The sequence below is a fragment of the Hydractinia symbiolongicarpus genome, chromosome 1, assembly GCF_029227915.1.
Source record: "Hydractinia symbiolongicarpus strain clone_291-10 chromosome 1, HSymV2.1, whole genome shotgun sequence".
NCBI classification, from domain to species: Eukaryota; Metazoa; Cnidaria; class Hydrozoa; order Anthoathecata; family Hydractiniidae; genus Hydractinia; species Hydractinia symbiolongicarpus.
Window position 1 is genome coordinate 2,555,338 of NC_079875.1, and position 144,179 is coordinate 2,699,516.

Consider the following 144,179-nt stretch of genomic DNA (forward strand, 5'->3'; position numbering starts at 1 on the left):
TTCACATTTAAAAAGGTCACAGTCCAAAATCAGTTCAATTAAATCCCACAGTCAATCGTTTTGCTGTTAAAAGCGATACAACCTAGTAACACCGGAAAGATATCACGAAATACATGTTGGTAAGAATATGTGACTCAACCGTTGTAACTCAAACGGATTGAAACTGTTAGAAAGTCAATGAAATGTACTTTTTGAAACTGTCTCTATTCCTTCAGCGCGGGATAACGGCTAGGATTGGTCCCACAGTAAAAAATGACTTACTTTTCAAAAATTTTAAATGAAGCGCTACCACAGCGCCCGGTGTAATCGCTGAGTTCCGGCAATCACGTCAAATTAAGAAGAATGTTATTTCTTGGAGTCCAATTGTCTCATTTATCACATTTATCAGGTCACAGTCCAAAGTTAGTTCAATTAAGTCCCACAGCCAATCGTTTCACTGTTAAAAGCGATGCAACCTATTATTATGAGAAAAAGATCGCTAAATACATGTTGGTACGAATATGTGACCCAACCGTTGTAACTCAAACGGACTGACATCAATTGAAAGTCAGTGAAATGTACTATTTGAAGCTCTCTCTATTTCTTCAGCTCGCGCTAACGGCTAGGATTGGTCCCACAGTTAAAAAGTGACTTTTTTGTCTTAATTTTTAAATGAAACGCTACCACAGCGCCCAGTGTAATCGCTGAGTTACGGCAAACATGTCAAATTAAGAAGAATGTTATTTCTTGGAGTCCAATTGTCTCACTTTTACATTTATAAGGTCACAGCATGAAATCAGTTCAAATAAGTCCCACAGTCATTCGTTTCATTGTTAAAAGCGATAACCTAGTAATACCGGAGAAGATATCACGAAATACATGTTGGTACGAATATGTGACTCAACCGTTGTAACTCAATCGGATTAATACTGTTAGAAAGTCAGTGAAATGTAGTTTTTGAAACTGTCGCTAATTCTTCAGCGCGAGATAACGGTTAGGATTGGTCCCACAGTAAAAAATGACTTATTATCAAAATTTTTAAATGAAGCACTACCACAGCGTCCAGTGTAATCGCTGAGTTCCGGCAATCAGGTCAAATTAAGAAGAATGTTATTTCTTGGAGTCCAATTTTCTCATTTATGACATTTATCAGGTCACAGTCCAAAGTTAGTTCAATTAAGTCCCACATTCCATCGTTTCACTGTTAAAAGCGATGCAACCTAGTAATAACAGATAAATATCGCTAAATACATGTTTGTACGAATATGAGACGAATATATTTAAAACTGTCTTTTTTTTTCACCGCGCGCTAACGGCTAGGATTGGTCCCACAGTTAAAAAGTGACTTTTTCATCTTAATTTTTAAATGAAGCGCTACCACAACGCCCGGTGTAATCGCTGAGTTGCGGCAATCATGTCAAATGAAGAAGAATGTTATTTCTTGGAGTCAAATTGTCTCACTTTCACATTTAAAAAGGTCACAGTCCAAAATCAGTTCAATTAAGTCCCACAGTCAATCGTTTTGCTGTTAAAAGCGATACAACCTAGTAACACCGGAAAGATATCACGAAATACATGTTGGTAAGAATATGTGACTCAACCGTTGTAACTCAAACGGATTGAAACTGTTAGAAAGTCAATGAAATGTACTTTTTGAAACTGTCTCTATTCCTTCAGCGCGGGATAACGGCTAGGATTGGTCCCACAGTAAAAAATGACTTACTTATCAAAATTTTTAAATGAAGCGCTACCACAGCGCCCGGTGTAATCGCTGAGTTCCGGCAATCACGTCAAATTAAGAAGAATGTTATTTCTTGGAGTCCAATTGTCTCAATTATCACATTTATCAGGTCACAGTCCAAAGTTAGTTCAATTAAGTCCCACAGTCAATCGTTTCATTGTTAAAAGCTATGCAACCTAGTAATACCAGAAAAATATTGCTAAATACATGTTGGTACAAATATGTGACCCAATCATTGAAACTCAAACGGACTTACACCGTTAGAAAATCAATAAAATGTAGTTTTGAAACTGTCGCTATTCCTTTAGCGCGCGATAACGGCTAGGATTGGTCCCACGGTAAAGAATGACTTTTTTATCTGAATTTTTAAATGAAGCGCTGCCACAGCGCCCAGTGTGATCGCTAAGTTCCGGCAATCATGTCAAATTAAGATGAATGTTTTTTCTTGGAATTCAATTGTCTCATTTATCACATGTATCAGGTCACAGTCCAAAGTTAGTTCAATTAAGTCCCACATTCAATCGTTTCACTGTTAAAAGCGATGCAACCTAGTAATAACAGATAAATATCGCTAAATACATGTTTGTACGAATATGTGACGAATATATTTAAAACTGTCTCTATTTCTTCACCGCGCGCTAACGGCTAGGATTGGTCCCACAGTTAAAAAGTGACTTTTTTATCTTAATTTTTAAATGAAGCGCTACCACAGCGCCCGGTGTAATGGCTGAGTTGCGGCAATCATGTCAAATTAAGAAAAATGTTATTTCTTGGAGTCCAATTGTCTCACTTTCACATTTATAAGGTCACAGTCCAAAATCAGTTCAATTTAGTCCCACAGTTAATCGTTTTGCTGTTAAAAGCGATACAACCTAGTAACACGGGAAAGATATCACGAAATACATGTTGGTAAGAATATGTGACTCAACCGTTGTATCTCAAACGGATTGAAACTGTTAGAAAGTCAATGAAATGTACTTTTTGAAACTGTCTCTATTCCTTCAGCGCGGGATAACGGCTAGGATTGGTCCCACAGTAAAAAATGACTTACTTATCTAAATTTTTAAATGAAGCGCTACCATAGCGCCCAGTGTAATCGCTCAGTTCCGGCAATCATGTCAAATTAAAAAGAATGGTATTTCTTGAAGTCCAATTGTCTCACGTATAACATTTATAAGGTCACAGTCTAAAATCAGTTCTATTTAGTCCCATAGACAATCGTTTCACTGTTAAAAGCGATGCAACCTATTAATATGAGAAAAATATCGCTAAATACATGTTGGTACGAATATGTGACGCAACCGTTGTAACTGAAGCGGATTGATACCGTTAGAAAGTCAATGAAATGTGGTTTTTAAAACTGTCGCTATTTCTTCATCGCGCGATAACGGCTAGGATTGGTCCCACAGTAAAGAATGACTTACTTATCAAAATTTTTAAATGAAGCGCTACCACAGCGCCCGGTGTAATCGCTGAGTTCCGGCAATCACGTCAAATTAAGAAGAATGTTATTTCTCGGAGTCCAATTGTCTCATTTATCACATTTATCAAGGCACAGTCCAAAGTTAGTTCAATTAAGTCCCACAGCCAATCGTTTTACTGTTAAAAGCGATGCAACCTATTAATATGAGAAAAATATCGCTAAATACATGTTGGTACGAATATGTGACCCAACCGTTGTAACTCAAACGGACTGACATCAATTGAAAGTCAGTGAAATGTAGTATTTGAAACTCTCTCTTTTTCTTCAGCTTGCGCTAACGGCTAGGATTGGTCCCACAGTTAAAAAGTGACTTTTTTATCTTAATTTTTAAATGAAGCGCTGCCATAGCGCCCAGTGTAATCGCTGAGTTACGGCAAACATGTAAAATTAAGAAGAATGTTATTTCTTGGAGTCCGATTGTCTCACTTTCACAATTATAAGGTCACAGCATGAAATCAGTTCAAAGAAGTCCCACAGTCAATCGTTTCATTGTTAAAAGCGATACAACCTAGTAATACCGGAGAAGATATCACGAAATACATGTTGGTACGAATATGTGACTCAACCGTTGTAACTCAATTGGATTAATACTGTTAGAAAGTCAGTGAAATGTAGTTTTTAAAACTGTCTCTACTTATTCAGCGCGCGATAACGGCTAGGATTGGTCCCGCAGTAAAGAATGACTTATTTATCTAAATTTTTAAATGAAGCGCTACCACAGCGCCCAGTGTAATCGCTGAGTTCCGGCAATCACGTGAAATTAAGAAGAATATTTTTTCTTGGAGTCCAATTGTCTCATTTATCACATTTATCAGGTCACAGTCCAAAGTTAGTTCAATTAAGTCCCACAGTCAATCGTGTCATTGTTAAAAGCGATGCAGCCTAGTAATACCAGAAAAACATCGCTAAATACACGTTGGTACGAATATGTGACCCAACCGTTGTAACTCAAACGAACTGACACCGTTAGAAAGTCAATGAAATGTACTTTTTGAAACTGTCGCTAATTCTTCAGCGCGAGATAACGGTTAGGATTGGTCCCACAGTAAAAAATGACTTATTAATCAAAATTTTTAAATGAAGCACTACCACAGCGTCCAGTGTAATCGCTGAGTTCCGGCAATCAAGTCAAATTAAGAAGAATGTTGTTTCTTGGAGTCCAATTTTCTCATTTATTACATTTATCAGGTCACAGTCCAAAGTTAGTTCAATTAAGTCCCACAGTCAATCGTTTTGCTGTTAAAAGCGATACAACCTAGTAACACCGGAAAGATATCACGAAATACATGTTGGTAAGAATATGTGACTCAACCGTTGTAACTCAAACGGATTGAAACTGTTAGAAAGTCAATGAAATGTACTTTTTGAAACTGTCTCTAATCCTTCAGCGCGGGATAACGGCTAGGATTGGTCCCACAGTAAAAAATGACTTACTTTTCAAAATTTTTAAATGAAGCGCTACCACAGCGCCCGGTGTAATCGCTGAGTTCCGGCAATCACGTCAAATTAAGAAGAATGTTATTTCTTGGAGTCCAATTGTCTCATTTATCACATTTATCAGGTCACAGTCCAAAGTTAGTTCAATTAAGTCCCACAGCCAATCGTTTCACTGTTAAAAACGATGCAACCTATTATTATGAGAAAAATATCGCTAAATACATGTTGGTACGAATATGTGACCCAACCGTTGTAACTCAAACGGACTGACATCAATTGAAAGTCAGTGAAATGTACTATTTGAAGCTCTCTCTATTTTTTCAGCTCGCGCTAACGGCTAGGATTGGTCCCACGGTTAAAAAGTGACTTTTTTGTCTTAATTTTTAAATGAAGCGCTACCACAGCGCCCAGTGTAATCGCTGAGTTACGGCAAACATGTCAAATTAAGAAGAATGTTATTTCTTGGAGTCCAATTGCCTCACTTTCACATTTATAAGGTCACAGCATGAAATCAGTTCAAATAAGTCCCACAGTCATTCGTTTCATTGTTAAAAGCGATAACCTAGTAATACCGGAGAAGATATCACGAAATACATGTTGGTACGAATATGTGACTCAACCGTTGTAACTCAATCGGATTAATACTGTTAGAAAGTCAGTGAAATGTAGTTTTTGAAACTGTCGCTAATTCTTCAGCGCGAGATAACGGTTAGGATTGGTCCCACAGTAAAAAATGACTTATTATCAAAATTTTTAAATGAAGCACTACCACAGCGTCCAGTGTAATCGCTGAGTTCCGGCAATCAGGTCAAATTAAGAAGAATGTTATTTCTTGGAGTCCAATTTTCTCATTTATGACATTTATCAGGTCACAGTCCAAAGTTAGTTCAATTAAGTCCCACAGTAAATCGTGTCATTGTTAAAAGCGATGCAGCCTAGTAATACCAGAAAAACATTGCTAAATACATGTTGGTACGAATATGTGACCCAACCGTTGTAACTCAAACGAACTGACACCGTTAGAAAGTCAATGAAATGTACTTTTTGAAACTGTCGCTAATTCTTCAGCGCGAGATAACGGTTAGGATTGGTCCCACAGTAAAAAATGACTTATTAATCAAAATTTTTAAATGAAGCACTACCACAGCGTCCAGTGTAATCGCTGAGTTCCGGCAATCAGGTCAAATTAAGAAGAATGTTATTTATTGGAGTCCAATTTTCTCATTTATGACGTTTATCAGGTCACAGTCCAAAGTTAGTTCAATTAAGTCCCACATTCAATCGTTTCACTGTTAAAAGCGATGCAACCTAGTAATACCAGAAAAATATCGCTAAATACATGTTGGTAAGAATATGTGACTCAACCGTTGTAACTCAAACGGATTGAAACTGTTAGAAAGTCAATGAAATGTACTTTTTGAAACTGTCTCTATTCCTTCAGCGCGGGATAACGGCTAGGATTGGTCCCACAGTAAAAAATGATATACTTATCAAAATTTTTAAATGAAGCGCTACCACAGCGCCCGGTGTAATCGCTGAGTTCCGGCAATCACGTTAAATTAAGAAGAATGTTATTTCTTGGAGTCCAATTGTCTCATTTATCACATTTATCAGGTCACAGTCCAAAGTTAGTTCAATTAAGTCCCACAGTCAATCGTTTCATTGTTAAAAGCTATGCAACCTAGTAATACCAGAAAAATATCGCTAAATACATGTTGGTACGAATATGTGACCCAACCATTGAAACTCAAACGGACTTACACCGTTAGAAAATCAATGAAATGTAGTTTTGAAACTGTCGCTATTCCTTTAGCGCGCGATAACGGCTAGGATTGGTCCCACGGTAAAGAATGACTTTTTTATCTGAATTTTTAAATGAAGCGCTGCCACAGCGCCCAGTGTGATCGCTAAGTTCCGGCAATCATGTCAAATTAAGATGAATGTTTTTTCTTGGAATTCAATTGTCTCATTTATCACATGTATCAGGTCACAGTCCAAAGTTAGTTCAATTAAGTCCCACATTCAATGGTTTCACTGTTAAAAGCGATGCAACCTAGTAATAACAGATAAATATCGCTAAATACATGTTTGTACGAATATGTGACGAATATATTTAAAACTGTCTCTATTTCTTCACCGCGCGCTAACGGCTAGGATTGGTCCCACAGTTAAAAAGTGACTTTTTTATCTTAATTTTTAAATGAAGCGCTACCACAGCGCCCGGTGTAATGGCTGAGTTGCGGCAATCATGTCAAATTAAGAAAAATGTTATTTCTTGGAGTCCAATTGTCTCACTTTCACATTTATAAGGTCACAGTCCAAAATCAGTTCAATTTAGTCCCACAGTTAATCGTTTTGCTGTTAAAAGCGATACAACCTAGTAACACCGGAAAGACATCACGAAATACATGTTGGTAAGAATATGTGACTCAACCGTTGTAACTCAAACGGATTGAAACTGTTAGAAAGTCAATGAAATGTACTTTTTGAAACTGTCTCTACTCCTTCAGCGCGGGATAACGGCTAGGATTGGTCCCACAGTAAAAAATGACTTACTTATCTAAATTTTTAAATGAAGCGCTACCATAGCGCCCAGTGTAATCGCTCAGTTCCGGCAATCATGTCAAATTAAAAAGAATGTTATTTCTTGAAGTCCAATTGTCTCACGTATAACATTTATAAGGTCACAGTCTAAAATCAGTTCTATTTAGTCCCATAGACAATCGTTTCACTGTTAAAAGCGATGCAACCTATTAATATGAGAAAAATATCGCTAAATACATGTTGGTACGAATATGTGACGCAACCGTTGTAACTGAAGCGGATTGATACCGTTAGAAAGTCAATGAAATGTGGTTTTTAAAACTGTCGCTATTTCTTCATCGCGCGATAACGGCTAGGATTGGTCCCACAGTAAAGAATGACTTACTTATCAAAATTTTTAAATGAAGCGCTACCACAGCGCCCGGTGTAATCGCTGAGTTCCGGCAATCACGTCAAATTAAGAAGAATGTTATTTCTCGGAGTCCAATTGTCTCATTTATCACATTTATCAAGTCACAGTCCAAAGTTAGTTCAATTAAGTCCCACAGCCAATCGTTTTACTGTTAAAAGCGATGCAACCTATTAATATGAGAAAAATATCGCTAATTACATGTTGGTACGAATATGTGACCCAATTGTTGTAATTCAAACGGATTGACATCAATTGAAAGTCAGTGAAATGTAGTATTTGAAACTCTCTCTATTTCCTCAGCTCGCGCTAACGGCTAGGATTGGTCCCACAGTTAAAAAGTGACTTTTTTATCTTAAGTTTTTAAAAGAAGCGCTACCACAGCGCCCAGTGTAATCGCTGAGTTACGGCAAACATGTCAAATTAAGAAGAATGTTATTTCTTGGAGTCCAATTGTCTCACTTTCACATTTATAAGATCACAGCATGAAATCAATTCAAATAAGTCCCACAGTCAATCGTTTCATTGTTAAAAGCGATACAACCTAGTAATACCGGTGAAGATATCACGAAATACATGTTGGTACGAATATATGACTCAACCGTTGTAACTCAATCGGATTAATACTGTTAGAAAGTCAGTGAAATGTAGTTTTTGAAACTGTCTCTACTTTTTCAGCGCGCGATAACGGCTAGGATTGGTCCCGCAGTAAAGAATGACTTATTTATCAAATTTTTAAATGAAGCGCTACCACAGCGCCCAGTGTAATCGCTGAGTTCCGGCAGTCACGTGAAATTAAGAAGAATATTTTTTCTTTGAGTCCAATTGTCTCATTTATCACATTTATCAGGTCACAGTCCAAAGTTAGGTCAATTAAGTCCCGCAGCCAATCGTTTTACTGTTAAAAGCGATGCAACCTATTAATATGAGAAAAATATCGCTAAATACATGTTGGTACGAATATGTGACCCAACCGTTGTAACTCAAACGGACTGACATCAATTTAAAGTCAGTGAAATGTAGTATTTGAAACTCTCTCTATTTCTTCAGCTCGCGCTAACGGCTAGGATTGGTCCCACAGTTAAAAAGTGACTTTTTTATCTTAATTTTTAAATGAAGCGCTGCCACAGCGCCCAGTGTAATCGCTGAGTTACGGCAAACATGTCAAATTAAGAAGAATGTTATTTCTTGGAGTCCGATTGTCTCACTTTCACAATTATAAGGTCACAGCATGAAATCAGTTCAAAGAAGTCCCACAGTCAATCGTTTCATTGTTAAAAGCGATACAACCTAGTAATACCGGAGAAGATATCACGAAATACATGTTGGTACGAATATGTGACTCAACCGTTGTAACTCAATTGGATTAATACTGTTAGAAAGTCAGTGAAATGTAGTTTTTAAAACTGTCTCTACTTCTTCAACGCGCGATAACGGCTAGGATTGGTCCCGCAGTAAAGAATGACTTATTTATCTAAATTTTTAAATGAAGCGCTACCACAGCGCCCAGTGTAATTGCTGAGTTCCGGCAATCACGTGAAATTAAGAAGAATATTTTTTCTTGGAGTCCAATTGTCTCATATATCACATTTATCAGGTCACACTCCAAAGTTATTTCAATTAAGTCCCACAGTCAATCGTGTCATTGTTAAAAGCGATGCAGCCTAGTAATACCAGAAAAACATCGCTAAATACACGTTGGTACGAATATGTGACCCAACCGTTGTAACTCAAACAAACTGACACCGTTAGAAAGTCAATGAAATGTACTTTTTGAAACTGTCGCTAATTCTTCAGCGCGAGATAACGGTTAGGATTGGTCCCACAGTAAAAAATGACTTATTAATCAAAATTTTTAAATGAAGCACTACCACAGCGTCCAGTGTAATCGCTGAGTTCCGGCAATCAGGTCAAATTAAAAAGAATGTTGTTTCTTGGAGTCCAATTTTCTCATTTATTACATTTATCAGGTCACAGTCCAAAGTTAGTTCAATTAAGTCCCACAGTCAATCGTTTCATTGTTAAAAGCGATGCAACCTAGTAATACCAGAAAAATATCGCTAAATACATGTTGGTACGAATATGTGACCCAACCATTGAAACTCAAACGGACTTACACCGTTAGAAAATCAATGAAATGTAGTTTTTGAAACTGTCGCTATTCCTTCAGCGCGCGATAACAGCTAGGATTGGTCCCACGGTAAAGAATGACTTATTTATCTGAATTTTTAAATGAAGCGCTGCCACAGCGCCCAGTGTAATCGCTGAGTTCCGGCAAACATGTCAAATTAAGATGAATGTTTTTTCTTGGAATTCAATTGTCTCATTTATCACATGTATCATGTCACAGTCCAAAGTTAGTTCAATTAAGTCCCACATTCAATCGTTTCACTGTTAAAAGCGATGCAACCTAGTAATAACAGATAAATATCGCTAAATACATGTTTGTACGAATATGAGACGAATATATTTAAAACTGTCTCTACTTCTTCAGCGCGCGATAACGGCTAGGATTGGTCCCGCAGTAAAGAATGACTTATTTATCTAAATTTTTAAATGAAGCGCCACCACAGCGCCCAGTGTAATCGCTGAGTTCCGGCAATCACGTGAAATTAAGAAGAATATTTTTTCTTTGAGTCCAATTGTCTCATTTATCACATTTATCAGGTCACAGTCCAAAGTTAGTTCAATTAAGTCCCACAGCCAATCGTTTTACTGTTAAAAGCGATGCAACCTATTAATATGAGAAAAATATCGCTAATTACATGTTGGTACGAATATGTGACCCAATTGTTGTAATTCAAACGGATTGACATCAATTGAAAGTCAGTGAAATGTAGTATTTGAAACTCTCTCTATTTCCTCAGCTCGCGCTAACGGCTAGGATTGGTCCCACAGTTAAAAAGTGACTTTTTTATCTTAAGTTTTTAAAAGAAGCGCTACCACAGCGCCCAGTGTAATCGCTGAGTTACGGCAAACATGTCAAATTAAGAAGAATGTTATTTCTTGGAGTCCAATTGTCTCACTTTCACATTTATAAGATCACAGCATGAAATCAATTCAAATAAGTCCCACAGTCAATCGTTTCATTGTTAAAAGCGATACAACCTAGTAATACCGGTGAAGATATCACGAAATACATGTTGGTACGAATATATGACTCAACCGTTGTAACTCAATCGGATTAATACTGTTAGAAAGTCAGTGAAATGTAGTTTTTGAAACTGTCTCTACTTTTTCAGCGCGCGATAACGGCTAGGATTGGTCCCGCAGTAAAGAATGACTTATTTATCAAATTTTTAAATGAAGCGCTACCACAGCGCCCAGTGTAATCGCTGAGTTCCGGCAGTCACGTGAAATTAAGAAGAATATTTTTTCTTTGAGTCCAATTGTCTCATTTATCACATTTATCAGGTCACAGTCCAAAGTTAGGTCAATTAAGTCCCGCAGCCAATCGTTTTACTGTTAAAAGCGATGCAACCTATTAATATGAGAAAAATATCGCTAAATACATGTTGGTACGAATATGTGACCCAACCGTTGTAACTCAAACGGACTGACATCAATTTAAAGTCAGTGAAATGTAGTATTTGAAACTCTCTCTATTTCTTCAGCTCGCGCTAACGGCTAGGATTGGTCCCACAGTTAAAAAGTGACTTTTTTATCTTAATTTTTAAATGAAGCGCTGCCACAGCGCCCAGTGTAATCGCTGAGTTACGGCAAACATGTCAAATTAAGAAGAATGTTATTTCTTGGAGTCCGATTGTCTCACTTTCACAATTATAAGGTCACAGCATGAAATCAGTTCAAAGAAGTCCCACAGTCAATCGTTTCATTGTTAAAAGCGATACAACCTAGTAATACCGGAGAAGATATCACGAAATACATGTTGGTACGAATATGTGACTCAACCGTTGTAACTCAATTGGATTAATACTGTTAGAAAGTCAGTGAAATGTAGTTTTTAAAACTGTCTCTACTTCTTCAACGCGCGATAACGGCTAGGATTGGTCCCGCAGTAAAGAATGACTTATTTATCTAAATTTTTAAATGAAGCGCTACCACAGCGCCCAGTGTAATTGCTGAGTTCCGGCAATCACGTGAAATTAAGAAGAATATTTTTTCTTGGAGTCCAATTGTCTCATATATCACATTTATCAGGTCACACTCCAAAGTTATTTCAATTAAGTCCCACAGTCAATCGTGTCATTGTTAAAAGCGATGCAGCCTAGTAATACCAGAAAAACATCGCTAAATACACGTTGGTACGAATATGGGACCCAACCGTTGTAACTCAAACAAACTGACACCGTTAGAAAGTCAATGAAATGTACTTTTTGAAACTGTCGCTAATTCTTCAGCGCGAGATAACGGTTAGGATTGGTCCCACAGTAAAAAATGACTTATTAATCAAAATTTTTAAATGAAGCACTACCACAGCGTCCAGTGTAATCGCTGAGTTCCGGCAATCAGGTCAAATTAAAAAGAATGTTGTTTCTTGGAGTCCAATTTTCTCATTTATTACATTTATCAGGTCACAGTCCAAAGTTAGTTCAATTAAGTCCCACAGTCAATCGTTTCATTGTTAAAAGCGATGCAACCTAGTAATACCAGAAAAATATCGCTAAATACATGTTGGTACGAATATGTGACCCAACCATTGAAACTCAAACGGACTTACACCGTTGGAAAATCAATGAAATGTAGTTTTTGAAACTGTCGCTATTCCTTCAGCGCGCGATAACAGCTAGGATTGGTCCCACGGTAAAGAATGACTTATTTATCTGAATTTTTAAATGAAGCGCTGCCACAGCGCCCAGTGTAATCGCTGAGTTCCGGCAAACATGTCAAATTAAGATGAATGTTTTTTCTTGGAATTCAATTGTCTCATTTATCACATGTATCATGTCACAGTCCAAAGTTAGTTCAATTAAGTCCCACATTCAATCGTTTCACTGTTAAAAGCGATGCAACCTAGTAATAACAGATAAATATCGCTAAATACATGTTTGTACGAATATGAGACGAATATATTTAAAACTGTCTCTACTTCTTCAGCGCGCGATAACGGCTAGGATTGGTCCCGCAGTAAAGAATGACTTATTTATCTAAATTTTTAAATGAAGCGCCACCACAGCGCCCAGTGTAATCGCTGAGTTCCGGCAATCACGTGAAATTAAGAAGAATATTTTTTCTTTGAGTCCAATTGTCTCATTTATCACATTTATCAGGTCACAGTCCAAAGTTAGTTCAATTAAGTCCCACAGCCAATCGTTTTACTGTTAAAAGCGATGCAACCTATTAATATGAGAAAAATATCGCTAAATACATGTTGGTACGAATATGTGACCCAACCGTTGTAACTCAAACGGACTGACATCAATTTAAAGTCAGTGAAATGTAGTATTTGAAACTCTCTCTATTTCTTCAGCTCGCGCTAACGGCTAGGATTGGTCCCACAATTAAAAAGTGACTTTTTTATCTTAATTTTTATATGAAGCGCTGCCACAGCGTCCAGTGTAATCGCTGAGTTCCGGCAATCAGGTCAAATTAAGAAGAATGTTATTTCTTGGAGTCCGATTGTCTCACTTTCACAATTATGAGGTCACAGCATGAAATCAGTGCAAAGAAGTCCCATAGTCAATCGTTTCATTGTTAAAAGCGATACAACCTAGTAATACCGGAGAAGATATCACGAAATACATGTTGGTACGAATATGTGACTCAACCGTTGTAACTCAATTGGATTAATACTGTTAGAAAGTCAGTGAAATGTAGTTTTTAAAACTGTCTCTACTTCTTCAGCGCGCGATAACGGCTAGGATTGGTCCCGCAGTAAAGAATGACTTATTTATCTAAATTTTTAAATGAAGCGCTACCACAGCGCCCAGTGTAATCGCTGAGTTCCGGCAATCACGTGAAATTAAGAAGAATATTTTTTCTTTGAGTCCAATTGTCTCATTTATCACATTTATCAGGTCACAGTCCAAAGTTAGTTAAATTAAGTCCCACAGCCAATCGTTTTACTGTTAAAAGCGATGCAACCTATTAATATGAGAAAAATATCGCTAAATACATGTTGGTACGAATATGTGACCCAACCGTTGTAACTCAAACGGACTGACATCAATTTAAAGTCAGTGAAATGTAGTATTTGAAACTCTCTCTATTTCTTCAGCTCGCGCTAACGGCTAGGATTGGTCCCACAATTAAAAAGTGACTTTTTTATCTTAATTTTTATATGAAGCGCTGCCACAGCGTCCAGTGTAATCGCTGAGTTCCGGCAATCAGGTCAAATTAAGAAGAATGTTATTTCTTGGAGTCCGATTGTCTCACTTTTACAATTATAAGGTCACAGCATGAAATCAGTTAAATGAAGTCCCACAGTCAATCGTTTCATTGTTAAAAGCGATACAACCTAGTAATACCGGAGAAGATATCACGAAATACATGTTGGTACGAATATGTGACTCAACCGTTGTAACTCAATTGGATTAATACTGTTAGAAAGTCAGTGAAATGTAGTTTTTAAAACTGTCTCTACTTCTTCAGCGCGAGATAACGGTTAGGATTGGTCCCACAGTAAGAAATGACTTATTAATCAAAATTTTTAAATGAAGCACTACCACAGCGTCCAGTGTAATCGCTGAGTTCCGGCAATCAGGTCAAATTAAGAAGAATGTTGTTTCTTGGAGTCCAATTTTCTCATTTATTACATTTATCAGGTCACAGTCCAAAGTTAGTTCAATTAAGTCCCACAGTCAATCGTTTCATTGTTAAAAGCGATGCAACCTATTAATACCAGAAAAATATCGCTAAATACATGTTGGTACGAATATGTGACCCAACCATTGAAACTCAAACGGACTTACACCGTTAGAAAATCAATGAAATGTAGTTTTTGAAACTGTCGCTATTCCTTCAGCGCGCGATAACAGCTAGGATTGGTCCCACGGTAAAGAATGACTTATTTATCTGAATTTTTAAATGAAGCGCTGCCACAGCGCCCAGTGTAATCGCTGAGTTCCGGCAAACATGTCAAATTAAGATGAATGTTTTTTCTTGGAATTCACTTGTCTCATTTATCACATGTATCATGTCACAGTCCAAAGTTAGTTCAATTAAGTCCCACATTCAATCGTTTCACTGTTAAAAGCGATGCAACCAAGTAATAACAGATAAATATCGCTAAATACATGTTTGTACGAATATGAGACGAATATATTTAAAACTGTCTTTATTTCTTCACCGCGCGCTAACGGCTAGGATTAATCCCACAGTTAAAAAGTGACTTTTTTATCTTAATTTTTAAATGAAGCGCTACCACAGCGCCCGGTGTAATCGCTGAGTTGCGGCAATCATGTCAAATGAAGAAGAATGTTATTTCTTGGAGTCCAATTGTCTCACTTTCACATTTAAAAAGGTCACAGTCCAAAATCAGTTCAATTAAGTCCCACAGTCAATCGTTTTGCTGTTAAAAGCGATACAACCTAGTAACACCGGAAAGATATCACGAAATACATGTTGGTAAGAATATGTGACTCAACCGTTGTAACTCAAACGGATTGAAACTGTTAGAAAGTCAATGAAATGTACTTTTTGAAACTGTCTCTATTCCTTCAGCGCGGGATAACGGCTAGGATTGGTCCCACAGTAAAAAAAGGCTTACTTTTCAAAATTTTTAAATGAAGCGCTACCACAGCGCCCGGTGTAATCGCTGAGTTCCGGCAATCACGTCAAATTAAGAAGAATGTTATTTCTTGGAGTCCAATTGTCTCATTTATCACATTTATCAGGTCACAGTCCAAAGTTAGTTCAATTAAGTTCCACAGCCAATCGTTTCACTGTTAAAAGCGATGCAACCTATTATTATGAGAAAAATATCGCTAAATACATGTTGGTACGAATATGTGACCCAACCGTTGTAACTCAAACGGACTGACATCAATTGAAAGTCAGTGAAATGTACTATTTGAAGCTCTCTCTATTTCTTCAGCTCGCGCTAACGGCTTGGATTGGTCCCACAGTTAAAAAGTGACTTTTTTGTCTTAATTTTTAAATGAAGCGCTACCACAGCGCCCAGTGTAATCGCTGAGTTACGGCAAACATGTCAAATTAAGAAGAATGTTATTTCTTGGAGTCCAATTTTCTCATTTATGACATTTATCAGGTCACAGTCCAAAGTTAGTTCAATTAAGTCCCACAGTAAATCGTGTCATTGTTAAAAGCGATGCAGCCTAGTAATACCAGAAAAACATTGCTAAATACATGTTGGTACGAATATGTGACTCAACCGTTGTAACTCAATCGGATTAATACTGTTAGAAAGTCAGTGAAATGTAGTTTTTGAAACTGTCTCTACTTCTTCAGCGCGCGATAACGGCTAGAATTGGTCCCACAGTAAAAAATGACTTATTAATGAAAATTTGTAAATGAAGCACTACCACAGCGTCCAGTGTAATCGCTGAGTTCCGGCAATCAGGTCAAATTAAGAAGAATGTTATTTCTTGGAGTCCAATTGTCTCATTTATCACATTTATCAGGTCACAGTCCAACGTTAGTTCAATTAAGTCCCACAGTCAATCGTGTCATTGTTAAAAGCGATGCAGCGTAGTAATACCAGAAAAATATCGCTAAATACATGTTGGTACGAATATGTGACCAAGCCGTTGTAACTCAAACGAACTAACACCGTTAGAAAGTCAATGAAATGTACTTTTTGAAACTGTCGCTAATTCTTCAGCGCGAGATAACGGATAGGATTGGTCCCACAGTAAAAAATGACTTATTAATCAAAATTTTTAAATGAAGCACTACCACAGCGTCCAGTGTAATCGCTGAGTTCTGGCAATCAGGTCAAATTAAGAAGAATGTTATTTCTTGGAGTCCAATTTCCTCATTTATCACATTTATCAGGTCACTGTCCAAAGTTAGTTTAATTAAGTCCCACAGTCAATCGTTTCATTGTTAATAGCGATGCAGCCTAGTAATACCAGAAAAATATCGCTAAATACATGTTGGTAGGAATATGTGACCCAACCGTTGTAACTCAAACAAACTGACACCGTTAGAAAGTCAATGAAAGGTACTTTGTGAAACTTTCGTTAATTCTTCAGCGCGCGATAACGGCTAGGATTGGTCCCACGGTAAAAAATGACTTATTTATCTAAATTTTTAAATGAAGCGCTACCACAGCGCCCAGTGTAATCGCTGAGTTCCGGCAATCACGTCAAATTAAGAAGAATGCTATTTCTTGGAGTCCAATTGTCTCATTTATCACATTTATCAGGTCACAGTCCAAAGTTAGTTCAATTAAGTCCCACAGCCAATCGTTTTACTGTTAAAAGCGATGCAACCTATTAATATGAGAAAAATATCGCTAAATACATGTTGGTACGAATATGTGACCCAACCGTTGTAACTCAAACGGACTGACATCAATTGAAAGTCAGTGAAATGTAGTATTTGAAACTCTCTCTATTTCTTCAGCTCGCGCTAACGGCTAGGATTGGTCCCACAGTTAAAAACTGACTTTTTTATCTTAATTTTTAAATGAAGCGCTGCCACAGCGCCCAGTGTAATCGCTGAGTTACGGCAAACATGTCAAATTAAGAAGAATGTTATTTCTTGGAGTCCGATTGTCTCACTTTCACAATTATAAGGTCACAGCATGAAATCAGTTCAAAGAAGTCCCACAGTCAATCGTTTCATTGTTAAAAGCGATACAACCTAGAAATACCGGAGAAGATATCACGAAATACATGTTGGTACGAATATGTGACTCAACCGTTGTAACTCAATTGGATTAATACTGTTAGAAAGTCAGTGAAATGTAGTTTTTGAAACTGTCTCTACTTCTTCTGCGCGCGATAACGGCTAGGATTGGTCCCGCAGTAAAGAATGACTTATTTATCTAAATTTTTAAATAAAGCGCTACCACAGCGCCCAGTGTAATCGCTGAGTTCCGGCAATCACGTGAAATTAAGAAGAATATTTTTTCTTGGAGTCCAATTGTCTCATTTATCACATTTATCAGGTCACAGTCCAAAGTTAGTTCAATTAAGTCCCACAGTCAATCGTGTCATTGTTAAAAGCGATGCAGCCTAGTAATACCAGAAAAACATCGCTAAATACACGTTGGTACGAATATGTGACCCAACCGTTGTAACTCAAACGAACTGACACCGTTAGAAAGTCAATGAAATGTACTTTTTGAAACTGTCGCTAATTCTTCAGCGCGAGATAACGGTTAGGATTGGTCCCACAGTAAAAAATGACTTATTAATCAAAAATTTTAAATGAAGCACTACCACAGCGTCCAGTGTAATCGCTGAGTTCCGGCAATCAGGTCAAATTAAGAAGAATGTTGTTTCTTGGAGTCCAATTTTCTCATTTATTACATTTATCAGGTCACAGTTCAAAGTTAGTTCAATTAAGTCCCACAGTCAATCGTTTCATTGTTAAAAGCGATGCAACCTAGTAATACCAGAAAAATATCGCTAAATACATGTTTGTACGAATATGTGACCCAACCATTGAAACTCAAACGGACTTACACCGTTAGAAAATCAATGAAATGTAGTTTTTGAAACTGTCGCTATTCCTTCAGCGCGCGATAACAGCTAGGATTGGTCCCACGGTAAAGAATGACTTATTTATCTGAATTTTTAAATGAAGCGCTGCCACAGCGCCCAGTGTAATCGCTGAGTTCCGGCAAACATGTCAAATTAAGATGAATGTTTTTTCTTGGAATTCAATTGTCTCATTTATCACATGTATCAGGTCACAGTCCAAAGTTAGTTCAATTAAGTCCCACATTCAATCGTTTCACTGTTAAAAGCGATGCAACCTAGTAATAACAGATAAATATCGCTAAATACATGTTTGTACGAATATGAGACGAATATATTTAAAACTGTCTTTATTTCTTCACCGCGCGCTAACGGCTAGGATTGGTCCCACAGTTAAAAAGTGACTTTTTTATTTTAATTTTTAAATGAAGCTCTACCACAGCGCCCGGTGTAATCGCTGAGTTGCGGCAATCATGTCAAATGAAGAAGAATGTTATTTCTTGGAGTCCAATTGTCTCACTTTCACATTTAAAAAGGTCACAGTCCAAAATCAGTTCAATTAAGTCCCACAGTCAATCGTTTTGCTGTTAAAAGCGATACAACCTAGTAACACCGGAAAAATATCACGAAATACATGTTGGTAAGAATATGTGACACAACCGTTGTAACTCAAACGGATTGAAACTGTTAGTAAGTCAATGAAATGTACTTTTTGAAACTGTCTCTATTCCTTCAGCGTGGGATAACGGCTAGGATTGGTCCCACAGTAAAAAATGACTTACTTATCTAAATTTTTAAATGAAGCGTTGCCATAGCGCTTAGTGTAATCGCTCAGTTCCGGCAATCATGTCAAATTAAAAAGAATGTTATTTCTTGAAGTCCAATTGTCTCACGTATAACATTTATAAGGAGACACAGTCCAAAATCAGTTCTATTTAGTCCCATAGTCAATCGTTTCACTGTTAAAAGCGATGCAACCTATTAATATGAGAAAAATATCGCTAAATACATGTTGGTACGAATATGTGACGCAACCGTTGTAACTGAAGCGGATTGATACCGTTAGAAAGTCAATGAAATGTGGTTTTTGAAACTGTCGCTATTTCTTCAGCGCGCGATAACGGCTAGGATTGGTCCCACAGTAAAAATAACTTACTTATCAAAATTTTTCAATGAAGCGCTACCACAGCGCCCGGTGTAATCGCTGAGTTCCGGCAATCACGTCAAATTAAAAAGAATGTTATTTCTTGGAGTCCAATTGTCTCATTTATCACATTTATCAGGTCACAGTCCAAAGTTAGTTCAATTAAGTCCCATAGCCAATCGTTTTACTGTTAAAAGCGATGCAACCTATTAATATGAGAAAAATATCGCTAAATACATGTTGGTACGAATATGTGACCCAACCGTTGTAACTCAAACGGACTGACATCAATTGAAAATCAGTGAAATGTAGTATTTGAAACTCTCTCTATTTCTTCAGCTCGCGCTAACGGCTAGGATTGGTCCCACAGTTAAAAAGTGACTTTTTTATCTTAATTTTTAAATGAAGCGCTGCCACAGCGCCCAGTGTAATCGCTGAGTTACGGCAAACATGTCAAATTAAGAAGAATGTTATTTCTTGGAGTCCGATTGTCTCACTTTTACAATTATAAGGTCACAGCATGAAATCAGTTCAAAGAAGTCCCACAGTCAATCGTTTCATTGTTAAAAGCGATACAACCTAGAAATACCGGAGAAGATATCACGAAATACATGTTGGTACGAATATGTGACTCAACCGTTGTAACTCAATTGGATTAATACTGTTAGAAAGTCAATGAAATGTACTTTTTGAAACTGTCGCTAATTCTTCACCGCGCGCTAACGGCTAGGATTGGTCCCACAGTTAAAAAGTGACTTTTTTATCTTAATTTTTAAATGAAGCGCTACCACAGCGCCCGGTGTAATCGCTGAGTTGCGGCAATCATGTCAAATGAAGAAGAATGTTGTTTCTTAGAGTCCAATTGTCTCACTTTCACATTTAAAAAGGTCACAGTCCAAAATCAGTTCAATTAAGTCCCACAGTCAATCGTTTTGCTGTTAAAAGCGATACAACCTAGTAACACCGGAAAGATATCACGAAATACATGTTGGTAAGAATATGTGACTCAACCGTTGTAACTCAAACGGATTGAAACTGTTAGAAAGTCAATGAAATGTACTTTTTGAAACTGTCTCTATTCCTTCAGCGTGGAATAACGGCTAGGATTGGTCCCACAGTAAAAAATGACTTACTTATCTAAATTTTTAAATGAAGCGTTGCCATAGCGCTTAGTGTAATCGCTCAGTTCCGGCAATCATGTCAAATTAAAAAGAATGTTATTTCTTAAAGTCCAATTGTCTCACGTATAACATTTATAAGGTCACAGTCCAAAATCAGTTCTATTTAGTCCCATAGTCAATCGTTTCACTGTTAAAAGCGATGCAACCTAATAATATGAGAAAAATATCGCTAAATACATGTTGGTACGAATATGTGACGCAACCGTTGTAACTGAAGCGGATTGATACCGTTAAAAAGTCAATGAAATGTGGTTTTTGAAACTGTCGCTATTTCTTCAGCGCGCGATAACGGCTAGGATTGGTCCCACAGTAAAAATGACTTACTTATCAAAATTTTTAAATAAAGCGCTACCACAGCGCCCGGTGTAATCGCTGAGTTCCGGCAATCACGTCAAATTAAAAAGATTGTTATTTCTTGGAGTCCAATTGTCTCATTTATCACATTTATCAGGTCACAGTCCAAAGTTAGTTCAATTAAGTCCCACAACCAATCGTTTTACTGTTAAAAGCGATGCAACCTAGCAATAACAGATAAATATCGCTAAATACATGTTTGTACGAATATGTGACGATTATATTTAAAACTGTCTCTATTCCTTCACCGCGGGATAACGGCTAGGATTGGTCCCACAGTAAAAAATGACTTACTCATCTATATTTTTAAATGAAGCGCTGCCATAGCGCCCAGTGTAATCGCTCAGTTCCGGCAATCATGTCAAATTAAAAAGAATGTTATTTCTTGAAGTCCAATTGTGTCACGTATAACATTTATAAGGTCACCGTCCAAAATCAGTTCTATTTAGTCCCATAGTCAATCGTTTCACTGTTAAAAGCGATGCAACCTATTAATATGAGAAAAATATCGCTAAATACATGTTGGTACGAATATGTGACGCAACCGTTGTAACTGAAGCGGATTGATACCGTTAGAAAGTCAATGAAATGTGGTTTTTGAAACTGTCGCTATTTTTTCAGCGCGCAATAACGGCTAGGATTGGTCCCACAGTAAAAAATGACATATTTATCTAAATTTTTAAATGAAGCGCTACCAGAGCGCCCAGTGTAATCGCTCAGTTCCGGCAATCATGTCAAATTAAAAAGAATGTTATTTCTTGGATTGCAGTTGTCTCACTTATAACATTTATAAAGTCACAGTTCAAAATCAGTTCAATTTAGTCCCACAGTCAATCATTTCACTGTTAAAAGCGATGCAACTTATTAATATGAGAAAAATATCGCTAAATACATGTTGTTACGAATATGTGACGCAACCGTTTTAACTGAAGCGAATTGATACCGTTAGAAAGTCAATGAAATGTGGTTTTTGAAGCTGTGGCTATTTCTTCAGCGCGCGATAACGGCTAGGATTGGTCCCACAGTAAAGAATGACTTACTTATCTAAACTTTTAAATGAAGCGCTGAAGAATGACTTATTAATCAAAATTTTTAAATGAAGCACTACCACAGCGTCCAGTGTAATCGCTGAGTTCCGGCAATCAGGTCAAATTAAGAAGAATGTTTTTTTTGGAGTCCAATTTTCTCATTTATCACATTTATCAGGTCACAGTCCAAAGTTAGTTCAATTAAGTCCCACAGTCAATCGTTTCATTGTTAAAAGCGATGCAACCTAGTAATACCAGAGAAATATCGCTAAATACATGTTGGTACGAATATGTGACCCAACCATTGAAACTCAAACGGACTTACACCGTTAGAAAATCAATGAAATGTAGTTTTTGAAACTGTCGCTATTCCTTCAGCGCGCGATAACGGATAGGATTGGTCCCACGGTAAAGAATGACTTATTTATCTGAATTTTTAAATGTAGCGCTGCCACAGCGCCCAGTGTAATCGCTGAGTTCCGGCAATCATGTCAAATTAAGATGAATGTTTTTTCTTGGAATTCAATTGTCTCATTTATCACATGTATCAGGTCACAGTCCAAAGTTAGTTCAATTAAGTCCCACATTCAATCGTTTCACTGTTAAAAGCGATGCAACCTAGTAATAACAGATAAATATCGCTAAATACATGTTGGTAAGAATATGTGACTCAACCGTTGTAACTCAAACGGATTGAAACTGTTAGAAAGTGAATGAAATGTACTTTTTGAAACTGTCTCTATTCCTTCAGCGCGGGATAACGGCTAGGATTGGTCCCACAGTAAAAAATGACTTACTTATCTAAATTTGTAAATGAAGCGCTGCCATAGCGCCCAGTGTAATCGCTCAGTTCCGGCAATCATGTCAAATTAAAAAGAATGTTATTTCTTGAAGTCCAATTGTTTTACGTATAACATTTATAAGGTCACAGTCCAAAATCAGTTCTATTTAGTCCCATAGTCAATCGTTTCACTGTTAAAAGCGATGCAACCTATTAATATGACAAAAATATCGCTAAATACATGTTGGTACGAATATGTGACGCAACCGTTGTAACTGAAGCGGATTGATACCGTTATAGAGTCAATGAAATGTGTTTTTTGAAACTGTCGCTATTTCTTCAGCGCGCGATAACGGCTAGGATTGGTTCCACGGTAAAGAATGACTTACTTTTCAAAATTTTTAAATGAAGCGCTACCACAGCGCCCGGTGTAATCGCTGAGTTCCGGCAATCACGTCAAATTAAGAAAAATGTTATTTCTTGGAGTCCAATTGTCTCATTTATCACATTTATCAGGTCACAGTCCAAAGTTAGTTCAATTAAATCCCACAGCCAATCGTTTCACTGTTAAAAGCGATGCAACGTATTAATATGAAAAAAATATCGCTAAATACATGTTGGTACGAATATGTGACCCAACCGTTGTTACTCAAACGGACTGACATCAATTGAAAGTCAGTGAAATGTAGTATTTGAAACTCTCTCTATTTCTTCAGCTCGCGCTAACGGCTAGGATTTGTCCCACAGTTAAAAATGACTTATTAATCAAAATTTTTAAATGAAGCGCTGCCACAGCGCCTAGTGTAATCGCTGAGTTCCGGCAATCATGTCAAATTAAGATGAATGTTTTTTCTTGGAATTCAATTGTCTCATTTATCACATGTATCAGGTCACAGTCCAAAGTTAGTTCAATTAAGTCCCACATTCAATCGTTTCACTGTTAAAAGCGATGCAACCTAGTAATAACAGATAAAATCGCTAAATACATGTTTGTACGAATATGTGACGAATATATTTAAAACTGTCTCTATTTCTTCACCGCGCGCTAACGGCTAGGATTGGTCCCACAGTTAAAAAGTGACTTTTTTATCTTAATTTTTAAATGAAGCTCTACCACAGCGCCCGGTGTAATCGCTGAGTTGCGGCAATCATGTCAAATTAAGAAGAATGTTATTTCTTGGAGTCCAATTGTCTCACTTTCAAATTTATAAGGTCACAGTCCAAAATCAGTTCAATTAAGTCCCACAGTCAATCGTTTTGCTGTTATAAGCGATACAACCTAGTAACACCGGAAAGATATCACGAAATACATGTTGGTAAGAATATGTGACTCAACCGTTGTAACTCAAACGGATTGAAACTGTTAGAAAGTCAATGAAATGTACTTTTTGAAACTGTCTCTATTCCTTCAGCGCGGGATAACGGCCAGGATTGCTCCCACAGTAAAAAATGACTTACTTATCTAAATTTTTAAATGAAGCGCTGCCATGGCGCCCGGTGTAATCGCTCAGTTCCGGCAATCATGTCAAATTAAAAAGAATGTTATTTCTTGAAGTCCAATTGTCTCACGTATAACATTTATAAGGTCACAGTCCAAAATCAGTTCTATTTAGTCCCATAGTCAATCGTTTCACTGTTAAAAGCGATGCAACCTATTAATATGAGAAAAATATCGCTAAATACATGTTGGTACGAATATGTGACGCAACCGTTGTAACTGAAGCGGATTGATACCGTTAGAAAGTCAATGAAATGTGGTTTTTGAAACTGTCGCTATTTCTTCAGCGCGCGATAACGGCTAGGATTGGTCCCACAGTAAAGAATGACTTACTTATCAAAATTTTTAAATGAAGCGCTACCACAGCGCCCGGTGTAATCGCTGAGTTCCGGCTATTACGTCAAATTAAGAAGAATGTTATTTCGTGGAGTACAATTATCTCATTTATCACATTTATCAGGTCACAGTCCAAAGTTAGTTCAATTAAGTCCCACAGCCAATCGTTTTACTGTTAAAAGCGATGCAACCTAGTAATAACAGATAAATATCGCTAAATACATGTTTGTACGAATATGTGACTCAACCGTTGTAGCTCAATTGGATTAATACTGTTAGAAAGTCAGTGAAATGTAGTATTTGAAACTCTCTCTATTTCTTCAGCTCGCGCTAACGGCTAGGATTGGTCCCACAGTTAAAAAGTGACTTTTTTGTCTTAATTTTTAAATGAAGCGCTACCACAGCGCCCAGTGTAATCGCTGAGTTACGGCAAACATGTCAAATTAAGAAGAATGTTATTTCTTGGAGTCCAATTGTCTCACTTTCACATTTATAAGGTCACAGTCCAAGATCAGTTCAATTAAGTCCCACAGTCAATCATTTTGCTGTTAAAAGCGATACAACCTAGTAACACCGGAAAGACATAACGAAATACATGTTGGTAAGAATATGTGACTCAACCGTTGTAACTCAAACGGATTGAAACTGTTAGAAAGTGAATGAAATGTACTTTTTGAAACTGTCTCTATTCCTTCAGCGCGGGATAACGGCCAGGATTGGTCCCACAGTAAAAAATGACTTACTTATCTAAATTTTTAAATGAAGCGCTGCCATGGCGCCCAGTGTAATCGCTCAGTTCCGGCAATCATGTCAAATTAAAAAGAATGTTATTTCTTGAAGTCCAATTGTCTCACGTATAACATTTATAAGGTCACAGTCCAAAATCAGTTCTATTTACTCCCATAGTCAATCGTTTTACTGTTAAAAGCGATGCAACCTAGTAATAACAGATAAATATCGCTAAATACATGTTTGTACGAATATGTGACTCAACCGTTGTAGCTCAATTGGATTAATACTGTTAGAAAGTCAGTGAAATGTAGTATTTGAAACTCTCTCTATTTCTTCAGCTCGCGCTAACGGCTAGGATTGGTCCCACAGTTAAAAAGTGACTTTTTTGTCTTAATTTTTAAATGAAGCGCTACCACAGCGCCCAGTGTAATCGCTGAGTTACGGCAAACATGTCAAATTAAGAAGAATGTTATTTCTTGGAGTCCAATTGTCTCACTTTCACATTTATAAGGTCACAGTCCTAAATCAGTTCAATTAAGTCCCACAGTCAATCATTTTGCTGTTAAAAGCGATACAACCTAGTAACACCGGAAAGACATCACGAAATACATGTTGGTAAGAATATGTGACTATTAATATGAGAAAAATATCGCTAAATACATGTTGGTACGAATATGTGACACAACCGTTGTAACTGAAGCGGATTGATACCGTTAGAAAGTCAATGAAATGTACTTTTTGAAACTGTCTCTATTCCTTCAGCGCGGGATAACTGCTAGGATTGGTCCCACAGTAAAAAATGACTTACTTATCTAAATTTTTAAATGAAGCGCTGCCATAGCGCCCAGTGTAATTGCTCAGTTCCGGCAATCATGTCAAATTAAGAAGAATGTTTTTTCTTGGAGTCCAATTGTCTCACTTTCACATTTATAAGGTCACAGTCCAAGATCAGTTCAATTAAGTCCCACAGTCAATCATTTTGCTGTTAAAAGCGATACAACCTAGTAACACCGGAAAGACATAACGAAATACATGTTGGTAAGAATATGTGACTCAACCGTTGTAACTCAAACGGATTGAAACTGTTAGAAAGTGAATGAAATGTACTTTTTGAAACTGTCTCTATTCCTTCAGCGCGGGATAACGGCCAGGATTGGTCCCACAGTAAAAAATGACTTACTTATCTAAATTTTTAAATGAAGCGCTGCCATGGCGCCCAGTGTAATCGCTCAGTTCCGGCAATCATGTCAAATTAAAAAGAATGTTATTTCTTGAAGTCCAATTGTCTCACGTATAACATTTATAAGGTCACAGTCCAAAATCAGTTCTATTTAGTCCCATAGTCAATCGTTTTACTGTTAAAAGCGATGCAACCTAGTAATAACAGATAAATATCGCTAAATACATGTTTGTACGAATATGTGACTCAACCGTTGTAGCTCAATTGGATTAATACTGTTAGAAAGTCAGTGAAATGTAGTATTTGAAACTCTCTCTATTTCTTCAGCTCGCGCTAACGGCTAGGATTGGTCCCACAGTTAAAAAGTGACTTTTTTGTCTTAATTTTTAAATGAAGCGCTACCACAGCGCCCAGTGTAATCGCTGAGTTACGGCAAACATGTCAAATTAAGAAGAATGTTATTTCTTGGAGTCCAATTGTCTCACTTTCACATTTATAAGGTCACAGTCCAAAATCAGTTCAATTAAGTCCCACAGTCAATCATTTTGCTGTTAAAAGCGATACAACCTAGTAACACCGGAAAGACATCACGAAATACATGTTGGTAAGAATATGTGACTCAACCGTTGTAACTCAAACGGATTGAAACTGTTAGAAAGTGAATGAAATGTACTTTTTGAAACTGTCTCTCTTCCTTCAGCGCGGGATAACGGCCAGGATTGGTCCCACAGTAAAAAATGACTTACTTATCTAAATTTTTAAATGAAGCGCTGCCATGGCGCCCAGTGTAATCGCTCAGTTCCGGCAATCATGTCAAATTAAAAAGAATGTTATTTCTTGAAGTCCAATTGTCTCACGTATAACATTTATAAGGTCACAGTCCAAAATCAGTTCTATTTAGTCCCATAGTCAATCGTTTCACTGTTAAAAGCGATGCAACCTATTAGTATGAGAAAAATATCGCTAAATACATGTTGGTACGAATATGTGACGCAACCGTTGTAACTGAAGCGGATTGATACCGTTAGAAAGTCAATGAAATGTACTTTTTGAAACTGTCTCTATTCCTTCAGCGCGGGATAACTGCTAGGATTGGTCCCACAGTAAAAAATGACTTACTTATCTAAATTTTTAAATGAAGCGCTGCCATAGCGCCCAGTGTAATTGCTCAGTTCCGGCAATCATGTCAAATTAAAAAGAATGTTATTTCTTGAGGTCCAATTGTCTCACGTATAACATTTATAAGGTCACAGTCCAAAATCAGTTCTATTTAGTCCCATAGTCAATCGTTTCACTGTTAAAAGCGATGCAACCTATTAGTATGAGAAAAATATCGCTAAATACATGTTGGTACGGATATGTGACGCAACCGTTGTAACTGAAGCGGATTGATACCGTTAGAAAGTCAATGAAATGTGGTTTTTGAAACTGTCGCTATTTCTTCAGCGCGCAATAACGGCTAGGATTGGTCCCACAGTAAAAAATGACTTATTTATCTAAATTTTTAAATGAAGCGCTACCACAGCGCCCAGTGTAATCGCTCAGTTCCGGCAATCATGTCAAATTAAAAAGAGTGTTATTTCTTGGACTGCAGTTGTCTCACTTATAACATTTATAAAGACACAGTCCAAAATCAGTTCAATTTAGTCCCACAGTCAATCGTTTCACTGTTAAAAGTGATGCAACCTATTAATATGAGAAAAATATCGCTAAATACATGTTGGTACGAATATGTGACGCAACTGTTGTAACTGAAGCGAATTGATACCGTTAGAAAGTCAATGAAATGTGGTTTTTGAAGCTGTCGCTATTTCTTCAGCGCGCGATAACGGCTAGGATTGGTCCCACAGTAAAGAATGACTTACTTATCAAAATTTTTAAATGAAGCGCTACCACAGCGCCCGGTGTAATCGCTGAGTCCCGGCTATTACGTCAAATTAAGAAGAATGTTATTTCGTGGAGTCCAATTTTCTCATTTATCACATTTATCAGGTCACAGTCCAAAGTTAGTTCAATTAAGTCCCACAGCCAATCGTTTTACTGTTAAAAGCGATGCAACCTAGTAATAACAGATAAATATCGCTAAATACATGTTTGTACGAATATGTGACTCAACCGTTGTAGCTCAATTGGATTGAAACTGTTAGAAAGTGAATGAAATGTACTTTTTGAAACTGTCTCTATTCCTTCAGCGCAGGATAACGGCCAGGATTGGTCCCACAGTAAAAAATGACTTACTTATCTAAATTTTTAAATGAAGCGCTGCCATGGCGCCCAGTGTAATCGCTCAGTTCCGGCAATCATGTCAAATTAAAAAGAATGTTATTTCTTGAAGTCCAGTTGTCTCACGTATAACATTTATAAGGTCACAGTCCAAAATCAGTTCTATTTAGTCCCATAGTCAATCGTTTCACTGTTAAAAGCGATGCAACCTATTATTATGAGAAAAATATCGCTAAATACATGTTGGTACTAATATGTGACGAATATATTTAAAACTGTCTCTATTTCTTCACCGCGCGCTAACGGGTAGGATTGGTCCCACAGTGAAAAAGTGACTTTTTTATCTTAATTTTTAAATGAAGCGCTACCGCAGCGCCCAGTGTAATCGCTGAGTTCCGGCAATCATGTCAAAGTAAGATGAATGTTATTTCTTGGAGTCCAATTGTCTCACTTTCACATTTATAAGGTCACAGTCCAAAATCAGTTCAATTAAGTCCCACAGTCAATCATTTTGCTGTTAAAAGCGATACAACCTAGTAACACCGGAAAGACATCACGAAATACATGTTGGTAAGAATATGTGACTCAACCGTTGTAACTCAAACGGATTGAAACTGTTAGAAAGTCAATGAAATGTACTTTTTGAAACTGTCTCTATTTCTTCAGCGCAGGATAACGGCTAGGATTGGTCCCACAGTGAAAAATGACTTACTTATCTAAATTTTTAAATGAAGCGCTGCCATAGCGCCCAGTGTAATTGCTCAGTTCCGGCAATCATGTCAAATTAAAAAGAATGTTATTTCTTGAAGTCCAATTGTCTCACGTATAACATTTATAAGGTCACAGTCCAAAATCAGTTCTATTTAGTCCCATAGTCAATCGTTTCACTGTTAAAAGCGATGCAACCTATTAGTATGAGAAAAATATCGCTAAATACATATTGGTACGAATATGTGACGCAACCGTTGTAACTGAAGCGGATTGATACCGTTAGAAAGTCAATGAAATGTGGTTTTTGAAACTGTCGCTATTTCTTCAGCGCGCAATAACGGCTAGGATTGGTCCCACAGTAAAAAATGACTTATTTATCTAAATTTTTAAATGAAGCGCTACCACAGCGCCCAGTGTAATCGCTCAGTTCCGGCAATCATGTCAAATTAAAAAGAGTGTTATTTCTTGGAGTGCAGTTGTCTCACTTATAACATTTATAAAGACACAGTCCAAAATCAGTTCAATTTAGTCCCACAGTCAATCGTTTCACTGTTAAAAGTGATGCAACCTATTAATATGAGAAAAATATCGCTAAATACATGTTTGTACGAATATGTGACCCAAACATTGAAACTCAAACGGACTTACACCGTTAGAAAATCAATGAAATGTAGTTTTTGAAACTGTCGCTATTCCTTTAGCGCGCGATAACAGCTAGGATTGCTCCCACGGTAAAGAATGACTTATTTATCTGAATTTTTAAATGAAGCGCTGCCACAGCGCCCAGTGTAATCGTTGAGTTCCGGCAAACATGTCAAATTAAGATGAATGTTTTTTCTTGGAATTCAATTGTCTCATTTATCACATGTATCAGGTCACAGTCCAAAGTTAGTTCAATTAAGTCCCACATTCAATCGTTTCACTGTTAAAAGCGATGTAACCTAGTAATAACAGATAAATATCGCTAAATACATGTTTGTACGAATATGAGACGAATATATTTAAAACTGTCTTTATTTCTTCACCGCGCGCTAACGGCTAGGATTGGTCCCACAGTTAAAAAGTGACTTTTTTATCTTAATTTTTAAATGAAGCGCTACAACAGCGCCCGGTGTAATCGCTGAGTTGCGGCAATCATGTCAAATGAAGAAGAATGTTATTTCTTAGAGTCCAATTGTCTCACTTTCACATTTAAAAATGTCACAGTCCAAAATCAGTTCAATTAAGTCCCACAGTCAATCGTTTTGCTGTTAAAAGCGATACAACCTAGTAACACCGGAAAGATATCACGAAATACATGTTGGTAAGATTATGTGACTCAACCGTTGTAACTCAAACGGATTGAAACTGTTAGAAAGTCAATGAAATGTACTTTTTGAAACTGTCTCTTTTCCTTCAGCGTGGAATAACGGCTAGGATTGGTCCCACAGTAAAAAATGACTTACTTATCTAAATTTTTAAATGAAGCGTTGCCATAGCGCTTAGTGTAATCGCTCAGTTCCGGCAATCATGTCAAATGAAGAAGAATGTTATTTCTTAGAGTCCAATTGTCTCACTTTCACATTTAAAAAGGTCACAGTCCAAAATCAGTTCAATTAAGTCCCACAGTCAATCGTTTTGCTGTTAAAAGCGATACAACCTAGTAACACCGGAAAGATATCACGAAATACATGTTGGTAAGATTATGTGACTCAACCGTTGTAACTCAAACGGATTGAAACTGTTAGAAAGTCAATGAAATGTACTTTTTGAAACTGTCTCTTTTCCTTCAGCGTGGAATAACGGCTAGGATTGGTCCCACAGTAAAAAATGACTTACTTATCTAAATTTTTAAATGAAGCGTTGCCATAGCGCTTAGTGTAATCGCTCAGTTCCGGCAATCATGTCAAATTAAAAAGAATGTTATTTCTTAAAGTCCAATTGTCTCACGTATAACATTTATAAGGTCACAGTCCAAAATCAGTTCTATTTAGTCCCATAGTCAATCGTTTCACTGTTAAAAGCGATGCAACCTAATAATATGAGAAAAATATCGCTAAATACATGTTGGTACGAATATGTGACGCAACCGTTGTAACTGAAGCGGATTGATACCGTTAAAAAGTCAATGAAATGTGGTTTTTGAAACTGTCGCTATTTCTTCAGCGCGCGATAACGGCTAGGATTGGTCCCACAGTAAAAATGACTTACTTATCAAAATTTTTAAATAAAGCGCTACCACAGCGCCCGGTGTAATCGCTGAGTTCCGGCAATCACGTCAAATTAAAAAGATTGTTATTTCTTGGAGTCCAATTGTCTCATTTATCACATTTATCAGGTCACAGTCCAAAGTTAGTTCAATTAAGTCCCACAGCCAATCGTTTTACTGTTAAAAGCGATGCAACCTATTAATATGAGAAAAATATCGCTAAATACATGTTGGTACGAATATGTGACCCAACCGTTGTAACTCAAACAGACTGACATCAATTGAAAGTCAGTGAAATGTACTATTTGAAGCTCTCTCTATTTCTTCAGCTTGCGCTAACGGCTAGGATTGGTCCCACAGTTAAAAAGTGACTTTTTTGTCTTAATTTTTAAATGAAGCGCTACCACAGCGCCCAGTGTAATCGCTGAGTTACGGCAAACATGTCAAATTAAGAAGAATGTTATTTCTTGGAGTCCAATTGACTCACTTTTACATTTATAAGGTCACAGCATGAAATCAGTTCAAATAAGTCCCACAGTCAATGGTTTCATTGTTAAAAGCGATAACCTAGTAATACCGGAGAAGATATCACGAAATACATGTTGGTACGAATATGTGACTCAACCGTTGTAACTCAATCGGATTAATACTGTTAGAAAGTCAGTGAAATGTAGTTTTTGAAACTGTTTCTACTTCTTCGGCGCGCAATAACGGCTAGGATTGGTCCCACAGTAAAAAATGACTTATTAATCAAAATTTTTAAACGAAGCGCTACCACGGAGCCCAGTGTAATCGCGAATTCCGGCAATCATGTCAAATTAAGAAGAATGTTATTTCTGGGAGTCCAATTTTCTTATTTATCACATTTATCAGGTCACAGTCCAAAGTTAGTTCAATTAAGTCCCACAGTAAATCGTGTCATTGTTAAAAGCGATGCAGCCTAGTAATACCAGAAAAACATTGCTAAATACATGTTGGTACGAATATGTGACCCAACCGTTGTAACTCAAACGAACTGACACCGTTAGAAAGTCAATGAAATGTACTTTTTGAAACTGTCGCTAATTTTTCAGCGCGAGATAACGGTTAGGATTGGTCCCACAGTAAAAAATGACTTATTAATCAAAATTTTTAAATGAAGCACTACCACAGCGTCCAGTGTAATCTCTGAGTTCCGGCAATCAGGTCAAATTAAGAAGAATGTTATTTCTTGGAGTCCAATTTTCTCATTTATGACATTTCTCAGGTCACAGTCCAAAGTTAGTTCAATTAAGTCCCACAGTAAATCGTTTCACTGTTAAAAGCGATGCAACCTATTAATATGACAGAAATATCGCTAAATACATGTTGGTACGAATATGTGACGAAAATATTTAAAACTGTCTCTATTTCTTCAACGCGCGCTAACGGCTAGGATTGGTCCCACAGTTAAAAAGTGACTTTTTTATCTTAATTTTTAAATGAAGCGCTGCCACAGCGCCCGGTGTAATCGCTGAGTTGCGGCAATCATGTCAAATTAAGAAGAATGTTATTTCTTGGAGTCCAATTGTCTAACTTTCACATTTATAAGGTCACAGTCCAAAATCAGTTCAATTAAGTCCCACAGTCAATCGTTTTGCTGTTAAAAGCGATACAACCTAGTAACACCGGAAAGATATCACAAAATACATGTTGGTAAGAATATGTGACTCAACCATTGTAACTCAAACGGATTGAAACTGTTAGAAAGTCAATGAAATGTACTTTTTGAAACTGTCGCTATTTCTTCAGTGCGCGATAACGGCTAGGATTGGTCCCACAGTACAGAATGACTTACTTATCAAAATTTTTAAATGATGCGCCACCACAGCGCCCGGTGTATTCGCTGATTTCCGGCAATCACGTCAAATTAAGAAGAATGTTATTTCTTGGAGTCCAATTGTCTCATTTATCACATTTATCAGGTCACAGTCCAAAGTTAGTTCAATTAAGTCCCACAACCAATCGTTTTACTGTTAAAAGCGATGCAACCTAGCAATAACAGATAAATATCGTTAAATACATGTTTGTACGAATATGTGACTCAACCGTTGTAGCTCAATTGGATTAATACTGTTAGAAAGTCAGTGAAATGTAGTTTTTGAAACTGTCTCTACTTCTTCAGCGCGCGATAACGGCTAGGATTGGTCCCGCAGTAAAGAATGACTTATTTATCTAATTTTTTAAATGAAGCGCTACCACAGCGCCCAGTGTAATCGCTGAGTTCCGGCAATCACGTGAAATTAAGAAGAATATTTTTTTTTGGAGTCCAATTGTCTCATTTATCACATTTATCAGGTCACTGTCCAAAGTTAGTTCAATTAAGTCCCACAGTCAATCGTGTCATTGTTAAAAGCGATGCAGCCTAGTAATACCAGAAAAACATCGCTAAGTACATGTTGGTACGAATATGTGACCCAACCGTTGTAACTTAAACGAACTGACACCGTTAGAAAGTCAATGAAATGTACTTTTGGAAACTGTCGCTAATTCTTCAGCGCGAGATAACGGTTAGGATTGGTCCCACAGTAAAAAATGACTTATTAATCAAAATTTTTAAATGAAGCACTACCACAGCGTCCAGTGTAATCGCTGAGTTCCGGCAATCAGGTCAAATTAAGAAAAATGTTTTTTTTGGAGTCCAATTTTCTCATTTATCACATTTATCAGGTCACAGTCCAAAGTTAGTTCAATTAAGTCCCACAGTCAATCGTTTCATTGTTAAAAGCGATGCAACCTAGTAATACCAGAAAAATATCGCTAAATACATGTTGGTACGAATATGTGACCCAACCATTGAAACTCAAACGGACTTACACCGTTAGAAAATCAATGAAATGTAGTTTTTGAAACTGTCGCTATTCCTTCAGCGCGCGATAACGGATAGGATTGGTCCCACGGTAAAGAATGACTTATTTATCTGAATTTTTAAATGAAGCGCTGCCACAGCGCCCAGTGTAATCGCTGAGTTCCGGCAATCATGTCAAATTAAGATGAATGTTTTTTCTTGGAATTCAATTGTCTCATTTATCACATGTATCAGGTCACAGTCCAAAGTTAGTTCAATTAAGTCCCACATTCAATCGTTTCACTGTTAAAAGCGATGCAACCTAGTAATAACAGATAAATATCGCTAAATACATGTTGGTAAGAATATGTGACTCAACCGTTGTAACTCAAACGGATTGAAACTGTTAGAAAGTGAATGAAATGTACTTTTTGAAACTGTCTCTATTCCTTCAGCGCGGGATAACGGCTAGGATTGGTCCCACAGTAAAAAATGACTTACTTATCTAAATTTGTAAATGAAGCGCTGCCATAGCGCCCAGTGTAATCGCTCAGTTCCGGCAATCATGTCAAATTAAAAAGAATGTTATTTCTTGAAGTCCAATTGTTTTACGTATAACATTTATAAGGTCACAGTCCAAAATCAGTTCTATTTAGTCCCATAGTCAATCGTTTCACTGTTAAAAGCGATGCAACCTATTAATATGACAAAAATATCGCTAAATACATGTTGGTACGAATATGTGACGCAACCGTTGTAACTGAAGCGGATTGATACCGTTATAGAGTCAATGAAATGTGTTTTTTGAAACTGTCGCTATTTCTTCAGCGCGCGATAACGGCTAGGATTGGTTCCACGGTAAAGAATGACTTACTTTTCAAAATTTTTAAATGAAGCGCTACCACAGCGCCCGGTGTAATCGCTGAGTTCCGGCAATCACGTCAAATTAAGAAGAATGTTATTTCTTGGAGTCCAATTGTCTCATTTATCACATTTATCAGGTCACAGTCCAAAGTTAGTTCAATTAAGTCCCACAGCCAATCGTTTTACTGTTAAAAGCGATGCAACGTATTAATATGAAAAAAATATCGCTAAATACATGTTGGTACGAATATGTGACCCAACCGTTGTAACTCAAACGGACTGACATCAATTGAAAGTCAGTGAAATGTAGTATTTGAAACTCTCTCTATTTCTTCAGCTCGCGCTAACGGCTAGGATTTGTCCCACAGTTAAAAATGACTTATTAATCAAAATTTTTAAATGAAGCGCTGCCACAGCGCCTAGTGTAATCGCTGAGTTCCGGCAATCATGTCAAATTAAGATGAATGTTTTTTCTTGGAATTCAATTGTCTCATTTATCACATGTATCAGGTCACAGTCCAAAGTTAGTTCAATTAAGTCCCACATTCAATCGTTTCACTGTTAAAAGCGATGCAACCTAGTAATAACAGATAAAATCGCTAAATACATGTTTGTACGAATATGTGACGAATATATTTAAAACTGTCTCTATTTCTTCACCGCGCGCTAACGGCTAGGATTGGTCCCACAGTTAAAAAGTGACTTTTTTATCTTAATTTTTAAATGAAGCTCTACCACAGCGCCCGGTGTAATCGCTGAGTTGCGGCAATCATGTCAAATTAAGAAGAATGTTATTTCTTGGAGTCCAATTGTCTCACTTTCAAATTTATAAGGTCACAGTCCAAAATCAGTTCAATTAAGTCCCACAGTCAATCGTTTTGCTGTTATAAGCGATACAACCTAGTAACACCGGAAAGATATCACGAAATACATGTTGGTAAGAATATGTGACTCAACCGTTGTAACTCAAACGGATTGAAACTGTTAGAAAGTCAATGAAATGTACTTTTTGAAACTGTCTCTATTCCTTCAGCGCGGGATAACGGCCAGGATTGCTCCCACAGTAAAAAATGACTTACTTATCTAAATTTTTAAATGAAGCGCTGCCATGGCGCCCAGTGTAATCGCTCAGTTCCGGCAATCATGTCAAATTAAAAAGAATGTTATTTCTTGAAGTCCAATTGTCTCACGTATAACATTTATAAGGTCACAGTCCAAAATCAGTTCTATTTAGTCCCATAGTCAATCGTTTCACTGTTAAAAGCGATGCAACCTATTAATATGAGAAAAATATCGCTAAATACATGTTGGTAAGAATATGTGACGCAACCGTTGTAACTGAAGCGGATTGATACCGTTAGAAAGTCAATGAAATGTGGTTTTTGAAACTGTCGCTATTTCTTCAGCGCGCGATAACGGCTAGGATTGGTCCCACAGTAAAGAATGACTTACTTATCAAAATTTTTAAATGAAGCGCTACCACAGCGCCCGGTGTAATCGCTGAGTTCCGGCTATTACGTCAAATTAAGAAGAATGTTATTTCGTGGAGTACAATTATCTCATTTATCACATTTATCAGGTCACAGTCCAAAGTTAGTTCAATTAAGTCCCACAGCCAATCGTTTTATTGTTAAAAGCGATGCAACCTAGTAATAACAGATAAATATCGCTAAATACATGTTTGTACGAATATGTGACTCAACCGTTGTAGCTCAATTGGATTAATACTGTTAGAAAGTCAGTGAAATGTAGTATTTGAAACTCTCTCTATTTCTTCAGCTCGCGCTAACGGCTAGGATTGGTCCCACAGTTAAAAAGTGACTTTTTTGTCTTAATTTTTAAATGAAGCGCTACCACAGCGCCCAGTGTAATCGCTGAGTTACGGCAAGCATGTCAAATTAAGAAGAATGTTATTTCTTGGAGTCCAATTGTCTCACTTTCACATTTATAAGGTCACAGTCCAAGATCAGTTCAATTAAGTCCCACAGTCAATCATTTTGCTGTTAAAAGCGATACAACCTAGTAACACCGGAAAGACATAACGAAATACATGTTGGTAAGAATATGTGACTCAACCGTTGTAACTCAAACGGATTGAAACTGTTAGAAAGTGAATGAAATGTACTTTTTGAAACTGTCTCTATTCCTTCAGCGCGGGATAACGGCCAGGATTGGTCCCACAGTAAAAAATGACTTACTTATCTAAATTTTTAAATGAAGCGCTGCCATGGCGCCCAGTGTAATCGCTCAGTTCCGGCAATCATGTCAAATTAAAAAGAATGTTATTTCTTGAAGTCCAATTGTCTCACGTATAACATTTATAAGGTCACAGTCCAAAATCAGTTCTATTTAGTCCCATAGTCAATCGTTTTACTGTTAAAAGCGATGCAACCTAGTAATAACAGATAAATATCGCTAAATACATGTTTGTACGAATATGTGACTCAACCGTTGTAGCTCAATTGGATTAATACTGTTAGAAAGTCAGTGAAATGTAGTATTTGAAACTCTCTCTATTTCTTCAGCTCGCGCTAACGGCTAGGATTGGTCCCACAGTTAAAAAATGACTTTTTTGTCTTAATTTTTAAATGAAGCGCTACCACAGCGCCCAGTGTAATCGCTGAGTTACGGCAAACATGTCAAATTAAGAAGAATGTTATTTCTTGGAGTCCAATTGTCTCACTTTCACATTTATAAGGTCACAGTCCAAAATCAGTTCAATTAAGTCCCACAGTCAATCATTTTGCTGTTAAAAGCGATACAACCTAGTAACACCGGAAAGACATCACGAAATACATGTTGGTAAGAATATGTGACTATTAATATGAGAAAAATATCGCTAAATACATGTTGGTACGAATATGTGACGCAACCGTTGTAACTGAAGCGGATTGATACCGTTAGAAAGTCAATGAAATGTACTTTTTGAAACTGTCTCTATTCCTTCAGCGCGGGATAACTGCTAGGATTGGTCCCACAGTAAAAAATGACTTACTTATCTAAATTTTTAAATGAAGCGCTGCCATAGCGCCCAGTGTAATTGCTCAGTTCCGGCAATCATGTCAAATTAAGAAGAATGTTATTTCTTGGAGTCCAATTGTCTCACTTTCACATTTATAAGGTCACAGTCCAAGATCAGTTCAATTAAGTCCCACAGTCAATCATTTTGCTGTTAAAAGCGATACAACCTAGTAACACCGGAAAGACATAACGAAATACATGTTGGTAAGAATATGTGACTCAACCGTTGTAACTCAAACGGATTGAAACTGTTAGAAAGTGAATGAAATGTACTTTTTGAAACTGTCTCTATTCCTTCAGCGCGGGATAACGGCCAGGATTGGTCCCACAGTAAAAAATGACTTACTTATCTAAATTTTTAAATGAAGCGCTGCCATGGCGCCCAGTGTAATCGCTCAGTTCCGGCAATCATGTCAAATTAAAAAGAATGTTATTTCTTGAAGTCCAATTGTCTCACGTATAACATTTATAAGGTCACAGTCCAAAATCAGTTCTATTTAGTCCCATAGTCAATCGTTTTACTGTTAAAAGCGATGCAACCTAGTAATAACAGATAAATATCGCTAAATACATGTTTGTACGAATATGTGACTCAACCGTTGTAGCTCAATTGGATTAATACTGTTAGAAAGTCAGTGAAATGTAGTATTTGAAACTCTCTCTATTTCTTCAGCTCGCGCTAACGGCTAGGATTGGTCCCACAGTTAAAAAGTGACTTTTCTGTCTTAATTTTTAAATGAAGCGCTACCACAGCGCCCAGTGTAATCGCTGAGTTACGGCAAACATGTCAAATTAAGAAGAATGTTATTTCTTGGAGTCCAATTGTCTCACTTTCACATTTATAAGGTCACAGTCCAAAATCAGTTCAATTAAGTCCCACAGTCAATCATTTTGCTGTTAAAAGCGATACAACCTAGTAACACCGGAAAGACATCACGAAATACATGTTGGTAAGAATATGTGACTCAACCATTGTAACTCAAACGGATTGAAACTGTTAGAAAGTGAATGAAATGTACTTTTTGAAACTGTCTCTATTCCTTCAGCGCGGGATAACGGCCAGGATTGGTCCCACAGTAAAAAATGACTTACTTATCTAAATTTTTAAATGAAGCGCTGCCATGGCGCCCAGTGTAATCGCTCAGTTCCGGCAATCATGTCAAATTAAAAAGAATGTTATTTCTTGAAGTCCAATTGTCTCACGTATAACATTTATAAGGTCACAGTCCAAAATCAGTTCTATTTAGTCCCATAGTCAATCGTTTTACTGTTAAAAGCGATGCAACCTAGTAATAACAGATAAATATCGCTAAATACATGTTTGTACGAATATGTGACTCAACCGTTGTAGCTCAATTGGATTAATACTGTTAGAAAGTCAGTGAAATGTAGTTTTTGAAACTGTCTCTACTTCTTCAGCGCGCGATAACGGCTAGGATTGGTCCCGCAGTAAAGAATGACTTATTTATCTAATTTTTTAAATGAAGCGCTACCACAGCGCCCAGTGTAATCGCTGAGTTCCGGCAATCACGTGAAATTAAGAAGAATATTTTTTTTTGGAGTCCAATTGTCTCATTTATCACATTTATTAGGTCACTGTCCAAAGTTAGTTCAATTAAGTCCCACAGTCAATCGTGTCATTGTTAAAAGCGATGCAGCCTAGTAATACCAGAAAAACATCGCTAAATACATGTTGGTACGAATATGTGACCCAACCGTTGTAACTTAAAGGAACTGACACCGTTAGAAAGTCAATGAAATGTACTTTTGGAAACTGTCGCTAATTCTTCAGCGCGAGATAACGGTTAGGATTGGTCCCACAGTAAAAAATGACTTATTAATCAAAATTTTTAAATGAAGCACTACCACAGCGTCCAGTGTAATCGCTGAGTTCCGGCAATCAGGTCAAATTAAGAAGAATGTTTTTTTTGGAGTCCAATTTTCTCATTTATCACATTTATCAGGTCACAGTCCAAAGTTAGTTCAATTAAGTCCCACAGTCAATCGTTTCATTGTTAAAAGCGATGCAACCTAGTAATACCAGAAAAATATCGCTAAATACATGTTGGTACGAATATGTGACCCAACCATTGAAACTCAAACGGACTTACACCGTTAGAAAATCAATGAAATGTAGTTTTTGAAACTGTCGCTATTCCTTCAGCGCGCGATAACGGATAGGATTGGTCCCACGGTAAAGAATGACTTATTTATCTGAATTTTTAAATGAAGCGCTGCCACAGCGCCCAGTGTAATCGCTGAGTTCCGGCAATCATGTCAAATTAAGATGAATGTTTTTTCTTGGAATTCAATTGTCTCATTTATCACATGTATCAGGTCACAGTCCAAAGTTAGTTCAATTAAGTCCCACATTCAATCGTTTCACTGTTAAAAGCGATGCAACCTAGTAATAACAGATAAATATCGCTAAATACATGTTGGTAAGAATATGTGACTCAACCGTTGTAACTCAAACGGATTGAAACTGTTAGAAAGTGAATGAAATGTACTTTTTGAAACTGTCTCTATTCCTTCAGCGCGGGATAACGGCTAGGATTGGTCCCACAGTAAAAAATGACTTACTTATCTAAATTTGTAAATGAAGCGCTGCCATAGCGCCCAGTGTAATCGCTCAGTTCCGGCAATCATGTCAAATTAAAAAGAATGTTATTTCTTGAAGTCCAATTGTTTTACGTATAACATTTATAAGGTCACAGTCCAAAATCAGTTCTATTTAGTCCCATAGTCAATCGTTTCACTGTTAAAAGCGATGCAACCTATTAATATGACAAAAATATCGCTAAATACATGTTGGTACGAATATGTGACGCAACCGTTCTAACTGAAGCGGATTGATACCGTTATAGAGTCAATGAAATGTGTTTTTTGAAACTGTCGCTATTTCTTCAGCGCGCGATAACGGCTAGGATTGGTTCCACGGTAAAGAATGACTTACTTTTCAAAATTTTAAAATGAAGCGCTACCACAGCGCCCGGTGTAATCGCTGAGTTCCGGCAATCACGTCAAATTAAGAAGAATGTTATTTCTTGGAGTCCAATTGTCTCATTTATCACATTTATCAGGTCACAGTCCAAAGTTAGTTCAATTAAGTCCCACAGCCAATCGTTTTACTGTTAAAAGCGATGCAACGTATTAATATGAAACAAATATCGCTAAATACATGTTGGTACGAATATGTGACCCAACCGTTGTAACTCAAACGGACTGACATCAATTGAAAGTCAGTGAAATGTAGTATTTGAAACTCTCTCTATTTCTTCAGCTCGCGCTAACGGCTAGGATTTGTCCCACAGTTAAAAATGACTTATTAATCAAAATTTTTAAATGAAGCGCTGCCACAGCGCCTAGTGTAATCGCTGAGTTCCGGCAATCATGTCAAATTAAGATGAATGTTTTTTCTTGAAGTCCAATTGTCTCACGTATAACATTTATAAGGTCACAGTCCAAAATCAGTTCTATTTAGTCCCATAGTCAATCGTTTTACTGTTAAAAGCGATGCAACCTAGTAATAACAGATAAATATCGCTAAATACATGTTTGTACGAATATGTGACTCAACCGGTGTAGCTCAATTGGATTAATACTGTTAGAAAGTCAGTGAAATGTAGTATTTGAAACTCTCTCTATTTCTTCAGCTCGCGCTAACGGCTAGGATTGGTCCCACAGTTAAAAAGTGACTTTTTTGTCTTAATTTTTAAATGAAGCGCTACCACAGCGCCCAGTGTAATCGCTGAGTTACGGTAAACATGTCAAATTAAGAAAAATGTTATTTCTTGGAGTCCAATTGTCTCACTTTCACATTTATAAGGTCACAGTCCAAAATCAGTTCAATTAAGTCCCACAGTCAATCATTTTGCTGTTAAAAGCGATACAACCTAGTAACACCGGAAAGACATCACGAAATACATGTTGGTAAGAATATGTGACCCAACCGTTGTAACTTAAACGAACTGACACTGTTAGAAAGTCAATGAAATGTACTTTTGGAAACTGTCGCTAATTCTTCAGCGCGAGATAACGGTTAGGATTGGTCCCACAGTAAAAAATGACTTATTAATCAAAATTTTTAAATGAAGCACTACCACAGCGTCCAGTGTAATCGCTGAGTTCCGGCAATCAGGTCAAATTAAGAAGAATGTTTTTTTTGGAGTCCAATTTTCTCATTTATCACATTTATCAGGTCACAGTCCAAAGTTAGTTCAATTAAGTCCCACAGTCAATCGTTTCATTGTTAAAAGCGATGCAACCTAGTAATACCAGAAAAATATCGCTAAATACATGTTGGTACGAATATGTGACCCAACCATTGAAACTCAAACGGACTTACACCGTTAGAAAATCAATGAAATGTAGTTTTTGAAACTGTCGCTATTCCTTCAGCGCGCGATAACGGATAGGATTGGTCCCACGGTAAAGAATGACTTATTTATCTGAATTTTTAAATGAAGCGCTGCCACAGCGCCCAGTGTAATCGCTGAGTTCCGGCAATCATGTCAAATTAAGATGAATGTTTTTTCTTGGAATTCAATTGTCTCGATTATCACATGTATCAGGTCACAGTCCAAAGTTAGTTCAATTAAGTCCCACATTCAATCGTTTCACTGTTAAAAGCGATGCAACCTAGTAATGACAGATAAATATCGCTAAATACATGTTGGTAAGAATATGTGACTCAACCGTTGTAACTCAAACGGATTGAAACTGTTAGAAAGTGAATGAAATGTACTTTTTGAAACTGTCTCTATTCCTTCAGCGCGGGATAACGGCTAGGATTGGTCCCACAGTAAAAAATGACTTACTTATCTAAATTTGTAAATGAAGCGCTGCCATAGCGCCCAGTGTAATCGCTCAGTTCCGGCAATCATGTCAAATTAAAAAGAATGTTATTTCTTGAAGTCCAATTGTTTTACGTATAACATTTATAAGGTCACAGTCCAAAATCAGTTCTATTTAGTCCCATAGTCAATCGTTTCACTGTTAAAAGCGATGCAACCTATTAATATGACAAAAATATCGCTAAATACATGTTGGTACGAATATGTGACGCAACCGTTGTAACTGAAGCGGATTGATACCGTTATAGAGTCAATGAAATGTGTTTTTTGAAACTGTCGCTATTTCTTCAGCGCGCGATAACGGCTAGGATTGGTTCCACGGTAAAGAATGACTTACTTTTCAAAATTTTTAAATGAAGCGCTACCACAGCGCCCGGTGTAATCGCTGAGTTCCGGCAATCACGTCAAATTAAGAAGAATGTTATTTCTTGGAGTCCAATTGTCTCATTTATCACATTTATCAGGTCACAGTCCAAAGTTAGTTCAATTAAGTCCCACAGCCAATCGTTTTACTGTTAAAAGCGATGCAACGTATTAATATGAAACAAATATCGCTAAATACATGTTGGTACGAATATGTGACCCAACCGTTGTAACTCAAACGGACTGACATCAATTGAACGTCAGTGAAATGTAGTATTTGAAACTCTCTCTATTTCTTCAGCTCGCGCTAACGGCTAGGATTTGTCCCACAGTTAAAAATGACTTATTAATCAAAATTTTTAAATGAAGCGCTGCCACAGCGCCTAGTGTAATCGCTGAGTTCCGGCAATCATGTCAAATTAAGATGAATGTTTTTTCTTGAAGTCCAATTGTCTCACGTATAACATTTATAAGGTCACAGTCCAAAATCAGTTCTATTTAGTCCCATAGTCAATCGTTTTACTGTTAAAAGCGATGCAACCTAGTAATAACAGATAAATATCGCTAAATACATGTTTGTACGAATATGTGACTCAACCGTTGTAGCTCAATTGGATTAATACTGTTAGAAAGTCAGTGAAATGTAGTATTTGAAACTCTCTCTATTTCTTCAGCTCGCGCTAACGGCTAGGATTGGTCCCACAGTTAAAAAGTGACTTTTTTGTCTTAATTTTTAAATGAAGCGCTACCACAGCGCCCAGTGTAATCGCTGAGTTACGGCAAACATGTCAAATTAAGAAAAATGTTATTTCTTGGAGTCCAATTGTCTCACTTTCACATTTATAAGGTCACAGTCCAAAATCAGTTCAATTAAGTCCCACAGTCAATCATTTTGCTGTTAAAAGCGATACAACCTAGTAACACCGGAAAGACATCACGAAATACATGTTGGTAAGAATATGTGACGCAACCGTTGTAACTCAAACGGATTGAAACTGTTAGAAAGTGAATGAAATGTACTTTTTGAAACTGTCTCTATTCCTTCAGCGCGGGATAACGGCCAGGATTGGTCCCACAGTAAAAAATGACTTACTTATCTAAATTTTTAAATGAAGCGCTGCCATGGCGCCCAGTGTAATCGCTCAGTTCCGGCAATCATGTCAAATTAAAAAGAATGTTATTTCTTGAAGTCCAATTGTCTCACGTATAACATTTATAAGGTCACAGTCCAAAATCAGTTCTATTTAGTCCCATAGTCAATCGTTTTACTGTTAAAAGCGATGCAACCTAGTAATAACAGATAAATATCGCTAAATACATGTTTGTACGAATATGTGACTCAACCGTTGTAGCTCAATTGGATTAATACTGTTAGAAAGTCAGTGAAATGTAGTATTTGAAACTCTCTCTATTTCTTCAGCTCGCGCTAACGGCTAGGATTGGTCCCACAGTTAAAAAGTGACTTCTTTGTCTTAATTTTTAAATGAAGCGCTACCACAGCGCCCAGTGTAATCGCTGAGTTACGGCAAACATGTCAAATTAAGAAGAATGTTATTTCTTGGAGTCCAATTGTCTCACTTTCACATTTATAAGGTCACAGTCCAAAATCAGTTCAATTAAGTCCCACAGTCAATCATTTTGCTGTTAAAAGCGATACAACCTAGTAACACCGGAAAGACATCACGAAATACATGTTGGTAAGAATATGTGACTATTAATATGAGAAAAATATCGCTAAATACATGTTGGTACGAATATGTGACGCAACCGTTGTAACTGAAGCGGATTGATACCGTTAGAAAGTCAATGAAATGTACTTTTTGAAACTGTCTCTATTCCTTCAGCGCGGGATAACTGCTAGGATTGGTCCCACAGTAAAAAATGACTTACTTATCTAAATTTTTAAATGAAGCGCTGCCATAGCGCCCAGTGTAATTGCTCAGTTCCGGCAATCATGTCAAATTAAGAAGAATGTTATTTCTTGGAGTCCAATTGTCTCACTTTCACATTTATAAGGTCACAGTCCAAGATCAGTTCAATTAAGTCCCACAGTCAATCATTTTGCTGTTAAAAGCGATACAACCTAGTAACACCGGAAAGACATAACGAAATACATGTTGGTAAGAATATGTGACTCAACCGTTGTAACTCAAACGGATTGAAACTGTTAGAAAGTGAATGAAATGTACTTTTTGAAACTGTCTCTATTCCTTCAGCGCGGGATAACGGCCAGGATTGGTCCCACAGTAAAAAATGACTTACTTATCTAAATTTTTAAATGAAGCGCTGCCATGGCGCCCAGTGTAATCGCTCAGTTCCGGCAATCATGTCAAATTAAAAAGAATGTTATTTCTTGAAGTCCAATTGTCTCACGTATAACATTTATAAGGTCACAGTCCAATATCAGTTCTATTTAGTCCCATAGTCAATCGTTTTACTGTTAAAAGCGATGCAACCTAGTAATAACAGATAAATATCGCTAAATACATGTTTGTACGAATATGTGACTCAACCGTTGTAGCTCAATTGGATTAATACTGTTAGAAAGTCAGTGAAATGTAGTATTTGAAACTCTCTCTATTTCTTCAGCTCGCGCTAACGGCTAGGATTGGTCCCACAGTTAAAAAGTGACTTTTTTGTCTTAATCTTTAAATGAAGCGCTACCACAGCGCCCAGTGTAATCGCTGAGTTACGGCAAACATGTCAAATTAAGAAGAATGTTATTTCTTGGAGTCCAATTGTCTCACTTTCACATTTATAAGGTCACAGTCCAAAATCAGTTCAATTAAGTCCCACAGTCAATCATTTTGCTGTTAAAAGCGATACAACCTAGTAACACCGGAAAGACATCACGAAATACATGTTGGTAAGAATATGTGACTCAACCGTTGTAACTCAAACGGATTGAAACTGTTAGAAAGTGAATGAAATGTACTTTTTGAAACTGTCTCTATTCCTTCAGCGCGGGATAACGGCCAGGATTGGTCCCACAGTAAAAAATGACTTACTTATCTAAATTTTTAAATGAAGCGCTGCCATGGCGCCCAGTGTAATCGCTCAGTTCCGGCAATCATGTCAAATTAAAAAGAATGTTATTTCTTGAAGTCCAATTGTCTCACGTATAACATTTATAAGGTCACAGTCCAAAATCAGTTCTATTTAGTCCCATAGTCAATCGTTTTACTGTTAAAAGCGATGCAACCTAGTAATAACAGATAAATATCGCTAAATACATGTTTGTACGAATATGTGACTCAACCGTTGTAGCTCAATTGGATTAATACTGTTAGAAAGTCAGTGAAATGTAGTTTTTGAAACTGTCTCTACTTCTTCAGCACGCGATAACGGCTAGGATTGGTCCCGCAGTAAAGAATGACTTATTTATCTAATTTTTTAAATGAAGCGCTACCACAGCGCCCAGTGTAATCGCTGAGTTCCGGCAATCACGTGAAATTAAGAAGAATATTTTTTTTTGGAGTCCAATTGTCTCATTTATCACATTTATCAGGTCACTGTCCAAAGTTAGTTCAATTAAGTCCCACAGTCAATCGTGTCATTGTTAAAAGCGATGCAGCCTAGTAATACCAGAAAAACATCGCTAAATACATGTTGGTACGAATATGTGACCCAACCGTTGTAACTTAAACGAACTGACACTGTTAGAAAGTCAATGAAATGTACTTTTGGAAACTGTCGCTAATTCTTCAGCGCGAGATAACGGTTAGGATTGGTCCCACAGTAAAAAATGACTTATTAATCAAAATTTTTAAATGAAGTACTACCACAGCGTCCAGTGTAATCGCTGAGTTCCGGCAATCAGGTCAAATTAAGAAGAATGTTTTTTTTGGAGTCAAATTTTCTCATTTATCACATTTATCAGGTCACAGTCCAAAGTTAGTTCAATTAAGTCCCACAGTCAATCGTTTCATTGTTAAAAGCGATGCAACCTAGTAATACCAGAAAAATATCGCTAAATACATGTTGGTACGAATATGTGACCCAACCATTGAAACTCAAACGGACTTACACCGTTAGAAAATCAATGAAATGTAGTTTTTGAAACTGTCGCTATTCCTTCAGCGCGCGATAACGGATAGGATTGGTCCCACGGTAAAGAATGACTTATTTATCTGAATTTTTAAATGAAGCGCTGCCACAGCGCCCAGTGTAATCGCTGAGTTCCGGCAATCATGTCAAATTAAGATGAATGTTTTTTCTTGGAATTCAATTGTCTCATTTATCACATGTATCAGGTCACAGTCCAAAGTTAGTTCAATTAAGTCCCACATTCAATCGTTTCACTGTTAAAAGCGATGCAACCTAGTAATAACAGATAAATATCGCTAAATACATGTTGGTAAGAATATGTGACTCAACCGTTGTAACTCAAACGGATTGAAACTGTTAGAAAGTGAATGAAATGTACTTTTTGAAACTGTCTCTATTCCTTCAGCGCGGGATAACGGCTAGGATTGGTCCCACAGTAAAAAATGACTTACTTATCTAAATTTGTAAATGAAGCGCTGCCATAGCGCCCAGTGTAATCGCTCAGTTCCGGCAATCATGTCAAATTAAAAAGAATGTTATTTCTTGAAGTCCAATTGTTTTACGTATAACATTTATAAGGTCACAGTCCAAAATCAGTTCTATTTAGTCCCATAGTCAATCGTTTCACTGTTAAAAGCGATGCAACCTATTAATATGACAAAAATATCGCTAAATACATGTTGGTACGAATATGTGACGCAACCGTTGTAACTGAAGCGGATTGATACCGTTATAGAGTCAATGAAATGTGTTTTTTGAAACTGTCGCTATTTCTTCAGCGCGCGATAACGGCTAGGATTGGTTCCACGGTAAAGAATGACTTACTTTTCAAAATTTTTAAATGAAGCGCTACCACAGCGCCCGGTGTAATCGCTGAGTTCCGGCAATCACGTCAAATTAAGAAGAATGTTATTTCTTGGAGTCCAATTGTCTCATTTATCACATTTATCAGGTCACAGTCCAAAGTTAGTTCAATTAAGTCCCACAGCCAATCGTTTTACTGTTAAAAGCGATGCAACGTATTAATATGAAACAAATATCGCTAAATACATGTTGGTACGAATATGTGACCCAACCGTTGTAACTCAAACGGACTGACATCAATTGAAAGTCAGTGAAATGTAGTATTTGAAACTCTCTCTATTTCTTCAGCTCGCGCTAACGGCTAGGATTTGTCCCACAGTTAAAAATGACTTATTAATCAAAATTTTTAAATGAAGCGCTGCCACAGCGCCTAGTGTAATCGCTGAGTTCCGGCAATCATGTCAAATTAAGATGAATGTTTTTTCTTGAAGTCCAATTGTCTCACGTATAACATTTATAAGGTCACAGTCCAAAATCAGTTCTATTTAGTCCCATAGTCAATCGTTTTACTGTTAAAAGCGATGCAACCTAGTAATAACAGATAAATATCGCTAAATACATGTTTGTACGAATATGTGACTCAACCGTTGTAGCTCAATTGGATTAATACTGTTAGAAAGTCAGTGAAATGTAGTATTTGAAACTCTCTCTATTTCTTCAGCTCGCGCTAACGGCTAGGATTGGTCCCACAGTTAAAAAGTGACTTTTTTGTCTTAATTTTTAAATGAAGCGCTACCACAGCGCCCAGTGTAATCGCTGAGTTACGGCAAACATGTCAAATTAAGAAAAATGTTATTTCTTGGAGTCCAATTGTCTCACTTTCACATTTATAAGGTCACAGTCCAAAATCAGTTCAATTAAGTCCCACAGTCAATCATTTTGCTGTTAAAAGCGATACAACCTAGTAACACCGGAAAGACATCACGAAATACATGTTGGTAAGAATATGTGACTCAACCGTTGTAACTCAAACGGATTGAAACTGTTAGAAAGTGAATGAAATGTACTTTTTGAAACTGTCTCTATTCCTTCAGCGCGGGATAACGGCCAGGATTGGTCCCACAGTAAAAAATGACTTACTTATCTAAATTTTTAAATGAAGCGCTGCCATGGCGCCCAGTGTAATCGCTCAGTTCCGGCAATCATGTCAAATTAAAAAGAATGTTATTTCTTGAAGTCCAATTGTCTCACGTATAACATTTATAAGGTCACAGTCCAAAATCAGTTCTATTTAGTCCCATAGTCAATCGTTTTACTGTTAAAAGCGATGCAACCTAGTAATAACAGATAAATATCGCTAAATACATGTTTGTACGAATATGTGACTCAACCGTTGTAGCTCAATTGGATTAATACTGTTAGAAAGTCAGTGAAATGTAGTATTTGAAACTCTCTCTATTTCTTCAGCTCGCGCTAACGGCTAGGATTGGTCCCACAGTTAAAAAGTGACTTTTTTGTCTTAATTTTTAAATGAAGCGCTACCACAGCGCCCAGTGTAATCGCTGAGTTACGGCAAACATGTCAAATTAAGAAGAATGTTATTTCTTGGAGTCCAATTGTTTCACTTTCACATTTATAAGGTCACAGTCCAAAATCAGTTCAATTAAGTCCCACAGTCAATCATTTTGCTGTTAAAAGCGATACAACCTAGTAACACCGGAAAGACATCACGAAATACATGTTGGTAAGAATATGTGACTCAACCGTTGTAACTCAAACGGATTGAAACTGTTAGAAAGTGAATGAAATGTACTTTTTGAAACTGTCTCTATTCCTTCAGCGCGGGATAACGGCCAGGATTGGTCCAACAGTAAAAAATGACTTACTTATCTAAATTTTTAAATGAAGCGCTGCCATGGCGCCCAGTGTAATCGCTCAGTTCCGGCAATCATGTCAAATTAAAAAGAATGTTATTTCTTGAAGTCCAATTGTCTCACGTATAACATTTATAAGGTCACAGTCCAAAATCAGTTCTATTTAGTCCCATAGTCAATCGTTTTACTGTTAAAAGCGATGCAACCTAGTAATAACAGATAAATATCGCTAAATACATGTTTGTACGAATATGTGACTCAACCGTTGTAGCTCAATTGGATTAATACTGTTAGAAAGTCAGTGAAATGTAGTATTTGAAACTTTCTCTATTTCTTCAGCTCGCGCTAACGGCTAGGATTGGTCCCACAGTTAAAAAGTGACTTTTTTGTCTTAATTTTTAAATGAAGCGCTACCACAGCGCCCAGTGTAATCGCTGAGTTACGGCAAACATGTCAAATTAAGAAGAATGTTATTTCTTGGAGTCCAATTGTCTCACTTTCACATTTATAAGGTCACAGTCCAAAATCAGTTCAATTAAGTCCCACAGTCAATCATTTTGCTGTTAAAAGCGATACAACCTAGTAACACCGGAAAGACATCACGAAATACATGTTGGTAAGAATATGTGACTATTAATATGAGAAAAATATCGCTAAATACATGTTGGTACGAATATGTGACGCAACCGTTGTAACTGAAGCGGATTGATACCGTTAGAAAGTCAATGAAATGTACTTTTTGAAACTGTCTCTATTCCTTCAGCGCGGGATAACTGCTAGGATTGGTCCCACAGTAAAAAATGACTTACTTATCTAAATTTTTAAATGAAGCGCTGCCATAGCGCCCAGTGTAATTGCTTAGTTCCGGCAATCATGTCAAATTAAGAAGAATGTTATTTCTTGGAGTCCAATTGTCTCACTTTCACATTTATAAGGTCACAGTCGAAGATCAGTTCAATTAAGTCCCACAGTCAATCATTTTGCTGTTAAAAGCGATACAACCTAGTAACACCGGAAAGACATAACGAAATACATGTTGGTAAGAATATGTGACTCAACCGTTGTAACTCAAACGGATTGAAACTGTTAGAAAGTGAATGAAATGTACTTTTTGAAACTGTCTCTATTCCTTCAGCGCGGGATAACGGCCAGGATTGGTCCCACAGTAAAAAATGACTTACTTATCTAAATTTTTAAATGAAGCGCTGCCATGGCGCCCAGTGTAATCGCTCAGTTCCGGCAATCATGTCAAATTAAAAAGAATGTTATTTCTTGAAGTCCAATTGTCTCACGTATAACATTTATAAGGTCACAGTCCAAAATCAGTTCTATTTAGTCCCATAGTCAATCGTTTTACTGTTAAAAGCGATGCAACCTAGTAATAACAGATAAATATCGCTAAATACATGTTTGTACGAATATGTGACTCAACCGTTGTAGCTCAATTGGATTAATACTGTTAGAAAGTCAGTGAAATGTAGTATTTGAAACTCTCTCTATTTCTTCAGCTCGCGCTAACGGCTAGGATTGGTCCCACAGTTAAAAAGTGACTTTTTTGTCTTAATTTTTAAATGAAGCGCTACCACAGCGCCCAGTGTAATCGCTGAGTTACGGCAAACATGTCAAATTAAGAAGAATGTTATTTCTTGGAGTCCAATTGTCTCACTTTCACATTTATAAGGTCACAGTCCAAAATCAGTTCAATTAAGTCCCACAGTCAATCATTTTGCTGTTAAAAGCGATACAACCTAGTAACACCGGAAAGACATCACGAAATACATGTTGGTAAGAATATGTGACTCAACCGTTGTAACTCAAACGGATTGAAACTGTTAGAAAGTGAATGAAATGTACTTTTTGAAACTGTCTCTATTCCTTCAGCGCGGGATAACGGCCAGGATTGGTCCCACAGTAAAAAATGACTTATTTATCTAAATTTTTAAATGAAGCGCTACCACAGCGCCCAGTGTAATCGCTCAGTTCCGGCAATCATGTCAAATTAAAAAGAGTGTTATTTCTTGGAGTGCAGTTGTCTCACTTATAACATTTATAAAGACACAGTCCAAAATCAGTTCAATTTAGTCCCACAGTCAATCGTTTCACTGTTAAAAGTGATGCAACCTATTAATATGAGAAAAATATCGCTAAATACATGTTGGTACGAATATGTGACGCAACTGTTGTAACTGAAGCGAATTGATACCGTTAGAAAGTCAATGACATGTGGTTTTTGAAGCTGTCGCTATTTCTTCAGCGCGCGATAACGGCTAGGATTGGTCCAACAGTAAAGAATGACTTACTTATCTAAACTTTTAAATGAAGCGCTACCACAGCGCCCGGTGTAATCGCTGAGTTGCGGCAATCATGTCAAATTAAGAAGAATGTTATTTCTTGGAGTCCAATTGTCTCACTTTCACATTTATAAGGTCACAGTCCAAAATCAGTTCAATTAAGTCCCACAGTCATTCGTTTTACTGTTAAAAGCGATACAACCTAGTAACACCGGAAAGATATCACGAAATACATGTTGGTAAGAATATGTGACTCAACCGTTGTAACTCAAACGGATTGAAACTGTTAGAAAGTCAATGAAATGTACTTTTTGAAACTGTCTCTATTCCTTCAGCGCGCAATAACGGCTAGGATTGGTCCCACAGTTAAAAAGTGACTTTTTGTCTTAATTTTTAAATGAAGCGCTACCACAGCGCCCAGTGTAATCGCTGAGTTACGGCAAACATGTCAAATTAAGAAGAATATTACTTCTTGGAGTCCAATTGTCTCACTTTCACATTTATAAGGTCACAGCATGAAATCAGTTCAAATAAGTCCCACAGTCAATCGTTTCATTGTTAAAAGCGATACAACCTAGTAATACCGGAGAAGATATCACGAAATACATGTTGGTACGAATATGTGACTCAACCGTTGTAACTGAAGCGGATTGATACCGTTAGAAAGTCAATGAAATGTGGTTTTTGAAACTGTCGCTATTTCTTCAGCGCGCAATAACGGCTAGGATTGGTCCCACAGTTAAAAAGTGACTTTTTGTCTTAATTTTTAAATGAAGCGCTACCACAGCGCCCAGTGTAATCGCTCAGTTTCGGCAATCATGTCAAATTAAAAAGGATGTTATTTCTTGGGGTCCAATTGTCTCATTTATCACATTTATCAGGTCACAGTCCAAAGTTGGTTCAATTAAGTCCCACAGTCAATCGTGTCATTGTTAAAAGCGACGCAGCCTAGTAATATCAGAAAAATTTCGCTAAATACATGTTGGTACGAATGTGTGACCCAACCATTGTAACCCAAACGGACTTACACCGTTAGAAAGTCAATGAAATGTAGTTTTTGAAACTGTCGCTATTCCTTCAGCGCGCGATAACGGCTAGGATTGGTCCCATGGTAAAGAATGACTTATTTATCTGAATTTTTAAATGAAGCGCTGCCACAGCGCCCAGTGTAATCGCTGAGTCCCGGCAATCATGTCAAATTAAGATGAATGTTTTTTCTTGGAATTCAATTGTCTTATTTATCACATGTATCAGGTCACAGTTTAAAGTTAGTTCAATTAAGTCCAACATTCAATCGTTTCACTGTTAAAAGCGATGCAACCTAGTAATAACAGATAAATATCGCTAAATACATGTTTGTACGAATATGTGACGAATATATTTAAAATTGTCTCTATTTCTTCACCGCGCGCTAACGGCTAGGATTGGTCCCACAGAAAAAAAATGACTTATTTATCTAAAATTTTATATGAAGCGCTACCACAGCGCCCAGTGTAATCGCTCAGTTCCGGCAATCATGTCAAATTGAAAAGAATGTTATTTCTTGGAATCCAGTTGTCTCACTGATAACATTTATAAAGTCGCAGTCCAAAATCAGTTCAATTTAGTCCCACAGTCAATCGTTTCACTGTTAAAAGCGATGCAACCTAGTAATATCAGAAAAATATCGCTAAATATATGTTGGGACGACTATGTGACCCAACCGTTGTAACTCAAACGGTCTGACACCGTTAGAAAGTCAATGAAATGTACTTTTTGAAACCGTCGCTATTTTTTCAGCGCGCGATAACGGCTAGGTTTGGTCCCACACTAAAATTATTTTTTATTTAAATTACACTATTTACCTAAAATGTTTAATGAAGCGCTACCACAGCGTCCAGTGTAATCGCTGAGTTCCAGCAATCATGTAAAATTAAGATGAATGTTATTTCTTGGAGTTCAATTGTCTCACTTATAACATTTATAAGGTCGGAGTCCAAAATCAGTTCAATTAAGTCCCACTTTCAATCGTTTCACTGTTAAATGCGATGCAACCTAGTAACAACAGATAAATATCGCTAAATACATGTTTGTACGAATATGTGACCCAACCGTTGTAACTCAAACGGATTGACATCGATAGAAAGTCAATGAAATGTACTTTTTGAAACCGTCGCTATTTTTTCAGCGCGCGATAACGGCTAGGATTGGTCCCACACTAAAATTGACTTATTTACCTAAAATGTTTAATGAAGCGCTACCACAGCGTCCAGTGTAATCGCTGAGTTCCAGCAATCATGTAAAATTAAGATAAATGTTATTTCTTGGAGTTCAATTGTCTCACTTATAACATTTATAAGGTCGGAGTCCAAAATCAGTTCAATTAAGTCCCACTTTCAATCGTTTCACTGTTAAATGCGATACAACCTAGTAACAACAGATAAATATCGCTAAATACATGTTTGTACGAATATGTGACCCAACCGTTGTAACTCAAACGGACTGGCATCGATAGAAAGTCAGTGAAACGTAGTATTTGAAACTGTCTCTATTTTTTCAGCGCGCGATAACGCAATCATGTAAAATTAAGATGAATGTTATTTCTTGGAGTTCAATTGTCTCACTTATAACATTTATAAGGTCGGAGTCCAAAATCAGTTCAATTAAGTCCCACTTTCAATCGTTTCACTGTTAAATGCGATGCAACCTAGTAACAACAGATAAATATCGCTAAATACATGTTTGTACGAATATGTGACCCAACCGTTGTAACTCAAACGGATTGACATCGATAGAAAGTCAATGAAATGTACTTTTTGAAACCGTCGCTATTTTTTCAGCGCGCGATAACGGCTAGGATTGGTCCCACACTAAAATTGACTTATTTACCTAAAATGTTTAATGAAGCGCTACCACAGCGTCCAGTGTAATCGCTGAGTTCCAGCAATCATGTAAAATTAAGATAAATGTTATTTCTTGGAGTTCAATTGTCTCACTTATAACATTTATAAGGTCGGAGTCCAAAATCAGTTCAATTAAGTCCCACTTTCAATCGTTTCACTGTTAAATGCGATACAACCTAGTAACAACAGATAAATATCGCTAAATACATGTTTGTACGAATATGTGACCCAACCGTTGTAACTCAAACGGACTGGCATCGATAGAAAGTCAGTGAAACGTAGTATTTGAAACTGTCTCTATTTTTTCAGCGCGCGATAACGGCTAGGATTGGTCCCACAGGTAAAAAGTGACTTTTTTATCTTAATTATTAAATGAAGCACTACCACAGCGCCCGGTGTAAACGCTGAGTTGCCGCAATCATGTCAAACTAAAAAGAATATTATTTCTTAAAGTCCAATTGTCTCACTTTCACATTTATAAGGTTACAGCCCAAAATCAGTTCAATTAAGTCCCACAGTGAATCGTTTCACTGTTAAAAGCGATACAACCTAATAGAACCGGAAAAATATCACGATATCCATGTTGGTAAGAATATGTGACTCAACCGTTGTAACACAAACGGATTGATACTGTTAGAAAGGCAATGAAATGTACTTTTTGAAACTGTCTCTATTTCTTCAGCGCCGGAAAGCAGCTAGGATTGGTCCCACTGTAAATAATGACTTATTTATCTAAATTTTTAAATGAAGCGCTACCACAGCGCCCAGTGTAATCGCTCAGTTCCGGCAATCATGTCATATTAAAAAGAATGTTATTTCTTGGAGTCCAATTGTCTCTTTTATCACATTTATCAGGTCGGAGTCCAAAATCAGTTCAATTAAGTCCCACTTTCAATCGTTTCACTGTTAAATGCGATGCAACCTAGTAACAACAGATAAATATTGCTAAATACATGTTTGTACGAATATGTGACCCAACCGTTGTAACTCAAACGGACTGGCATCGATAGAAAGTCAGTGAAACGTAGTATTTGAAACTGTCTCTATTTTTTCAGCGCGCGATAACGGCTAGGATTGGTCCCACAGGTAAAAAGTGACTTTTTTATCTTAATTATTAAATGAAGCACTACCACAGCGCCCAGTGTAATCGCTGAGTTACGGCAAACATGTCAAATTAAGAAGAATGTCACTTCTTGGAGTCCAATTGTCTCATTTATCACATTAATCAGGTCACAGCCCAAAATCAGTCCAATTAAGTCCCACAGTCAGTCGTTTCACTGTTAAAAGCGATACAACCTAGTAATACCGGAAAGATGTCACGAAATACATGTTGGTAAGAATTTGTGACTCAACCGTTGTAACTCAAACGGATTGATACTATTAGAAAGTCAATGAAATGTACTTTTTGAAACTGTCTCTATTTCTTCAGCGCGGGATAACGGCTAGGAATGGTCCCACTGTAAATAATGACTTACTTATCTAAACTTTTAAATGAAACGCTACCACAGCGCCCAGTGTAATCGTTAAATTCCGGCAATCACGTCAAATTAAGTAGAATGTTTTTTCTTGGAGTCCAATTGTCTCATTTATCACATTTATCAGGTCACAACCCAAAATCAGTCCAATTAAGTCCCACAGTCAGTCGTTTCACTGTTAAAAGCGAAACAACCTAGTAATACCGGAATGATGTCACGAAATACATGTTGGTAAGAATTTGTGACTCAACCGTTGTAACTCAAACGGATTGATACTGTTAGAAAGTCAATGAAATGTACCTTTTGAAACTGTCTCTATTTCTTCAGCGCGGGATAACGGCTAGGAATGGTCCCACAGTAAAAAATGACTTATTTATCTAAATTTGGAAATGAAGCGCTACCACAGCGCCCAGTGTAATCGCTCAGTTTTGGCAATCATGTCAAATTAAAAAGAATGTTATTTCTTGGAGTCCAATTGTCTCACTTACAACATTTATAAAGTCACAGTCCAAAATCAGTTCAATTAAGTCCCACTTTGAATTGTTTCACTGTTAAATGCGATTCAACCTAGTAACAACAGATAAATATCGCTAAATATATGTTGGTACGAATATGTGACACAACCGTTGTAACTCAAACGGACTAACACCGTTAGAAAGTCAATGAAATGTAGTTTTTGAAACTGTTGCTATTCCTTCAGCGCGCGATAACGGCTAGGATTGGTCCCACGGTTAAAAAGTGACTTTTTTATCTTAATTTTTAAATGAAGCGCTACCACAGCGCCCAGTGTAATCGCTGAGTTGCCGCAATCATGTCAAATTAAGAAGAATGTTATTTCTTGGAGTCCAATTGTCTCACTTTCACATTTATGAGGTCACAGCCCAAAATCAGTTCAATTAAGTCCCACATTCAATCGTTTAAATGTTAAAAGCGATACAACCTAGTAATACTGGAAAGATATCACGAAATACATGTTGGTAAGAATATGTGACTCAACTGTTGTAAGTCAAACGGATTGATACTGTTAAAAAGTCAATGAAATGTACTTTTTGAAACTGTCTCTATTTCTTCACCGCGGGATAACGGCTAGGATTGGTCCCACAGTAAAAAATGACTTATTTATCTAAATTTTTAAATGAAGCGCTACCACTGCGCCCAATGAAATCGCTCAGTTCCGGCAATCATGTCAAATTAAAAAGAATGTTATTTCTTGGAGTCCAATTGTCTCACTCATAACATTTATAAAGCCACAGTCCAAAATCAGTTCAATTTAGTCCCACAGTCAGTCGTTTCACTGTTAAAAGCGATGCAACCTATTAATAAGAGAAAAATATCGCTAAATATTTGTTTGTACGAATATGTGACGCAACCGTGGTAACTGCAGCGGATTGATACCGTCATGAAATCAATGAAATGTGGTTTTGAAACTGTCGCTATTTCTTCAGCGCGCGATAACGGCTAGGATTAGTCCCACAGTAAAGAATGACTTACTTATCTAAATTTTTAAATGAAGCGCTACCACAGCGCCCAGTGAAATCGCTCAGTTCCGGCGATCATGTCAAATTAAAAAGAAGGTTATTTCTTGGAGTCCAATTGTCTCATTTATCACATTTATCAGGTGACAGTCCAAAGTTAGTTCAAATCAAGTCCCACAGTCAATCGTTTCATTGTTAATAGCGATGCAACCTAGTAATAACAGATAAATATCGCTAAATACATATTGGTACGAATATGTGACCCAACCATTGTAACTCATGTAGATTTTGAAACTGTTGCTATTCCTTCTGCGCGCGATAACGGCTAGGATTGGTCCCACGGTTAAAAAGTGACTTTTTTACCTTAATTTTTATATGAAGCTCTACCACAGCGCCCAGTGTAATGGCTGAGTTGCGGCAATCATGTCAAATTAAGAAGAATGTTTTTTCTTGGAGTCCAATTGTCTCACTTTCACATTTATAAGTCACAGCCCAAAATCAGTTCAATTAAGTCCCACATTCAATCGTTTAACTGTTAAAAGCGATACAACCTAGTAATACCGGAAAGATATCACGAAATACATGTTGGTAAGAATATGTGACTCAACTGTTGTAAGTCAAACGGATTGATACTTTTAAAAAGTCAATGAAATTTAATTTTTGAAACTGTCTCTATTTCTTCACCGCGGGATAACGGCTAGGATTGGTCCCACAGTAAAAAATGAATTATTTATCTAAATTTTTAAATGAAGCGCTACCACAGCGCCCAATGAAATCGCTCAGTTCCGGCAATCATGTCAAATTAAGAAGAATTTTATTTCTTGGAGTCCAATTTTCTCACTCATAACATTTATAAAGCCACAGTCCAAAATCAGTTCAATTTAGTCCCACAGTCAGTCGTTTCACTGTTAAAAGCGATGCAACCTATTAATAAGAGAATAATATCGCTAAATACATGTTGGTACGAATATGTGACGCAACCGTTGTAACTGCAGCGGATTGATACCGTCAGAAAGTCAATGAAATGTGGTTTTGAAACTGTCGCTATTTCTTCAGCGCGCGATAACGGCTAGGATTAGTCCCACAGTAAAGAATGACTTACTTATCTAAACTTTTAAATGAAGCGCTACCACAGCGCCCAGTTAATCTCTGAGTTCCGGCAATCACGTCAAATTAAGAAGAATGTTATTTCTTAGAGTCCAATTGTCTCATTTATCACATTTATCAGGTCACAGACCAAAATCAGTTCAATTAAGTCTCACAGTCAATCGCTTCACTGTTGAAAGCGATACAACCTAGTAATACCGGAAAGATATCACGAAATACATGTTGGTAAGAATATGTGACTCAACCGTTGTAACACAAACGGATTGATACTGTTAGAAAGTCAATGAAATGTACTTTTTGAAACTGTCTCTATTTCTTCAGCGCGGGATAACGGCTAGGATTGGTCCCACAGTAAAAAATGACTTATTTATCTAAATTTTTAAATGAAGCGCTACCACGGCGCCCAATGCAATCGCTCTGTTTCGGCAATCATGTTAAATTAAGATGATTATTATTTCTTGGATTTCAATTGTCTCAATTATCACATTTATCAGGTCACAGTCCAAAGTTAGTTTAATTAAGTCCCACATTCAATCGCTCCACTGTTAAAAGCGATGCAACCTAGTAATAACAGATAAATATCGCTAAATACATGCTTTTACGAATATGTGACCCAACCGTTGTAACTCAAACGGACTGACATAGATAGAAAGTCAGTGAAATGAAGTATTTGAAACTGTCTCTATTTCTTCAGCGCGCGCTAACGGCTAGGATTGGTCCCACAGTTAAAAGTGACTTTTTTATCTTAATTTTTAAATGAAGCGCTACCACATAGCCCGGTGTAATCTCTGAGTTGCGGCAATCATGTCAAATTAAGAAGAAGTTTTCTTCTTGAAGTCCAATTGTCTCACTTTTACATTTATAAGGTCACAGCCCAAAATCAGTTCAATTAAGTCCCACATTCAATCGTTTCACTGTTAAAAGCGATACGACCTAGTAATACCTGAGTTTCGGCAATCATGTCAAATTAAGATGATTGTTATTTCTTGGAGTCCAATTGTCTCACTTTCACATTTATAAGGTTACAGCCCAAAATCAGTTCAGTTAAATCTCACAGTCAATCGTTTCACTGTTAAAAGCGATACAACCTAGCAATACCGGAAAGATATCACGAAATACATGTTGGTAAGAATATGTGACTCAACCGTTGTAACACAAACGGATTGATACTGTTAGAAAGTCAATGAAAAGTACTTTTTGAAACTGTCTCTATTTCTTCAGCCCGGGATAACGGCTAGGATTGGTACCACAGTAGAAAATAACTTATTTATCTAAATTTTTAAATGAAGCGCTACCACAGCGCCCTGTGAAATCGCTCAGTTCCGGCGATCATGTCAAATTAAAAAGAATGTTATTTCTTGGAGTCCAATTGTCTCTTTTATCACATTTATCAGCTCACAGTCCAAAATCAGTTCAATTAAATCGCAGAGTCAATCGTTTCACTGTTAAAAGCGATACAACCTGGTAATACCGGAAAGATATCACGAAATACATGTTGGTAAGAATATGTGACTCAACCGTTGTAAGACAAACGAATTGATACCGTCAAAAAGTCAATGAAATGTGGTTTTAAAACAGTCGCTATTTCTTCAGTGCGCGATAACGGCTAGGATTAGTCCCACAGTAAAGAATGACTTACTTATCTAAATTTTTAAATGAAGCGCTACCACAGCGCCCAGTTTAATCTCTGAGTTCCGGCAATCACGTCAAATTAAGAAGAATGTTATTTCTTAGAGTCCAATTGTCTCATTTATCACATTTATCAGGTCGCAGTCCAAAATCAGTTCAATTAAGTCTCACAGTCAATCGTTTCATTGTTAAAAGCGATGCAACCTAGTAATAACAGATAAATATCGCTAAATACATGTTGGTACGAATATGTGACCCAACCGTTGTAACTCAAACGGACTGACACCGTTAGAAAGTCAATGAAATGTAGTTTTTGAAACTGTCTCTATTTCTTCACCGCGGGATAACGGCTAGGATTGGTCCCACAGTAAAAAATGACGTATTTATCTAAATTTTTAAATGAAGCGCTACGACAGCGCCCAATGAAATCGCTCAGTTCCGGCAATCATGTCAAATTAAAAAGAATGTTATTTCTTGGAGTCCAATTTTCTCACTCATAACATTTATAAAGCCACAGTCCAAAATCAGTTCAATTTAGTCCCACAGTCAGTCGTTTCACTGTTAAAAGCGATGCAACCTATTAATAAGAGAATAATATCGCTAAATACATGTTGGTACGAATATGTGACGCAACCGTTGTAACTGCAGCGGATTGATACCGTCAGAAAGTCAGTGAAATGTGGTTTTGAAACTGTCGCTATTTCTTCAGCGCGCGATAACGGCTAGGATTAGTCCCACAGTAAAGAATGACTTGCTTATCTAAATTTTTAAATGAAGCGCTACCACAGCGCCCAGTGTAATCTCTGAGTTCCGGCAATCACGTCAAATTAAGAAGAATTTTATTTCTTAGAGTCCAATTGCCTCATTTATCACATTTATCAGGTCACAGACCAAAATCAATTCAATTAAGTCTCACAGTCAATCGTTTCACTGTTAAAAGCGATACAACCTAGTATTGCCGGAAAGATATCACGAAATACATGTTGGTAAGAATATGTGACTCAACCGTTGTAACACAAACGAATTGATACCGTCAAAAAGTCAATGAAATGTGGTTTTATAACAGTCGCTATTTCTTCAGTGCGCGATAACGGCTAGGATTAGTCCCACAGTAAAGAATGACTTACTTATCTAAATTTTTAAATGAAGCGCTACCACAGCGCCCAGTTTAATCTCTGAGTTCCGGCAATCACGTCAAATTAAGAAGAATGTTATTTCTTAAAGTCCAATTGTCTCATTTATCACATTTATCAGTTCGCAGTCCAAAATCAGTTCAATTAAGTCTCACAGTCAATCGTTTCATTGTTAAAAGCGATGCAACCTAGTAATAACAGATAAATATCGCTAAATACATGTTTTTACGAATATGTGACCCAACCGTTGTAACTCAAACGGACTGACATCGATAGAAAGTCAGTGAAATGAAGTATTTGAAACTGTCTCTATTTCTTCAGCGCGCGCTAACGGCTAGGATTGGTCCCACAGTTAAAAAGTGACTTTATTATCTTAATTTTTAAATGAAGCGCTACCACACCGCCCGGTGTAATCTCTGAGTTGCGGCAATCATGTCAAATTAAGAAGAAGTGTTTTTCTTGAAATCCAATTGTCTCACTTTCACATTTATAAGGTCACAACCCAAAATCAGTTCAATTAAGTCCCACATTCAATCGTTTCACTGTTAAAAGCGATACAAGCTAGTAATACCTGAGTTTCGGCAATCATGTCAAATTAAGATGATTGTTATTTCTTGGAGTCCAATTGTCTCACTTTCACATTTATAAGGTTACAGCCCAAAATCAGTTCAGTTAAGTCTCACAGTCAATCGTTTCACTGTTAAAAGCGATACAACCTAGCAATACCGGAAAGATATCACGAAATACATGTTGGTAAGAATATGTGACTCAACCGTTGTAACACAAACGGATTGATACTGTTAGAAAGTCAATGAAAAGTACTTTTGAAACTGTCTCTATTTCTTCAGCGCGGGATAACGGCTAGGATTGGTACCACAGTAAAAAATAACTTATTTATTTAAATTTTAAAATGAAGCGCTACCACAGCGCCCTGTGAAATCGCTCAGTTCCGGTGATCATGTCAAATTAAAAAGAATGTTATTTCTTGGAGTCCAATTGTCTCTTTTATCACATTTGTCAGCTCGCAGTCCAAAATCAGTTCAGTTAAGTCTCACAGTCAATCGTTACATTGTTAAAAGCGATGCAACCTAGTAATAACAGATAAATATTGCTAAATACATGTTGGTACGAATATGTGACCCAACCGTTGTAACTCAAACGGACTGACATCGTTAGAAAGTCAATGAAATGTAGTTTTTGAAACTGTCGCTATTCCTTCAGCGCGCGATAACGGCTAGGATTGGTCCCACGGTTAAAAAGTGACTTTTTTATCTTAATTTTTAAATGAAGCGCTACCACAGCGCCCAGTGTAATCGCTGAGTTGCGGCAATCAAGTCAAATTAAGAATAATGTTATTTCTTGGAGTCCAATTGTGTCACTTTCACATTTATAAGGTAACAGCCCAGTATCAGTTCAATTAAGTCCCACAGTCAATCGTTTCACTGTTAAAAGCGATACAACCTAGTAATACCTGAGTTTCGGCAATTATGTCAAATTAAGATGATTATTATTTCTTGGATTTCAATTGTCTCAATTATCACATTTATCAGGTCACAGTCCAAAGTTAGTTTAATTAAGTCCCACATTCAATCGCTCCACTGTTAAAAGCGATGCAACCTAGTAATAACAGATAAATATCGCTAAATACATGCTTTTACGAATATGTGACCCAACCGTTGTAACTCAAACGGACTGACATAGATAGAAAGTCAGTGAAATGAAGTATTTGAAACTGTCTCTATTTCTTCAGCGCGCTAACGGCTAGGATTGGTCCCACAGTTAAAAGTGACTTTTTTATCTTAATTTTTAAATGAAGCGCTACCACATAGCCCGGTGTAATCTCTGAGTTGCGGCAATCATGTCAAATTAAGAAGAAGTTTTCTTCTTGAAGTCCAATTGTCTCACTTTTACATTTATAAGGTCACAGCCCAAAATCAGTTCAATTAAGTCCCACATTCAATCGTTTCACTGTTAAAAGCGATACAACCTAGTAATACCTGAGTTTCGGCAATCATGTCAAATTAAGATGATTGTTATTTCTTGGAGTCCAATTGTCTCACTTTCACATTTATAATGTTACAGCCCAAAATCAGTTCAGTTAAATCTCACAGTCAATCGTTTCACTGTTAAAAGCGATACAACCTAGCAATACCGGAAAGATATCACGAAATACATGTTGGTAAGAATATGTGACTCAACCGTTGTAACACAAACGGATTGATACTGTTAGAAAGTCAATGAAAAGTACTTTTTGAAACTGTCTCTATTTCTTCAGCCCGGGATAACGGCTAGGATTGGTACCACAGTAGAAAATAACTTATTTATCTAAATTTTTAAATGAAGCGCTACCACAGCGCCCTGTGAAATCGCTCAGTTCCGGCGATCATGTCAAATTAAAAAGAATGTTATTTCTTGGAGTCCAATTGTCTCTTTTATCACATTTATCAGCTCACAGTCCAAAATCAGTTTAATTAAATCTCAGAGTCAATCGTTTCACTGTTAAAAGCGATACAACCTGGTAATACCGGAAAGATATCACGAAATACATGTTGGTAAGAATATGTGACTCAACCGTTGTAACACAAACGAATTGATACCGTCAAAAAGTGAATGAAATGTGGTTTTAAAACAGTCGCTATTTCTTCAGTGCGCGATAACGGCTAGGATTAGTCCCACAGTAAAGAATGACTTACTTATCTAAATTTTTAAATGAAGCGCTACCACAGCGCCCAGTTTAATCTCTGAGTTCCGGCAATCACGTCAAATTAATAAGAATGTTATTTCTTAGAGTCCAATTGTCTCATTTATCACATTTATCAGGTCGCAGTCCAAAATCAGTTCAATTAAGTCTCACAGTCAATCGTTTCATTGTTAAAAGCGATGCAACCTAGTAATAACAGATAAATATCGCTAAATACATGTTGGTACGAATATGTGACCCAACCGTTGTAACTCAAACGGACTGACACCGTTAGAAAGTCAATGAAATGTAGTTTTTGAAACTGTCGCTATTCCTTCAGGGCGCGATAACGACTAGGATTGGTCCCACGGTTAAAAAGTGACTTTTTTATCTTAACTTTTAAATGAAGCGCTACCACAGCGCCCAGTGTAATCGCTGAGTTGCGGCAATCATGTCAAATTAAGAATAATGTTATTTCTTGGAGTCCAATTGTCTCACTTTCACATTTATAATGTCACAGCCCAAAATCAGTTCAATTAAGTCCCACATTCAATCGTTTAACTGTTAAGGGCGATACAAACTAGTAATACCGAAAAGATATCACGAAATACATGTTGGTAAGAATATGTGACTTAACTGTTGTAAGTCAAACGGATTGATACTGTTAAAAAGTCAATGAAATGTACTTTTTGAAACTGTCTCTATTTCTTCACCGCGGGATAACGGCTAGGATTGGTCCCACAGTAAAAAATGACTTATTTATCTAAATTTTTAAATGAAGCGCTACGACAGCGCCCAATGAAATCGCTCAATTCCGGCAATCATGTCAAATTAAAAAGAATGTTATTTCTTGGAGTCCAATTTTCTCACTCATAACATTTATAAAGCCACAGTCCAAAATCAGTTCAATTTAGTCCCACAGTCAGTCGTTTCACTGTTAAAAGCGATGCAACCTATTAATAAGAGAATAATATCGCTAAATACATGTTGGTACGAATATGTGACGCAACCGTTGTAACTGCAGCGGATTGATACCGTCAGAAAGTCAGTGAAATGTGGTTTTGAAACTGTCGCTATTTCTTCAGCGCGCGATAACGGCTAGGATTAGTCCCACAGTAAAGAATGACTTACTTATCTAAATTTTTAAATGAAGCGCTACCACAGCGCCCAGTTTAATCTCTGAGTTCCGGCAATCACGTCAAATTAAGAAGAATGTTATTTCTTAGAGTCCAATTGTCTCATTTATCACATTTATCAGTTCGCAGTCCAAAATCAGTTCAGTTAAGTCTCACAGTCAATCGTTTCACTGTTAAAAGCGATACAACCTAGCAATACCGGAAAGATATCACGAAATACATGTTGGTAAGAATATGTGACTCAACCGTTGTAACACAAACGGATTGATACTGTTAGAAAGTCAATGAAAAGTACTTTTTGAAACTGTCTCTATTTCTTCAGCGCGGGATAACGGCTAGGATTGGTACCACAGTAAAAAATAACTTATTTATCTAAATTTTAAAATGAAGCGCTACCACAGCGCCCTGTGAAATCGCTCAGTTCCGGTGATCATGTCAAATTAAAAAGAATGTTATTTCTTGGAGTCCAATTGTCTCTTTTATCACATTTATCAGCTCGCAGTCAAAAATCAGTTCAATTAAGTCTCACAGTCAATCGTTACATTGTTAAAAGCGATGCAACCTAGTAATAACAGATAAATATTGCTAAATACATGTTGGTACGAATATGTGACCCAACCGTTGTAACTCAAACGGACTGACATCGTTAGAAAGTCAATGAAATGTAGTTTTTGAAACTGTCGCTATTCCTTCAGCGCGCGATAACGGCTAGGATTGGTCCCACGGTTAAAAAGTGACTTTTTTATCTTAATTTTTAAATGAAGCGCTACCACAGCGCCCAGCGTAATCGCTGAGTTGCGGCAATCATGTCAAATTAAGAATAATGTTATTTCTTGGAGTCCAATTGTGTCACTTTCACATTTATAAGGTAACAGCCCAGTATCAGTTCAATTAAGTCCCACAGTCAATCGTTTCACTGTTAAAAGCGATACAACCTAGTAATACCTGAGTTTCGGCAATTATGTCAAATTAAGATGATTATTATTTCTTGGATTTCAATTGTCTCATTTATCACATTTATCAGGTCACAGTCCAAAGTTAGTTTAATTAAGTCCCACATTCAATCGTTTCACTGTTAAAAGCGATGCAACCTAGTAATAACAGATAAATATCGCTAAATACATGTTTGTGCGAATATGTGACCCAACCGTTGTAACTCAAACGGACTGACATCGATAGAAAGTCAGTGAAATGAAGTATTGAAAACTGTCTCTATTTCTTCAGCGCGCGCTAACGGTTAGGATTGGTCCCACAGTTAAAAAGTGACTTTTTTATCTTATTTTTTTAATGAAGCGCTGCCACACCGCACGGTGTAATCTCTGAGTTGCGGCAATCATGTCAAATTAAAAAGAATGTTATTTCTTGGAGTGCAATTATCTCCTTTATCACATTTATCAGGTCGCAGTCCAAAGTTAGTTCATTTCAAGTCTCAGAGTCAATCGTTTCATTGTTAAAAGCAATGCAACCTAGTAATAACAGATAAATATCGCTAAATACATGTTGGTACGAATATGTGACCCAACCGTTGTAACTCAAACGGACTGACACCGTTAGAAAGTCAATGAAATGTAGTTTTTGAAACTGTCGCTATTCCTTCAGCGCGCGATAACGGCTAGGATTGGTCCCACGGTTAAAAAGTGACTTTTTTATCTTAATTTTAAATGAAGCGCTACCACAGCGCCCAGTGTAATCGCTGAGTTGCGGCAATCATGTCAAATTAAGAATAATGTTATTTCTTGGAGTCCAATTGTCTCACTTTCACATTTATAAGGTAACAGCCCAGTATCAGTTCAATTAAGTCCCACAGTCCATCGTTTCACTGTTAAAAGCGATACAACCTAGTAATACCTGAGTTTCGGCATATATGTCAAATTAAGATGATTATTATTTCTTGGATTTCAATTGTCTCATTTATCACATTTATCAGGTCACAGTCCAAAGTTATTTCAATTAAGTCCCACATTCAATCGTTTCACTGTTAAAAGCGATGCAACCTAGTAATAACAGATAAATATCGCTAAGTACATGTTGGTACGAATATGTGACCCAACTGTTGTAACTCAAACGAACTGACACTGTTAGAAAGTCAATGAAATGTAGTTTTGAAGCTGTCGCTATTCCTTCAGCGCGCGATAACGTCTAGGATTGGTCCCACGTTTAAAAAGTGACTTTTTTATCTTAATTTTTAAATGAAGCGCTACCACAGCGCCCAGTGTAATCGCTGAGTTGTGGCAATCATGTCAAATTAAGAATAATGTTATTTTTTGGAGTCCAATTGTCTCAATTTCACATTTATAAGGTAACAGCCCAGTATCAGTTCAATTAAGTCCCACAGTCAATCGTTTCACTGTTAAAAGCGATACAACCTAGTAATACCTGAGTTTCGACAATCATGTCAAATTAAGATGATTATTATTTCTTGGATTTCGATTGTCTCACTTATCACATTTATCAGGTCACAGTCCAAAGTTAGTTTAATTAAGTCCCACATTCAATCGTTTTACTGTTAAAAGCGATGCAACCTAGTAATAACAGATAAATATCGCTAAATAAATGTTTCTACGAATATGTGACCCAACCGTTGTAACTTAAACGGACTGACACCGTTAGAAAGTCAATGAAATGTAGTTTTCGAAACTGTCGCTATTTCTTCAGCGCGCGATAACGGCTACGATTGGTCCCACAGTAAAAAATGACTTTTTTTATCTTAATTTTTAATGAAGCGCTACAACACCGCCCGGTGTAATCTCAGAGTTGCGGCAATCATGTCAAATTAAGAAGAATGTTATTTCTTGGAGTCCAATTGTCTCACTTTCACATTTATAAGGTCACAGCCCAAAATCAGTTCAATTAAGTCCCACATTCAATCGTTTCACTGTTAAAAGCGATGCAACCTAGTAATAACAGATAAATATCGCTAAATAAATGTTTCTACGAATATGTGACCCAACTGCTGTAACTTAAACGGACTGACACCGTTAGAAAGTCAATGAAATGTAGTTTTCGAAACTGTCGCTATTTCTTCAGCGCGCGATAACGGCTAGGATTGGTCCCAAATTAAAAAATGACTTTTTTTATCTTAACTTTTAATGAAGCGCTACCACACCGCCCGGTGTAATCTCAGAGTTGCGGCAATCATGTCAAATTAAGAAGAATGTTATTTCTTGGAGTCCAATTGTCTCACTTTCACATTTATAAGGTCACAGCCCAAAAATCAGTTCAATTAAGTCCCACATTCAATCGTTTCACTGTTAAAAGCGATGCAACCTAGTAATAACAGATAAATATCGCTAAATAAATGTTTCTACGAATATGTGACCCAACCGCTGTAACTTAAACGGACTGACACCGTTAGAAAGTCAATGAAATGTAGTTTTCGAAACTGTCGCTATTTCTTCAGCGCGCGATAACGGCTAGGATTGGTCCCAAAGTAAAAAATGACTTTTTTTATCTTAACTTTTAATGAAGCGCTACCACACCGCCCGGTGTAATCTCAGAGTTGCGGCAATCATGTCAAATTAAGAAGAATGTTATTTCTTGGAGTCCAATTGTTTCACTTTCACATTTATAAGGTTACAGCCCAAAATCAGTTCAGTTAAGTCTCACAGTCAATCGTTTCACTGTTAAAAGCGATACAACCTAGCAATACCGGAAAGATATCACGAAATACATGTTGGTAAGAATATGTGACTCAACCGTTGTAACACAAACGGATTGATACTGTTAGAAAGTCAATGAAAAGTACTTTTTGAAACTGTCTCTATTTCTTCAGCGCGGGATAACGGCTAGGATTGGTACCACAGTAAAAAATAACTTATTTATCTAAATTTTTAAATGAAGCGCTACCACAGCGCCCTGAGAAATCGCTCAGTTCCGGTGATCATGTCAAATTAAATAGAATGTTATTTCTTGGAGTCCAATTGTCTCTTTTATCACATTTATCAGCTCACAGTCCAAAATCAGTTCAATTAAATCTCAGAGTCAATCGTTTCACTGTTAAAAGCGATACAACCTGGTAATACCGGAAAGATATCACGAAATACATGTTGGTACGATTATGTGACCCAACCGTTGTAACTCAAACGGACTGACATCAATTGAATGTCAGTGAAATGTAGTATTTGAAACTCTCTCTCTATTTCTTCAGCTCGCGCTAACGGCTAGGATTGGTCCCACAGTTAAAAAGTGACTTTTTTGTCTTAATTTTTAAATGAAGCGCTACCACAGCGCCCAGTGTAATCGCTGAGTTACGGCAAACATGTCAAATTAAGAAGAATGTTATTTCTTAGAGTCCAATTGTCTCATTTATCACATTTATCAGGTCGCAGTCCAAAATCAGTTCAATTAAGTCTCACAGTCAATCGTTACATTGTTAAAAGCGATGCAACCTAGTAATAACAGATAAATATTGCTAAATACATGTTGGTACGAATATGTGACCCAACCGTTGTAACTCAAACGGACTGACATCGTTAGAAAGTCAATGAAATGTAGTTTTTGAAACTGTCGCTATTCCTTCAGCGCGCGATAACGGCTAGGATTGGTCCCACGGTTAAAAAGTGACTTTTTTATCTTAATTTTTAAATGAAGCGCTACCACAGCGCCCAGTGTAATCGCTGAGTTGCGGCAATCATGTGAAATTAAGAATAATGTTATTTCTTGGAGTCCAATTGTGTCACTTTCACATTTATAAGGTAACAGCCCAGTATCAGTTCAATTAAGTCCCACAGTCAATCGTTTCACTGTTAAAAGCGATACAACCTAGTAATACCTGAGTTTCGGCAATTATGTCAAATTAAGATGATTATTATTTCTTGGATTTCAATTGTCTCATTTATCACATTTATCAGGTCACAGTCCAAAGTTAGTTTAATTAAGTCCCACATTCAATCGTTTCACTGTTAAAAGCGATGCAACCTAGTAATAACAGATAAATATCGCTAAATACATGTTTGTGCGAATATGTGACCCAACCGTTGTAACTCAAACGGACAGACATCGATAGAAAGTCAGTGAAATGAAGTATTGAAAACTGTCTCTATTTCTTCAGCGCGCGCTAACGGTTAGGATTGGTCCCACAGTTAAAAAGTGACTTTTTTATCTTATTTTTTAAATGAAGCGCTACCACACCGCCCGGTGTAATCTCTGAGTTGCGGCAATCATGTCAAATTAAGAAGAATGTTATTTCTTGGAGTCCAATTGTCTCACTTTCACATTTATAAGGTCACAGCCCGAAATCAGTTCAATTAAGTCCCACATTCAATCGTTTCACTGTTAAAAGCGATACAACCTAGTAATACCGGAAAGATATCACGAAATACATGTTGGTAAGAATATGTGACTCAACTGTTGTAACTCAAAAGATTGGATACTGTTAAAAAGTCAATGAAAGTACTTTTTGAAACTGTCTCTATCTCTTCAACGCGGGATAACGGCTAGGATTGGTCCCACAGTAAAAAATGACTTATTTATCTAAATTTTTAAATGAAGCGCTACCACAGCGCCCAGTGTAATCGCTCAGTTCTGGCGATTATGTCAAATTAAAAAGAATGTTATTTCTTGGAGTGCAATTATCTCCTTTATCACATTTATCAGGTCGCAGTCCAAAGTTAGTTCATTTCAAGTCTCAGAGTCAATCGTTTCATTGTTAAAAGCAATGCAACCTAGTAATAACAGATAAATATCGCTAAATACATGTTGGTACGAATATGTGACCCAACCGTTGTAACTCAAACGGACTGACACCGTTAGAAAGTCAATGAAATGTAGTTTTTGAAACTGTCGCTATTCCTTCAGCGCGCGATAACGGCTAGGATTGGTCCCACGGTTAAAAAGTGACTTTTTTATATTAATTTTAAATGAAGCGCTACCACAGCGCCCAGTGTAATCGCTGAGTTGCGGCAATCATGTCAAATTAAGAATAATGTTATTTCTTGGAGTCCAATTGTCTCACTTTCACATTTATAAGGTAACAGCCCAGTATCAGTTCAATTAAGTCCCACAGTCCATCGTTTCACTGTTAAAAGCGATACAACCTAGTAATACCTGAGTTTCGGCATATATGTCAAATTAAGATGATTATTATTTCTTGGATTTCAATTGTCTCATTTATCACATTTATCAGGTCACAGTCCAAAGTTATTTCAATTAAGTCCCACATTCAATCGTTTCACTGTTAAAAGCGGTGCAACCTAGTAATAATAGATAAATATCGCTAAGTACATGTTGGTACGAATATGTGACCCAACCGTTGTAACTCAAACGAACTGACACTGTTAGAAAGTCAATGAAATGTAGTTTTGAAGCTGTCGCTATTCCTTCAGCGCGCGATAACGGCTAGGATTGGTCCCACGTTTAAAAAGTGACTTTTTTATCTTAATTTTTAAATGAAGTGCTACCACAGCGCCCAGTGTAATCGCTGAGTTGTGGGAATCATGTCAAATTAAGAATAATGTTATTTTTTGGAGTCCAATTGTCTCAATTTCACATTTATAAGGTAACAGCCCAGTATCAGTTCAATTAAGTCCCACAGTCAATCGTTTCACTGTTAAAAGCGATACAACCTAGTAATACCTGAGTTTCGACAATCATGTCAAATTAAGATGATTATTATTTCTTGGATTTCGATTGTCTCATTTATCACATTTATCAGGTCACAGTCCAAAGTTAGTTTAATTAAGTCCCACATTCAATCGTTTCACTGTTAAAAGCGATGCAACCTAGTAATAACAGATAAATATCGCTAAATAAATGTTTCTACGAATATGTGACCCAACCGTTGTAACTTAAACGGACTGACACCGTTAGAAAGTCAATGAAATGTAGTTTTCGAAACTGTCGCTATTTGTTCAGCGCGCGATAACGGCTATGATTGGTCCCACAGTAAAAAATGACTTTTTTTATCTTAATTTTTAATGAAGCGCTACAACACCGCCCGGTGTAATCTCAGAGTTGCGGCAATCATGTCAAATTAAGAAGAATGTTATTTCTTGGATTCCAATTGTCTCACTTTCACATTTATAAGGTCACAGCCCAAAATCAGTTCAATTAAGTCCCACATTCAATCGTTTCACTGTTAAAAGCAATGCAACCTAGTAATAACAGATAAATATCGCTAAATAAATGTTTCTACGAATATGTGACCCAACCGCTGTAACTTAAACGGACTGACACCGTTAGAAATTCAATGAAATGTAGTTTTCGAAACTGTCGCTATTTCTTCAGCGCGCGATAACGGCTAGGATTGGTCCCAAAGTAAAAAATGACTTTTTTTATCTTAACTTTTAATGAAGCGCTACCACACCGCCCGGTGTAATCTCAGAGTTGCGGCAATCATGTCAAATTAAGAAGAATGTTATTTCTTGGAGTCCAATTGTCTCACTTTCACATTTATAAGGTCACAGCCCAAAATCAGTTCAATTAAGTCCCACATTCAATCGTTTCACTGTTAAAAGCGATACAACCTAGTAATACCGTAAAGATATTACGAAATACATGTTGGTAAGAATATGTGACTCAACTGTTGTAACTCAAAAGGATTGATACTGTTAAAAAGTCAATGAAAGTACTTTTTGAAACTGTCTCTATTTCTTCAGCGCGGGATAACGGCTAGGATTGGTCCCACAGCAAAAAATGAATTATTTATCTAAATTTTTAAAAAAAGCGCTACCACAGCGCCCAATGCAATTGCGCAGTTCCGGCAATGATGTCAAATTAAAAAGAATGTTATTTCTTGGAGTCCAATTGTCTCCTTTATCACATTTAGCAGGTCGCAGTCCAAAGTTAGTTCAATTCAAGTCCCACAGTCAATCGTTTCATTGTTAAAAGCGATGCAACCTAGTAATAACAGATAAATATCGCTAAATACATGTTGGTACGAATATGTGACCTAACCGTTGTAACTCAAACGGAGTGACACCGTTAGAAAGTCAATGAAATGTAGTTTTTGAAACTGTCGCTATTCCTTCAGCGCGCGATAACGGCTAGGATTGGTCCCACGGTTAAAAAGTGACTTTTTTATCTTAATTTTTAAATGAAGTCCTACCACAGCGCCCAGTGTAATCGCTGAGTTGTGGCAATCATGTCAAATTAAGAATAATGTTATTTCTTGGAGTCCAATTTTCTCATTTATCACACTTATCAGGTTACAGTCCAAAGTTAGTTCAATTAAGTCCCACAGTCAATCGTTTCATTGTTAAAAGCGATGCAACCTAGTAATACCAGAAAAATATCGCTAAATACATGTTGGTACGAATATGTGACTCAACCATTGAATCTCAAACGGACTTACACCGTTAGAAAATCAATGAAATGTGGTTTTTGAAGCTGTCGCTAATTCTTCAGCGCACGATAACGGCTAGGATTGGTCCCACAGTAAAGAATGACTTACTTATCTAAACTTTTAAATGAAGCGCTACAACAGCGCCCAGTGTAATCGTTGAATTCCGGCAATCGCGTCAAATAAGTAGAATAATTTTTTTTTGAGTCCAATTGTCTTATTTATCACATTTATCAGGTCACAGTCCAAAGTTAGTTCAATTAAGTCCCACAGTCAATCGTTTCATTGTTAAAAGCGATGCAACCTAGTAATATCAGAAAAATATCGCTAAATATATGTTGGGACGAATATGTGACCCAACCGTTGTAACTCAAACGGACTGACCCCGTTAGAAAGTCAATGAAATGTACTTTTTGAAACTGTCGCTATTTTGTCAGCGCGCGATAATGGCTAGGATTGGTCCCATACTAAAAAATTACTTATTTATCTAAAATGTTAAATGAAGCGCTACCACAGCGTCCAGTGTAATCGCTGAGTTCCAGCAATCATGTAAAATTAAGATGAATGTTATTTCTTGGAGTTCAATTGTCTTACTTATAACATTTATAAGGTCGGAGTTCAAAATCAGTTCAATTAAGTCCCACTTTCAATCGTTTCACTGTTAAATGCGATGCAACCTAGTAACAACAGATAAATATCGCTAAATACATGTTTGTACGAATATGTGACCCAACCGTTGTAACTCAAACGGACTGACATCGCTAGAAAGTCAGTGAAACGTAGTATTTGAAACTGTCTCTATTTTTTCAGCGCGCGATAACGGCTAGGATTGGTCCCACAGTTAAAAAGTGACTTTTTTATCTTAATTATTAAATGAAGCGCTACCACAGCACCCGGTGTAATCGCTTATTTGCGGCAATCATGTCAAACTAAAAAGAATGTTATTTCTTGGAGTCCAATTGTCTCACTTTCACATTTATAAGGGTACAGCCCAAAATCAGTTCAATTAAGTCCCACAGTCAATCGTTTCACTGTTAAAAGCGATACAACCTAATAATACCGGAAAGATATCACGATATCCATGTTGGTAAGAATATGTGACTCAACCGTTGTAACACAAACGGATTGATACTGTTAGAAAGGCAATGAAATGTACTTTTTGAAACTGTCTCTATTTCTTCAGCGCCGGAAATCGGCTAGGATTGGTCCCACTGTAAATAATGACTTATAAATCTGAATTTTTAAATGAAGCGCTGCCACAGCACCCAGTGTAATCGCTGAGTCCCGGCAATCATGTCAAATTAAGATGAATGTTTTTTCTTGGAATTCAATTGTCTCATTTATCACATGTATCAGGGCACAGTCCAAAGTTAGTTCAATTAAGTCCCACATTCAATCGTTTCACTGTTAAAAGCGATGCAACCTATTAATATGAGAAAAATATCGCTAAATACATTTTGGTACGAATATGTGACGCAACCGTTGTAACTGAAGCGAATTGATACCGTTAGAAAGTCAATGAAATGTGGTTTTTGAAGCTGTCGCTATTTCTTGAAGAGCGCGATAACGGCTAGGATTGGTCCCAGAGTAAAGAATGACTTACTTATCTAAACTTTTAAATGAAGCACTACAACAGCGCCCAGTGTAATCATTGAATTCCGGCAATCGCGTCAAATAAGTAGAATGTTTTTTTTGGAGTCCGATTGTCTTATTTATCACATTTATCAGGTCACAGTCCAAAGTTAGTTCAATTAAGTCCCACAGTCAATCGTTTCATTGTTAAAAGCGATGCAACCTAGTAATATCAGAAAAATATCGCTAAATATATGTTGGGACGAATATGTGACCCAACCGTTGTAACTCAAACGGACTGACCCCGTTAGAAAGTCAATGAAATGTACTTTTTGAAACTGTCGCTATTTTGTCAGCGCGCGATAATGGCTAGGATTGGTCCCATACTAAAAAATTACTTATTTATCTAAAATGTTAAATGAAGCGCTACCACAGCGTCCAGTGTAATCGCTGAGTTCCAGCAATCATGTAAAATTAAGATGAATGTTATTTCTTGGAGTTCAATTGTCTTACTTATAACATTTATAAGGTCGGAGTCCAAAATCAGTTCAATTAAGTCCCACTTTCAATCGTTTCACTGTTAAATGCGATGCAACCTAGTAACAACAGATAAATATCGCTAAATACATGTTTGTACGAATATGTGACCCAACCGTTGTAACTCAAACGGACTGACATCGCTAGAAAGTCAGTGAAACGTAGTATTTGAAACTGTCTCTATTTTTTCAGCGTGCGATAACGGCTAGGATTGGTCCCACAGTTAAAAAGTGACTTCTTTATCTTAATTATTAAATGAAGCGCTACCACAGCACCCGGTGTAATCGCTGAGTTGCGGCAATCATGTCACACTAAAAAGAATGTTATTTCTTGGAGTCCAATTGTCTCACTTTCACATTTATAAGGGTACAGCCCAAAATCAGTTCAATTAAGTCCCACAGTCAATCGTTTCACTGTTAAAAGCGATACAACCTAATAATACCGGAAAGATATCACGATATCCATGTTGGTAAGAATATGTGACTCAACCGTTGTAACACAAACGGATTGATACTGTTAGAAAGGCAATGAAATGTACTTTTTGAAACTGTCTCTATTTCTTCAGCGCCGGAAAGCGGCTAGGATTGGTCCCACTGTAAATAATGACTTATTTATCTAAATTTTTAAATGAAGCGCTACCACAGCGCCCAGTGTAATCGCTCAGTTTCGGCAATAATGTCAAATTAAAAAGGATGTTATTTGTTGGAGTCCAATTGTCTCATTTATCACATTTATCAGGTCACAGTCCAAAGTTAGTTCAATTAAGTCCCACAGTCAATCGTGTCATTGTTAAAAGCGATGCAGCCTAGTAATACCAGAAAAATATCGCTAAATACATGTTGGCACGAATATGTGACCCAACCGTTGTAACTTAAACGAACTGACACCGTTAGAAAGTCAATGAAATGTACTTTTTGAAATTTGTCGCTAATTCTTCAGCGAGAGATAAGGGCTAGGATTGGTCCCACAGTAAAAAATGACTTATTAATCAAAATTTTTAAATGAAGCACTACCACAGCGTCCAGTGTAATCGCTGAGTTCCGGCAATCAGGTCAAATTAAAAAGAATGTTATTTCTTGGAGTCCAATTTTCTCATTTATCACATTTATCAGGTCACAGTCCAAAGTTAGTTCAATTAAGTCCCACAGTCAATCGTTTCATTGTTAAAAGCGATGCAACCTAGTAATATCAGAAAAATATCGCTAAATATATGTTGGGACGAATATGTGACCCAACCGTTGTAACTCAAACGGACTGACCCCGTTAGAAAGTCAATGAAATGTACTTTTTGAAACTGTCGCTATTTTGTCAGCGCGCGATAATGGCTAGGATTGGTCCCATACTAAAAAATTACTTATTTATCTAAAATGTTAAATGAAGCGCTACCACAGCGTACAGTGTAATCGCTGAGTTCCAGCAATCATGTAAAATTAAGATGAATGTTATTTCTTGGAGTTCAATTGTCTTACTTATAACATTTATAAGGTCGGAGTCCAAAATCAGTTCAATTAAGTCCCACTTTCAATCGTTTCACTGTTAAATGCGATGCAACCTAGTAACAACAGATAAATATCGCTAAATACATGTTTGTACGAATATGTGACCCAACCGTTGTAACTCAAACGGACTAACATCGCTAGAAAGTCAGTGAAACGTAGTATTTGAAACTGTCTCTATTTTTTCAGCGCGCGATAACGGCTAGGATTGGTCCCACAGTTAAAAAGTGACTTCTTTATCTTAATTATTAAATGAAGCGCTACCACAGCACCCGGTGTAATCGCTGAGTTGCGGCAATCATGTCAAACTAAAAAGAATGTTATTTCTTGGAGTCCAATTGTCTCACTTTCACATTTATAAGGGTACAGCCCAAAATCAGTTCAATTAAGTCCCACAGTCAATCGTTTCACTGTTAAAAGCGATACAACCTAATAATACCGGAAAGATATCACGATATCCATGTTGGTAAGAATATGTGACTCAACCGTTGTAACACAAACGGATTGATACTGTTAGAAAGGCAATGAAATGTACTTTTTGAAACTGTCTCTATTTCTTCAGCGCCGGAAAGCGGCTAGGATTGGTCCCACTGTAAATAATGACTTATTTATCTAAATTTTTAAATGAAGCGCTACCACAGCGCCCAGTGTAATCGCTCAGTTTCGGCAATAATGTCAAATTAAAAAGGATGTTATTTGTTGGAGTCCAATTGTCTCATTTATCACATTTATCAGGTCACAGTCCAAAGTTAGTTCAATTAAGTCCCACAGTCAATCGTGTCATTGTTAAAAGCGATGCAGCCTAGTAATACCAGAAAAATATCGCTAAATACATGTTGGCACGAATATGTGACCCAACTGTTGTAACTTAAACGAACTGACACCGTTAGAAAGTCAATGAAATGTACTTTTTGAAATTTGTCGCTAATTCTTCAGCGCGAGATAAGGGCTAGGATTGGTCCCACAGTAAAAAATTACTTATTAATCAAAATTTTTAAATGAAGCACTACCACAGCGTCCAGTGTAATCGCTGAGTTCCGGCAATCAGGACAAATTAAAAAGAATGTTATTTCTTGGAGTCCAATTTTCTCATTTATCACATTTATCAGGTCACAGTCCAAAGTTAGTTCAATTAAGTCCCACAGTCAATCGTTTCATTGTTAAAAGCGATGCAACCTAGTAATACCAGAAAAATATCGCTAAATACATGTTGGTACGAATATGTGACCCAACCATTGAAACTCAAACGGACTTACACCGTTAGAAAATCAATGAAATGTAGTTTTTGAAACTGTCGCTATTCCTTCAGCGCGCGATAACGGCTAGGATTGGTCCCACGGTAAAGAACGACTTATTTATCTGAATTTTTAAATGAAGCGCTGCCACAGCGCCCAGTGTAATCGCTGAGTTCCGGCAATCATGTCAAATTAAGATGAATGTTTTTTCTTGGAATTCAATTGTCTCATTTATCACATGCATCAGGACACAATCCAAAGTTAGTTCAATTAAGTCCCACATTCAATCGTTTCACTGTTAAAAGCGATGCAACCTAGTAATAACAGATAAATATCGCTAAATACATGTTTGTACGAATATGTGACGATTATATTTAAAACTGTCTCTATTCCTTCACCGCGGGATAACGGCTAGGATTGGTCCCACAGTAAAAAATGACTTACTCATCTATATTTTTAAATGAAGCGCTGCCATAGCGCCCAGTGTAATCGCTCAGTTCCGGCAATCATGTCAAATTAAAAAGAATGTTATTTCTTGAAGTCCAATTGTGTCACGTATAACATTTATAAGGTCACCGTCCAAAATCAGTTCTATTTAGTCCCATAGTCAATCGTTTCACTGTTAAAAGCGATGCAACCTATTAATATGAGAAAAATATCGCTAAATACATGTTGGTACGAATATGTGACGCAACCGTTGTAACTGAAGCGGATTGATACCGTTAGAAAGTCAATGAAATGTGGTTTTTGAAACTGTCGCTATTTTTTCAGCGCGCAATAACGGCTAGGATTGGTCCCACAGTAAAAAATGACATATTTATCTAAATTTTTAAATGAAGCGCTACCAGAGCGCCCAGTGTAATCGCTCAGTTCCGGCAATCATGTCAAATTAAAAAGAATGTTATTTCTTGGAGTGCAGTTGTCTCACTTATAACATTTATAAAGTCACAGTCCAAAATCAGTTCAATTTAGTCCCACAGTCAATCATTTCACTGTTAAAAGCGATGCAACTTATTAATATGAGAAAAATATCGCTAAATACATGTTGTTACGAATATGTGACGCAACCGTTGTAACTGAAGCGAATTGATACAGTTAGAAAGTCAATGAAATGTGGTTTTTGAAGCTGTGGCTATTTCTTCAGCGCGCGATAACGGCTAGGATTGGTCCCACAGTAAAGAATGACTTACTTATCTAAACTTTTAAATGAAGCGCTGAAGAATGACTTATTAATCAAAATTTTTAAATGAAGTACTACCACAGCGTCCAGTGTACTCGTTGAGTTCCAGCAATCAGGTCAAATTAAGAAGAGTGTTATTTCTTGGAGTCCAATTTTCTCATTTATCACATTTATCAGGTCACAGTCCAAAGTTAGTTCAATTAAGTCCCACAGTCAATCGTTTCATTGTTAAAAGCGATGCAACCTAGTAATACCAGAAAAATATCGCTAAATACATGTTGGTACGAATATGTGACCCAACCATTGAAACTCAAACGGACTTACACCGTTAGAAAATCAATGAAATGTAGTTTTTGAAACTGTCGCTATTCCTTCAGCGCGCGATAACGGCTAGGATTGGTCCCACGGTAAAGAACGACTTATTTATCTGAATTTTTAAATGAAGCGCTGTCACAGTGCCCAGTGTAATCGCTGAGTTCCGGCAATCATGTCAAATTAAGATGAATGTTTTTCTTGGAATTCAATTGTCTCATTTATCACATGTATCAGGTCACAATTCAAAGTTTGTTCAATTAAGTCCCACATTCAATCGTTTCACTGTTAAAAGCGATGCAACCTAGTAATAACAGATAAATATCGCTAAATACATGTTTTAACCAATATGTGACGATTATATTTGAAACTGTCTCTATTCCTTCACCGCGGGATAACGGCTAGGATTGGTCCCACAGTAAAAAATGACTTACTCATCTAAATTTTTAAATGAAGCGCTGCCATAGCGCCCAGTGTAATCGCTCAGTTCCGGCAATCATGTCAAATTAAAAAGAATGTTATTTCTTGAAGTCCAATTGTGTCACGTATAACATTTATAAGGTCACAGTCCAAAATCAGTTCTATTTAGTCCCATAGTCAATCGTTTCACTGTTAAAAGCGATGCAACCTAGTAATACCAGAAAAATATCGCTAAATACATGTTGGTACGAATATGTGACCCAACCGTTGTAACTTAAACGAACTGACACCGTTAGAAAGTCAATGAAATGTACTTTTTGAAACTGTCGCTAATTCTTCAGCGCGAGATAACAGCTAGGAATTGTCCCACAGTAAAAAATGACTTATTAATCAAAATTTTTAAATGAAGCACTACCACAGCGTCCAGTGTAATCGCTGAGTTCCGGCAATCAGGTCAAATTAAGAAGAATGTTATTTCTTGGAGTCCAATTGTCTCACTTTTATATTTATAAGGTCACAGTCCAAAATCAGGTCAATTAAGTCCCACAGTCAATCGTTTTGCTATTAAAAGCGATACAACCTAGTAACACCGGAAAGATATCACGAAATACATGTTGGTAAGAATATGCAACTCAACCGTTGTTACTCAAACGGATTGAAACTGTTAGAAAGTCAATGAAATGTACTTTTTGAAACTGTCTCTATTCCTTCAGTGCGGGATAACGGCTAGGATTGGTCCCACAGTAAAAAATGACTTACTCATCTAAATTTTTAAATGAAGCGCTGCCATAGCGCCCAGTGTAGTCGCTCAGTTCCGGCAATCATGTCAAATTAAAAAGAATGTTATTTCTTGAAGTCCAATTGTGTCACGTATAACATTTATAAGGTCACAGTCCAAAATCAGTTTTATTTAGTCCCATAGTCAATCGTTTCACTGTTAAAAGCGATGCAACCTATTAATATGAGAAAAATATCGCTAAATACATGTTGGTACGAATATGTGACACAACCGTTGTAACTGAAGCGGATTGATACCGTTCGAAAGTCAATGAAATGTGGTTTTTGAAACTGTCGCTATTTTTTCACCACGCGATAACGGCTAGGATTGGTCCCTTACTAAAAATTTACTCATTTATCTAAAATGTTAAATGAAGCGCTACCACTGCGTCCAGTGTAATCGCTGAGTTCAAGCAATCATGTAAAATTAAGAAGAATGTTATTTCTTGGAGTCCAATTGTCTCACTTTTATATTTATAAGGTCACAGTCCAAAATCAGGTCAATTAAGTCCCACAGTCAATCGTTTTGCTATTAAAAGCGATACAACCTAGTAACACCGGAAAGATATCACGAAATATATTACGAATATGTGACGCAACTTTTGTAACTGAAGCTGACTGATCCCGTTAGAAAGTCAATGAAATGTGGTTTTTGAAACTGTTGCTACTTCTTCAGCGCGCGATAACGGCTAGAATTGGTCCCACAGTAAAGAATGACTTACTTATCTAAATTTTTAAATGAAGCGCTACCACAGCGCCAATGTAATCGCTGAGTTCCCGCTATCACGTCAAATTAAGAAGAATGTTATTTCTTGGAGTCCAATTTTCTCATTTACCACATTTATCAGGTCACAGTCCAAAGTTAGTTCATTTAAGTCCCACAGTCAATCGTGTCATTGTTAAAAGCGAGGCAACCTAGTAATATGGGAAGAATATCGCTAAATACATGTTGGTACGAATATGTGACGCAACTGTTGTAACTGAAGCGGATTGATACCGTTAGAAAGTCAATGAAATGTAGTTTTTGAAACTGTCGCTTTTTCTTCAGCGCGCGATAACGGCTTGGATTGGTCCCACAGTAAAAAATGACTTATAAATCTAAATTTTTAAATGAAGCGCTACCACGGCGCCAATGTAATCGCTGAGTTCCGGCAATCACGTCAAATTAAGAAGAATGTTATTTCTTGGAGTTCAATTGTCTCATTTATCACATTTATCAGGTCACAGTCCAAAGTTAGTTCAATTAAGTCCCACAGTCAATCGTTTCATTGTTAAACGTGATGCAACCTAGTAATATCAGAAATTTATCGCTAAATACATGTTGGTACGAATATGTGACCCAACCGTTGAAACTTAAACGGACTGACACCGTTAGAAAGTCAATGAAATGTAGTTTTTGAAATTGTCGCTATTTCTTCAGCACGCGATAACGGATAGGATTGGTCCCACAGTAAAAAATGACTTATTTATCTAAACTTTTAAATAAAGCGCAACCACAGCGCCCAGTGTAATCGCTGAGTTCCAACAATCACGTCAAGTTAAGAAGAATGTGTTTTCTTGGAGTCCAATTGTCTCATTTATCACATTTATCAGGTCACAGTCCAAAGTTAGTTTAATTAAGTCCCACAGTCAATCGTTTCATTGTTAAAAGCGATGCAACCTATTAATATGTGAAAAATATTGCTAAATACATGTTGTTACGAATATGTGACGCAACTTTTGCAACTGAAGCGTATTGATCCCGTTAGAAAGTCAATGAAATGTGGTTTTTGAAACTGTTGCTACTTCTGCAGCGAGCGATAACGGCTAGAATTGGTCCCACAGTAAAGAATGACTTACTTATCTAAATTTTTAAATGAGCGCTACCACAGCGCCAATGTAATCGCTGAGTTCCCGCAATCACGTCAAATTAGGAAGAATGTTATTTCTTGGAGTCCAATTTTCTCATTTATCACATTTATCAGGTCACAGTGCAAAGTTAGTTCAATTAAGTCCTACAGTCAATCGTTTCATTTTTAAAAGTGATGCAACCTAGTAATATCAGAAAAATATCGCCAAATACATGTTGGTACGAATATGTGACCAAACCGTTGTACCTTAAACGGACTGACCCCGTTAGAAAGTCAATGAAATGTAGTTTTTGAAACTATCGCTATTTCTTCAGCGCGCGACAACGGATAGGATTGGTTCCACAGTAAAGAATGACTTATTTACCTAAATTTTTAAATGAAGCGCTACCACAGCGCCCAGTGTAATCGCTGACTTCCGGCAATCACGTCAAATAAAGAAGAATGTTATTTCTTGGAGTCCAATTTTCTTATTTATCACATTTATCAGGTCACTGTCCAAAGTTAGTTCAATTAAGTCCCACAGTCAATAGTTTCATTGTTTAAAGCGGTACAACCTAGTAATCTCACAAAAATATCGCTAAATATATCTCGGTACGAATATGTGACCCAACCGTTGTAACTCAAACGGTCTGACACCGTTAGAAAGTCAATGAAATGTAGTTTTTGAAACTGTCGCTATTTGTTCAGCGAGCGATAACGGCTAGGATTGGTCCCACAGTAAAAAATGACTAATAAATCTAAATTTTTAAATGAAGCGCTACCACAGCGCCCAGTGTAATCCCTGAGTTCCGCCAATCAAGTGGAATTAAGAAGAATGTTATTTCTTGGAGTCCAATTGTCTCATTTATCCCACTTTTCAGGTCACAGTCCAAAGTTAGTTCAATTAAGTCCCACCGTCAGTCGTTTCATTGTTAAAAGCGATGCAACCGATTAATATGTGAAAAATGTCGCTAAATACATGTTGGTACGAATATGTGACGCAACTTTTGTAACTGAAGCGGACTGATCCCGTTAGAAAGTCAATGAAATGTGGTTTTTGAAACTGTTGCTACTTCTTCAGCGCGCGATAACGGCTAGAATTGGTCCCACAGTAAAGAATGACTTACTTATCTAAATTTTTAAATGAAGCGCTACCACAGCGCCAATGTAATCGCTGAGTTCCCGCATTCACGTCAAATTAAGAAGAATGTTATTTCTTGGAGTCCAATTTTCTCATTTACCACATTTATCAGGTCACAGTCCAAAGTTAGTTCATTTAAGTCCCACAGTCAATCGTGTCATTGTTAAAAGCGAGGCAACCTAGTAATATGGGAAGAATATCGCTAAATACATGTTGGTACGAATATGTGACGCAACTGTTGTAACTGAAGCGGATTGATACCGTTAGAAAGTCAATGAAATGTAGTTTTTGAAACTGTCGCTATTTCTTCAGCGCGCGATAACGGCTTGGATTGGTACCACAGTAAAAAATGACTTATAAATCTAAATTTTTAAATGAAGCGCTACCACAGCGCCAATGTAATCGCTGAGTTCCGGCAATCACGTCAAATTAAGAAGAATGTTATTTCTTGGAGTTCAATTGTCTCATTTATCACATGTATCAGGTCACAGTCCAAAGTTAGTTCAATTAAGTCCCACAGTCAATCGTTTCATTGTTAAAAGTGATGCAACCTAGTAATATCAGAAAATTATCACTAAATACATGTTGGTACGAATATGTGACCAAACCGTTGTACCTTAAACGGACTGACCCCGTTAGAAAGTCAATGAAATGTAGTTTTTGAAACTGTCGCTATTTCTTCAGCGAGCGATAACGGCTAGGATTGGTCCCACAGTAAAAAATGACTAATAAATCTAAATTTTTAAATGAAGCGCTACCACAGCGCCCAGTGTAATCACTGAGTTCCGCCAATCAAGTGGAATTAAGAAGAATGTTATTTCTTGGAGTCCAATTGTCTCATTTATCACACTTTTCAGGTCACAGTCCAAAGTTAGTTCAATTAAGTCCCACCGTCAATCGTTTCATTGTTAAAACCGATGCAACCGAATAATATGTTAAAAATGTCGCTAAATACATGTTGGTACGAATATGTGACGCAACTTTTGTAACTGAAGCGGACTGATCCCGTTAGAAAGTCAATGAAATGTGGTTTTTGAAACTGTTGCTACTTCTTCAGCGCGCGATAACGGCTAGAATTGGTCCCACAGTAAAGAATGACTTACTTATCTAAATTTTTAAATGAAGCGCTACCACAGCGCCAATGTAATCGCTGAGTTCCCGCAATCACGTCAAATTAAGAAGAATGTTATTTCTTGGAGTCCAATTTTCTATTTACCACATTTATCAGGTCACAGTCCAAAGTTAGTTCAATTAAGTCCTACAGTCAATCGTTTCATTTTTAAAAGTGATGCAACCTAGTAATATCAGAAAAATATCGCTAAATACATGTTGGTACGAATATGTGACCAAACCGTTGTACCTTAAACGGACTGACCCCGTTAGAAAGTCAATGAAATGTAGTTTTTGAAACTGTCGCTATTTCTTCATCGCGCGATAACGGATAGGATTGGTTCCACTGTAAAGAATGACTTATTTACCTAAATTTTTAAATGAAGCGCTACCACAGCGTCCAGTGTAATCGCTGACTTCCGGCAATCACGTCAAATAAAGAAGAATGTTATTTCTTGGAGTCCAATTTTCTTATTTTTCACATTTATCAGGTCACTGTCCAAAGTTAGTTCAATTAAGTCCCACAGTCAATCGTTTCATTGTTAAAAGCGATGCAACCTAGTAATATCAGAAAATTATCGCTAAATACATGTTGGTACGAATATGTGACCCACCGTTGCAACTCAAACGGAATGACACCGTTAGAAAGTCAATGAAATGTGATTATTGAAACTGTCGCTATTTCTTCAGCACGCGACAACGGATAGGATTGGTCCCACAGAAAAAAATGACTTATTTATCTAAATTTTTAAATGAACGCAACCACAGCGCCCTGTGTAATCGCTGAGTTCCAGCAATCACGTCAAGTTAAGAAGAATGTGTTTTCTTGGAGTCCAATTGTCTCATTTATCACATTTGTCAGGTCACGGTCCAAAGTTAGCTCAATTAAATCCCAAAGTCAATCGTTTCATTGTTAATAGCGATGCAACCTAGTAATCTCAGAAAAATATCGCTAAATACATGTTGGTACCAATATGTGACCCAACCGTTGTATCTCAAACAAACTGACATCGTTAGAAACTCAATGAAAGGTAGTTTTTGAAACTGTCGCTATTTCTTCAGCGCGCGACAACGGATAGGATTGGTCCCACAGAAAAAAATGACTTATTTATCTAAATTTTTAAATGAACGCAACCACAGCGCCCTGTGTAATCGCTGAGTTCCAGCAATCACGTCAAGTTAAGAAGAATGTGTTTTCTTGGAGTCCAATTGTCTCATTTATCACATTTGTCAGGTCACGGTCCAAAGTTAGCTCAATTAAATCCCAAAGTCAATCGTTTCATTGTTAATAGCGATGCAACCTAGTAATCTCAGAAAAATATCGCTAAATACATGTTGGTACCAATATGTGACCCAACCGTTGTATCTCAAACAAACTGACATCGTTAGAAACTCAATGAAAGGTAGTTTTTGAAACTGTCGCTATTTCTTTAGCGCGCAATAACCGCTAGGATTGGTCCCACAGTAAAAAATGACTTATTAATCAAAATTTTTAAATAAAGCGCTACCACAGCGACCAGTGTAACCGCTGAGTTCCGGCAATCACGTGAAATTAGGAAAAATGTTTTTTCTTGGAGTCCAATTGTCTCAATTATCAAATTTATCAGGTCACTGTCCAAAGTTAGTTCAATTAAGTCACACACTCAATCGTTTCATTGTTAAAAGAGATCCAACCTAGTAATATCAGAAAAATATCGCTAAATACATGTTGGTACGAATATGTGAACCAACCGTTGTACCTTAAACGGACTGACACCGTTAGAATGTCAATGAAATGTAGTTTTTGAAACTGTCGCTATTTCCTCAGCGCGCCATAACGGCTAGGATTGGTCCCACAGTAAAAAATGACTTATTTATCTAAATTTTTAAATGAAACGCAACCACAGCGCCCAGTGTAATCGCTGAGTTCCGGCAATCACCTTAAGTTAAGAAGAATGTTTTTTCTTGGAGTCCAATTGTCTCATTTGTCACATTTATCAAGTCACGGTCCAAAGTTAGCTAAATTAAGTCCCACAGTCAATCGTTTCATTGTTAAAAGCGATGCAACCTAGTAATATCAGAAAATTAACGCTAAATACATGTTTTTACGAATATGTGACCCAACCGTTGTAGCTCAAATGGACTGACACCGTTAGAAAGTCAATGAAATGTAGTTTTTGAAACAGTAGCTATTTCTTCAACGCGCGATAACGGATAGGATTGGTCCCACAGTAAAAAATGGCTTATTTATCTAAATTTCTAAATGAAGCGCTACCACAGCGCCCAGTGTAATCGCTGAGTTCCGGCAATCACGTCAAGTTAAGAAGAATGTTTTTTCTTGGAGTCCAATTGTCTCATATATCACATTTATCAGGTCACGGTCCAAAGTAATCTCAATTAAGTCCCACAGTCAATCGTTTCATTGTTAATAGCGATGCAACCTAGTAATCTCAGAAAATTATCGCTAAATTCATGTTGGTACCAATATGTGACTCAACCGTTGTAACTCAAACGGACTGACACCGTTAGAAAGTTAATGAAATGTAGTTTTTGAAACTGTCGCTATTTCTTCAACGCGCGATAACGGATAGGATTGGTCCCACAGTAAAAAATGACTTATTTATCTAAATTTCTAAATGAAGCGCTACCACAGCGCCCAGTGTAATCGCTGAGTTCCGGCAATCACGTCAAGTTAAGAAGAATGTTTTTTCTTGGAGTCCAATTGTCTCATATATCACATTTATCAGGTCACGGTCCAAAGTAATCTCAATTAAGTCCCACAGTCAATCGTTTCATTGTTAATAGCGATGCAACCTAGTAATCTCAGAAAATTATCGCTAAATACATGTTGGTACCAATATGTGACTCAACCGTTGTAACTCAAACGGACTGACACCGTTAGAAAGTTAATGAAATGTAGTTTTTGAAACTGTCGCTATTTCTTTAGCGCGCAATAACGGCCTGGATTGGTCCCACAGTAAAAAATGACTTATTAATCTAAATTTTTAAATAAAGCGCTACCACAGCGCCCAGTGTAATCGTTGAGTTCCGGCAATCATGTCAACCTAAGAAAAATGTTTTTTTTTGGAGTCCAATTGTCTCATTTATCACATTTATCAGGTCACAGTTCAAAGTTAGTTCAATTAAGTCCCACAGTCAATCGTTTCATTGTTAATAGCGATGCAACCTAGTAATCTCAGAAAAATATCGCTAAATAAATGTTGGTACCAATATGTGACCCAACCGTTGTAACTCAAACGGACTGACACCGTTAGAAAGTCAATGAAATGTAGCTTTTGAAACTGTCGCTATTTCTTTAGGGCGGAATAACGGCTAGGATTGCTCCCACAGTAAAAAATGACTTATTAATCTAAATTTTTAAAAAAAGCGCTACCACAGCGCCCAGTGTAATCGCTGAGTTCCGGCAATCACGTCGAATTAAGAAAAATGTTTTTTTTTTGAGTCCAATTGTGTCATTTATCACACTTATCAAGTCACAGTCCAAAGTTAGTTCAATTAAGTCCCACAGTCAATAGTTTCATTGTTTAAAGCGGTGCAACCTATTAATATGTGAAAAATATCGCTAAATACATGTTGGTACGAACATGTGACGCAACTGTTGTAACTGAAGCAGATTGATACCGTTAGAAAGTCAATGAAATGTGTTTTTTTAAAACTGTTGCTACTTCTTCAGCGCGTGATAACGGCTAGGATTGGTTCCACAGTAAAGAATGACTTACTTATCTAAATTTTTAAATGAAGCGCTACCTCAGCGCCCAATGTAATCGCTGAGTTCCGGCAATCACGTCAAGTTAAGAAGAATGTTTTTTCTTGGAGTCCAATTGTCTCATGTATCACATTTATCAGGTCACGGTCCAAAGTAATCTCAATTAAGTCCCACAGTCAATCGTTTCATTGTTAATAGCGATGCAACCTAGTAATCTCAGAAAATTATCGCTAAATACATGTTGGTACCAATATGTGACTCAACCGTTGTAACTTAAACGGACTGACACCGTTAGAAAGTTAATGAAATGTAGTTTTGAAACTGTCGCTATTTCTTTAGCGCGCAATAACGGCCAGGATTGGTCCCACAGTAAAAAATGACTTATTAATCTAAATTTTTAAATAAAGCGCTACCCAGTGTAATCGTTGAGTTCCGGCAATCATGTCAACCTAAGAAAAATGTTTTTTCTTGGAGTCCAATTGTCTCATTTATCACATTTATCAGGCCACAGTTTGAAGTTATTTCAATTAAGTCCCACAGTCAATCGTTTCATTGTTAATAGCGATGCAACCTAGTAATCTCAGAAAAATATCGCTAAATACATGTTGGTACCAATATGTGACCCAACCGTTGTAACTCAAACGGACTGACACCGTTAGAAAGTCAATGAAATGTAGTTTTTGAAACTGTCGCTATTTATTTAGAGCGCAATAACGGCTAGGATTGCTCCCACAGTAAAAAATGACTTATTAATCTAAATTTTTATAAAAAGCGCTACCACAGCGCCCAGTGTAATCGCTGAGTTCCGGCAATCACGTCGAATTAAGAAAAATGTTTTTTTTTGAGTCCAATTGTCTCATTTATCACACTTATCAAGTCACAGTCCAAAGTTAGTTCAATTAAGTCACACAGTCAATAGTTTCATTGTTTAAAGCGATGCAACCTAGTAATATCAGAAAAATATCGCTAAATACATGTTGGTACGAATATGTGACACAACCGTTTTAACTTAAACGGACTGACACCGTTAGAAAGTCAATGAAATGTAGTTTTTGAAACTGTCGCTATTTCTTCAGCGCGCGATAACGGATATGATTGGTCCAGAGATAGGGAAAGGCGGATTTTAGTGCAAAATCCCTTAGCCGTTAGTGCAATCATGTCAAATAAGCGGGCATACCCGTCAAATCAACAATAGAAGAGTCCATAAAATCCATGTGCACTTTACCACTTTACGTTAAATAAGCGGGCATGCTCTATAATATCTGTCCAAAAACCCTCCTTCGCCGTGTCCCCCTGGCCCCCTCCCCGTCCCATGGGTCCCTCCCCACCCTCATCTGTCGTGCCCTATAAATTACAGTGATATGTATGTCTATCTTTACCAGAAACAAGTAAAGATGATTGCAATGTTGCAAGGTTTAGCGCCACATAATGTCATAACTGAAGAATCGATTTTGATGATTCTTTTGAGATTGTTTGAGACCATTTGATCTGACAAAGGCATCACCCTTCCAACCATAATCCTTCAATTCATCACAAAGTCTTGCGGGCAACCATGTCTTATATTTATTTCCCATTCTATCTTGAACCTCCGCATACATAGATTTTTCAGAAAGAGCACCAGGTCTTGATATTTCCATCTCTTTCACATATTTAACAAGGTAAATATCGTTTTTAGGCAGCTCTCTCCACTTTATGATTGGAGTAACTTGTTCTATGTTTTGTTCAAATTCTTCAACTGTTGGAAAAGCCATTGTGTTTATATTCACGATTACATCTCTTTATACCACTTTATAGATTCTATCGGAAAGCAGTTTTTGTTATCTTGTAAAACCATCTGTCAATCAAACGCTTATAACAATAGGATTTTACATACCAGAAAGTTGTTTACATAAGAAAAAATCAAAACGAAAGTAGCCGTTGCTAAGGATATTTGGTATGTAAGGAATGCATTGTTTCTCTATTGTTATTCTGGTTTGATTGACATTTAATTGACGTCATTCTTTATCTAAACAAATACCATATGAAATAACCTGTTGTCATAACAATCACAAGAGCGATCTTCTCATCTTCGTGTGTAGGAGGAGGAGTATCTTTGTGGTGAGGTGTGGTAATGTGTTTATCTGTAGTATCCACGTGGTGTACGGTAATGTGTTTATCAGGATGATCAGGATGGATATCATGATGATCGGGTGTTACCGGCTTCTTTTTAGTTATCCTTTTATGTGATTCGGTTGTTTTTTCGGTAACATTGACCTTTAGATTAATCCCAATGGTCAGATCTTCACCAGATATCAAAATCTTGTTGTTGTAACCCACCACACCCGTCTTAATTCTGAGATTCATGTCGCTAGGTAACATATAAATACCTTGTCCAACGGAATAATCAACCTTACTTGGAGCGTAGTTTAACGTATCCTGATAACGCTTAATGTCCTCCTGAATATCAACCCTACGGTTAACAATGTTTTCAATGTTATTCATAAAAACTCTTTGGGCGGTCAGAGCACTTGAATCATTACCAAGGATGGAGGAGCGTGCTGAGGCCTGAGAACTAAGAACTAGATAGGCATAGGCTCTAACACTGCTTGAGATCTTCACAAGGCCCGTTTTTGTAAATCCATCGGATTTTTCCACAATCCACCGCGTCATGGAGTCGTTGGTGAAATAACTCAACCCAGGAGTTGGATAGTCTTTACGTCTTTTTTGATATGAACTGAAAAAGTACTGACCTCTGTATTTCATGGGGTTGGAATCAACATCATACTCGCCACAGATTTTTAGAAATTCCTCATTTGAATAGGGATTATCATATTGATTAAAATTATTCTCAAAGGGTAGAGGTGTCTGTAGGCGCTTAATGATTCGTCTAATGTGATAATGCACATGAAAACGATATATCGACCTGACCATAGATCTACCATCCTTCAGGTGTTTGGAACTTACCCCACAGGCACTTGAAGCGCACCAAGTGGCGAAATTTAGCTGGGTTTGCCATAGTCTAAAAGGTTGCTCATTCCAAATTCTCATACGTTGCGCGTTCTGACTAAGTTCATAATTGGTAAAAATATTAGGAAAGGAAGCGGGGAAAGAGCCACTTTCAGACACAATAATGGCCTGTTTGTACAGATCCCTAGCACCCAATATTTGAAGATCCAGCCCTCAATTTGGTTTATATGTCGCATTCGGGTTATATCTGAAAATGTCATCCATTCTTTGATTTAAATATATTCACAATCTCTAATATAATAATGTATATCACAATAAAGGACGTAAATAGCGAGAAGAAAATCTATTTGTATCAACCGATAGACAACTCGCATGGTACAAAGGAGGTTGCGATCGCGGAGACGTTTTCGGATAATGTCACATATGTAGCTACAGCTCCAATAGATATACCCTTGGCTGATGGAGTTACCACGGTTAGGTTACAACAGGGTCAGCACTACACGGGGAGGGAGTTGAATTCAATCGTGAGAGGTGATGTAAAATCAACACAACTAGCTAGAAACTCTAAGTTGAGTAAAATATTCAATCTAGGGGGTATAACGGAACTACATTTTAATCTTAATGAATTGGATAACTCGTTAAATCTTAAAGATGGTGAATATAGCAACAACCTGATGACATATCATATATCCGAGTACGGTGGTGATTTTACATATATTGAACCGAAAAATCCGCAATATAAGAAACTAAAGAAAGGTTTACTTCAATCACTTACCATGAGAGTCACAGGTCAGGATGGTAAGGTGCTATGGGGTGGTATGAAGACAACAGTTACCCTACACATAAGAGATACGGCGGACGGATGATACCGTAGCATTAACCGAATTAAAGTAAAATAAAATAAAAGTAATATGGAATAGCATGGAATACGGGAAAAAGTTAAACCCAGAGCGTTCACTTAGAACCGCACATGGTGTAAAAGGAACGCATCAAAAAGTAATTGTCACTCACAACCCAAGTGAGATTGATCAGAACCAGTTACTCCTGATTAGGTTCCCTAATTTAGGTAACGATGATGTCATTGTTCCGGGTACTTCGAAAATAAGTTTCGACATTGATCTCGAGTCAAAAGCTGACACGAAGAGAACATTGGTCTCTAACATAGGGAGGGCAATTGTTAAAAAGCTAGCTATCAAGTTCGAGGGTACCGAGATTTTGAGCATTGATGACTTTGACCTTTTTGGGTGCTACAGAGATTTATGGCTAACCAAGTCTGAAAAAAGAAATGCAATAAGACAAGGTATCATCTTCGATGAAGGGTGTACAGAAAACTGTATGAAACTGAGAGTTGGAGCTGCGGATAAAGACGCATCGGAGGTAGCGGACAAAGCTATTTATGATGCATACAAAAACAAGTTTATCATTCCTCTCGATTTTGAAATGTTAGATAGCACGATCCCATATTATCAGGCTGGATTAGGTAATAGGCTGTGTTATGAGATAACATTCAACAATTATGACAGGGTAGTATTATCAACACCTACCAAACCTTCGGGTTCCGCCACGGCACCGGCGCCGGATGCTAAATACAAAATCTCCAACATATCTCTAGAATATGAGATTGTGACACAACCCACACTCGCCAGATTCATCTCAAATGAATACCAAAACATGGCCGTGCTCTATGACAGATTCTTGAGACATAGACAAATTAGGGTGGATAAGTCAGACACAACGTGGAATTGGTCATTCAATACACCATGCAAGTCCCTGAAGGGTATATTGGTTCTGTTTGAGGAAGAGAAAGCTTACAAACGAGATACAGGTAGGTTCTACAATCCTAAGATCAAAAAGGTATCCGCCATAGTTGAGGGTAAGCCTAACCAACTTTTCGCTCAGGGAATGCAACCGTTTGAGCATTATGGTGAAATTTGCAAGTATTTTGGGGAGGGTAAGCAAAGGGATGGCAATGCCGGTGAAATACAAAAACATTTGCAATTACATGATGTGAAGGTCGCGGACTACCTAACCACGAAATATGCTCTATGGCTGGATTTCAGAACCATAGATGAAAACTCACTGCACGGGACCGGCCGACGGATTGAAAATGCGAGCGAGGGCATCACACTGCAAGTTGAAAAGACGGCCGAGGCAGCGGGATCCTTAAACGCTTACATATATCTAATCATGGATGCTCAATTAAATATTCAAAACGGTGAAATTATGGATGTACTATGTTAAGATGGACTACATGAAAGATCCCCACACGGCACTATTCGTCGGTCCAACGGGCTGCAGAAAATCCAAACGCGTAGTAACGCTACTAGAGAGTGAATACTTTGGTCACTTCGATTTCATTGTGATTATATGTCCAACATTAAGATGGAATAAGACATATATGTGTCGAAAATGGTTCTGGAGGGATAGATATGTTATTCTAATTGAGCCCATGGGCTTGTTGTATGAATGGATCCAAAAGATGACGGATTTATTCGCAGGATACAAAACATTATTCCTGATCGACGATATCATCGCGGATGAGAAACTGGACAAAAAGAGGCAACCATTGCTGGAGCTGGCCATCAGCGGTCGGCATCGAAACCACACCATGTGGCTACTCACACAATCATACACCGCGATACCGAAGAACTTACGAAGGCAGGCAAAAATGTTATATGTGTGGTATCCGAAGGATAGACATGATCTCGCAACTATACACGAGGAGAATGATGTCATTGAATCATCGGAGATCCAGAAGGTTAAGGAAAGGCTAAAAGATGGTAAATATACACATTTAGTCATGAGGATGGAACATCCAAGAACCCACGTGATTTGCTAGATTGGAAGTTTTTTGTTACAAGACCCTTGTAACAAATCTATAGAAAAACTACAGTACTATCCTATAATGATAGAATATGTAAATTTCATATTACTGGTGATAGCTATAGTGCTATTGCTGGTATTGGTTAGTTTCTGTCTTTTTTGTATTAAAAAATACCTATCGCTATTGAAAATGGCTGAGACCGCAATTGACAACCTAATTTTTATCGAGGACCAAGATGATGCTAACCAATACCAGCTATAGTGCTATTGCTGGTATTGGTTAGTTTCTGTCTTTTTTGTATTAAAAAATACCTATCGCTATTGAAAATGGCTGAGACCGCAATTGACAACCTAATTTTTATCGAGGACCAAGATGATGGGAAGAGACAGAAATTGCTCGAGTGCGTGCTGACAGGAAATAGCAAGCTATATCTGGGTAAGATGTATACGGAGGCGGAGATACAGAAGCTCAAGAATGATGAGGTGGATAAACTGTTCACAATATACGAGGCTAAACTGTCTGGTCAAATGGTAAAGTCTCTAGGGGAGTCAATAATCCACATGTACTCCCTGGGTGCCTGTACAGCCCTGGGTATAAAAAAACAAAAAGCTCTGAGTGATGACCTGGAGAATGATCCATTCCTAAACTCGGCACTCCAAAGGTTCACATGTGATCTATATTATAAGTTCGGATCACTACTATCACCAATCAGTGTAGGTTTAATAACAGGTAGGCATTATATCGCGGGAAAAAATTTAAACAATATCGATACGGATACTAAAGATGTCGGATACTCCGGTTCAGGTGACAACGAAGAACCCTAAAAAGGTTGAAGCCGGTAAGAGGCTGGCCGAATTCAATCGTAAAACTAGGGAAGAATATAAAAGATTGCTCATGGCACAGACGGAGGTACAGTCGACACCTCAGACACAAGCCCGGCCGGCATCTCAGACACACTCAGCACCTCAGACACAGTTGGAGGATCCTAAGGATATTGTCATTGGTGATTCTGTGACAGATGGCCCTAAACACGGTGGAGTGAACTACACAATAATGGGTGGTGGTGTGATAGTTATGCTACTAATTGGAGCGTTGGTGGTCTATAAAAAAAAGGACAAAAATATTAAGGTGAAGAGTACCCCACCAAGTAACTCAGGTAATAAAAAAACTATGAGAATAAGTAAGCTTGAAATGGAATAAAGGGATAATATCGCGATACTATAATCTTGAAGTAAATATAAGACATGGATAAGAAAAGTATAGTCAACGATATTTATAAGGCATCGGTCGTATGCGTTTTCGCTGTGGGCTATTCAATGCTCGGGAAAAAGGTATTAAAAATGACACCACCCTCAATTCAGAAGTTTGACCTGGAAGATACCGGAAAGCTTGTAGCCATAGTCGCCGCAAGTGAAATGACAAGAGAATATCTAGTTAAGCAAAAAATTATACCTGAAACTATAAATATATAATGTTGCGAATACTGGAATGGTTGGTCTGGGTTTTATATCAACGTAAGAAAGTTGAGAGTATTTTACCCAAGGTGGAATACACGGAGGTGGATACGGATGTCATAGACTCTGAAGCTATCGTATTAAAATAACAACACTAAATTATACTGTAGTAGTAGTAGTATATGAAACATGGCTTCAATTGCAATGATGTTGGGAGGTGCCTTCGCGAATGCTTTGGCTTTTACCGGATCAAGCTACCTCTTTTCAAGTTTATCCAAGGACAGGATAGATAAGGAACGGAAGCGGCATGATCTGGCCATAGAACAGCTGCAAAAGGCTCAGGTTATATGGCAACGTAAAAGACAAGAGAGGGTGGACTTGAGAAGAAGGCTGAGGGGAAATTCACAGAGCTGGATGATGCGATGCGTGAATATAGAAAAGTGTTTGGGAGATCAACTCTCACGGATATTCCGCGCGAACCTGTATTGAGCGACTTTTATACACCCAGCAATGGCCAGCATGAACGGGAATTGGCATTTATCGCGCTAAGCATGATTGGTGTCGGGGGCGCCGTGTGGTATTTCGAAAAATAGTACGCGTGGTACTACTACTATGTTACATGTGTCATGTAACATATATTCCAGATTCCACTAACGCTTTGTAACCATGTAGGTGTATATCAGACCTCCGATTCCAACTATCAAAGCCCAAAGGTTTTGACTCAACCAACCAACGGCCTCCTTTGCTCTATTGAGGATCCACGATACGATGGATCCAAGTATACCCGGTAGTGATGCAGCTGCGGCACTGGCTAATCTACCAAGGAGAGATCCTAGTGCGCTCAGCTTGTTCTTTATCCATTCCCTCGCACCACCTTCGGTTTTTTCACGATTTTTTGTATTACCGGTGGATGACCCCCCACCCCCTGGTGTTAAAGTTTCAACTAGAAGGCCGATAACAATACCAAATGCCGTTAGTACACTGACGATGGTGATACCCTGCTCACGGAATAGAGTTCGTATCTTTTCACCCAATGTTGTATCTTTGCTAAGTACCTTGGCGATTGTCTCCTTTATGCTTTTTATTTGGGTGTTAAGTTCACCCTTGAGGATATCGATGGCATCCTGGTTGGCTTTCAACTCATCGTTTAGCTTTTCCAACCTCTCGGCCACCTGCTCCCTCTGTTCATCCGTGTATGAGGGATCTTCCAACTCCTTCAACTTCATTTCTTCCTTACGTATCTTGTTCTCGATATCTACCTTTTTAGCGGTCGCGAGTTGGAGACTCCCCCGAATTTTTTGCACGGAACTATCCAATCCACGAATATCACCCGCGGGATATTCACCTCTCAGTGTACCATCATCGACCAGCGATACCAGGTCCTCCACACTGTTCACCACATCTCCAGATATTGTTTCTAATTCTATATCGGTCGCCGTTTCTATTTTATCAGGTGACGGTAGTCTCTCTTCTATTTTGTTTAGTCCGGCGGCCTGTCGGGGGGTTATACTACCTTTCGGTATATCGAACCCCAAACTGCGCAGCCTTTTCTTGCCAAGTAAATCTGCAATGGTACCGGTAGACCTTAGAGATCCACCATGTGTCAGCGGTCTGTTATCACCCTTGTAGTATAGTTCACCACCACGAATCTCAAACAGGTCGGTATGTATCACACTCGGGTCCTCGTTTGGATATTTAGTTAGTAGCACCTCATAGAGTGATTTAACCCGTTCACTAGTAACTCTAGCTCGTTGAGAGGAGCCTCCACTGAATGATGTCTCCTTTTCATCAGGTGTGTGTATCTGTACCCGTGTGCGTTCCTTCGGTACCAGTGGCGTGGTTTCATCGGCACCCTCATCGGTTCGACCATGATCTCCGAAAGGGTCAATGTCAATGTCCGCCATTATTTTATTTATTTAGAGGATAGTTTTTTCTTAAGATAATAGAAATGGCAGAGCATTCTAGTCCTGTGGAAATGTTTAAAACAGATATATCCAATTCCCAACTTGAGGAGCTGGTGAAATTACGACATAAGTTCTATGACAAGATAGACAAATACGGCAGATCTCTGATTATATCGGCGCTTATGGGGGGTATATCCGGAATCGTGGCCGTTACCAGCTCGATAGCGACCGCAGTGGCCATTATTAGAAAAGGCCGCGCAGTTTGGGGTTCGGGTATGTGTCTATTAAGCTCTGCTTCATGTGCGGTTACCACCGAATATGTTAAGATATATCGGGAGAAACAAAACAAAGTCAGAGCCTCATATCGCGTTGTACAAAATGCCATCGATGTGTTCGATAAAACGCTACCAAACTTTTCATCATACATCAGTAGAGCCGATTTTGAAAAGTTGTGTGATACATATCACAGAACTCTTGAGGATCTGGATAAACTAGATAAACCATAGGTTATTTAGAGGAAAGTTTTTCTTTGTAATAACTAATGGCAGAGATTTATCCAAAGCTACCCACGGCTCCTGAGTATTCGAGCGAGCGGGACAAGTTTAATACTAATACCGTGAACTCTCAACTTGAGGAGCTTATAAAATTAAAAAACAAATTCAACACAAAGTATGAGAAATACAACAAGGCATTACACCGATTAGTGCTTTTAAATGCCGGCGCGGGCACCCTAACCATTGCCTTCGGTATTGGTTCAATAGTAACGGGCGCTACCCTTATTGGAATCACCGTTTCTGTCGGATTGGGTGGTGTCGCCCTATCTGGCTCTATTTCCACCGGCATTATCACAGCCATGATTAAAAAATATCAGAGCAAACTTGACAAAGTCATGAAATTATATGATGTTGCGACGTCTGCCATCGCCGTGTTTGAAAACTCCTTCTCGCGGGCGCTGAATAATGATGACATTAGTCACATTGAATTTCAAACCCTGTGTGGTATATACTACGAAGCTCTGGACAAGATGACGAAAACCGACAGAAAGATGGAGAGCGAAACGCGCAACCAGTTTGAAAAAAGTCTAATGGCCGAGGTCCAAAGTCTAAAAAAGACATTAAATCAGGAACAAAGTTAGTAATGTGTGCCTGCATACCATTAGCATATTTCGTGTGCTATTTGAAAAATTAATATTTGAAAGTAAGGTGGTTTGTGACATTATGTGGCGCGATCGTCCCGAGCCATAGCGGCCCTATCTGCCGACCGCCCTGTGTGATCCCTGGCATCATCTTTACCAGATACAGGTAAAGATACTTTTTATGTATCGTCCCCCTTTTTCACCAACCTTGCACATAATCAGGAGGTAATTCTGTATCTTCAGGTATTAACATCAATTCCTCTTTTACAAAAGCCCGTCCAGGTCCGTCTTGAACATAGTACATTACACGGTTACCAGGTTGCGCTATTACCTCACGCAATCTATATGTGTTTTTCGACCATATTCTATCGGTTGCCCGTCTCCGCCCATCATCATGCTCTTCACCAAGTTGTAGTAGATATCTATACAGGCCATCTTTAGGTAATTCTACTTCAGGTGGATAATTCTCTCGTTTAGCAAGAGGCACCTCTTTCATTATAATAGCATCTTTTGGTTTCCTACCAATCATCTGCGTCTTTGTATCGTTTAGCCTATCAATCAGTTTATACAGATGCTTAACCCATGTAGATGATACCTTTTCCGAATCATTCAGTTCTTGAGCATCTTGTATTTTGAATAAATTTTCCGCAATATCTTGTTCAACGCCTCAACAAAAGCTGTGTGCGTATGCTTATATTTTGTAGTCGCCCTTTTAATTTCAACCTTATGCTTCTCCAACAGCTTTGTCACATCTGCTTTGAATTCTGAACCGTTATCACATTGGAAAGTTTTTGGATAAGTTAATGGTCCGGCCTTGTAGATGTCTTCAATCATAGCGGCAACCTCTTTGGCTTTCTTAGTCCTCAAAGGTCGGGCTACTTTGTATCTGGAAGCAGCATCGATTCCCGACAAAATGTACTTATATTTATTACTATACAGTATGTCACCGGGCATGTACAATAAATCGAATTGATGTAAACCATTAGGGGTGGTAACTTCATAATGTGGTCTTTCAACATGTTTTGGAGCGGGTAAATGTACTTGCCAAAATGCTTGTTTTAATAGCCACTTCTTAATCTCCTTTGGTTTGAAACCGAATCCTCTTAAATTCTGAACAGCCTTTTGTCCTTTCCATAAATTTTGAGGTTGATAGTAAGTCTCTTGAAGTTTAGAGTTTGACATGTTTTATTTATGCACACCTTTATTTATCTCCTCTTTTGTTATGATGTGGTACGATAAAAGTGCTTAAAGTTTTTTATATATTATATTAATATGTCAGACATGGATACCACACCGGATTATAAATTGATGAAACTGAGAGAGTTGCGAGAGGTTGCCAAATCCCGCGGAATTAAGTATATCGTGGGTATGAGAAAGGCTAAACTGGTTGAGGTGATTGAGAAGAATGATCTCGACCCATCCTACACCATCGATCTGGATACCAAGAATGAATGGTATGGATACTGTTCAAGGTGGAGGTCGAAAAACAGGGAGGCATATCTAAAAGCTCAAAAACGTTATAACGACAAAAGATCCAAGTGATTGAACAACCCTTTTTTTGTTACTCGTCTGAGTAACAAATGTTGGTGGGTGGGTACCCATGGTGTACCGGTCACGGCCCTCTAGGTGCTGGTGGGTGGGTACCCATGGTCTAACCGGTGTATGTGTGTTTTAGCGTGTTTTACTACAATTTTAGCATAGTGGGGCAACCACAAACTAGGACACTCACGACCCTTCAACACGGTTTACGATTTTAAAAACTGTCTTAAAGATTACAGATCGTATATCGTACACAAGCATGACATCGAGAAATACAGTTCCCGAATTAAGAGCTCTCGCTAGAGAACGCGGCCTACGTGGCTACTCAAGGCTCAGAAAGGCCGATCTGATCCGTAAATTGACACCCACTACTGTGTCAGCACCGGTTAAACCGGTACCAGAACCCGAACTACAACCTTCAGAACCCGAAATACAACCTACACCATTGGAATCGAAAACTGTAGAACAACTAAAGAAACTCGTCGGAGAAAATGGTCTACATGGCTACTATTTGCTCAGAAAGGATGAGCTTATCGAATTATTGACACCCACTACAGTGTCAGCACCGGTTAAACCGGTACCCGTGCCAAAAATGCACCCGATCTTATTTCGAAACATTGATGTGGATGGAGAGACATCACCGAGATTAACCCTACGTTACTACGATGATGAATGTCGGAGTAGTAGTTCTGTTATCATAGATCTGTCGAATTACAAAAATTTCAACGTGTGGGATATACCCGAAGAGTACAGGGTGAATGCCGTCTTTGACAGGAAGCTTATCATAATGATTCTTAGTTGTATTCGTTGTTGTAGTAATTATTATGATGAATATCATTATGATAAACATTTCCGATGATTCTATTCACCGGACAGGGTATCGGTGTCTTCAAGGAGATATCTGACAAATCGGTAGGATCATCCAATATATCGATTGGCTGCCGGTATTACTTTGTGTTGAAGGATTACGGAACTAGTTTGTTACTCGATCGAGTAACAAATGTGGACTAACGACCCTCGAAGTGCTGGTGGGTGGGTACCCATGGTCTATCGATGTATGTGTGTTTTAGCGTGATGGTTGTATTACAAACGATGACACTCATTACACTCCAACACGGTTTACGATTTATAAAACCATCTTAAAGATTACATATAGTATATCACAACCAAGCATGTCTTCAGGAATCGTTCTCGATTTGATATACAGTAGAGAATATATTGATGACTTTGATCTTTTCACGGTCCCTGATTTAAGAGCCCGAGCGAGGTACCTTGGCCTACGTGGATCCTCGCGGCTCAGAAGGTCTGAGCTTATCGAATTATTGTTATCAACAGTACCCGCAAGATATCCCGATATGACTTTACCGCTCGTCCTAGGGATGCTGGATCTCGAAGTGACCGAATTTTCAGGACCCGTGATGAGACCAAATGTATCAGTGCCAAGACCGGTACCGGCACCGATTAGACCAGTACCAGCACGGGTTGAGGTTGATGATGAGGACGACGCGGACGATGACATTGATGAAGATGATAGATGTATCTTTGTCTTTCTAAACGGAAGACCGCCACCATTGTTCATGGTAGAACAGGGCATTTTTGCTGCTGTTTATCGTGCGCATATAAATTGGAGAAGAGGGGGGATAAATGCCCTATATGTCGCGCATCCATCGATTTTGTCATTAGACAATATAATTGATTTGTTGGGGGGGGGGTCAGATTTTTTGTTACTCACGCGAGTAACAAATTAATCTTTTTTTTGGTTTCACGATTGTATCCAGCTATCTTAAAGATTACATATAGTATATCATAACCAAGCATGACTTCGAGAAATACAGTTGTTGAATTAAGAGCTCTCGCTAGAGAACGCGGCCTACGTGGCTACTCAAGGCTCAGAAAGGCCGATCTGATCGAATTATTGACACCCACTACTGTGTCAGCACCCATACCCATGCCGAGACCCACTAGACCCGTACCCATGCCGAGACCCACTAGACCCGTACCCATGCCGAGACCCACTAGACCCGTACCCATTCCGAGACACACTAGACCCATACCAGCACCCATACCAGCACCGAGACCAGGCACTAGCCAACAAGACATGGATTTGAAAAGCAAGTTGATCGAATGGAGAGACTGGTTAATAAATCATGTACCTAAGGCTATTAAGGAGAAAGCGAGCAAAGCTTTCAAAACCATGAAGGATAAGATCATGGGTTTGTATAAAAAGGGCAGTGGAGAGGAAGAGGAAGAGGTGGAGGAGGAGGAAGAGGAGGAAAACCCCTATACCCCCATTGAAGAAGCTTTTGTAGGTTCATACAAACGCTTCAAGATAAACTCGGATGGTGGGAAGAATGTCAGGGTCTTTCTCGAAAAGGTCGAGCACGTCGTAAATAGGTTGATGAGTGACGTGCTCGGGCAGAAGAAGTCGCTGAAGACTCAGGCAACCTTGTGGGTGAAGTGGGTAAGGGAGGACACCAGCTCGACCGATGCCCCGTGTGTATATGTCGATAAAGCTTTCAATAGTTATATGGAGATACTACATGTCCATGGTGACATTTCTGATGTTTTTGATCGTATGTGTAATAAGATAATCGAGCAGATTGAAAACCCTGCTCTACCCGCCAGTGGGTTCACAATCGAAAGGATCCTACATATGCATGTGGACTTTCATAAACTGAAATTAACCAGAGGTAGTTCTTACTTGCCGCTGCCGGAGAACTTCAGTGGTAAGCGATCCGTGATTAACCCACATAACGAGGGTGACGAGGACTGTTTCAAATGGGCCGTTATCGCTGCTCTCAATCATGGTAAGATCAATAATAACCCTGAACGAATCTCAATCCTTAGGAAGCATGATAAGTATAACTGGGATGGTCTAACTTTCCCAATGGCGCTAAATAACATAGATTTGTTTGAGAGAAGGAACCCTGATATCGCTTTGCATGTTTTAACAAAAGACGATGTGGAAGGTGTCTATATGTGTCGAAAGTCGAAGCATCTTGACCGGGATGAGACGGTTGTTTTGTTTTTACTGTGTGAAGGGGATAAGAGGCATTATATCGCTGTTAAGAACCTGAGCGGTGTCCTGAGCAAGGTCAACTCAAAGCATAAAAATAAAGAGTATTATTGCTTGAATTGTCTCTCTGGTTTTCCAAGCGAACAGAAAAGGGATGAGCACTTTGAGTATTGTAAGAATAACGATGCTGTTAATATTCAACTCCCTAGGGAGGGTAGCACCTTAACCTTCACCCACGGTCAATACCAGCTCAAAGCCCCATTCATCATGTATGCCGATTTCGAAGCTTTTACAAAACCTGAAGAGATAGAGTGTGGATCGTCCACCGAGAAAGTTGGTAAACATATCCCCACCGGATTCTGTTGTTAAAGTAAATATGCTCATGGTGAAGTTTTGGACCCTCTGAAGCTTTACCGTGGTGATGACTGTGTTCCACGATTTGTGGATCATGTGGTTTCCGAGGCGAAAAGGTTATACAACATGTTTCCACAACTTGGTATGCAAGATCTAACCGATGAAGAACTTGATGGATATGAAAATTCCACCAACTGCCACATCTGTATGAGAGAATTTGGTGATGATGACATCAAGGTTAGGGATCACTGTCATTTTACCGGCAAGTTTCGTGGATCGGCACACATGGAATGTAATCTCCGTTACAAGGTGCCTAATTATATTCCGGTTGTCTTCCATAATCTGAGCGGATATGATGCGCATCTATTTATCAAAGAGCTTGCGAAGAAGTATGGAGAAGGTGGTATGAGTGTAATCGCTGAAAATAAAGAGAAATATATTTCTTTCTCGACCGATGTTAAGGTTGGCGAATATATTAACAAAAATGGTGAGACTAAGGACAAAAAGATAAAGCTAAGATTCATCGATTCATTTAGATTTATGTCAAGAGGATTAGGTTCCTTAGCTGACAATCTATCCGATGATCAGTGTAAAAACCTTAGAAAATTCTTCAATGATGAGCAATTCAACATAATGAGAAGGAAGGGTGTATATCCATATGAGTATGTTGATTCATTCGATAGGTTTAATGAAACCAGTCTTCCTTCGAAAGATGACTTTTATAGCAAGTTGAACATGAATGGTATCAGCGATGCCGATTATGCGCATGCCCAGAAGCTGTGGAAGGACATGAAAGTTGAAAATATGGGCGTTTATCATGATATCTATCTCAAGACGGATGTTCTGCTTCTGAGTGATGTGTTTGAGACATTCAGAGAGACATGTTTGAGAAACTATAAACTAGATCCCGCTCATTTTTACACGGCCCCCAGATTAGCTTGGCAGGCATGCCTGAAAAAGACAGATGTTGAGCTGGATTTGTTGTCAGATATGGATATGTTACTGTTTGTGGAGATGGGTATTAGTGGCGGTCTCTGTCAGGCCGTTCACAGACACGCGAAGGCAAATAATCCATATATGGGCGATATGTATAATACTTCAGAAGATACAACTACAGTATCTTGATGCTAACAATCTGTATGGATGGGCCATGATACAGAAGATGCCCACCGGAGGGTTTGAGTGGGATGATTCTGGTAAATTTACACCAGAACTCATTTCAGAGTTGGCCGTGGAAAACGGTAAAAAGGGATACATGCTTGAGGTTGATGTTAGATATCCACCTGATCTTCATGACGCACATAACGATCTTCCTTTCTTGCCCGAGAGGAAGGTTATCAATGGTGTTGAGAAGCTGACACCGTGTCTTTCAGACAAGAGGAACTATGTGATTCATATCCGTGCGCTTGCTCAAGCTTTGAATCACGGTCTTGTTCTGGATAAGGTTCATAGGGTACTGAGGTTTGATCAGAGCGCATGGTTGAAACCTTACATCGACTTCAATACACAGCTGCGCACGGAATCGAAGAATGACTTTGAAAAGGATTTCTTCAAGCTGATGAACAATTCTGTCTTTGGTAAGACAATGGAGAATCAGCGAAGACAGAAGGATATACGTTTGGCCACCAACCAAAAGAATTATGAGAAAATGGTGATGAAGCCAAACTTCAGGGGTGCAATCCGTTTCTCGGAAACACTGATGGGGACAGAGATGTCCAAGATCAAGATCAAAATGAACAAACCGATCTATCTCGGCCCCACAATCCTCCATCTATCCAAGATGGTTATGTATGAGTTCCACCATGATTACATGAGACCGAAATATGGTGATGATGTGAAGCTTTGCTACATGGATACGGATTCATTCGTTTACCACATAAAAACAGACGACTTTTACAAAGATATCGCGAACGATGTGCCTGCGAGATTTGACACATCTGGGTATGATAAGGAAGATGGTAGACCTCTACCATTAGATTTAAATAAAAAGATCATTGGGCTGATGAAGGACGAGTTGGGTGGTAAGGTGATGACCGAGTTCATCGCCCTAAGAGCTAAGACATACGCATACAAACAGCTATGTGGTAGGGAGGGTAAGAGGTGCAAAGGTGTCAAGAAATGTGTGGTGAGGGAGACCATAGGTTTCGCTGATTATAAGAGATGCCTGTTTGAGGGTGAGAACATTTACAGAACCCAAATGACATTTCGATCTATTAAGCATGATGTTCACACAATAAAAACAAATAAACTGGCGCTAAATGCGGATGATGATAAACGCATAATTTTGGAAGATGGTATTACCACACTGGCAAGAGGACATTATAGACACACATATCACTGTAATTTATAGGGCACGACAGATGAGGGTGGGGAGGGACCCATGGGACGGGGAGGGGGCCAGGGGGACACGGCGGGGGAGGGGGTTTTGGACAGATATTATAGAGCATGCCCGCTTATTTAACGTAAAGTGGTAAAGTGCACATGGATTTTATGGACTCTTCTATCGTTGATTTGACGGGTATGCCCGCTTATTTGACATGATTGCACTAACGGCTAAGGGATTTTGCACTAACATACGCCTTTCCCTATCTCTGGTCCCACAGTAAAAAATGACTTATTTATGTAAATCTTTAAATGAAGCGCTACCACAGCGTCCAGTGTAATCGCTGAGTTCCGGCAATCACGTCAAACTAAGAAGAATGCTTTTTCTTGGAGTCCAATTGTCTCACTTATCACATTTATCAGCTCACAGTCCAAAGTTAGTTCAATTAAGTCCCACAGTCAATTATTTGATTGTTAAAAGCTATGCAACCTAGTAATATGAGAAAAATAACGCAAAATACATATTGGTACAAATATGTGACGCAACCGTTGAAACTGTTGCTATTTTTTCAGCGCGCTATAACGGCTAGGATTGGTCCCACATTAAAAAATGACTTATAAATCTAAATTTTTAAATGAAGCGCTACCACAGCGCCCAGTGTAATCCCTGTGTTCCGGCAATCATGTCAAATAAAGAAGAATGTTATTCCTTGGAGTCCAATTTTCTCATTTATCACATTTATCAGGTCACAGTCCAAAGTTAGTTCATTTAAGTCCCACAGTCAATCATTTCATTGTTAAAAGCGAGGCAACCTAGTAATATGAGAATAATACCGCTAAATACATGTTGGGACGAATATGTGATACAACAGTTGTAACTTAAGCGGATTGATACCGTTAGAAAGTCAATGAAATGTAGTTTTTGAAACTGTCGCTATTTCTTCAGCGCGCGATAACGGCTTGGATTGATCCTACAGTAAAAAATGACTTATAAATCTAAATTTTTAAATGAAGCGCTACCACAGCGCCCAGTGTATTCCCTGAGGTCCGGCAATCATGTCAAATTAAAAAGAATGTTATTTCTTGGAGTTCAATTCTCTCATTTATCACATTTGTCAGGTCACAGTCCAAAGTTAGTTCAATTAAGTCCCACAGGCAATCGTTTCATTGTTAAAAGCGATGCAACCTAGTAATATCAGAAAAATATCGCTAAATACATGTTGGTACGAATATGTGACCAAACCGTTTTAACTCAAACAGACTGACACCGTTAGAAGGTCAATGAAATGTAGCTTTTGAAACTGTCGCTATTTCTTCAGCGCGCGATAACGGATAGGATTGCTCCCAGAGTAGAGAATGATTTAGTTATCTAAACCTTTAAATGAAACGCTACCACAGCGCCCAGTGTAATCGCTGAGTTCCGGGAATCACGTCAAATTAAGAAGAATGCTATTTCTTGGAGTTCAATTGTCTCATTTATCACATTTATCATGTCACAGTCCAAAGTTATTTCAATTAAGTCCCACAGTCAATCGTTTCATTGTTAAAAGCGATGCAACCTAGTAATACCAGAAAAATATCGCTAAATGCATGTTGGTACGAATATGTGACCCAACCGTTGTACCTTAAACGGACTGACACCGTTAGAAAGTCAATGAAATGTAGATTTTGAAACTGTCGCTATTTCTTCAGCGCGCTATAACGGATAGGATTGGTCCCACAGTAAAGAATGACTTATTTATCTAAATTTTTAAATGAAGCGCTACCACAGCGCCCAAAGTAATCGCTGAGTTCCGGCAACCACGTCAAATTAAGAAGAATGTTTTTTCTTGGAGTCCAATTTTCTCATTTATCACATTTATCAGGTCACAGTCCAAAGTTAGTTCAATTAAGTCCCACAGTCAATCGTTTCATTGTTAAAAGCGATGCAACCTAGTAATATCAGAAAAATATCGCTAAATCCATGTTGGTACGAATATGTGACCCAACCGTTGTACCTTAAACGGACTGACACCGTTAGAAAGTCAATGAAATGCAGATTTTGAAACTGTCGCTATTTCTTCAGCGCGCTATAACTGATAGGATTGGTCCCACAGTAAAGAATGACTTATTAATCTAAATTTTCAAATGAAGCGCTACCACAGCGCCCAGTGTAATCGCTGAGTTCCGACAATCACGTCAAATTAAGAAGTATGTTTTTTCTGGGAGTTCAATTGTCTCATTTATCACATTTATCATGTCACAGTCCTAAGTTAGTTCAATTAAGTCCCACTGCCAATCGTTTCATTGTTAAAAGCGATGCAACCTATTAATATGAGAAAAATATCGCTAAATACATGTTGGTACGAATATGTGACGCAAGCGTTGTAACATAAGCGGATTGATACCGTTAGAAAGTCAATGAAATGTAGTTTTTGAAACTGTCGATATTTCTTGAGCGCGCGATAACGGCTAGGATTGGTCCCACAGTAAAAAATGACTTTTAAATCTAAGTTTTTAAATGAAGCGCTACCGCAGCGGCCAGTGTATTCCTTGAATTCCGGTAATCATTGCAAATTAAGAAGAATGTTATTTCTTGGAGTCCAATTTTCTCATTTATCACATTTATCAGGTCGCAGTCCAAAGTTAGTTCAATTAAGTCCCACAGTCAATCGTTTCACTGTTAAAAGCGATGCAACCTAGTAATATCAGATAAATATCGCTAAATACATGTTGGTACGAATATGTGACCCAACCGTTGTAACTCAAACGGACTGACACCGTTAGAAAGTCAGGGAAATGTTGTTTTCGCTATTTCTTCAGCGCGCGATAACGGATAGGATTGGTCCCACAGTAAAGAATGATTTATTTATCTTAATTTTTAAATGAAGCGCTACCACAGCGCCCAGTTTAATCACTGAGTTCCGGCAATCACGTCAAATTAAGAAGAATGTTACTTCTTGGAGTCCAATTGTCTCATTTTTCACATTTATAAGGTCACAGTCCAAAGTTAGTTCAATTAAGTCCTACAGTCAAACGTTTCATTGTTAAAAGCGATGCAACCTAGTAATATCAGAAAAATATCGCTAAATACATGTTGGTGCGAATATGTGACCCAACCGTTGTACCTAAAAAGGACTGACACCGTTGGAAAGTCAATGAAATGTAGTTTTTGAAACTGTCGCTACTTCTTCAGCGCGCTATAACAGATAGGATTGGTCCCACAGTAAAGAATTACTTATTTATCTAAATTTCTAAATGAAGCGCTACCACAGCGCCCAGTGTAATCGATGAGTTCCGGGAATCACGTTAAATTAAGAAGAACGTTTTTTGTTGGAGTCCATTTTTCTCATTTATCACATTTATCAGGTCACAGTCCAAAGTTAGTTCAATTAAGTCCCACAGTCAATCGTTCCACTGTTAAAAGCGATGCAACCTAGTAATCTCAGAAAAATATCGCTAAATACATGTTAGTACGAATATGTGACCCAACCGTTGTAACTCAAACGGACTGACACCGTTAGAAAGTCAAGGAAATGTTGTTTTCGCTATTTCTTCAGCGCGCGATAACGGATAGGATTGGTCCCACAGTAAAGAATGATTTATTTGTCTAAATTTTTAAATGAAGCGCTACCACAGCGCCCAGTTTAATCACTGAGTTCCGGCAATCACGTCAAATTAAGAAGAATGTTATTTCTTGGGGTCCAATTTTCTCATTTATCACATTTATCAGGTCACAGTCTAAAGTTAGCTCAATTAAGTCCCACAGTGAATCGTTTCACTGTTAAAAGCGATGCAACCTAGTTATATCAGATAAATATCGCTAAATACACGTTGGTACGAATATGTGACCCAACCGTTGTAACTAAAGCGGACTAACACTGTTAGAAAGTCATGGAAATTTAGTTTTGGAAACTGTCGGTATTTCTTCAGCGCGCTATAACGGATAGGATTGGTCCCACAGTAAAGAATGACTTATTTATCTAAATTTTTAAATGAAGCGCTACCACAGCGCCCAGTTTAATCACTGAGTTCCGGCAATCACGTCAAATTAAGAAGAATGTTATTTCTTGGAGTTCAATTGTCTCATTTATCACATTTATCATGTCACAGTCCAAAGTTAGTTCAATTAAGTCCCACAGTCAATCGTTTCATTGTTAAAAGCGATGCAACCTAGTAATACCAGAAAAATATCGCTAAATGCATGTTGGTACGAATATGTGACCCAACCGTTGTACCTTAAACGGACTGACACCGTTAAAAAGTCAATGAAATGTAGATTTTGAAACTGTCGCTATTTCTTCAGCGCGCTATAACGGATAGGATTGGTCCCACAGTAAAGAATGACTTATTTATCTAAATTTTTAAATGAAGCGCTATCACAGCGCCCAGTGTAATCGCTGAGTTCCGGCAATCACGTCAAATTAAGAAGAATGTTTTTTCTTGGAGTCCAATTTTCTCATTTATCACATTTATCAGGTCACAGTCCAAAGTTAGTTCAATTAAGTCCCACAGTCAATCGTTTCATTGTTAAAAGCGATGCAACCTAGTAATATCAGAAAAATATCGCTAAATCCATGTTGGTACGAATATGTGACCCAATCGTTGTACCTTAAACGGACTGACACCGTTAGAAAATCAATGAAATGTAGTTTTTGAAACTGTCGCTATTCCGTCAGCGCGCAATAACGGCTAGGATTGGTCCCACAGTAAAAAATGACTTATTTATCTAAATTTTTAAATGAAGCGCTACCACAGCGCCCAGTGTAATCGCTGAGTTCCGACAATCACGTCAAATTAAGAAGTATGTTTTTTCTTGGAGTTCAATTGTCTCATTTATCACATTTATCATGTCACAGTCCTAAGTTAGTTCAATTAAGTCCCACTGCCAATCGTTTCATTGTTAAAAGCGATGCAACCTATTAATATGAGAAAAATATCGCTAAATACATGTTGGTACGAATATGTGACGCAAGCGTTGTAACATAAGCGGATTGATACCGTTAGAAAGTCAATGAAATGTAGTTTTTGAAACTGTCGCTATTTCTTGAGCGCGCGATAACGGCTAGGATTGGTCCCACAGTAAAAAATGACTTTTAAATCTAAGTTTTTAAATGAAGCGCTACCGCAGCGGCCAGTGTATTCCCTGAATTCCGGTAATCATTGCAAATTAAGAAGAATGTTATTTCTTGGAGTCCAATTTTCTCATTTATCACATTTATCAGGTCGCAGTCCAAAGTTAGTTCAATTAAGTCCCACAGTCAATCGTTTCACTGTTAAAAGCGATGCAACCTAGTAATATCAGATAAATATCGCTAAATACATGTTGGTACCAATATGTGACCAACCGTTGTAACTCAAACGGTCTGACACCGTTAGAAAATCAATGAAATGTAGTTTTTGAAACTGTCGCTATTCCGTCAGCGCGCAATAACGGCTAGGATTGGTCCCACAGTAAAAACTGACTTATTTATCTAAATTTTTAAATGAAGCGCTACCACAGCGCCCAGTGTAATCGCTGAGTTCCGACAATCACGTCAAATTAAGAAGTATGTTTTTTCTTGGAGTTCAATTGTCTCATTTATCACATTTATCATGTCACAGTCCTAAGTTAGTTCAATTAAGTCCCACTGCCAATCGTTTCATTGTTAAAAGCGATGCAACCTATTAATATGAGAAAAATATCGCTAAATACATGTTGGTACGAATATGTGACGCAAACGTTGTAACATAAGCGGATTGATACCGTTAGAAAGTCAATGAAATGTAGTTTTTGAAACTGTCGCTATTTCTTGAGCGCGCGATAACGGCTGGGATTGGTCCCACAGTAAAAAATGACTTTTAAATCTAAGTTTTTAAATGAAGCGCTACCACAGCGGCCAGTGTATTCCCTGAATTCCGGTAATCATTGCAAATTAAGAAGAATGTTATTTCTTGGAGTCCAATTTTCTCATTTATCATATTTATCAGGTCGCAGTCCAAAGTTAGTTCAATTAAGTCCCACAGTCAATCGTTTCACTGTTAAAAGCGATGCAACCTAGTAATATCAGATAAATATCGCTAAATACATGTTGGTACGAATATGTGACCCAACCGTTGTAACTCAAACGGACTGACACCGTTAGAAAGTCAGGGAAATGTTGTTTTTGCTATTTCTTCAGCGCGCGATAACGGATAGGATTGGTCCCACAGTAAAGAATGATTTATTTATCTTAATTTTTAAATGAAACGCTACCACAGCGCCCAGTTTAATCACTGAGTTTCGGCAATCACGTCAAATTAAGAAGAATGTTATTTCTTGGGGTCCAATTTTCTCATTTATCACATTTATCAGGTCACAGTCCAAAGTTAGCTCAATTAAGTCCCACAGTGAATCGTTTCACTGTTAAAAGCGATGCAACCTAGTTATATCAGATAAATATCGCTAAATACACGTTGGTACGAATATGTGACCCAACCGTTGTAACTAAAGCGGACTAACACTGTTAGAAAGTCATGGAAATTTAGTTTTGGAAACTGTCGGTATTTTTTCAGCGCACGATAACGGATAGGATTGGTCCCACAGTAAAGAATGATTAATTTATCTAAATTTTTAAATAAAGCGCTACCACAGCGCCCAGTGTAATCGCTGAGTTCCGGCAATCACGTCAAATTAATAAGAATGTTATTTCTTGGAGTTCAAATATCTCATTTATCACATTTATCAGGTCACAGTCCAAAGTTAGTTCAATCAAGTCCCACAGTCAATCGTTTCACTGTTAAAAGCGATGCAACCTAGTAATATCAGATAAATATCGCTAAATACATGTTGGTACGAATATGTGACCCAACCGTTGTACCTTAAACGGACTGACATCGTTAGAAAGTCAATGAAATGTAGTTTGTGAAACTGTCGCTATTTCTTCCGCGCGCTATAACGGATAGGATTGGTTCCACAGTAAAGAATGACTTATTTATCTAACATTTTAAATGAAGCGCTACCACGGAGCCCAGTGTAATCGCGAATTCCGGCAATCATGTCAAATTAAGAAGAATGTTATTTCTGGGAGTCCAATTTTCTCATTTATCACATTAATCAGGTCACAGTCCAAAGTTAGATCAATTAGGTACCACAGTCAATCGTTTCACTGATAAAAGCGATGCAACCTAGTAATATCAGATAAATATCGCTAAATACATGTTGGTACGAATATGTGACCCAACCGTTGTAACTCAAACGGACTGACACCGTTAGAAAGTCAATGAAATGTAGTTTTTGTAACTGTCGCTATTTCTTTAGCGCGCGATAACGGATAGGATTGGTTCCACAGTAAAGAATGACTTATTTATCTAAATTTTTAAATAAAGCGCTACCGCAGCGGCCAGTGTATTCCCTGAATTCCGGTAATCATTGCAAATTAAGAAGAATGTTATTTCTTGGAGTCCAATTTTCTCATTTATCACATTTATCAGGTCGCAGTCCAAAGTTAGTTCAATTAAGTCCCACAGTCAATCGTTTCACTGTTAAAAGCGATGCAACCTAGTAATATCAGATAAATATCGCTAAATACATGTTGGTACCAATATGTGACCAACCGTTGTAACTCAAACGGTCTGACACCGTTAGAAAATCAATGAAATGTAGTTTTTGAAACTGTCGCTATTCCGTCAGCGCGCAATAACGGCTAGGATTGGTCCCACAGTAAAAACTGACTTATTTATCTAAATTTTTAAATGAAGCGCTACCACAGCGCCCAGTGTAATCGCTGAGTTCCGACAATCACGTCAAATTAAGAAGTATGTTTTTTCTTGGAGTTCAATTGTCTCATTTATCACATTTATCATGTCACAGTCCTAAGTTAGTTCAATTAAGTCCCACTGCCAATCGTTTCATTGTTAAAAGCGATGCAACCTATTAATATGAGAAAAATATCGCTAAATACATGTTGGTACGAATATGTGACGCAAACGTTGTAACATAAGCGGATTGATACCGTTAGAAAGTCAATGAAATGTAGTTTTTGAAACTGTCGCTATTTCTTGAGCGCGCGATAACGGCTGGGATTGGTCCCACAGTAAAAAATGACTTTTAAATCTAAGTTTTTAAATGAAGCGCTACCACAGCGGCCAGTGTATTCCCTGAATTCCGGTAATCATTGCAAATTAAGAAGAATGTTATTTCTTGGAGTCCAATTTTCTCATTTATCATATTTATCAGGTCGCAGTCCAAAGTTAGTTCAATTAAGTCCCACAGTCAATCGTTTCACTGTTAAAAGCGATGCAACCTAGTAATATCAGATAAATATCGCTAAATACATGTTGGTACGAATATGTGACCCAACCGTTGTAACTCAAACGGACTGACACCGTTAGAAAGTCAGGGAAATGTTGTTTTTGCTATTTCTTCAGCGCGCGATAACGGATAGGATTGGTCCCACAGTAAAGAATGATTTATTTATCTTAATTTTTAAATGAAGCGCTACCACAGCGCCCAGTTTAATCACTGAGTTTCGGCAATCACGTCAAATTAAGAAGAATGTTATTTCTTGGGGTCCAATTTTCTCATTTATCACATTTATCAGGTCACAGTCCAAAGTTAGCTCAATTAAGTCCCACAGTGAATCGTTTCACTGTTAAAAGCGATGCAACCTAGTTATATCAGATAAATATCGCTAAATACACGTTGGTACGAATATGTGACCCAACCGTTGTAACTAAAGCGGACTAACACTGTTAGAAAGTCATGGAAATTTAGTTTTGGAAACTGTCGGTATTTTTTCAGCGCACGATAACGGATAGGATTGGTCCCACAGTAAAGAATGATTAATTTATCTAAATTTTTAAATAAAGCGCTACCACAGCGCCCAGTGTAATCGCTGAGTTCCGGCAATCACGTCAAATTAATAAGAATGTTATTTCTTGGAGTTCAAATATCTCATTTATCACATTTATCAGGTCACAGTCCAAAGTTAGTTCAATCAAGTCCCACAGTCAATCGTTTCACTGTTAAAAGCGATGCAACCTAGTAATATCAGATAAATATCGCTAAATACATGTTGGTACGAATATGTGACCCAACCGTTGTACCTTAAACGGACTGACATCGTTAGAAAGTCAATGAAATGTAGTTTGTGAAACTGTCGCTATTTCTTCCGCGCGCTATAACGGATAGGATTGGTTCCACAGTAAAGAATGACTTATTTATCTAACATTTTAAATGAAGCGCTACCACGGAGCCCAGTGTAATCGCGAATTCCGGCAATCATGTCAAATTAAGAAGAATGTTATTTCTGGGAGTCCAATTTTCTCATTTATCACATTAATCAGGTCACAGTCCAAAGTTAGATCAATTAGGTACCACAGTCAATCGTTTCACTGATAAAAGCGATGCAACCTAGTAATATCAGATAAATATCGCTAAATACATGTTGGTACGAATATGTGACCCAACCGTTGTAACTCAAACGGACTGACACCGTTAGAAAGTCAATGAAATGTAGTTTTTGTAACTGTCGCTATTTCTTTAGCGCGCGATAACGGATAGGATTGGTTCCACAGTAAAGAATGACTTATTTATCTAAATTTTTAAATAAAGCGCCACCACAGCGCCCAGTGTAATCGCTGACTTCCGGCAATCACGTCAAATAAAGAAGATTGTTATTTCTTGGATTCCAACTTTCTCATTTATAACATTTATCAGGTCACAGTCCAAAGTTAGCTCAATTAAGTCCCACAGTCAATCGTTTCACTGTTAAAAGCGATGCAACCTAGTAATCTCAGAAAAATATCGCTAAATACATGTTAGTACGAATATGTGACCCAACCGTTGTAATTCAAACGGACTGACACCGTTAGAAAGTCAAGGAAATGTTGTTTTCGCTATTTCTTCAGCGCGCGATAACGGATAGGATTGGTCCCACAGTAAAGAATGATTAATTTATCTAAATTTTTAAATGAAGCGCTACCACAGCGCCCAGTTTAATCACTGAGTTTCGGCAATCACGTCAAATTAAGAAGAATGTTATTTCTTGGGGTCCAATTTTCTCATTTATCACATTTATCAGGTCACAGTCCAAAGTTAGCTCAATTAAGTCCCACAGTGAATCGTTTCACTGTTAAAAGCGATGCAACCTAGTTATATCAGATAAATATCGCTAAATACACGTTGGTACGAATATGTGACCCAACCGTTGTAACTAAAGCGGACTAACACTGTTAGAAAGTCATGGAAATTTAGTTTTGGAAACTGTCGGTATTTTTTCAGCGCACGATAACGGATAGGATTGGTCCCACAGTAAAGAATGATTAATTTATCTAAATTTTTAAATAAAGCGCTACCACAGCGCCCAGTGTAATCGCTGAGTTCCGGCAATCACGTCAAATTAATAAGAATGTTATTTCTTGGAGTTCAAATATCTCATTTATCACATTTATCAGGTCACAGTCCAAAGTTAGTTCAATCAAGTCCCACAGTCAATCGTTTCACTGTTAAAAGCGATGCAACCTAGTAATATCAGATAAATATCGCTAAATACATGTTGGTACGAATATGTGACCCAACCGTTGTACCTTAAACGGACTGACATCGTTAGAAAGTCAATGAAATGTAGTTTGTGAAACTGTCGCTATTTCTTCCGCGCGCTATAACGGATAGGATTGGTTCCACAGTAAAGAATGACTTATTTATCTAACATTTTAAATGAAGCGCTACCACGGAGCCCAGTGTAATCGCGAATTCCGGCAATCATGTCAAATTAAGAAGAATGTTATTTCTGGGAGTCCAATTTTCTCATTTATCACATTAATCAGGTCACAGTCCAAAGTTAGATCAATTAGGTACCACAGTCAATCGTTTCACTGATAAAAGCGATGCAACCTAGTAATATCAGATAAATATCGCTAAATACATGTTGGTACGAATATGTGACCCAACCGTTGTAACTCAAACGGACTGACACCGTTAGAAAGTCAATGAAATGTAGTTTTTGTAACTGTCGCTATTTCTTTAGCGCGCGATAACGGATAGGATTGGTTCCACAGTAAAGAATGACTTATTTATCTAAATTTTTAAATAAAGCGCCACCACAGCGCCCAGTGTAATCGCTGACTTCCGGCAATCACGTCAAATAAAGAAGATTGTTATTTCTTGGATTCCAACTTTCTCATTTATAACATTTATCAGGTCACAGTCCAAAGTTAGCTCAATTAAGTCCCACAGTCAATCGTTTCACTGTTAAAAGCGATGCAACCTAGTAATCTCAGAAAAATATCGCTAAATACATGTTAGTACGAATATGTGACCCAACCGTTGTAATTCAAACGGACTGACACCGTTAGAAAGTCAAGGAAATGTTGTTTTCGCTATTTCTTCAGCGCGCGATAACGGATAGGATTGGTCCCACAGTAAAGAATGATTAATTTATCTAAATTTTTAAATGAAGCGCTACCACAGCGCCCAGTTTAATCACTGAGTTTCGGCAATCACGTCAAATTAAGAAGAATGTTATTTCTTGGGGTCCAATTTTCTCATTTATCACATTTATCAGGTCACAGTCCAAAGTTAGCTCAATTAAGTCCCACAGTGAATCGTTTCACTGTTAAAAGCGATGCAACCTAGTTATATCAGATAAATATCGCTAAATACACGTTGGTACGAATATGTGACCCAACCGTTGTAACTAAAGCGGACTAACACTGTTAGAAAGTCATGGAAATTTAGTTTTGGAAACTGTCGGTATTTTTTCAGCGCACGATAACGGATAGGATTGGTCCCACAGTAAAGAATGATTAATTTATCTAAATTTTTAAATAAAGCGCTACCACAGCGCCCAGTGTAATCGCTGAGTTCCGGCAATCACGTCAAATTAATAAGAATGTTATTTCTTGGAGTTCAAATATCTCATTTATCACATTTATCAGGTCACAGTCCAAAGTTAGTTCAATCAAGTCCCACAGTCAATCGTTTCACTGTTAAAAGCGATGCAACCTAGTAATATCAGATAAATATCGCTAAATACATGTTGGTACGAATATGTGACCCAACCGTTGTACCTTAAACGGACTGACATCGTTAGAAAGTCAATGAAATGTAGTTTGTGAAACTGTTGCTATTTCTTCCGCGCGCTATAACGGATAGGATTGGTTCCACAGTAAAGGATGACTTATTTATCTAACATTTTAAATGAAGCGCTACCACGGAGCCCACTGTAATCGCGAATTCCGGCAATCATGTCAAATTAAGAAGAATGTTATTTCTGGGAGTCCAATTTTCTCATTTATCACATTAATCAGGTCACAGTCCAAAGTTAGATCAATTAGGTACCACAGTCAATCGTTTCACTGATAAAAGCGATGCAACCTAGTAATATCAGATAAATATCGCTAAATACATGTTGGTACGAATATGTGACCCAACCGTTGTAACTCAAACGGACTGACACCGTTAGAAAGTCAATGAAATGTAGTTTTTGTAACTGTCGCTATTTCTTTAGCGCGCGATAACGGATAGGATTGGTTCCACAGTAAAGAATGACTTATTTATCTAAATTTTTAAATAAAGCGCCACCACAGCGCCCAGTGTAATCGCTGACTTCCGGCAATCACGTCAAATAAAGAAGATTGTTATTTCTTGGATTCCAACTTTCTCATTTATAACATTTATCAGGTCACAGTCCAAAGTTAGCTCAATTAAGTCCCACAGTCAATCGTTTCACTGTTAAAAGCGATGCAACCTAGTAATCTCAGAAAAATATCGCTAAATACATGTTAGTACGAATATGTGACCCAACCGTTGTTACTCAAACGGACTGACACCGTTAGAAAATCAAGGAAATGTTGTTTTCGCTATTTCTTCAGCGCGCGATAACGGATAGGATTGGTCCCACAGTAAAGAATGATTAATTTATCTAAATTTTTAAATGAAGCGCTACCACAGCGCCCAGTTTAATCACTGAGTTTCGGCAATCACGTCAAATTAAGAAGAATGTTATTTCTTGGGGTCCAATTTTCTCATTTATCACATTTATCAGGTCACAGTCCAAAGTTAGCTCAATTAAGTCCCACGGTGAATCGTTTCACTGTTAAAAGCGATACAACCTAGTTATATCAGATAAATATCGCTAAATACACGTTGGTACGAATATGTGACACAACCGTTGTAACTAAAGCGGACTAACACTGTTAGAAAGTCATGGAAATTTAGTTTTGGAAACTGTCGGTATTTTTTCAGCGCACGATAACGGATAGGATTGGTCCCACAGTAAAGAATGATTAATTTATCTAAATTTTTAAATAAAGCGCTACCACAGCGCCCAGTGTAATCGCTGAGTTCCGGCAATCACGTCAAATTAATAAGAATGTTATTTCTTGGAGTTCAAATATCTCATTTATCACATTTATCAGGTCACAGTCCAAAGTTAGTTCAATCAAGTCCCACAGTCAATCGTTTCACTGTTAAAAGCGATGCAACCTAGTAATATCAGATAAATATCGCTAAATACATGTTGGTACGAATATGTGACCCAACCGTTGTACCTTAAACGGACTGACATCGTTAGAAAGTCAATGAAATGTAGTTTGTGAAACTGTCGCTATTTCTTCCGCGCGCTATAACGGATAGGATTGGTTCCACAGTAAAGAATGACTTATTTATCTAACATTTTAAATGAAGCGCTACCACGGAGCCCAGTGTAATCGCGAATTCCGGCAATCATGTCAAATTAAGAAGAATGTTATTTCTGGGAGTCCAATTTTCTCATTTATCACATTAATCAGGTCACAGTCCAAAGTTAGATCAATTAGGTACCACAGTCAATCGTTTCACTGATAAAAGCGATGCAACCTAGTAATATCAGATAAATATCGCTAAATACATGTTGGTACGAATATGTGACCCAACCGTTGTAACTCAAACGGACTGACACCGTTAGAAAGTCAATGAAATGTAGTTTTTGTAACTGTCGCTATTTCTTTAGCGCGCGATAACGGATAGGATGGGTTCCACAGTAAAGAATGACTTATTTATCTAAATTTTTAAATAAAGCGCCACCACAGCGCCCAGTGTAATCGCTGACTTCCGGCAATCACGTCAAATAAAGAAGATTGTTATTTCTTGGATTCCAACTTTCTCATTTATCACATTTATCAGGTCACAGTCCAAAGTTAGTTCAATCAAGTCCCACAGTCAATCGTTTCACTGTTAAAAGCGATGCAACCTAGTAATATCAGATAAATATCGCTAAATACATGTTGGTACGAATATGTGACCCAACCGTTGTACCTTAAACGGACTGACATCGTTAGAAAGTCAATGAAATGTAGTTTGTGAAACTGTCGCTATTTCTTCCGCGCGCTATAACGGATAGGATTGGTTCCACAGTAAAGAATGACTTATTCATCTAACATTTTAAATGAAGCGCTACCACGGAGCCCAGTGTAATCGCTGAGTTCCGGCAATCACGTCAAATTAATAAGAATGTTATTTCTTGGAGTTCAAATATCTCATTTATCACATTTATCAGGTCACAGTCCTAAGTTAGTTCAATCAAGTCCCACAGTCAATCGTTTCACTGTTAAAAGCGATGCAACCTAGTAATATCAGATAAATATCGCTAAATACATGTTGGTACGAATATGTGACCCAACCGTTGTACCTTAAACGGACTGACATCGTTAGAAAGTCAATGAAATGTAGTTTGTGAAACTGTCGCTATTTCTTCCGCGCGCTATAACGGATAGGATTGGTTCCACAGTAAAGAATGACTTATTTATCTAACATTTTAAATGAAGCGCTACCACGGAGCCCAGTGTAATCGCGAATTCCGGCAATCATGTCAAATTAAGAAGAATGTTATTTCTGGGAGTCCAATTTTCTCATTTATCACATTAATCAGGTCACAGTCCAAAGTTAGATCAATTAGGTACCACAGTCAATCGTTTCACTGTTAAAAGCGATGCAACCTAGTAATCTCAGAAAAATATCGCTAAATACATGTTGGTACGAATATGTGACCCAACCGTTGTAACTCAAACGGACTGACACCGTTAGAAAGTCAATGAAATGTGGTTTTTGAAACTGTCGTTATTTCTTCAGCGCGCGATAACAGCTTGGATTGGTCCCACAGTAAAAAATGACTTATTAGTCTAAATTTTTAAATGAAGCGCTACCACACCGCCCAGTGTAATCGCTGAGTTCCGGCAACCATGTCAAATTAAGAAGAATGTAATTTCTTGGATTCCAACTTTCTCATTTATCACATTTATCAGGTCACAGTCCAAAGTTAGCTCAATTAAGTCCCACAGTCAATCGTTTCACTGTTAAAAGCGATGCAACCTAGTAATATCAGATAAATATCGCTGAATACATGTTGGTACGAATATGTGACCCAACCGTTGTAATTCAAACAGACTGACACTGTTGGAAAGTCAATGAAATGTAGTTTTTGAAACTGTCGGTATTTCTTCAGCGCGCGATAACGGATAGGATTGGTCCCACAGTAAAGAATGATTTATTTATCTAAATTTTGAAATGAAGCGCTACCACAGCTCCCAGTGTAATCGCTCAGTTCCGGCAATCACGTCAAATTAAGAAGAATGTTATTTCTTAGAGTGCAATTGTCTCATTTATCACTTTTATCAGGTCACAGTTCAAAGTTAGTTCAATTAAGTCCCACAGTCAATCGTTTCATTGTTAAAAGCCATGCAACCTAGTAATCTCAGAAAAATATCGCTAAATACACTTTGGTACGAATATGTGACCCAACCGTTGTAACTAAAGCGGACTAACACTGTTAGAAAGTCATTGAAATGTAGTTTTTGAAGCTGTCGGTATTTTTTCAGCGCACGATAACGGATAGGATTGGTCCCACAGTAAAGAATAATAAATTTATCTAAATTTTTAAATGAAGCGCTACCACAGCGCCCAGTGTAATCGCTGACGTCCGGCAATCACGTCCAATTATTAAGAATGTTATTTCTTGGAGTTCAAATGTCTCATTTATCACATTTATCAGGTCACAGTCCAAAGTTAGTTTAATTATGTCCCACAGTCAATCTTTTCATTGTTAAAAGCGATGCAACCTAGTAATATCAGAAAAATATCGCTAAATAAATGTTGGTACGAATAGGTGACCCAACCGTTGTAACTCAAACAGATTTACACCGTTAAAAAGTCAATGAAATGTAGTTTTTAAAACTGTCGCTATTTCTTCAGCGCGCGATAACGGCTAGGATTGGTCCCACAGTAAAAAATACTTATAAATCTAAATTTTTAAGTGAAGGGCTACCACAGCGCCCAGTGTAATCGCTGAGTTGCGGCAATCCTGTCAAATTAAGAAGAATGTTATTTCTAGGACTCCAATTGTCTCATTTATCACATTTATCAGGTCACAGTCCAAAGTTAGTTCAAATAAGTCACACAGTCTATCGCTTCATTGTTAAAAGAGATGCAACCTAGTAATCTCAGAAAAATATCGCTAAATACATGTTGGTACCAATAAGTGACCGAACAGTTGTAACTCAAACGGACTGACACTGTTAGAAAGTCAATGAAAAGTAGTTTTTGAAACTGTCGGTAATTCTTCAGCGCACGATAACGGCTAGGATTGGTCCCACAGTAAAGAGTGACTTATTAATCTAAATTTTTAAATGAAGTGGTACAACAGCGCCCAGTGTAATCGCTGAGTTCCGGCAATCATGTCAAATTAAGAAGAATGTTGTTTCTTGGAGTCCAATTTTCCAATTTATCACATTTATCAGGACACAGTCCAAAGTTAGTTCAATCAAGTCCCACAGTCAATCGTTTCACTGTTAAAAGCGATGCAACCTAGTAATATCAGATAAATATCGCTAAATACATGTTGGTACGAATATGTGACCTAACAGTTGTACCTTAAACGGACTGACACCGTTAGAAAGTCAATGAAATGTAGTTTTTAAAACTGTCCCTCTTTCTTCCGTGCTCTATAACGGATAGGATTTGTTCCACAGTAAAGAATGACTTATTTATCTAACATTTTAAATGAAGCGCTACCAGGCGCCCAGTGTAATCGCGAGTTCCGGCAATCACGTCAAATTAAGAAGAATGTTTCTTCTGGGAGTCCAATTTTCTCATTTATCACATTTATCAGGTCACAGTCCAAAGATAGATCAATTAGGTACCACAGTCAATCGTTTCACTGTTAAAAGCGATGCAACCTAGTAATATCAGATAAATATCGCTAAATACATGTTGGTACGAATATGTGACCCAACCGTTGTAACTCAAACGGACTGACACCGTTAGAAAGTCAATGAAATGTGATTTTTGAAACTGTCGCTATTTCTTCAGCGCACGATAACGGCTAGGATTGGTCCCACAGTAAAAATTGACTTATTAGTCTAAATATTTAAATGAAGTGCTACCACACCGCCCAGTGTAATCGCTGAGTTCCGGCAATCCTGTCAAATTAGGAAGAATGTTATTTCTTGGATTCCAATTTTCTCATTTATCACATTTATCAGGTCACAGTCCAAAGTTAGCTCAATTAAGTCCCACAGCCAATCGTTTCACTGTTAAAAGCGATGCAACCTAGTAATATCAGATAAATATCGCTAAATACATGTTGGTACGAATATGTGACCCAACCGTTGTAACTCAAACAGACTGACACTGTTAGAAAGTCAATGAAGTGTAGTTTTTGAAACTGCCGGTATTTATTCAGCGCGCGATAACGGATTGGATTGGTCCCACAGTAAAGAATGATTTATTTATCTATATTTTTAAATGAAACGCTACCACAGCTCTCAGTGTAATCGCTGAGTTCCGGCAATCACGTCAAATTAAGAAGAATGTTATTTCTGGGAGTCCAATTTTCTCATTTATCACATTTATCAGGTCACAGTCCAAAGATAGATCAATTAGGTACCACAGTCAATCGTTTCACTGTTAAAAGCGATGCAACCTAGTAATATCAGATAAATATCGCTAAATACATGTTGGTACGAATATGTGACCCAACCGTTGTAACTCGAACAGACTGACACTGTTAGAAAGTCAATGAAATGTAGTTTTTGAAACTGTCGGTATTTCTTCAGCGCACGATAACGGATAGGATTGGTCCCACAGTAAAGAATGATTTATTTATCTATATTTTTAAATGAAGCGCTACCACAGATCCCAGTGTAATCGCTCAGTTCCGGCAATCACGTCAAATTAAGAAGAATGTTATTTCTTAGAGTCCAATTGTCTCATTTATCACTTTTATCCGGTCAAAGTGCAAAGTTAGTTCAATTAAGTCCCACAGTCAATCGTTTCATTGTTAAAAGCGATTCAACCTAGTAATCTCACAAAATCATCGCTAAATACATGTTGGTACCAATATGTGACCCAACCGTTGTAACTCAAATGGACTGACACCGTTAGAAAGTCAATAAAATGTAGTTTTTGGAACTGTCGGTATTTCTTCAGCGCGCGATAACGGCTAGAATTAGTCCAACAGTAAAGAATGACTTATTAATCTTAATTTTTAAATGAAGCGCTACCACAGCGCCCAGTGTAATCGCTGAGTTTCGGCAATCCTGTCAAATTAAGAAGAATGTTATTTCTTAGAGTCCAATTGTCTCCTTTATCAAATTTATCAGGTCACAGTCCAAAGTTAGTTCAATTAAGTCCCTCAGTCAATCGTTTCATTGTTAAAAGCGATGCAACCTAGTAATATCAGATACATATCGCTAAATACATGTTGGTACGAATATGTGACCCAACCGTTGTAACTCAAACGGACTGACACCGTTAGAAAGTCAATGAAATGTGGTTTTTGAAACTGTCGCTATTTCTTCAGCTCGCGATAACGGCTAGGATTGGTCCCACAGTAAAAAATGACTTATTAGTCTAAATTTTTAAATGAAGCGCTACCACACCGCCCAGTGTAATCAAATTAAGAAGAATGTAATTTCTTGGATTCCAATTTTCTCATTTATCACATTTATCAGGTCACAGTCCAAAGTTAGCTCAATTAAGTCCCACAGTCAATCGTTTCACTGTTAAAAGCGATGCAACCTAGTAATATCAGATAAATATCGCTAAATACATGTTGGTACGAATATGTGACCCAACCGTTGTAACTCAAACAGACTGACACTGTTAGAAAGTCAATGAAATGTAGTTTTTGAAACTGTCGGTATTTCTTCAGCGCGAGATAACGGATAGAATTGGTCCCACAGTAAAGAATGATTTATTTATCTATATTTTTAAATGAAGCGCTACCACAGCTCCCAGTGTAATCACTCAGTTCCGGCAATCACGTCAAATTAAGAAGAATGTTATTTCTTAGAGTCCAATTGTCTCCTTTATCAAATTTATCAGGTCACAGTCCAAAGTTAGTTCAATTAAGTCCCTCAGTCAATCGTTTCATTGTTAAAAGCGATGCAACCTAGTAATATCAGATACATATCGCTAAATACATGTTGGTACGAATATGTGACCCAACCGTTGTAACTCAAACGGACTGACACCGTTAGAAAGTCAATGAAATGTGGTTTTTAAAACTGTCGCTATTTCTTCAGCGCGCGATAACGGCTAGGATTTGCCCCACAGTAAAAAATGACTTATTAGTCTAAATTTTTAAATGAAGCGCTACCACACCGCCCAGTGTAATCGCTGAGTTCCGGCAACCATGTCAAATTAAGAAGTATGTTATTTCTTGGAATCCAAATTTTCTCACTTATCACATTTATCAGGTCACAGTCCAAAGTTAGCTCAATTAAGTCCCACAGTCAATCGTTTCACTGTTAAAAGCGATGCAACCTAGTAATATCAGATAAATATCGCTAAATACATGTTGGTACGAATATGTGACCCAACCGTTGTAACTCAAACAGACTGACACTGTTAGAAAGTCAATGAAATGTAGTTTTTGAAACTGTCGGTATTTCTTCAGCGCGCGATAACGGATAGGATTGGTCCCACAGTAAAGAATGATTTATTTATCTATATTTTTAAATGAAGCGCTACCACAGCTCCCAGTGTAATCGCTCAGTTCCGGCAATCACGTCAAATTAAGAAGAATGTTATTTCTTAGAGTCCAATTGTCTCATTTATCACTTTTATCCGGTCACAGTGCAAAGTTAGTTCAATCAAGTCCCACAGTCAATCGTTTCATTGTTAAAAGCGATTCAACCTAGTAATCTCACAAAATCATCGCTAAATACATGTTGGTACGAATATGTGACCCAACCGTTGTAACTCAAACAGACTGACACTGTTAGAAAGTCAATGAAATGTGGTTTTTAAAACTGTCGCTATTTCTTCATCGCGCGATAACGGCTAGGATTTGCCACACAGTAAAAAATGACTTATTAGTCTAAATTTTTAAATGAAGCGCTACCACACCGCCCAGTGTAATCGCTGAGTTCCGGCAACCATGTCAAATTAAGAAGTATGTTATTTCTTGGAATCCAAATTTTCTCATTTATCACATTTATCAGGTCACAGTCCAAAGTTAGCTCAATTAAGTCCCACAGTCAATCGTTTCACTGTTAAAAGCGATGCAACCTAGTAATATCAGATAAATATCGCTAAATACATGTTGGTACGAATATGTGACCCAACCGTTGTAACATCAAACAGACTGACACTGTAAGAAAGTCAATGAAATGTAGTTTTTGAAACTGTCGGTATTTCTTCAGCGCGCGATAACGGATAGGATTGGTCCCACAGTAAAGAATGATTTATTTATCTATATTTTTAAATGAAGCGCTACCACAGCTCCCAGTGTAATCGCTCAGTTCCGGCAATCACGTCAAATTAAGAAGAATGTTATTTCTTAGAGTCCAATTGTCTCATTTATCACTTTTATCCGGTCAAAGTGCAAAGTTAGTTCAATTAAGTCCCACAGTCAATCGTTTCATTGTTAAAAGCGATTCAACCTAGTAATCTCACAAAATCATCGCTAAATACATGTTGGTACCAATATGTGACCCAACCGTTGTAACTCAAATGGACTGACACCGTTAGAAAGTCAATAAAATGTAGTTTTTGGAACTGTCGGTATTTCTTCAGCGCGCGATAACGGCTAGAATTAGTCCAACAGTAAAGAATGACTTATTAATCTTAATTTTTAAATGAAGCGCTACCACAGCGCCCAGTGTAATCGCTGAGTTTCGGCAATCCTGTCAAATTAAGAAGAATGTTATTTCTTAGAGTCCAATTGTCTCCTTTATCAAATTTATCAGGTCACAGTCCAAAGTTAGTTCAATTAAGTCCCTCAGTCAATCGTTTCATTGTTAAAAGCGATGCAACCTAGTAATATCAGATACATATCGCTAAATACATGTTGGTACGAATATGTGACCCAACCGTTGTAACTCAAACGGACTGACACCGTTAGAAAGTCAATGAAATGTGGTTTTTGAAACTGTCGCTATTTCTTCAGCTTGCGATAACGGCTAGGATTGGTCCCACAGTAAAAAATGACTTATTAGTCTAAATTTTTAAATGAAGCGCTACCACACCGCCCAGTGTAATCAAATTAAGAAGAATGTAATTTCTTGGATTCCAATTTTCTCATTTATCACATTTATCAGGTCACAGTCCAAAGTTAGCTCAATTAAGTCCCACAGTCAATCGTTTCACTGTTAAAAGCGATGCAACCTAGTAATATCAGATAAATATCGCTAAATACATGTTGGTACGAATATGTGACCCAACCGTTGTAACTCAAACAGACTGACACTGTTAGAAAGTCAATGAAATGTAGTTTTTGAAACTGTCGGTATTTCTTCAGCGCGAGATAACGGATAGAATTGGTCCCACAGTAAAGAATGATTTATTTATCTATATTTTTAAATGAAGCGCTACCACAGCTCCCAGTGTAATCACTCAGTTCCGGCAATCACGTCAAATTAAGAAGAATGTTATTTCTTAGAGTCCAATTGTCTCCTTTATCAAATTTATCAGGTCACAGTCCAAAGTTAGTTCAATTAAGTCCCTCAGTCAATCGTTTCATTGTTAAAAGCGATGCAATCTAGTAATATCAGATACATATCGCTAAATACATGTTGGTACGAATATGTGACCCAACCGTTGTAACTCAAACGGACTGACACCGTTAGAAAGTCAATGAAATGTGGTTTTTAAAACTGTCGCTATTTCTTCAGCGCGCGATAACGGCTAGGATTTGCCCCACAGTAAAAAATGACTTATTAGTCTAAATTTTTAAATGAAGCGCTACCACACCGCCCAGTGTAATCGCTGAGTTCCGGCAACCATGTCAAATTAAGAAGTATGTTATTTCTTGGAATCCAAATTTTCTCACTTATCACATTTATCAGGTCACAGTCCAAAGTTAGCTCAATTAAGTCCCACAGTCAATCGTTTCACTGTTAAAAGCGATGCAACCTAGTAATATCAGATAAATATTGCTAAATACATGTTGGTACGAATATGTGACCCAACCGTTGTAACTCAAACAGACTGACACTGTTAGAAAGTCAATGAAATGTAGTTTTTGAAACTGTCGGTATTTCTTCAGCGCGCTATAACGGATAGGATTGGTCCCACAGTAAAGAATGATTTATTTATCTATATTTTTAAATGAAGCGCTACCACAGCTCCCAGTGTAATCGCTCAGTTCCGGCAATCACGTCAAATTAAGAAGAATGTTATTTCTTAGAGTCCAATTGTCTCATTTATCACTTTTATCCGGTCACAGTGCAAAGTTAGTTTAATCAAGTCCCACAGTCAATCGTTTCATTGTTAAAAGCGATTCAACCTAGTAATCTCACAAAATCATCGCTAAATACATGTTGGTACGAATATGTGACCCAACCGTTGTAACTCAAACAGACTGACACTGTTAGAAAGTCAATGAAATGTAGTTTTTGAAACTGTCGGTATTTCTTCAGCGCGAGATAACGGATAGAATTGGTCCCACAGTAAAGAATGATTTATTTATCTATATTTTTAAATGAAGCGCTACCACAGCTCCCAGTGTAATCACTCAGTTCCGGCAATCACGTCAAATTAAGAAGAATGTTATTTCTTAGAGTCCAATTGTCTCCTTTATCAAATTTATCAGGTCACAGTCCAAACTTAGTTCAATTAAGTCCCTCAGTCAATCGTTTAATTGTTAAAAGCGATGCAACCTAGTAATATCAGATAAATATCGCTAAATACATGTTGGTACGAATATGTGACCCAACCGTTGTAACATCAAACAGACTGACACTGTAAGAAAGTCAATGAAATGTAGTTTTTGAAACTGTCGGTATTTCTTCAGCGCGCGATAACGGATAGGATTGGTCCCACAGTAAAGAATGATTTATTTATCTATATTTTTAAATGAAGCGCTACCACAGCTCCCAGTGTAATCGCTCAGTTCCGGCAATCACGTCAAATTAAGAAGAATGTTATTTCTTAGAGTCCAATTGTCTCATTTATCACTTTTATCCGGTCAAAGTGCAAAGTTAGTTCAATTAAGTCCCACAGTCAATCGTTTCATTGTTAAAAGCGATTCAACCTAGTAATCTCACAAAATCATCGCTAAATACATGTTGGTACCAATATGTGACCCAACCGTTGTAACTCAAATGGACTGACACCGTTAGAAAGTCAATAAAATGTAGTTTTTGGAACTGTCGGTATTTCTTCAGCGCGCGATAACGGCTAGAATTAGTCCAACAGTAAAGAATGACTTATTAATCTTAATTTTTAAATGAAGCGCTACCACAGCGCCCAGTGTAATCGCTGAGTTTCGGCAATCCTGTCAAATTAAGAAGAATGTTATTTCTTAGAGTCCAATTGTCTCCTTTATCAAATTTATCAGGTCACAGTCCAAAGTTAGTTCATTTAAGTCCCTCAGTCAATTGTTTCATTGTTAAAAGCGATGCAACCTAGTAATATCAGATACATATCGCTAAATACATGTTGGTACGAATATGTGACCCAACCGTTGTAACTCAAACGGACTGACACCGTTAGAAAGTCAATGAAATGTGGTTTTTGAAACTGTCTATTTTTCTTCAGCTCGCGATAACGGCTAGGATTGGTCCCACAGTAAAAAATGACTTATTAGTCTAAATTTTTAAATGAAGCGCTACCACACCGCCCAGTGTAATCAAATTAAGAAGAATGTAATTTCTTGGATTCCAATTTTCTCATTTATGACATTTATCAGGTCACAGTCCAAAGTTAGCTCAATTAAGTCCCACAGTCAATCGTTTCACTGTTAAAAGCGATGCAACCTAGTAATATCAGATAAATATCGCTAAATACATGTTGGTACGAATATGTGACCCAACCGTTGTAACTCAAACAGACTGACACTGTTAGAAAGTCAATGAAATGTAGTTTTTGAAACTGTCGGTATTTCTTCAGCGCGAGATAACGGATAGAATTGGTCCCACAGTAAAGAATGATTTATTTATCTATACTTTTAAATGAAGCGCTACCACAGCTCCCAGTGTAATCGCTGAGTTCCGGTAATCACGTCAAATTAAGAAGAATGTTATTTCTTAGAGTCCAATTGTCTCCTTTATCAAATTTATCAGGTCACAGTCCAAAGTTAGTTCAGTTAAGTCCCTCAGTCAATTGTTTCATTGTTAAAAGCGATGCAACCTAGTAATATCAGATACATATCGCTAAATACATGTTGGTACGAATATGTGACCCAACCGTTGTAACTCAAACGGACTGACACCGTTAGAAAGTCAATGAAATGTGGTTTTTGAAACTGTCTATTTTTCTTCAGCTCGCGATAACGGCTAGGATTGGTCCCACAGTAAAAAATGACTTATTAGTCTAAATTTTTAAATGAAGCGCTACCACACCGCCCAGTGTAATCAAATTAAGAAGAATGTAATTTCTTGGATTCCAATTTTCTCATTTATCACATTTATCAGGTCACAGTCCAAAGTTAGCTCAATTAAGTCCCACAGTCAATCGTTTCACTGTTAAAAGCGATGCAACCTAGTAATATCAGATAAATATCGCTAAATACATGTTGGTACGAATATGTGACCCAACCGTTGTAACTCAAACAGACTGACACTGTTAGAAAGTCAATGAAATGTAGTTTTTGAAACTGTCGGTATTTCTTCAGCGCGAGATAACGGATAGAATTGGTCCCACAGTAAAGAATGATTTATTTATCTATACTTTTAAATGAAGCGCTACCACAGCTCCCAGTGTAATCACTCAGTTCCGGTAATCACGTCAAATTAAGAAGAATGTTATTTCTTAGAGTCCAATTGTCTCCTTTATCAAATTTATCAGGTCACAGTCCAAAGTTAGTTCAATTAAGTCCCTCAGTCAATCGTTTCATTGTTAAAAGCGATGCAACCTAGTAATATCAGATACATATCGGTAAATACATGTTGGTACGAATATGTGACCCAACCGTTGTAACTCAAACGGACTGACACCGTTAGAAAGTCAATGAAATGTGGTTTTTGAAACTGTCGCTATTTCTTCAGCGCGCGATAACGGCTAGGATTGGTCCCACAGTAAAGAATGACTTATTTATGTAAATTCTTAAATAAAGCGCTACCAAAGCGCCCAGTGTAATCGCTGAATTCCGGCAATCACGTCAAATTAATAACAATGTTATTTCTTGGAGTTCAAATGTCTCATTTATCCCATTTATCAGGTCTCAGTTCAAAGTTAGTTTAATAATGTCCCACAGTCAATCGTTTCACTGTTAAAAGCGATGCAACCTAGTAATATCAGAAAAATATTGCTAAATGCATGTTGGTACCAATATGTCACCCAACCGTTGTAGCTCAAACGGACTGACACCGTTAGAAAGTCAATGAAATGTAGTTTTTGAAACTGTCGGTATTCCTTCAGCGCGCGATAACTTCTAGGATTGGTCCCACAGTAAAGAATGACTTATTAATCTAAATTTTTAAATGAAGCGCTACCACAGCACCCAGTGTAATCGCTGAGTTCCGGCAATCATGTCAAATTAAGAAGTATGTTATTTCTTGGAATCCAAATTTCCCATTTATCACATTGACCAGGTCACAGTCCAAAGTTAGTTCAATTAAGTCCCACAGTCAATCGTTTCACTGTTAAAAGCGATGCAACCTAGTAATATCAGATAAATATCGCTAAATACATGTTGGTACGAATATGTGATGCAACCGTTAAAACTCAAACGGACTGACACCGTTAGAAAGTCAGTAAAATGTAGTGTTTGAAACTGTCTCTCTTTCTTCAGCGCGCGCTAACGGCTAGGATTGGTCCCACAGTAAAAAATGAATTTTTTATCTTAATTTTTAATTGAAGCGCTACCACAGCGCCCAGTGTAATCGCTGAGGTTGGGCAATCATATCAAATTAAGAAGAATGTTATTTCTTGGAGTCCAATTGTCTCACTTTCCCATTTATAAGGTCACAGTCCATAATCAGTTCAATTAAGTTCCACAGTCAATCGCTTCACTTGTAAAAGCCATGCAACATAGTAATATCAAAAAAATATCGCTAAATCCATGTTGGCACGAATATGTGACCCAACTGTTGTAACTCAAGCGGACTGACAAATTTAGAAAGTCAGTGAAATGTAGTACTTGAAACTGTCTCTATTTCTTCAGCGCGCGATAACGGCTAGGATTGGTCCCACAGTAAAAATTGACTTATTTATATAAATTCTTAAATAAAGCGCTACCACAGCGTCCAGTGTAATCGCTGAGTTCCGGCAATCACGTCTAATTAAGAACAATGTTATTTCTTGGAGTTCAAATGTCTCATTTATCCCATTTATCAGGTCACAGTCCAAAGTTAGTTCAATTAAGTCCCACAGTCAATCGTTTCACTGTTAAAAGCGATGCAACCTAGTAATATCAGATAAATATCGCTAAATACATGTTGGTACGAATATGTGATGCAACCGTTAAAACTCAAACGGACTGACACCGTTAGAAAGGCAATGAAATGTAGTTTTTGAAACTGTCGGTATTTCTTCAGAGCGCGCTAACGGCTAGGATTGGTCCCACAGTAAAAAATGACTTTTTTATCTTAATTTTTAATTGAAGCGCTACCACAGCGCCCAGTGTAATCGCTGAGGTTCGACAATAATTTCAAACTAGGAAGAATGTTATTTCTTGGAGTCCAATTATCTCACTTTCACATTTATAAGGTCACAGTGCATAATGAGTTCAATTAAGTTCCACAGTCAATCTCTTCTCTGTTAAAAGCCATACAACATATTAATATCAGAAAAATATCGCTATATACATGTTGGTACGAATATGTGACCCAACCGTTAAAACTCAAACGGACTAAGACCGTTAGAAAGTCAGTAAAATGTATTATTTGAAACTGTCTCTATTTCTTCAGAGCGCGCTAACGGCTAGGATTGGTCCCACAGTAAAAAATGTCTTTCTCATCTTAATTTTCAATTGAAGCGCTACCACAGCGCCCAGTGTAATCGCTGAGTTCCGGTAATCATGTCAAATTAAGAAGAATGTTAATTCTTGGAATCCAATTTTCTCATTTATCACATTTATCAGGTCACAGTCCAAAGTTAGTTCAGTTAAGTCCCACAGTCAATCGTTTCACTGTTAAAAGCGATGCAACCTAGTAATATCAGATAAATATCGCTAAATACATGTTGGTACAAATATGTGACACAACCGTTGTATCTTAAACGGACTGACACCGTTAGAAAGTTAAGGAAATGTAGTTTTCGAAACTGTCGCTATTTCTTCAGCGCGCTATAACGGATAGGATTGGTCCCACAGTAAAGAATGACTTATTTATCAAAAATTTTAAATGAAGCGCTACCACAGCGCCCAATGTAATCGCTGAGTTCCGGCAATCATGTCAAATTAAGAAGAATGTGATTTCTTGGAGTCCAAATTTCCCATTTATCACATTGACCAGGTCACAGTCCAAAGTTAGTTCAATTAAATCCCACAGTCAATCGTTTCACTGTTAAAAGCGATGCAACCTAGTAATATCAGATAAATATCATTAAATACATGTTGGTACCAATATGTGACCCAACCGTTGTAACTCAAACGGATTGACACCGTTAGAAAGTCAATGAAATGTAGTTTTTGAAACTGTCGGTGTTTCTTCAGCGCGCGATAACTTCTAGGATTTGTCCCACAGTAAAGAATGACTTATTAATCTAAATTTTTAAATGAAGCGCTACCACAGCGCCCAGTGTAATCGCTGAGTTCCGGCAATCATGTCAAATTTAGAAGTATGTTATTTCTTGGAATCCAAATTTCCCATTTATCACATTGCCAAGGTCACAGTCCAAAGTTAGTTTAATTAAATCCCACAGTCAATCGTTTTACTGTTAAAAGCGATGCAACCTAGTAATATCAGATACATATCGGTAAATACATGTTGGTACGAATATGTGACCCAACCGTTGTAACTCAAACGGACTGACACCGTTAGAAAGTCAATGAAATGTGGTTTTTGAAACTGTCGCTATTTCTTCAGCGCGCGATAACGGCTAGGATTGGTCCCACAGTAAAGAATGACTTATTTATGTAAATTCTTAAATAAAGCGCTACCAAAGCGCCCAGTGTAATCGCTGAATTCCGGCAATCACGTCAAATTAATAACAATGTTATTTCTTGGAGTTCAAATGTCTCATTTATCCCATTTATCAGGTCTCAGTTCAAAGTTAGTTTAATAATGTCCCACAGTCAATCGTTTCACTGTTAAAAGCGATGCAACCTAGTAATATCAGAAAAATATTGCTAAATGCATGTTGGTACCAATATGTCACCCAACCGTTGTAGCTCAAACGGACTGACACCGTTAGAAAGTCAATGAAATGTAGTTTTTGAAACTGTCGGTATTCCTTCAGCGCGCGATAACTTCTAGGATTGGTCCCACAGTAAAGAATGACTTATTAATCTAAATTTTTAAATGAAGCGCTACCACAGCGCCCAGTGTAATCGCTGAGTTCCGGCAATCATGTCAAATTAAGAAGTATGTTATTTCTTGGAATCCAAATTTCCCATTTATCACATTGACCAGGTCACAGTCCAAAGTTAGTTCAATTAAGTCCCACAGTCAATCGTTTCACTGTTAAAAGCGATGCAACCTAGTAATATCAGATAAATATCGCTAAATACATGTTGGTACGAATATGTGATGCAACCGTTAAAACTCAAACGGACTGACACCGTTAGAAAGTCAGTAAAATGTAGTGTTTGAAACTGTCTCTCTTTCTTCAGCGCGCGCTAACGGCTAGGATTGGTCCCACAGTAAAAAATGAATTTTTTATCTTAATTTTTAATTGAAGCGCTACCACAGCGCCCAGTGTAATCGCTGAGGTTGGGCAATCATATCAAATTAAGAAGAATGTTATTTCTTGGAGTCCAATTGTCTCACTTTCCCATTTATAAGGTCACAGTCCATAATCAGTTCAATTAAGTTCCACAGTCAATCGCTTCACTTGTAAAAGCCATGCAACATAGTAATATCAAAAAAATATCGCTAAATCCATGTTGGCACGAATATGTGACCCAACTGTTGTAACTCAAGCGGACTGACAAATTTAGAAAGTCAGTGAAATGTAGTACTTGAAACTGTCTCTATTTCTTCAGCGCGCGATAACGGCTAGGATTGGTCCCACAGTAAAAATTGACTTATTTATATAAATTCTTAAATAAAGCGCTACCACAGCGTCCAGTGTAATCGCTGAGTTCCGGCAATCACGTCTAATTAAGAACAATGTTATTTCTTGGAGTTCAAATGTCTCATTTATCCCATTTATCAGGTCACAGTCCAAAGTTAGTTCAATTAAGTCCCACAGTCAATCGTTTCACTGTTAAAAGCGATGCAACCTAGTAATATCAGATAAATATCGCTAAATACATGTTGGTACGAATATGTGATGCAACCGTTAAAACTCAAACGGACTGACACCGTTAGAAAGGCAATGAAATGTAGTTTTTGAAACTGTCGGTATTTCTTCAGAGCGCGCTAACGGCTAGGATTGGTCCCACAGTAAAAAATGACTTTTTTATCTTAATTTTTAATTGAAGCGCTACCACAGCGCCCAGTGTAATCGCTGAGGTTCGACAATAATTTCAAACTAGGAAGAATGTTATTTCTTGGAGTCCAATTATCTCACTTTCACATTTATAAGGTCACAGTGCATAATGAGTTCAATTAAGTTCCACAGTCAATCGCTTCTCTGTTAAAAGCCATACAACATATTAATATCAGAAAAATATCGCTATATACATGTTGGTACGAATATGTGACCCAACCGTTAAAACTCAAACGGACTAAGACCGTTAGAAAGTCAGTAAAATGTATTATTTGAAACTGTCTCTATTTCTTCAGAGCGCGCTAACGGCTAGGATTGGTCCCACAGTAAAAAATGTCTTTCTCATCTTAATTTTCAATTGAAGCGCTACCACAGCGCCCAGTGTAATCGCTGAGTTCCGGTAATCATGTCAAATTAAGAAGAATGTTAATTCTTGGAATCCAATTTTCTCATTTATCACATTTATCAGGTCACAGTCCAAAGTTAGTTCAGTTAAGTCCCACAGTCAATCGTTTCACTGTTAAAAGCGATGCAACCTAGTAATATCAGATAAATATCGCTAAATACATGTTGGTACAAATATGTGACACAACCGTTGTATCTTAAACGGACTGACACCGTTAGAAAGTTAAGGAAATGTAGTTTTCGAAACTGTCGCTATTTCTTCAGCGCGCTATAACGGATAGGATTGGTCCCACAGTAAAGAATGACTTATTTATCAAAAATTTTAAATGAAGCGCTACCACAGCGCCCAATGTAATCGCTGAGTTCCGGCAATCATGTCAAATTAAGAAGAATGTGATTTCTTGGAGTCCAAATTTCCCATTTATCACATTGACCAGGTCACAGTCCAAAGTTAGTTCAATTAAATCCCACAGTCAATCGTTTCACTGTTAAAAGCGATGCAACCTAGTAATATCAGATAAATATCATTAAATACATGTTGGTACCAATATGTGACCCAACCGTTGTAACTCAAACGGATTGACACCGTTAGAAAGTCAATGAAATGTAGTTTTTGAAACTGTCGGTGTTTCTTCAGCGCGCGATAACTTCTAGGATTTGTCCCACAGTAAAGAATGACTTATTAATCTAAATTTTTAAATGAAGCGCTACCACAGCGCCCAGTGTAATCGCTGAGTTCCGGCAATCATGTCAAATTTAGAAGTATGTTATTTCTTGGAATCCAAATTTCCCATTTATCACATTGCCAAGGTCACAGTCCAAAGTTAGTTTAATTAAATCCCACAGTCAATCGTTTTACTGTTAAAAGCGATGCAACCTAGTAATATCAGATAAATATCGCTAAATACATGTTGGTACGAATATGTGAACCAACCGTTAAAATTCAAACGGACTGACACCGTTAGAAAGTCAGTAAAATGTAGTATTTAAAACTGTCTCTCTTTCTTCAGCGCGCGCTAACGACTAGGATTGTTCCCACAGTAAAAAATGACTTTTTTATCTTAATTTTTAATTGAAGCGCTACCACAGCGCCCAGTGTAATCGCTGAGTTCCGGCAATCATGTCAAATAAAGAAGAATGTTATTTCTTGGACTCCAATTTTCTCATTTATCCCATTTATCAGGTCTCAGTCCAAAGTTAGTTTAATTATGTCCCACAGTCAATCGTTTCATTGTTAAAAGCGATGCAACCTAGTAATATCAGAAAAATATCGCTAAATGCATGTTGGTACCAATATGGGACCCAACCGTTATAGCTTAAACGGACTGACACCGTTAGAAAGTCAATGAAATGTAGTTTTTGAAACTGTCGGTATTTCTTCAGCGCGGGATGACTTCAAGGATTGGTCCCACAGTAAAGAATGACTTAATAATCTAAATTTTTAAATGAAGCGCTACCACAGCGCCCAGTGTAATCGCTGAGTTCCGGCAATCATGTCAAATTAAGAAGAATGTGATTTCTTGGAGTCCAAATTTCCCATTTATCACATTGACCAGGTCACAGTCCAAAGTTAGTTCAATTAAATCCCACAGTCAATCGTTTCACTGTTAAAAGCGATGCAACCTAGTAATATCAGATAAATATCATTAAATACATGTTGGTACCAATATGTGACCCAACCGTTGTAACTCAAACGGATTGACACCGTTAGAAAGTCAATGAAATGTAGTTTTTGAAACTGTCGGTGTTTCTTCAGCGCGCGATAACTTCTAGAATTTGTCCCACAGTAAAGAATGACTTATTAATCTAAATTTTTAAATGAAGCGCTACCACAGCGCCCAGTGTAATCGCTGAGTTCCGGCAATCATGTCAAATTAAGAAGTATGTTATTTCTTGGAATCCAAATTTCCCATTTATCACATTGACAAGGTCACAGTCCAAAGTTAGTTCAATTAAGTCCCACAGTCAATCGTTTCACTGTTAAAAGCGATGCAACCTAGTAATATCAGATAAATATCGCTAAATACATGTTGGTACGAATATGTGAACCAACCGTTAAAACTCAAACGGACTGACACCGTTAGAAAGTCAGTAAAATGTAGTATTTAAAACTGTCTCTCTTTCTTCAGCGCGCGCTAACGGCTAGGATTGGTCCCACAGTAAAAAATGACTTTTTTATCTTAATTTTTAATTGAAGCGCTACCACAGCGCCCAGTGTAATCGCTGAGGTTCGGCAATCATATCAAATTAAGAAGAATGTTATTTCTTGGAGTCCAATTGTCTCACTTTCCCATTTATAAAGTCACAGTCCATAATCAGTTCAATTAAGTTCCACAGTCAATCGCTGCACTGTTAAAAGCCATGCAACATAGTAATATCAAAAAAATATCGCTAAATCCATGTTGGCACGAAAATGTGACCCAACCGTTGTAACTCAAACGGACTGACAACTTTAGAAAGTCAGTGAAATTTAGTACTTGAAACTGTCTCTATTTCTTCAGCGCGCGATAACGGCTAGGATTATTCCCACAGTAAAGAATGACTTATTTATGTAAATTCTTAAATAAAGCGCTACCACAGCGCCCAGTGTAATCGCTAAGTTCCGGTAATCATGTCAAATTAAGAAGAATGTTATTTCTTGGACTCCAATTTTCTCATTTATCACATTTATCAGGTCACAGTCCAAAGTTAGTTAAATTAAGTCCCACAGTCAATCGTTTCATTGTTAAAAGCGATGCAACCTAGTAATATCAGAAAAATATCGCTAAATGCATGTTGGTACCAATATGTGACCCAACCGTTGTAGCTCAAACGGACTGACACCGTTAGAAAGTCAATGAAATGTAGTTTTTGAAACTGTCGGTATTTCTTCAGCACGCGATGACTTCTAGGATTGGTCCCTCAGTAAAGAATGACTTAATAATCTAAATTTTTTAATGAAGCGCTACCACAGCGCCCAGTGTAATCGCTGAGTACCGGCAATCATGTCAAATTAAGAAGAATGTTATTTCTTGGAGTCCAAATTTCCCATTTATCACATTGACCAGGTCACAGTCCAAAGTTAGTTCAATTAAGTCCCACAGTCAATCGTTTCACTGTTAAAAGCCATACAACATATTAATATCAGAAAAATATCGCTATATACATGTTGGTACGAATATGTGACCCAATCGTTAAAACTCAAACGGACTAACACCGTTAGAAAGTCAGTAAAATGTATTATTTGAAACTGTCTCTATTTCTTCAGAGCACGCTAACGGCTAGGATTGGTCCCACAGTAAAAAATGACTTTTTTATCTTAATTTTTAATTGCAGGGCTACCACAGCGCCCAGTGTAATCGCTAAGTTCCGGTAATCATGTCAAATTAAGAAGAATGTTATTTCTTGAACTCCAATTTTCTCATTTATCACATTTATCAGGTCACAGTCCAAAGTTAGTTAAATTAAGTCCCACAGTCAATCGTTTCATTGTTAAAAGCGATGCAACCTAGTCATCCCAGAAAAATATCGGTAAATACATGTTGGTAGCAATATGTGACCCAACCGTTGTAACGCAAATGTACTGACACCGTTAGAAAGGCAATGAAATGTAGTTTTTGAAACTGTCGGTATTTCTTCAGCGTGCGATAACTTCTAGGAGTGGTCCCACAGTAAAGAATGACTTATTACTCTAAATTTTTAAATGAAGCGCTACCACAGCGCCCAGTGTAATCGCTGAGTTCCGGCAATCATTTCAAATTAAGAAGAATGTTATTTCTTGGAGTCCAAATTTCCCATTTATCACATTGACCAGGTCACAGTCCAAAGTTAGTTCAATTAAATCTCACAGTCAATCGTTTCACTGTTAAAAGGGATGCAACCTAGTAATGTCAGATAAATATCGCTAAATACATGTTGGTACCAATATGTGACCCAACCGTTGTAACTCAAACGGATTGACACCGTTAGAAAGTCAATGAAATGTAGTATTTAAAACTGTCTCTCTTTCTTCAGCGCGCGATAACTTCTAGGATTTGTCCCACAGTAAAAAATGACTTTTTTATCTTAATTTTTAATTGAAGCGCTACCACAGCGCCCAGTGTAATCGCTGAAGTTCGGCAATCATATCAAATTAAGAAGAATGTTATTTCTTGGAGTCCAATTGTCTCACTTTCCCATTTATAAGGTCACAGTCCATAATCAGTTCAATTAAGTTCCACAGTCAATCGCTGCACTGTTAAAAGCCATGCAACATAGTAATATCAAAAAAATATCGCTAAATCCATGTTGGCACGAAAATGTGACCCAACCGTTGTAACTCAAACGGACTGACAACTTTAGAAAGTCAGTGAAATGTAGTACTTGAAACTGTCTCTATTTCTTCAGCGCGCGATAACGGCTAGGATTGGTCCCACAGTAATAAATGACTTATTTATGTAAATTCTTAAATAAAGCGCTACCACAGCGCCCAGTGTAATCGCTGAGTTCCGGCAATCACGTCTAATTAAGAACAATGTTATTTCTTGGAGTTCAAATGTCTCATTTATCCCATTTATCAGGTCTCAGTCCAAAGTTAGTTTAATTATGTCCCACAGTCAATCGTTTCATTGTTAAAAGCGATGCAACCTAGTAATATCAGAAAAATATCGCTAAATGCATGTTGGTACCAATATGTGACCCAACCGTTGTAGCTCAAACGGACTGACACCGTTAGAAAGTCAATGAAATGTAGTTTTTGAAACTGTCGGTATTTCTTCAGCACGCGATGACTTCTAGGATTGGTCCCACAGTAAAGAATGACTTAATAATCTAAATTTTTTAATGAAGCGCTACCACAGCGCCCAGTGTAATCGCCGAGTTCCGGCAATCATGTCAAATTAAGAAGAATGTTATTTCTTGGAGTCCAAATTTCCCATTAATCACATTGACCAGGTCACAGTCCAAAGTTAGTTCAATTAAGTCCCACAGTCAATCGCTTCACTCTTAAAAGCGATGCAACCTAGTAATATCTGATAAATATCGCTAAATACATGTTGGTACGAATATGTGACCCAACCGTTAAAACTCAAACGAACTAACACCGGTAGAAGGTCAGTAAAATGTATTATTTAAAACTGTCTCTATTTCTTCAGAGCTCGCTAACGGCTAGGATTGGTCCCACAGTAAAAAATGACTTTTTTATCTTAATTTTTAATTGAAGCGCTACCACAGCGCCCAGTGTAATCGCTGAGGTTCGGCAATAATTTCAAACTAGGAAGAATGTTATTTCTTGGAGTCCAATTATCTCACTTTCACATTTATAAGGTCACAGTGCATAATGAGTTCAATTAAGTTCCACAGACAATCGCTTCTCTGTTAAGAGCCATACAACATATTAATATCAGAAAAATATCGCTATATACATGTTGGTACGAATATGTGACCCAATCGTTAAAACTCAAACGGACTAACACCGTTAAAAAGTCAGTAAAATGTATTATTTGAAACTGTCTCTATTTCTTCAGAGCACGCTAACGGCTAGGATTGGTCCCACAGTAAAAAATGACTTTTTTATCTTAATTTTTAATTGCAGGGCTACCACAGCGCCCAGTGTAATCGCTGAGTTCCGGTAATCATGTCAAATTAAGAAGAATGTTATTTCTTTGACTCCAATTTTCTCATTTATCACATTTATCAGGTCACAGTCCAAAGTTAGTTAAATTAAGTCCCACAGTCAATCGTTTCATTGTTAATAGCGATGCAACCTGGTCATCCCAGAAAAATATCGGTAAATACATGTTGGTAGCAATATGTGACCCAACCGTTGTAACGCAAATGTACTGACACCGTTAGAAAGGCAATGAAATGTAGTTTTTGAAACTGTCGGTATTTCTTCAGCGTGCGATAACTTCTAGGAGTGGTCCCACAGTAAAGAATGACTTATTACTCTAAATTTTTAAATGAAGCGCTACCAAAGCGGCAAGTGTAATCGCTGAGTTCCGGCAATCATTTCAAATTAAGAAGAATGTTATTTCTTGGAGTCCAAATTTCCCATTTATCACATTGACCAGGTCACAGTCCAAAGTTAGTTCAATTAAATCCCACAGTCAATCGTTTCACTGTTAAAAGCGATGCAACCTAGTAATATCAGATAAATATCGCTAAATACATGTTGGTACCAATATGTGACCCAACCGTTGTAACTCAAACGGATTGACACCGTTAGAAAGTCAATGAAATGTAGTTTTTGAAACTGTCGGTGTTTCTTCAGCGCGCGATAACTTCTAGGATTTGTCCCACAGTAAAGAATGACTTATTAATCTAAATTTTTAAATGAAGCGCTACCACAGCGCCCAGTGTAATCGCTGAGTTCCGGCAATCATGTCAAATTAAGAAGTATGTTATTTCTTGGAATCCAAATTTTCCATTTATCACATTGACCAGGTCACAGTCCAAAGTTAGTTCAATTAAGTCCCACAGTCAATCGTTTCACTGTTAAAAGCGATGCAACCTAGTAATATCAGATAAATATCGCTAAATACATGTTGGTACGAATATGTGAACCAACCGTTAAAACTCAAACAGACTGACACCGTTAAAAAGTCAGTAAAATGTAGTATTTAAAACTGTCTCTCTTTCTTCAGCGCGCGCTAACGGCTAGGATTGGTCCCACAGTAAAAAATGACTTTTTTATCTTAATTTTTAATTGAAGCGCTACCACAGCGCCCAGTGTAATCGCTGAAGTTCGGCAATCATATCAAATTAAGAAGAATGTTATTTCTTGGAGTCCAATTGTCTCACTTTCCCATT